The sequence below is a fragment of the Gopherus flavomarginatus genome, chromosome 1 (genome assembly GCF_025201925.1).
Source record: "Gopherus flavomarginatus isolate rGopFla2 chromosome 1, rGopFla2.mat.asm, whole genome shotgun sequence".
NCBI classification, from domain to species: domain Eukaryota; kingdom Metazoa; phylum Chordata; order Testudines; family Testudinidae; genus Gopherus; species Gopherus flavomarginatus.
This window is the reverse complement of record NC_066617.1, coordinates 304726425-304870603: the sequence shown is the minus strand read 5'-3', so window position 1 is coordinate 304870603 and position 144179 is coordinate 304726425. Positions and strand designations below refer to the sequence as shown.

Here is a 144179-nt window from a genome sequence, read left to right as displayed (position 1 = left end):
TGGGCTTCCGTGGCAGTGTCCCCCCCATTTGTGTCATGAAGTTATAAAGAATGCAGGAATAAGAAACAGTGACTTGTTAGTGAGATAAAATGAGGGGAAGGCAGCCTACCGGTGCTATGACAGTCCAGGCAGGACATTAAGCAGTGCGGAGGAGAGAAGCCCAGCATTCCGCTGCTATGATAGTCCAGGCAGTACAGAATCTTTTCTTTACACAGGAAAGGGAGGGGGCTGATGGAGCTCAGCCTCCAGTTGCTATGATGAGGAGGGTTACCAGCCGTTCTGTATCATCTAGTGGGAATGATCAGGAATCATTCCTATCTTTACCCAGGCGCCGCCGGCCGACCTCACCTGAGACAAGCCAGGAGCACTCATGGGCTGATGGTGATGACGGATATCAGTCATATTGTACTGTCTGCCACCAGGCAGGGGAGAGGAGCAGATACTGCTCTTCACTGCTGCAGCATCGTGTCTACCACCAGCATTCAGTAGACATAGAGTGACATTGAAGAAAGTCAAGAAACAATTTCTTTCCCTTTTCTTTCACGTGGTGGGGGGAGGCAGTAAATTGACGAGCTATACCCTGAACCACGCCAGACAATGCGTTTGAACCTACAGGCACTGGGAACTCAGCCAAGTATGCAAATACTTTTCAGAGACTGCTGTGGGATAGCTGGAGTCCTCAGTACCCCCTCCCTCCCTCCATGAGCGTCCATTTGATTCTTTGGCTTTCCGTTACGCTTGTCATGCAGCACTGTGTAGCCTGGAGAGTTTTTTCAAACGCTTTGGCATTTCGTCTTCTGTAACAGAGCTCTGATAGAACAGATTTGTCTCCCCATACAGCGATCAGATCCAGTATCTCCTGTACGGTCCATGCTGGAGCTCTTTTTGGATTTGGGACTGCATCACCACCCGTGCTGATCAGAGCTCCACGCTAGGCAAACAGGAAATGTAATTCAAAAGTTCGCGGGGCTTTTCCTGTTTACCTGGCCACTGCATCTGAGTTCAGATTGCTGTCCAGAGCGGTCACAGTGGTGCACTGTGGGATACTGCCTGGAGGCCAATACTGTCGATTTGCGGCCACGCTAACCCTAATCTGATATGGTAATACCGATTTTAGCGCTACTCTTCTCGTTGGGGAGGAGTACAGAAACTGATTTAAAGAGCCCTTTATATGGATATAAAGGGCTTCATAGTGTGGACGGGTGCGCAGTTAAGTCGGTTTAACACTGCTAAAATCGGTTTAAACGCGTAGTGTAGACCAGGACTGAGAGAAAGGGGGGAAAAAATGTGTCCCTCTGTGGGTATGGAGAATTATTTTCGGGCATACTACAGCAAGGATCCGCAACGTTTGGCAAGCGGGTTGTCAGGGTAAGCGCCCTGGCATGCTGGGATGGTTTGTTTACCTGCTGCATTCGCAAGTTTGGCCGATAGTGGCTCCTATTGGCCATGATTCACTGTCCCAGGCCAATGGGGGCTGCAGGAAGTGGAGCAGGCGGAGGGATGTGCTGGCTGCCACTTCCCACCGCCCCCATTGGCCTGGAATGGTGAATCGCAGCCAGTGGGAGCCACGATCAGCTGAACCTGCAAACATGGCAGGTAAACAAACCAGCCTGGCCCGCCAGGCTGCATACCCTGGAGAGCTGTGTGCCAAAGGTTGCTGATCCCTGTACTACAGAATGCTCAATTCCAAATATGGCAAGAAAACAGTTCTAAAAGGGCTGGCAGGACACTTGGGTTCTGATATACTATAACAGGGAGTTTTTAATCACAATTAAATGGGGTCTTTGTGTCTTTCTCTGAGTACTGGAAATTTAGAGTTCTTTGACTAGGATTGTCTTCAAGGCTATAGAAATGGTTTGATTTCACAAATATGGAAATTCAGATTTTTCCTAACCTGAAATTTAAACCTACATTTAAACTTGGATTTATCTGGATTTAGTTGTCTCCAGTAATATTGACAGGGTTATTTCTGTGAAGTGGTTTTGAAACTACCAATTTTATAAGGACATTTCTGGAACTCGCAAGAGCAAAAAAGGGATTGCACAGAAATGTCAGTCCATTGGTATTCAAGTCTTTAAGCTTTCTGTATTCTCTGATAACATGACCTTAGTATTTTCTATTGACCATCAGAATCATATTCAACACTATATTTCAATATTAAAGCATTAAATCACATAACCAGGCCATATGTTAGCTACTTTGTTTCATTTTTTTCTTAAATTATACTAGAGGGTTCACATTTGAAAGAAATGTGGAATCTGTCCTTGAAAACTTGTAACTAGATCTTTATAAATATTACAAAAACAATAATTTGTGCATTAGTATGGTGAACAAGTAGCTAAGAGTCTGAAGAATATAAATTGAATGTTCTCTAGAAGAATTGGAAAAGGTTAAAATTCATCATTTTAACTGATAGTCTTTCTTTGGGAAATAACTGATGCAAAGAATACAAAATGCTATGTTAATTTTGTGTTCTTACTCAGTGTATTTCCTTAAAAAACAATATATTTTCAATAATAAAACACACTTTTTTGCATTCAGTCTAGGTTTAAAATTCTCTCAAATGTTTTTGTCTTCATAAACAAATACTAACTTTCTTAATTAAAAAGGAAAACTGTTTCTGTGAATGATAATGCCTTTGTCCATTTCAGAAGGCATCATACTATAGGAGATATATTGTAATTTAGTCCTTTTTAGGAATAGAATTAACATAGCCACCGTATCTTTAATTGGTTGAAAGCTGGTTGCTAACTACTTAATTTGCTACCATGGTTTCTATATTGATTTTCAGGCTCTAACAAGCGAGTAACTACATTGTGAAAAAAATGAATAAATATAATTTATGCTGTCGTCAGATGCCACGGGTGTGGTGCTCTACTCTATTCAATGTTGTTAACAGTCGGCTGCGTGCGTGTGTTCTCCGTGTGCTGCCCCGGCTCTGTGCAGATATCTGACACAGCAGACCCCGAGAAAACCCCCAATGACCATAGACTCTGATAAAGTACTCGGCCAGGTGTATTGGCAAATGAAGCACAGTTATAGTCTCCAGCAGACACTGCAGGACATACTACGAATTTGTGCCCCCTGACAATGGAAGCAGCTCATTCAGTGGCGGGAGTCTCCACTGCCCCCTAGGCTGGACAAAGACATCCCCTCAGGGATGTATTCTTATACATAGGTACAAACAAGTTACTCATCTCTCCTGACATATCGAGGTACAAGCCCTCTGCATGTTGGGGTGCTGCCTCTCTCCTGGTACATGTTGGTTCGAACAAACAAGTCTATCCATCATATTATCCTTTTGACCCTGTCTTCCAGGATGGATCAGTCTGTTCCTCATTATCTCTGTGGAATGTGCTCGTACCAGACTGTTCTGGTGTCATCCCGGCCCATATTTATCCTAATAGTACTTGATAAACTATGTGTATACATGCAATTAGCAGCCTGCTTCTTCCCATCTTCTGTGAGCAGGGCTTGCCTCTGGCTCACAGCTTAACTTTGCTTTATGCTAGCAAAATCTTGACTATTACTTTAGCTCAGGCCTTAGGTCTCATACCAGGCTCTGATACAAGAGTTTATGTTTCGGGGCCTCATCTTACCACATATGCTAGAAGTATTACTTATTTAAATAACAGTGGTACCTACAGGCTCCATTATACCAGGCACTGTACAACAACTGATAAGCGACAGCTTCTCTCCTGAAGTGTTTATAATGTATATAGACAAGAAAGAAACTGTATTCATATTTTATAGGTGAGGAACAGAGATTAAGTGACTTTTCCAGGCTCGCAGAGGAAAGATGCATCAGAGTGAGGAATTGTACCCAGATCCCTTATGTCCCCCTTCAGTGCTTTAACCAGCATACCATCTTTTCTCTCAAGCAACTTGCCTCCATTTAGTTGTTACTAAAACTACAGATTAATCTGTTATATTGATGGCCTGAGATTGACCCCAGTTTGGGTAAGTAAATCAGGTATTAATTTTGGGGGGAAACGAATTCTCTGTCAATACCTCTGCCCATATCTGACTCTTAACGTAAAGCATTTTGTGTAGTTTGTGATGGAAAACAGGTTTTTAATTGATTTGCTGAGGTATAAATTACTACTCCAACTAGCTTGCCACAGAGCAGAGAATTTAGGGCCCAGTTTTGAGATTTCATTGGGAGCTGTGGGTGCTTGGCATTTCTAAAATCCAGACTGATATTAATTCAACATGCCCTGAGGATGAAGTTCATCTAGGTGCAGTGACACCACATAAGACTTTCTTCACAACATAAATATTGCATGGATAAGCAATCCCCTGTTCACCGCGAAGAACCCCTGTATAGGCCAACATAGGCTCACACAAATGAAGCCATCAAGGTAGGTCCAGGGAGGAGTTCCTGGATCTGTTCAGACTTGTGAATGGTTTGGGAGTTAATTCTGTTTTCTTTAATCCTCCTCTGTTCACACAACCTCCTCAAACCCCTCCAAAATTCACCACAAAAAGAACATTTACTCTGGGCATATGCCTGTGTGTACTTCACCCCTACATTTCCTATGGCTTACGAATTACTCCTGCTACTTGTACAGCTCTCTCATTTTCTTCCTTTCCGTAGTCTATTCAGATAAGGGTTTTCATTGTCCCTGTACCCACTTTATTATGAATAACCAGAGTGTATGAAAAAGCAAAACTCACAAAAGAATGACTTGCTAACATTGCTGCCACTGCTGGATTTGAATTTTAAAGCCATCACACAAGAATGCTGTTAACATTTATCCTACTCTCTGTGGGCTGACAAATTAAAATATTACTTGAAGACTCCGATCAGTTTCTGCTTCAATGTTTCATTTTGATTGATGTCCTCTATTAATACCAGTGATGCTAGTTAGCTTTAAGACACCCCCAAAGGCTAGTCGACTAGTTAAAACTCCAAATGTACCTCATGCCAGCTGTTTAGCCTCCTGAAAGTTTTGCTGAGACTGACAGAAGACCTTATCAATCATTACAATTAAGTGCTTTATGACCGCCCGTTCTAAAGCAAGTCAGCTGAAGTGCCAGCTGCTATTTTGCTTTTAAAACTCACAGGTCTGTTTACCTAAGGCAGCTATTTAACATTTGAAATGATGTTTTCTTTACAAGGGTGTGTGACGGGACTGATGAAAAACAACTTTTTGTTTTAATAATCAGCAATTTCCATGATGTGATATAATTTTTGCAGTGCTCATGGCCCTTTACAAATCAAAAGGAATCCAACTAAAACAATAATTAATGTCAAATGATGAGTCACAAAAGGCCCTATTTAATTAAAAAGTTCTGATCTTTGATTAAGCCTCATCACATGCTCTTGTGATTGCAAACTGTCATCTGAAAAGAGAAAGCAACTGGGGACACAGTCTATTGTGTCTCCTAACTGACACCTGCTAATTGTCTCAGCAGAAGTTAGCAGCAGTTTCATTTTAAAAAGTTAAAATATGTATTTTAAGTTTGACTTTCATATTAATAGCAGAGAGGATATGGAGGAAATCCTGCTTACATGCAGGCTGTAATGAGATCCTGGTTTTATTATTTGAATTATAATAGCCCCTAGGAACACCAGCCATAGACCAGGACCTCACAGTGCTAGGTGCTGTACAAACACAAAACAAAAAAGAAACAGGTAATATAAAATGTATCAATCCACAGCTTTATTCATATTTCACAATTTACTTAGTGCTTTCATTTCTAAAGGATTTTGTGAACATTAACTAAGCCTCAGAATACTCTTAGTAGGTGTATTTCTAATGGCATGGCCTGCAGTGAAAGGGTAAGGATTGCAGCAGTGGTCTCAGTAAGAATTCTGGCTAACTCTAACAGAATTCCTCCTGAGGGGAACTGGCAGCTTCAACTCCCTTTGACAGTATAAAATATATAATCCCCTCTGTGCCTCTCAAACTTGTGAAGTTAGCTCCACTGGGAGTAGCATTAGCATGGAGCTTCCTAACAGGATTATTGCCTGGAGTGAAATGCTCACTTGATTGAAGTTAACGGCAAACCTTTCACTTACTTTAGAGAGGTCAGGAATCCACCCCAGGAATGCATATGGAGAAGGAAGGTGCTTTGTCCCCCATCTCCTCCATGCACCATAGTACAACTTAGCCCAGGGATCGGCAACCTTTGGCACACGGTCTGCCAGGGAATGCTCCCTTCTGGGCCGGGCCAGTTTGTTTAACTGCCACATCCACCGATTCGGCCGATTGCAGCTCCCACTGGCCGTGGTTCGCTGCTCCAGGCCAATGGGGGCAGCAGGAAGCGGTGGCCACCAGATCTCTTGGTCCGTGCTGCTTCCTGCAGCTTCCATTGGGAGCTGTGATCAGCCGAACCTGCACACACGGCAGGTCAACAAACTGGCTCGGCCTGCCAGGGCGCTTACCCTGGCGGGCTGTGGACAGAAGGCTGCCGATCCCTGACTTAGCCTATGGTTTGCTAATGATTCATTATCATACTGGGTTTAGCACTCATGAGTTCATGGTTCAGGACCTCAGGTCAATCTACTAGATTTTTCTCTAGCCAGTCAATATTATTTCCTAATTCAATTTCTTACGCACTAGAAGTTTACCACTTTTTTACAAAGCCATATACACATGGGCATGATCTTCCAGCTGCACCACAGTCAAAATTTCCATTGAAGTCAATGAGAATTTTGCCTGCATAGGGATTGCAGGAAAAAGATGCAAGTAGTATCTACTTCTTACACAAATAATTTAAAAAACCCTATGATGTGTTGAGTGGAGCACTCCAGGGAAGTTTGCCTCCATTGTTTTTGATGGCATTCACTCTAGAGTCATGCATAATTAAACAGGCCTCATACAAGGTGAAGTTTGTCCTATAACATCTTTGAATATTTTTTTATCGTCTCTCTCACACACCAGATTTTTGTCACTTCCACCTCCAAGTCTACTTCCTTGGGAACAAGCATTTTAAACTTTCTATCAATCTTAAACATAGTTTGCCTCAGTCTTAATATCTGGAATATACGTGTACCTTAAATAATATAGTAGATGATGTACTGTCATAATTCCTGGAGTGAGGTGATCATGCATTAAATATCACATCTACATCTAGATTTTGGATGCCATATAATAAAATTTAGCTCTTCTACAGATTTTTTTTAAAATTTGTCATTATCAAAGCATTATACAAAGAGACATAAGTATCAGTATCCCCATTTTACAGATGTAGAAATTCAAACACAGCAAGAGGGAGTGACTTGTCCAAGGTCATAGGGCAAATCCATGCTAGAGCCAACAATAGAACCCACATTTCCATCTCATTATATAATGTGATTTTTATTGCAAACAAGGTGGCTGTAGCATGCAAGTGAGAAAGTGAATAAAAACAACAAGACCCTAAAGTAGATAATCCCTCCTCCCAGGCAGTCAAATTTCTAACTTTAGGGTCTCTAACTTTTATATTTCCTACATACCAGGTCTGGCCAAAGCCTGTTGTTTCTCTCTCTACAACATCCTCAGATTCACCACTTCCTATCTTTCTCCACCGTTGAACCTCTGCCTCAGGCTCTCATTATTTCTCACCTACTGTGACCTGTTTTTGGCTTCTCTAACATTCTTCACTCTGATCTTCCTTTCCACTTCGCTCAACACATTTCAGCCAAGGTTATCTATCCTGGTCACAGCTCTGATCATATCATCCCATGGCTTGAGCATCTCTGCTGTTTTCCAACTCATTACACTAAACCCTGGTCTACACTATGGGGTTAGGTCAAATTTAGCTGCATTAGGTTGATTTCAAAATGAACGTGTCTACACAACCAACCCCGTTCCGTCAACCTAAAGGGCTCTTAAAACTGATTTCTGTACTCCTCCCCGGGGAAGGGAGTAGTGCTAAAAAAATCGACCTTGCTAGGTGAAATTTGGGGTTGTGCAGACACAATTTGATGGTATTGGCCTCTGGGAGCTATCCCAGAGTGCTCCAATATGACTGCTCTGCACAGCACTTTGAACCCTGATGTACTAGCCAGGTACACAGGAAAAGCCCTGGGAAATTTTGAATTTAATTGCCTGTTTGGTCAGCGTGGCAAGCTCAGCAGCATAGGTGACCATGCAGTTCCCCCAGAATTGTAAATGAGCATAGATTCTTCTTCCCATACAGCAATCAGATCCAGTGTCTCCCTTTTGGTTCATGCATCTGATTGCTGTATGGGAAGAAGAATCTATGCAGGCCGAACTCCCATTAAAAAGAAGAAATGCTAATATATATGCCAAAATTGCACAGGGCATGGTGGACAGAGGCTACAACAGGGACACACAGCAGAGCCATGTGAAAGTTAAGGAGCTCAGGCAAGCCTACCAAAAGACAAAGGAAGCAAATGGTTGCTCCAGGTCAGAGCCCTATACATGCCACTTCTATGATCAGCTGCATGGCATTCTAGGGGGGACCCTACCACTATCCCACCACAGTTTGTGGACACCTGCAAGGGGGAAGTCTCACACAACAGGGAGGAGGATTTTGTGGATGAGGAAGAGGAGGAGGAAGAGAATGCGCAGCAGGTGAGCAAGAATCCGTTCTCCCCAGCAGCAAGGACCTTGTCATCACCCTGGATCCAATATCCTCCCAAGGTGGGATCCCCAACCCTGAAGCCGGAGAAGGCACCTCTAGTGAGTGCACATTTGTAACTACAGTACCTGGTTTAAAAACAATAATGTTTAACGTTTGATTTGCCCCAAAGACTTGGGATGCATTTGTGGCCAGTACAGCTACTGGAAAAGTCTGTTAACGTGTCTGGGGATGGATTGGGAATCCTACAGGGACATCTCCATGAAGTTGTCCTGGAGGTACTCTGAAAGCCTTTGCAGAAGGTTTCTGGAGAGGGCTGCCTTATTTTGTCCTCCATGGTAGGACACTTTACTATGCCAAGCCAGTAGCAAGTAGTCTGGAATCATTGCAGCACAAAGCATGGCAGCTAATGGTCCTGGGTTTTGGTCACATTCAAGCAACATTCGGTTTATATCTTTCTGTGTTAGCCTCAGGAGAGTGAGATCATTCATGTTCACCTGGTTGAAATAGAGGAATTTTTGCAAGGGAACAGTAAAATGACCCCGTTCATGCTGGGCTGTTTGTTCTTGGCTAAAAGGGATCATCCCAGAGAATAGCCACGTGGTGGTGGTGGTGGGAGGGGGGGATGGAGGATGTGTGTGTGAAGAGATCATCTCAGAGAATAGCCACGTGGAGGGATGCGGGGAGGGGTGTGCTGCACATCCACCTGAAAACTGCAGCCCCTCCTTTTAAATGTGAAACCCAACCGATATTGCTTGCTATAGAAAAGGAGAGTTCTGCAGTTTGAAACCATTCCCACATGTTATGAAGGCGTAAGAAGCCAACCCTGCATACCTATTGGCTTATCAAGGCTGCCTGGAAACCAAATTCTGTTGCCCAGTCATGTGTGATGTGTCACCATATCGGCAGACGCTCAATATAAAAGGCAAAAGGTGACCTTGTACCTAAAGCACATCTGCTGTCTGCTGTGAATTGCTTGATTCTCCCCCTATTGTTCTCAGAAATGTATCATTTTAAATTTTACTCCCACTTTTTATCCCACCGCAGGTGCAAATGTTTCTATGCTCCCCCTATCATCTCTGTCCCTGAGGTTATCGCAGATTAGAAGGTGAAAAAAATGCACTCGCGATGACATGTTTTCTGAGCTCATGCAGTCCTCTCACACTGGTAGGGCACATTCAGGCAGAGTCCAGGAAATCATTAAGTGAGTACAATGAACAGAGGCAGGAGGCGATGCTGAGGCTAATGGGGGAGCAAACGGACATGATGAGGCATCTGGTGGAGCTGCAGAAAAGCCAAGAGCACAGACCACCACCCCCGCATCCACTGTATAACCACCTGCCCTCCTCCCCAAGTTCCATATCCTCCTCACCCAGACACCCAGGAATGCAGGGGGCAAAGGGAGGGAGGAGGCTCCAGGCATCCAGCCACTCCACTCCAGAGGATCACCCAAGCAACAGAAGGCTGTCATTCAAACAGTTTTGATTTGTAGTGTGGCTACAATAAGCAAAGTGGCCTTGTCCGTCCCTCTTCCCACACCCCACCCCACCCGGGCTACCTTGTCAGTTATCTCACTTTAAAAAAAAAAAAAAATGTATGGTTTCAAAACAATATAGTTACTGTATTTCCTTTGCCAGCTGTGATTGAAGGGGAGAGGGTGGTTGGCTTACAGGGAATTAAAAGCAAAGGGGGAGGCTTCGCATCAAGCAGAAACACACACAATGGTCACACATAGCCTGGCCAGTCATGAAACTGGTTTTCAAAGCTTCTCTGATGCGCAGTTGACCTAGCTGTGCCCTTCTAATCACCCTGGTATCTGGCTGCTCAAAATCGGCCACCAGGCGATTTGCCTCAACCTCCCACTCTGCCACAAACATCTCCCCCTTACTCTCACAGATATTATGGAGCACACAACAAGCAGCAATAACAATAGGAATGTTGATTGTACCGAGGTCTAACCTAGTCAGCAAACAGTGCCAGTGAACTTTTAAACATCCAAAGGCATATTCTACCACCATTCTGCACTTGCTCAGCCTATAGTTGAACTGCTCTCCAAAGATAGCTATTGGCATTTCAACATCCCCAATGGTAATTTTCTGGTCTGGGAAGTAAGTCCCTTCTTGCAGATGCTCGAACAGCCTGGATTCCTAAAGATGCAAGTGTCAAGCATCTTTACCAGCCATACCATGTTGATGTTGGTGAAACTCCCCTTGGGATCCATCAGTGTTTGCAGCACCATTGAGAAGTACCCCTTGCGGTTTATGTACTGGTTGGCAAGGTGGTCCAGTGCCAAGATAGGGATATGTGTTCTATCGCTCCACCACAGTTAGGGAACTCCATTGCATCAAAGCCACCCAGTATGACCTGCACATTTCCCAGAGTCATTACCCTTGATAACAGAAAGTCACTGATTGCATTGGCTACTTGGATCACAGCAGTCTCCACAGTAGATTTACCCACTCCAAATTGATTCCCGACTTACCAGTAGCAGTCAGGCATTGCAAGCTTCCACGGGGCTATTGCCACTTGCTTCTCAACTGTCAGGGAAGCTCTCATCCTGTGCATCAGGGCGAGAGAAAGCAACTCACAAAGTTCAAGGAAAATGGCCTTACACATGCGAAAGTTTTGCAGCCACTGTGAACCATCCCATATCTGCAAAACTATGTGGTCCCACCAGTCTGTGCTTGTTTGCAGAAAGTGTTCCACTGTATCAACCAGCCCCACCACCACCATGATATACCAATTGCCACAGCCCACACTTTCAGGCTGTGGCAATTGGTGTGATGAGGACATCCGTGTCCATGTCCTCATCACAATCGCCTTTGTTGTGGCATCTCTTAGCCAGGTTCTGCACATACTGCAGGATAATGCACAAGGTATTTATAATGCTCACAACAGCAGTGGTGAGCTGAGCAGGCTCCATGCTTGCCATGCTATGACATCTGCATGGGTAACCCAGGAAAAAAGGCGTGAAATGTTTGTCTGCCACTGCTTTCAGGGAGGGTGGGGAGATGGACGACATGTACCCAAAACCATCTATGACAATGTTTTTGCCCCATCAGGCATTGAGAGCTTAACCCAGAATTCCAATGGGCAGCAGAGACTGTGAGAACTGTGGGATAGCTACCCACAGTGCACCGGTCCGTGAGTCAATGCTAGCCATGGTATTGAGGGCGCACTCCGACTTAATCTGCTTAGTGGAGAGGTACACAATCAACTGAATAAAATCAATTTCTAAAGATCGACTTCTATAAAATCAACTTAATTTCATAGAGTAGACATGCTCTAGGTCAAATTTCTCATCCTTCCTCACTTTCAAGGCAGTGCATGGGGCCACTCCTGCTTACATCTTGGCTCTCAGATGCTGCTATATCTTTGCCCATACACAATGCCCTGCCTCTTCTGTACACTTATCTCCCACTCAGGACTCCCAGCTGCAGGGAACTGTGTGGAAAAAACAGGAACACCTTCCAGTGTGCCAAGCAATAATACTTTCCTCTTTGAAGTCACTCCTAGAAATTAATTAAACACCTTCCGCTCACCTCATAACTCTTTCATTCATATTGGGTTGTGAGAAAAGTATAAAAAAATATAGAAACCTTAAGTAGTAAAAAGACACATATCAAATACACTGCTCAGCCATTTTGCTTCTATGGTGCATCCTTCCTCCCCTGTCCAATTTGTTTGTATTTGATGAGATTTATATTGTGAGTGCTTTGGGACAAGAATCTTGTTTTCTCACATGTCTGTAAAGTATCAACCATGTCAATGACACTGTATAAATAATAATTATGGATCTGATTCTGCTAGCGTTTTTCACATTGTATAGTGTCTTAGTCTATGATCAGTCTAAGGGAAGTAAACAACCAAAATCTGTCCAGATTCCCTTTCCTCCAGAATTAACCTTGGCCCCATCTAAACTAGGAGGAAAAAGTGTTTTAACTTGCAACTTAATGTGTGATAACTAACACACTTTAAAGGTCTAGTATAGGCAAGGCAAGTTACAGTTTTTAAACCTTAGGTGGTCAAGATAAATGCTAGGCGTTCCCTCTCACCACCCTCATCCAATAAGGTTTACCTTAATCAGCCAAACTACAACTATAATTTGCCTTGTCTATATTAGGATTCAATAGATGTTAATTACCATATGTTAAAAATACACCTTTGATCCTGGTAAAGACAAGGCCCCAGATAGCCAGCTACCAGTTCCAAAGCGTTCTCAGTTAAGGACCCCATTCCTTATCCCCCATCTGGTTTAGCCCCTCTTAGAGAAGGGGATTTTTTTCTGGAAAATGGACTTATTCTGGAGCATCTGTCAACAAAACACAGTTACTGGTGCAGAGAAGCAGATAAATTTAAAGGAAAGAAGAAAAAGGGTGTATGGTGAGAAAGAACAGAAATGGGGGAGATTAACTGAGAGTTTGTGCCATCAGTTCAACCTGCTTTCTCTCAAAGTAGAAAGAAAATTTGGGAAAGGAAAAATAATAAGAAAGGAACCAAAACAACAACAAAAGCCTTTATTCTTTTGAGTTCTTTTAGATGAGCCTCTTTATCTCACAAATCATTCCTGTGACTCAGTTATTAAGCATCTGGATTCTCTAATCTATTGTCAGTTAAATTAATGTCTGTGAATCTTTATCACTGACAATATTATAATATCCGAAGCATCAAAGGGCAACTGCTTTCAGTTTCATTGACAAAAGCAATAGGAAGTAGAAGCAAAACCTTGCAGTAGCAAATCAGCAAATTCTTCTGCTAACAAAAATGTGGCATTTGATTCATTCTTTTTAATTTAGAAATCATGATAACCAGCCAGAAGAAATAAAAATGCCTAGTGACTAGTTTTGCCTCTTGAAATATAATTAAGAACTTGATTAATTAACAAATAACACTCCTCAAACTGTTGTATCATGTCAGTTATGTAGATGAAGCAAACCCCACAGGTAAGTGGGGAACAAGACCTGGGAGATGGGTTGGAAACAGGAGGGAGCACGGGCTATAATGGCAGAGAGAAAGGAGGGTCAGGGCAAAGCTGGGAGGCAAGATCAAACCAGTATCTTAGATCCTATATACAAATGCAAGAAGTATGGGTAATAAGCAGGAAGAACTGGAAGTGCTAATAAATAAATACAACTATGACATTGTTGGTATTACTGAAACTTGGTGGGATAATACACATGACTGGAATGTTGGTGTGGATGGGTATAGTTTGCTCAGGAAGGATAGACAGGGGAAAAAGGGAGGAGGTGTTGCCTTATATATTAAAAATGTACACACTTGGACTGAGGTGGAGATGGACATAGGAGATGGAAGTGTTGAGAGTCTCTGGGTTAGGCTAAAAGGGGTAAAAAACACGGGTGATGTCGTGCTGGGAGTCTACTACAGGCCACCTAATCAGGTGGAAGAGGTGGATGAGGCTTTTTTCAAACAACTAACAAAATCATCCAAAGCCCAAGATTTGGTGGTGATGGGGGACTTCAACTATCCAGATATATGTTGGGAAAATAACACCGCGGGGCACAGACTATCCAATAAGTTCCTGGACTGCATTGCAGACAACTTTTTATTTCAGAAAGTTGAAAAAGCTATTGGGGGGAAGCTGTTCTAGACTTTATTTTAGCAAATAGGGAGGAACTCGTTGAGAATTTGAAAGTAGAAGGAAGCTTGGGTGAAAGTGATCATGAAATCATAGAGTTTGCAATTCTAAGGAAGGGTAGAAGGGAGTACAGCAAAACAGAGACAATGGATTTCAGGAAGGCGGATTTTGGTAAGCTCAGAGAGCTGATAGATAAGGTCCCATGGGAATCAAGACTGAGGGGAAAAACAACTGAGGAGAGTTGGCAGTTTTTTAAAGGGACGCTATTAAGGGCCCAAAAGCAAGCTATTCCGATGGTTAGGAAAGATAGAAAATGTGGCAAAAGCCCACCTTGGCTTAACCACGAGATCTTGCGTGACCTACAAAATAAAAAGGCGTCATATAAAAAATGGAAACTAGGTCAGATTACAAAGGACGAATATAGGCAAATAACACAGGAATGCAGAGGCAAGATTAGAAAGGCAAAGGCACAAAATGAGCTCAAACTAGCTATGGGAATAAAGAGAAACGAGAAGACTTTTTATCAATACATTAGAAGCAAGAGGAAGACCAAGGACAGGGTAGGCCCACTGCTCAGTGATGTGGGGGAAATGGGAGACTTGGAAATGGCAGAGATGCTTAATGACTTCTTTGTTTCGGTCTTCACTGAGAAGTCTGAAGGAATGTCTAATATAGTGAATGCTTATGGGAAGAGGGTAGGTTTAGAAGATAAAATAAAAAAAGAGCAAGTTAAAAATCACTTAGAAAAGTTAGATGCCTGCAAGTCACCAGGACCTGATGAAATGCATCCTAGAATACTCAAGGAGTTAATAGAAGAGGTATCTGAGCCTCTAGCTATTATCTTTGGAAAATCATGGGAGATGGGGGAGATTCCAGAAGACTGGAAGGGGGCAAATATAGTGCCCCTCTATAAAAAGGGAAATAAAAACAACCCAGGAAACTACAGACCAGTTAGTTTAACTTCTGTGCCAGGGAAGATAATGGAGCAGGCAATTAAAGAAATCATCTGCAAACACTTGGAAGGTGGTAAGGTGACAGGGAATAGCCAGCATGGATTTGTAAAGAACAAATCGTGTCAAACTGATAGCATTCTTTGATAGGATAACGAGCCTTGTGGATAAGGGAGAAGCAGTGGATGTGATATACCTAGACTTTAGTAAGGCATTTGATACGGTCTCGCATGATATTCTTATAGATAAACTAGGAAAGTACAATTTAGATGGGGCTACTATAAGGTGGGTGCATAACTGGCTGGATAACCATACTCAGAGAGTAGTTATTAATGGCTCCCAATCCTGCTGGAAAGGTATAACAAGTGGGGTTCCGCAGGGGTCTGTTTTGGGACCGGCTCTGTTCAATATCTTCATCAACGATTTAGATGTTGGCATAGAAAGTACGCTTATTAAGTTTGCAGATGGAAGGATTGCAACTGCTTTGGAGGACAGGGTCAAAATTCAAAATGATCTGGACAAATTGGAGAAATGGTCTGAGGTAAACAGGATGAAGTTCAATAAAGATAAATGCAAAGTGCTCCACTTAGGAAGGAACAATCAGTTTCACACATACAGAATGGGAAGAGACTGTCTAGGAAGGAGTATGGCAGAAAGAGATCTAGGGGTCATAGTGGACCACAAGCTAAATATGAGTCAACAGTGTGATACTGTTGCAAAAAAAGCAAACATGATTCTGGGATGCATTAACAGGCGTGTTGTAAACAAGACACGAGAAGTCATTCTTCCGCTTTACTCTGCGCTGGTTAGGCCTCAACTGGAGCATTGTGTCCAGTTCTGGGCACTGCATTTCAAGAAAGATGTGGAGAAATTGGAGAGGGTCCAGAGAAGAGCAACAAGAATGATTAAAGGTCTTGAGAACATGACCTACGAAGGAAGGCTGAAGGAATTGGGTTTGTTTAGTTTGGAAAAGAGAAGATTGAAAGGGGACATGATAGCAGTTTTCAGGTATCTAAAAGGGTGTCATCAGGAGGAGGGAGAAAACTTGTTCACCTTAGCCTCCAATGATAGAACAAGAAGCAATGGGCTTAAACTGCAGCAAGGGAGATTTAGGTTGGACATTAGGAAAAAGTTCCTAACTGTCAGGGTAGTTAAACACTGGAATAGATTGCCTAGGGAAGTTGTGGAATCTCCATCTCTGGAGGTATTTAAGAGTAGGTTAGATAAATGTCTATTAGGGATGGTCTAGACAGTATTTGGTCGTGCCATGAGGGCAGGGGACTGGACTCGATGACCTCTCGAGGTCCCTTCCAGTCCTAGAGTCTATGAGTCTATGACATATGAGTAATGCAGGTCACTAAAATTTGTAGATCTGATGCTACTGTAAATAAATTCCAAGAAAAAATGCTGAAGCAATTTTATAATGATGATTGGAGAAATATTAAACATGGAGAAATGGTAGATCATAAAATGATACAAAACTTAAATCCCTTCAAATGTTTAACATATTATTTATTGATCACTATTTACCTAAATTCAAATATGCATTAACATGATTTGTGACTTACACCACATGCATTTAAAGACTTGGACTTTCTTTAATGTATATACCTACTTGTAGACTATCTAAAAGAACTAACAGAAAATGTTTAGCATTCTCTCTTTTAAACATAGTCTCAAATCCAGAAATATTTTGACACCTAAAATTGACTAGCACATTTTTTAACCTGTTAAATTCAATGAACACCTGTTAACTTTTTTAAAGTATCAGTGCACTAAAGCTATCAGTGACTCTGCTCTCCACTTTGTGTCGCTAGTGAGTCAGTGTGGATAGTGAGCAAAGTCTAAATATTTTGATTGAAAGTCTCTTATTTGAAAGACAATTCATAATCCGCTAGAACATTCTGCTCTTTCTTTTTCAGTGTATTTCTGAATCAAATTAGAATATTTCAGCAAATATGACAACAAAATATATGTACATACTTAATTTTAAGTAATTTACCTTTTACTGAGATAGTTTTACTCTATGCAATGTTTTACTCTGGTTGATATGTTAGAGATCTTATAATTTATTGACTGTAGACTTTATTAGTGTTGTATTTGCCTATACTAACTTAAAAACAAACATGTATTTTCAACGTCAACATGTCTGTTCCTGCTGCCTTGGAAATCAGTGACAGAACTCCCACTGACTTCAAAGAGAGGAAGATAATTCCCCATGTTGACAGCTTAAGATACCCCAAGATTTTGTGTGATAATGAGCTGCACACATTATTGAATGAAAACGACTAAATTATTTACTTGACTGTAAATAATACAACATACAACTGGAAATGAATAATCATTTATGCTTTTTCACACAGTGTAGCATGGACAGTATCAATGATAAAATAAGATTATTTAATCTTTGATTTATTTATTGTTTATGTGGTGGTTGTCTTTTTATCTTTGGAGCCACAGTTCAGAATCCACTCAGGAGGTCTCAACTCATTCATTTATGAGCAACATTCTATATTTCAAAATTTGACACTGTTTGGTTTTCTTTGCTCTGGAATTAAAAAAGACTGAGTAAACCTAAGTCCTTGTTTAGCTACAGCCAAAGTGAAGGTGGACACTCTGGGTCAGGGTTCAGATAGTTAGCTTGATACATTATGAGGATGTATATTTTGCACATAGATGAATAAAGTTCCAGGTCTGCGGATAGGAAGGAATGTTTGCTTTGATGAGCTTAACCTTGACAATCACAATTTACCCTACACAAAAGCATTTTTTAAACCATGAGTATCTTCTAATTCAATTAAACCTGTAAAAAGATGTTGCCAGCAAAGGCTCCCATCCTGTTCCTATAAAAGCTAATGGGAATTTTGCCCCTCATTTCAGTGGCAACAGAATTGGGCCCTTACTGAGATTGTAGCAGAGCTTGTCGCCAGTTAACCCATTTGAGATGAATGTCAATCACACATGACTGCAAGTCCAACATAGTGGAGCGATTTGGCTCACTTTGTCAATTAATCATCATCTTTTTGTGATCAGGATTTGAATGCTAACTGTTCCTGTTACATCCCTGTCATTTTCCATTGACTCATTAGAGAATGCATATAGCAGAATCTGTCAGAGGGTTTCCAAATTCCATTCTAAAGAAAAAAATGGACAAAACAAATAGAGAACTAATCTTAATATATTAATTATGAAATTTTCGGGACTACTAATGCTAATACAATCAACTTAACTTGAGGATTAAGCATGTGAGTATGTGAATATTTATTGCATAAGCATCACTGCTGCAAATTTTAATATTTCTTATTTAATTAGATTGCAAACTCTTTGGGATGGGGACTATGGGTGAAATCTTAGCCTCAACTGAAGTCAATGGGAATCTTTCCATTGACTTCAGTGGGACAGGAGGTCCCCTTATAACTTTGTAATCATTCTGTGAAATGCCTTCAACACATTAAGGCACTGTATACATTCATTAAATGTGTCTTGGTATGATTTCAATTGACTGCAAGGCTCTACAGTAGTTACATTATGTTGGTTACCTAGTGGCAAGGTTGTCAAGTAGCTGAATAATTTAATTTGGCTCCAGACAGATAGGACCCAAACCTGCAATAAGCACAGAAGTACTTGCGGCACCTTAGAGACTAAGAAATTTATTTGAGCATAAGGTGCCACAAGTACTCCTGTTGTTTTGGCGGATACAGACTAACACGGCTGCTACCCTGAAACCTGCAATAGTTACTCGAGAAAAGTTTCCACTGCTATCAAAGGGAGTTTTACCTGAGTAAGGACTGTGGGCATGTCCCCATAATTACAATTTAGGTCTCCACCCTGTAAAGTATTGAAGTCTCATATTACATAATAGAGACCTTAAAGAACAGAGATAATGGTCAAGATGGTCACCCTCCTTTGGGAAGATAATGCAGAATTGCTTAAAATGTGCTTACTCAACAGTTTCCTACATGATTAAGCTTTGCATTAAGAGTTCAATAACATCTGCATTCAGTCAGTCATTCTTGTGACCTAAATGTACTTCAAACATTTCAGTCCCTGAACACCAGAGGTGTTCGCATCAGTGTTGTGGCCTTATATCAATTCTATTCTATATAGGCTCTTATACCATGGTCATCACTGTCATATGTGAGCAGCTTCCAGTAATGCATTAAACAATTTAACATCTGTTCTCTCCGTAGGGGAAGAAGTACATGCACAGTAATATTTTGTTTGGGATTTATTTTTAAATATATAAACACACACATTGCTATGTTGCAGGTCAAATAATGCAGCTTGCACTTAAAGTGAAAGGTGGTGAAGTTTGTGATGGTCCTTAGTTTCTGGGAAAGTTATTCTGCAATCTTGGACTGGCCTCTGAGAAAGTTCCATCTCCTGAACAGATGAGCTTTACTCTTAGGCCTGGTCCACACTACAGCGTTAAATCGATTTAAACAGCATTAAATTGATTTAACGCTGTACCTGTCCACACTACAAGGCACTTTAAATCGATTTTAAGGGCTCTTAAAATCGATTTCTGTACTCCTCCCCAACGAGAGGAGTAACCCTAAAATCAATATTACTATATCGATTTAGGGTTAGTGTGGACGGAAATCGAAGTTATTGGTCTCATTCTTTTACTGAGCTACCCAGAGTGCACCGCTCCGGAAATCGATGGTAGCCTAGGACCATGGACGCACACCACCGAATTAATGTGCCCTAGTGCGGATGCGTAAAATTGATTTTATAAAACCAATTTTATAAAACCGGTTTTAATAATTTCGATTTTATGCTGTAGTGTAGAAGTGGCCTTAGTGCAAAAAATTCCATTGTGCCAGAGGAGTGAAGTTGTCAACCAGTCTACATCCCAGGGTGTTAGGCGATCTTTTAGATACCCTGGGTACAAGTAATTGAATGCCTTCAAGATAAGAACTGAGACCTTGAACTTGATTTGAAATTCTATGGGAAGCCAGTGTAGAGAGTGGAGGACAGCTCTGATGGATTCTCAGAAGCCAGAGTTGCCAAGAAACACTCCAGCGTTCTGTACTTGTTGGAGTTTCCTAAGCACTGAAGGCTTCATGCCCAGGTATATTGCCATGCTTTAGTCCTGCCAACGGGTGACAAGGCATGAATAGTGCGTTTAATTCCCAGGATAGGATCAAGTCTCCTAACCAGTCGGAGGTGGTGAAGTTGCATTTTGAAGTTAAATTAACTAACCTTCTGAGAAACACTTTAAAGTCAACTTTCCAAATATACATTTAATTTAGAGTTAGTAACACAGTTATTGAATGGTAACTATGAATTAGTTACCAAGAAACATAGACGTTTAAGGATAGATACAAACTAATTACACAGTCCTCAAATCTGAATACAAGTATAAAATAACTACCCTAATTTTATCAATATACAGTGACCTATTACATCCAAATTAAACGTCTATAATTTAAACAGAACCTTAATTTAAAATGTTACCCCTTTTTATTACACTGTACTTTTCTTCTTTACCCTGCAATGGAGACATCTCTTGAATATGCACATCAGTGAATTGCTGAAAGTTAGAATACCTAAACAGTTATACACAATACATTAAAAGCAAATGCACACTATACATTTTCAGGCTGATTTTATTTGCAATGCAAATCTTAACTTGGAATGCATGTTAAGATGTTATTTCTGCTAACATTTTAAGATATTATAATAAAATGAAGCAATATAGCAGTTTATTTATATTAATTTCTTTAAATTATAAACATCTAGGGGCAGCAGCCATGAATTCTTCTCTTTCTTGGGCAGAACCAAACACTATTTTAGTACTTAATAATTAATAACTAGTGATAGGAATACTAACTAGTGAAAATAGGTGCATGTTTTCTTTTTTTCTCTTTTCTAAAAAGAACAACATTGCTGATTGGTTATTGTTAATTTACTCTTGTTTAGTTTAAAGCAAAACTAAGATAGCATTTAAGAGCATGATTTTCAGAAGTGACTAGTGATTTCGATGCCTCACATTTTGGGTATCCAACATAAGACACCTTAAGTGGACCTCATTTTCAGAACAAGGGTACTAGGCAATTTCTGAAAATAGGGCTCTTTTAAAGTATCTTATTTTAGGCAGTCGAAAATTAAGACATCTAAAATCACTAGACACTTTTGAAAATCTTGGCCTCAATTTTGCGGTATATTTTCCTTTAAAAAACTTACATTAAGAGTTACTTTTTACAAGGTTGTTTCACCTTGGTTGTTCATTTGGTGCTGATTTTCACTACTGTAGTCTAATCACTTATGACAAGTTTGTATCATAACAGTTTTCCTGGAGTAAGGGGTGGTGCATAGCAGCACCACTCTAGGATTACATTGAGCAAGACTTGTAGAGACCTAATCCCCACTGACTCCTATTGCTCTGCACAAGTAGCAGATACCTCCCGACTCCATCTCAGATCTGTTCACCCCAGCTGGCCAACATGTTGAGGGGGTAGAACCAAAGCTCCTGCGGTTCCTTGGCCAAGGCCACGGAGGTGGGTCAGCAGCCTCTGCTGGAACTCAGGATGCAGGTAGCCAATGCAAAGGAGTGAGCCAGGGCCGGCACCAGGCACCAGCTAAAGAAGCAAGTGCTTGGGGAGGCCAATACCAAGGGGTGGCACTCCAGCCGCTATTGGGGTGGCACATCCGGGTCTTCAGCGGCAATTTGGTGGTGGGTCCCTCAGTCCCTTTTGGAGTGAATTGTCGCCGAAGAGTGAAGTGGCACGAATGTACTGCTGCGGCTTTTTTTTTTTTTGATGCTGCTTGGGGCGGCAGAAAATATGGAACCGGCCCTGTTTTAAGCCCCCTTACTCTCCTGCACGCTGTTTAAGGGCATCAATTTAATTGATGATTACACAGTTAAGAGCAATGTTGAGGCCTCAATTTAGCATACAAATAGCCAAATTAAGCAGTTATCTTATACACAGTTATCCTGATGGGGCCATATTGGCCAAAGGACATGATCTTGCAAGTGCTAAACAATATCAACTCACTGGAGGTTTGGGCCCCACAGAATTCTTATCCCCATAACAAGATTAAGTGAAGCCTCATGCACATAAATGGACTGTATTGCAGCTACAAATGTTAAACTTTTTCCAAACCTCACGCTCTAGACTGCCTTGCATTTTTGCTAATTGGTATGTTTTTCTTTAAAAAAGTGAGAATCCTAACCTTTTACTTGACAGATATGTGGATAAAATGTCACATAACATTTTGAAAGCTTATTTACTGTATGCTGTTTACCAGCTTTATGTTGGACCTCGCACAGGAATATACAAATGAAAAAAGTCCACAGAAACAAAACTATCACCTAAATGGTTCAAATAAATGTGCACACTACTAGAAAATGGTTTTCAACAATGTAAGAGTGCTAAAATACTGCTGTGCATGGAAAAAATGACTACAAAAAAGGTTAATTTTTACTCAACAGCTCTATTCCTTGTTTTTATTCACCATTCCATCTGTTGACTTTAGTGACAAAAATAAGATATCTTACTGCTTTTTGTCTCTCATGTCACCGCAGCAGCTAGGAAAGAGTAAATAAGATTTTATTCCTTCCTGAGGATTAGCCACTGAATTTTTTACAATATTGCAATCAGTTATACCTGTGCAAATCTGCTAAAGCCATATGGTTGGAATCAGTAAAGGAATATTTTGAAATTGAACAACAATAGGGCTGCACAAGGTATAACCAAAAGACTAATTTTGTCTGTAGAACTTTTAGTGCAAGATGCATAGGAAAGAAAGAACCAAGTGTGACTCCTAAAGGAGTTTCTAAGGCTTACAGATAGGAGAGAAAAAAAATTGTACTTGTTAAGTAAAGAAAATGTATATGAAAATAATTGAGATGATGGCCAGACAAAAAAAAATCCATAATTTTATCTGCTTTTCCAACTACCACTCCATCTCCCTTTTATATCCAAACTCACAAAACATGGCTTCTACATTCATTGTGTGGGCATTCTTTCTTTCAGTTTCATCTTAAGCACTCTGTAATATGGCTTCACCCCTCTATACTCTATTGAAACTTCTCTCGACAAAGTCTCTAATGACTTCTTCACAACAAAATCTCACTAGCTAACTGTGCTAGATAGTTGTCTCTGTAGATATGAATTCATCTGAGAAATACTGAAAGTTTCTCTTTGTGGTTTTAGCAATTTAGACTAAAACCAGGCTTACACCATTGTCTGATACAGTATTTAATAATTACTATTAGTAAAATTCAATTTTACAAGAGTCAGCAACACATGCAAATCACCATCTGAAACATGTAGTTTGATGGAAATACACATTCAGACACCAAAACTGAAACCACTAAACTAAACTATGGAAACACCTTATTGTTTTAATCACAGAGTAAATATATAAGGAAGAATTTTTGTGACTACCTACTACAGATTCTAGATTTAATAGTGGACTTAATTTTAAGGGACAAATATTTATATCAATGGATTTTGATATGACTAATAAGTGTATTCGTAATACAATATTATAAATGTATATACATATGAGTATACTGTATGTATGTATTTATATATTATTATATTAAAAGCTATTTTGGAAAGAATGTTGCTGTGGCAAAGTCAAGCACTCAATTAGGAAATGCCAAAATTAAGATTACGCAAGCAATGCTAATTCAGCCCCCTCATGCGTATGCATTATGACAGGGGTCAGCAACCTCTGGCACATGGCTCACCAGGGTAAGCACCCGGGCCAGTTTGTTTACCCACCGAGTCAGCAGGTTTGGCTGATCACAGCTCCCACTGGCTGCGGTTCACCCTCCCAGGCCAATGGGGGTAACGGGAAGCCAAGGCCAGCACATCCCTCGCCCACACTGCTCCCGCAGCCCCCGTTGGCCTGGGATGGCGAACCACAGCCAGTGGGAGCCGCGATCGGCCGAACCTGTCAATGCAGAAGGTAAACAAAATGGCCCGGTCCACCAGGGTGCTTTGCAAGCCGCGTGCCAGAGGTTGCCGACTGCTGTATTATGACATAGTCTTTAATGACATGATCACATTCTTTTTTCCAGAGGATTCTTGCATCATTCAGTGAATGGGTAATTATTTAATATTTATTCTTATCCTCCTAATCAATATGCATAGCTCAGATCTTATTTACTGCCCATTATTCAAACACTATACTGAACACAAAATTATTTTCCTGATCAGCTTTTCTATGATGTTCTCACCATAGTATCCAAGTGCTTCACAAGGAGGAATGAATTTATCTTCACAACACTCCTGTGTGATTATCCCCATTTCACAGTCAGGGAACTGAGTAACAGATATGGTAAGGCCGAAAGTGTCAAAAGCGTGAGCTCGACTTTTCAGAGTACTTAGGATGGGATCCACAAAGGAATGTAGGTGTTACAACACTGAGTGTCATAGCATCTTTGAGGTATCTAGAAAATCACAGGAACACCACTACAATCCACAAAACTAAGGTAGGTACCTAGGTTCCCTATACTATGCATAGAGAGAGATAAGCACCTTAGACTCCACAAAGCCAGCATGCTAGATAGTAAGCTACCTGAGCTAGCCATTGGGAGATGGTGATGAGAGGGGTTTGTCCTAAATCCTATCTCCCTCTCAGACACAGGCACCTAAAACCAGGCAGCATAGAGCTGTCTATCTCTGCTTAGCAATCTACAAATGGGAACCAGACACCTGTAGTCAGATAGATGAGGCACCTAAAGTGTTTCTTGTAAGAATGAGTTAGGCACCTATCTTTGACCACATCATAGAGGTGGAGGTGCCTGCCTTGTAACTCTTAGCTGGGTGGTTATAGCACTTGCCTGGGATGACCCAGGTTCAATTTCCTCTTCTGCTGCAACAATCTGTTCCCTGCCCTCCCCACAGTGCTTCAGTTCCTGACCCTCTTCATCTATCTATCAAGGTTTAAACTGACGTAAAAATGTCCACATGCAAAATTACATTAGTTTGACTTAGTTAACTTCTGTGTATTTAGACCTGGCCTTGGATAACCTCTTGCAAGACACTTCATTAAAATAAAGTAAAATTAGAAATTTAAGTATATTATGTGAACTTTAGACATTTTGTTAACACACTCAAAGAATTCTAATAGACTACAGAAGCACCATATTACTTTACAGAAGCTGTGCTAGTTTGTCCTTACATGCTGATCCAAAGCCCACTGAAGTCAATGGAACGATTTGAGTGGGCTTTGGAGCAGGTCTTATATCATGTTAATCTAGGTGTTTTATAATTCTATTTTTAATTGTAATTTCAACTAATTTCCTAATATTGAAGTAAGGCTCACTAGACTATAATTCCCCGGATCACCCTTACAGCCTTTTTAAAAGATAAGTGCATTTACTATCCTCTAATCCTCTGATATAGTAGCTGATTTTAATATGTGAATATTTTATAGCAGCTCAGTCATTTAATTTTTAGATCCTTTCAGAATTCTTGATGTCCATCATCCTGTCCAGGTGATTTTGATCTTTAGTTTATCAATTGCTCTGTCGACACCACATTCTATGTAGTACCTCATCTTTGTTACATGAAAAGAGTAGGTCTGGGGTAGATGTCTCCCCAACATTTCCTGTAAAGACTGATGCAAATAAATCATTTAATTTCTCTACAATGTCTTGATGTTCTTTAATTGTTCCATTTGCTACCTGGTAATCCAGCTGACCCACCAATTCTCTCACAGGCTTTCTGATTTTGATTACTTAATATATTTGTTTGTAAGTGTTTGGCTATTTCTGTTCAATTATCTAGAGGTACTTTGCTCCTCAAATTCCCTCTTAGGCCTCCTAATTTCCACTATACCTGCTGTAGTTTATGTTCTTTTCTGTTAGTTTCACTATGATTGGATTTCTGAAGGATACCTTTTAGACTGAAATTACCTAAATCTTGAACCTTGCCATTTTCTCCTTGCCACCCTACTTTCTTTTTTAGTTTAGGGATATGAATGTCTTCTATCACTGTTATGATATGTTTAAGTGGCCCCTACCCAGAAACTAAGGATTTTAATTTCAATACTTTTGATTTAAGGTCCTTTTGACTAGTTTCCTCTCTTTTTAAACTGAAATAAAAGAAATCCTTCTTTCTCAGGATAGGGTCACCAAGACCTAGTGTTTGGGATGAATCCTTACTCCAAAGATTTTGGACTTTGTTATATTGTGTTCACTATTATTTAACAGTTCAGTTAAAGTTACTTCTTGAAGCAACTGCTGTGTACCTTAAAACAAAGTTGAGAATAGCCCTGCTTTTGTTTATTTTAGAACTAGCAGCTCCAAAAAGCAATCATTTCAGGTTTCAAGAAATTGGTTTTCTAAATCTTGTCCTCTTGTGCCATTTGACCAGTTCATATGCAGGTAATTGAAATAATTCATTATTGCTATTTTATTGGACTCAGTTCTCTTGTTGATCATCCTCAACACTCAATATATTTTTTTGGATCAGGAGGCTGGTTATAATCCTCTCAGTATATTTGTATTCTTATGTCCTGAGAGTTATATGCATATAGTTTATCTTTGTATGGTCCTCTCTATTCAGAAATTTTATCTCACAAAATGTTTCTAATAGGTCCCCCCCCCCCAAACACATGGCATAGGCAGAATACATGATGTGTGGTGCACTACACAAGGTGTTATTGGCACTCATTTGCAATGACCTTCACAACTCTCTTGTGGCTTTTCCACATATGAGTAATGTACCTATTACAAATTAATGCAGATAAAACCTTTATAACACTCTACACCATCATTTAATATATGCTACATATTTGACAGAAATAAATATTTTAGAAATATCTGAGATTTGTTAAACAAACAAAAATTGTACTATTTGCACATGTGGACTGAAATCAATAAATGGCTTTTCATGGCTATAAATTGCCTGGCAAAACAAACACCAGAAAGGGAGACATATGCTTTAGAGGTGCTGAGCACCTAAGTCTATCAAATCAAAAGGAACTACATATAGTCAATGTTTCTGAAAACAAGGGGTGAAATACTACACCCCACCTTGAAGTGGGATGGATTTCACTTCACACCACTTATGTCAGTGTTCAGATATGGCTTTAGGGGCCTAACTTTAGGCACTCACATTTTGATATTTTTTTCCAAATATTCTACGTCTACTTAGTGTAAATGGTATGCAGCCCTTTGGTGCTTTTAGGCAAATCTTCCCAGCAAATTTTGCAGACAAAACTTCCACTGATTTGAATACAAGATTTGGCTGAGTATGTGCTATATAGTTTGCTCCTTGTTTCAAGGCCCTAGAGGCTTATCCTATGAGATGCTGAGTGCTCTCACCTTCATTGACTCCAGAGTGTGTTGAGAACTGTTCAGCATATAAAGTTGAATACTTAATTATATCAAATGGAAAGAGGCAATTGCTGAATTGGGGGAAAAAAGAGAGAACAAATCCCCAAATGCATCTTATTTCAACTGAACATAATAATTAGAAAGAAATCCTTTGCTGCATATTACTCATCATGTTCCATACTAAAAGTGAAGTGACTATTTTGGCATGTTGGAACCCTACTGGTCTCTAATAGTAAGGCAAACTAGAGACAACATATGTATACAAACGGGCACCCCCCCACTCACCCACAAGATGCCCCAAATGCAGTAGTAACGGCTCAATACACTAGAGGGAGCTAGTACATAAATGCAATGAGACATTTTTTCATGTTCACAGGGCATTTATGTCACATATTTAGATATCCTGCGGTATTTAATTTGGCAACAGTTGCTTAATTATATAATAATAACAGCATAATACCGAAGGATGGGTAATGCAAACCTGCTGAGAGAACGGAGTATCTTTGTATCAATGTTCCACACTATAAAATGTGTTGTTGGTTCACGTCTTATTTTGGTAAATAAAAACAGACGAGTTGTAGCAGACAGCCACACACACTGAGCTTTCATCAGCCAGTCAGAATCCTCCTTTCAGAAAGCCCATTTTATAATTATACCACATATAGGTCTCTCTTTGGCACACAGACTATGTGTACATTTCAGTTTAGTGATTCCACACTGTAACTAACAATAGATAGATTAGATAGATAGATAAGATTTTACACAGCATTAGTTTCATAATGGTTAGAAGCAGAATCATTCTGCATGGCAAACTATCCATTTTAAAGCTACAAAGGGGTTTTAGGATTGGGAAGCTCTAGCAAGAACACTGATTAGAACATATAAATGTAAAAGATGTACTCCTAGTTGAATGATATTGATGGACATAACTAAAAAAAGCCTGACTGTAATTTTCATTGACTCAGGAAAAAAAAAATCCTCCCTCACCTGATTTTTTTAACAACCTGCTCTAAAATAATTTCCAGAAGCATCTTGTAATTGCTCTAGATTTTATTTTCTTTACTTCTTAAATGATTTATGTTACTCACACATTCGTCATTCACAATTTATAAATGGCAACTTTAGTATTTATGAATTGAGATCAATACGTTAGCAATCAAAACACTCATCTTTCTATTTCAATACACCATGCTTCTTCCCTCCTCCTCCCCCAACTTTAGCCGGGATGTCTGAATAGCAGTCGAAGTTTATAGCGCTCTCCCAGTGGCTGCTTTATAAGGGAATACATGTGTAGAGATAGTAGTCCTAGTTTCGGTACTAAAACATTAATCCAGGAAAAGAAAGAGGTGAGAGAGCACACCAGGTACTTCTAAATATTGGTAATATTTGGATGCAAAAGAAGCTTCTTGTGGACCAGAATCGTTTGCAAAAGTGCCGAAATTGCCTATTCAAGTTGTTTATCACTGGAGTAGCTTCCATAGGTACCACACAGCATTCGGACAAAGGTTTCTTTGTGCTTGATAAGATTTATATTTTGGTCATCTTGTGAAACGTGCAAACTGTGATTAGGGTGGGGCCCAATTTCTAATGAAATGTTTAACGGACTTGAGGAGAGGGCGGAGATATTTGATTATCCCCTCTTGAGACACTTATTGATCAGTATGTGCTGGAAAAATTATAATATTCGGGGTATCTGCCATGCATTACTGCATTACTATATTAGTGCGTTTCAAATAATTGTTTATCGAGTGGCAACTCAAATATTTTACCGAAGGCACGGGGAACTGAGTGAAGATCGCTGCCTACCCACCGGTATCACAGATGATATATAGGACCGACAGCTGGATAACACGGAGGCACATTCTCCCATTCCCACAGAGAAGCATTCTAACCGTAATCAGGGATTTACGTGGAGAACCTGTTGGGACTCTGCGATGTATGTCATGTATGCAAATTTTATAACGTCATAAGCCGCTATTACAGTTTGTTTAATGTCTGACATATGGGAAGTATTGATCCTATTTTTTCTCTGTTTTCAGAGATCACCGAAGACTCCTTATTATTTCTACAAAAAAAAATGCCAGAGAGACGCTGCAGTGTGTAGAAATGAGAGACTGCAATTTACAGGCAACAAGCCCTTCTCACATTGTTAGTCTCCAATCTAACTGATCTAATCAATGACACCAAAGCACTGGGGATTCTAGCACCGCCTCCCCAAGCCTTTCCGCTGATTCTCATTGGAGGCTAGGTTCGGAGGCAGGTTCCTTTCCTCAGCACGGATTGGCTGGCAGGGAATCAGTATCAATGTTTAAGCAGCAGCGTGAGGTGAATAGAGTCAGTCGGCAAGAGGCACTAGGAGAGAGTGAAGGGGCTGGGAACCCAGTAAATGCTGCAGTAAGGGAGGGGGAGCTATAAGAGACAGTGCTCCAACTGTTGAATTTTCGCAAATCTCCACTTACCTACGGACGGCTAATACTGTGGATCTGTTTCTTCTGAAATCGACATCTCTTTTGCATATGGTCTGGTTAACGTTGGCTAATGCCTGTTTGAAAGGTGCCACCCATCAATGAGACCGAGAGACGAATTTTTAAAAATCCCTCTACAACAGACTGCAGAATTAACTATGTACAGTGGCTCAGGACTCAAATAAAGGAGGAAAAAACAACACAGAACTGAGACTTGGAACTAGAGCTGTGAGCATTTCAATGGGAACCTGTGCTTTTCCCCCCGTTAATGTGCAAGATCTCTGGGTGTTCACACATAACTCTGAGGAAAGGTGGCTAAAAACACTCAGCAAAGCAGGAGACAGACGCGCCTCTGTGCCCGTGAGTGGATAACAGCTTTGTTTTCCTGATCCCCAGTCTCCCGGAGAAAGAGGTATAGTAAAAGTGCAGCTGGATCCAACACCCTCCTCTTTCTTCCCCTATCTCTTTTTTTCCTCCAAAACATGAATCTGATTTTTCTGTTTATAGCGTGAGTCAGAAAAGCGTTAGGAAGAAGCTGCAACTAATGTCTGTGAAGGGAGGAACATGAGGCGATAGTGAATGTGATTTGTTCCGCTGGATCTGACTCATCCAGCAGATTGAAACACCTGCATTTCTGGATGTGTCAATCATTTCTTTTCGGCTGTTAAAAGAACCTGAAATAAAATTTAACACCCCCCCATATACTTGTACATAATATCACTGGGGAGGTAAATCATCCCGGGTGAACGCATCTGGCATTGCAGCCGTTCTTTCCCCATACACCAAGATGCCCAGAAAGACTATTACAGCTTGAAAAGACTGCAAAATGCATCACACCAACCACTGAATTGTATTTGTTTTATTCTAAAAGAATTGTCGATCAAAATATTTGCCTCTCTTTATTCATCGCCAAGATTCCCCCTCCCCTAAATGAAGAGGACTAGAAGGCAGTGTCATTGGAAGGAGATGCTGAATAGAAAGAAAAGAGAGACACTTGACAGCCCAGCCTTGTGAATGCAGAGACTGTTTCCCTTTTAGCGAGAGACTAAGAGAGAGTGTGTGCTGTGGGTTGCTTTTTTTTTTTTCTCCCTCGCTCTCTTTTTTTAATCTGTGCGTGCAGCCATGGGTTGCCTGTTGATTTCCTCTCGACTAAAGAGAAAAGCAAACTGGAATTAAACTGCATCGAGAAAAGTGCTGCTCCACAGACACACACACATACTGTGAGAGAGAGGATCTGGTGGTGGTGGCGGCGGCTACTGGCCTGTCTTAAAGAAACCCAAGTGTGCATTTGATTGAGCACAGCCTGTGATTTTTTTTTTTTTTTTGTAAACACACATCTATCACTAGTGATGACGAGCAGCTGGTGGGTTTCTTAATCCCCCTTCCACCCCCCAAGAAAAGGGAAAGGGAGGCTGGTGGCGCGGGAGAGAAAGGAAACTACAAATCCGGACACTAGTTTTCACACTGCAATTTCCCTCCCTCTTTTTGTTGTTCGGAAAGGAAAGAGTGAGCGTGGAGGAGCCGGCGAGGGGGAAATACCGATGGTAGCGAGATGCAGTTCGCCGCCGCAAGCAATGCAAGATTAGATCTCTAAATGCAGCAAAACACTCCCTGAAAACCAACAACCCCGCGGTGCAATCAGACATTTCACTGCCTCTCACTGCACACGGAGCGGGCTTCTACACTGGCGAGAGAGTCTTTTTACCCACCTCCTCCGCTGTCTCCCCCTCCTACCCACCCTCCACTCCATTAGTCGTATCACAAGCAATGAGTAGCAAATAAGCCTTTTCTGTTTACGGTCCTGCTTCCCAACAGCCAGCTCCCTTTTCTATATATTTTTTAAAAATCTCTTGGACTGATCTTGGAAAGAACCACCACCACCGATCATTTTTTATATTCTTTGTAAATCGGCGGATATTAAAGAAAAAATTAAACAACCATTCGGAATCCGTCTAAAGAAGATATATTTTTTATTCTCCTCCTCTTCCTCCAGCTGAAGTTGGACAGCCTAAATAACTGTGCGGGGATTGTGTGGCCGCAGAAGCGCTTGATTTGAGGCGGCTTTTCTCTCGCCCTCTCGCCCCTCCCTGCGAGCTACATGCTCCATTTGCTGCCCCGCATCCTGTGTCTCTGCAGATGTTTTAGAGCAACAGGTTCAGCAACTTAAAACAGAGGGGTAGGGAGCGAGGACAGAAGAAGGGAGAGGGAATAAGGCGGCGGAGGAGGAAGAAGGGGCAGGGGCCACCCTGGTGCTGCCGCAGCTGCAACCACCCCCTGGCTCGGGGATGTACCTTTCCATTTGTTGCTTCTTCTTCTGCTGGGCTCCTGCCCTGACTCTGAAGAACCTGAATTACTCGGTGCCGGAGGAGCAGGGGGCGGGCACGGTGATCGGGAACATCGGCAGGGATGCCCGGCTGCAGGCGGGGGCGGGCGGGCCGCCGCCGCCGCCGGCGGAGCGGGGAGGCGGCCGGGGGACCAAATCCACTTTCCGCGTGTTGGAGAACTCGGCGCCGCACCTACTGGACGTGGACGGCGAGAGCGGGCTGCTCTACACCAAGCAGCGCATCGACCGCGAGGCGCTGTGCCGGCGCAGCGCCAAGTGCCAGCTCTCGCTCGAGGTCTTCGCCAACGACCAGGAGATCTGCATGATCAAGGTGGAGATCCAGGACCTGAACGACAACGCGCCCGCCTTCCCCTCCGACCAGGTGGACATGGACATCTCGGAGAACGCGGCGCCGGGCACCCGCTTCCCCCTCACCAGCGCCCACGACCCGGACGCCGGCGACAACGGGCTGCGCACTTACCTGCTCACCCGCGACGACTACGGCCTCTTCTCGCTCGACGTCAAGTCGCGGGGCGACGGCACCAAGTTCCCGGAGCTGGTGATCCAGAAGCCGCTGGACCGCGAGGAGCAGAGCCACCACACGCTGGTGCTGACGGCGCTGGACGGCGGCGACCCGCCCCGCTCGGGCACGGTGCAGCTCAACGTGCGCCTCATCGACTCCAACGACAACAGCCCCGTCTTCGAGGCCGCCTCGTACGTGGTGGAGCTGCCGGAGAACGCGCCGCTGGGCACCGCCGTCATCGACCTGAACGCCACCGACGCGGACGAGGGCACCAACGGCGAGGTGCTGTACTCCTTCAGCGGCTACGCGCCCGAGCGCGTCCGCGACCTCTTCAGCATCGACCCGCAGAGCGGCCTCATCCGCGTCAAGAGCAACCTGGACTACGAGGAGAGCGGCCTCATCGAGATCGACGTGCAGGCCCGCGACCTGGGGCCCAACCCCATCCCGGCCCACTGCAAGGTGACCGTGCGCCTCATCGACCGCAACGACAACGCGCCCGCCATCGGCTTCGTCTCCGTCCGCCAGGGGGCGCTCAGCGAGGCCGCCCCGCCAGGCACCGTCATCGCCCTGGTGCGGGTCACCGACCGCGACTCCGGCAAGAACGGGCAGCTGCAGTGCCGGGTGCTGGGCGGCGGCGGGGCGGGCGCGGTGCCTTTCGCCCTGGAGGAGAATTACGACAACTTCTACACGGTGGTGACCGACCGGCCGCTGGACCGCGAGGCGCAGGACGAGTACAACGTGACTATCCTGGCCCGGGACGGGGGCAGCCCCCCGCTCAACTCCACCAAGTCCTTCTCCGTGCGGATCCTGGACGAGAACGACAACCCGCCCCGCTTCAGCAAGAGCCTCTACGTGCTGCAGGTGCCTGAGAACAACATCCCTGGCGAGTACCTAGGCTCCGTGCTGGCCCAGGACCCAGACCTGGGCCAGAATGGGACTGTGTCCTACTCCATCCTGCCCGGGCACGTGGGCGACGTCTCCATTTACACCTACGTCTCCGTCAACCCCACCAATGGTGCCATCTACGCCTTGCGGAGCTTCAACTACGAGCAAACCAAGCACTTTGAGTTCCGCGTGCTGGCCAAAGACTCGGGCTCCCCCCACCGCGAGAGCAATGCCACTGTGCGCGTCACAGTGCTGGACGTTAATGACAATGCACCCCTCATCGTTCTGCCTGCCCTCATCAATGACACTGCAGAGCTCCAGGTGCCACGCAACGCTGGTGTGGGCTACCCCGTGGGCACCGTGCATGCTCTGGACAGTGATTTTGGGGAGAGTGGGCGCCTCACGTATGAGATCATCGAAGGCAATGAGGAGCACCTCTTTGAGATGGACCCCACCAGTGGCGAGATACGCACTTTGCACCCATACTGGGAAGAACTCAGTCCCGTGGCTGAATTGGTGGTCAAGGTCAGTGACCATGGCAAGCCCAGCCTCTCAGCCGTGGCCAAGCTGATTGTCAGGGCCTTGGCGGGACCACTGCCCGAAGCCGGCGAGCCACAGGTGAATGGTGAGCAGCATCGGCGACCACACTGGGACCTGTCGCTGCCCTTGATTGTGACCTTGAGTACTGTCTCCATCATCCTACTAGCTGCCATGATCACCATTGCCGTGAAGTGCAAGCGGGAGAACAAGGAGATCCGAACCTACAATTGCCGCATCGCAGAGTACAGCCATCCCCAGCTGGGAGGAGGGGGCAACAGCAGCGGGGGAGGAGGAGGAGGAGGTGGCGGTGGCGGGGGCAAGGGCAAGAAGAAGAAGATCAGTAAGAATGACATCATGCTGGTGCCCAGTGAGGGCGAGGACAGCAGGGGCCCCCTCAATGTCATGAACGTAGTGAGCAGCCCATCCTTGGCCACCTCACCCATGTACTTTGACTATCAGACCCGTCTGCCCCTCAGCTCACCCAGGTCTGAGGTGATGTATCTGAAACCCGCCTCCAACAACCTGACTGTGCCCCAGGGACATGTGGGCTGCCACACCAGTTTCACAGGGCAAGGGACTAACGCCAGCGAGGCTCCCCCGAGCCGGATGTCCATTATTCAGGTAGGAGACTTTTAGAATAACCTGGACCTCACTTTAGACACTGGTTTAAACATTACATTTTGTCTGCAGTGAAACCTGTTGTAAGGCACCAACAAAAATCAGTCACCTCAGGGAGGTGGACTTATTAAAATAAAGGTATGTAGCTCATACCTGAGAGATCTGATTCTGTTCTCATGCTGGTGTCACCAGTTTTAAATCAAAAGTTATTCCGCTGACATAAATGGAGTTACACCAGTGTAAAGCTGGTGTATGTGAGAACACAGTAAAGCCTAATTGTTTGGGATCCTTTGGGGTTGTCTCCTAAAATGGAAATTGCCCAAGAAAGGTGAGAGAGACCAGGTAGGTGAGGTAATATCTTATATTGGACCAGCTTCTGTGGGTGAAGAAGACAATCTTTCAAGCTACACAAAGCTCTTCTTCAAGTCTGGGAAAGGCAAACTCACCCACCTTGTCTCTCTCATAATCCGGGACCAACATGGCTACAACAACACTGCAAACAAGCAAACGGTGGTCTTTTCCACAGGTTTCACTGTACTTTTGTTTGGGGTGGAGAAGGGGTGGGAATATTTGAAGAAGTTATGTCTGCTTCTGTAACCAATAGGACATTGCAGAAACTGTACACACTAAAGACACCCCTTTTTTTTCCAGAGGAAATCTATTGCAACAGTGTATATAGCCTTCCAATCCTGTATGTATGTAATATGAGCTATTTCCAAGATGTATGCTTTTAATTTTTTGAATTTCCTTTTTATAACATACATACATATATTTTTTATCTTTGACATAGAACAGTATAATTTGGGGCCCCATTACTTCCTTTTCTTCCCTGAAAACAATAAAACTTTCAGTCTTGGAAAGTTTACTTAGTTAACTAGATTAAAATGTATATGATAGCCCTGCTCCCATGTTAGCAAAACTCAAATCTTATTGTAAATCGACAGAATGACTAGTTAGATTTCCAGTAGCCTGAATCAATATTGACTATTGCTTTATAGTGAAAGACTTACATGCTGTTTTTTTTTAATCAAAGCTTATTTTTGAGAAATACAATAGTGGGGCCACATTCTCCCTTCAGTAACACCCATCATGAATTGACTTTAATGTATGTCAGTGAAGGCAGAATTTGGGCCATTGGATTGAGTTTAATATTTAATTAAAATAAGAACTTAATACATAGTGTGTAGTTTGAAGTTCAAACACAGAAGGTGTGTTCTGAAGCAGTGGGCTCATATCATAAAGCTGAGGACAGAATCTGGCCCTAATTGCTCTAATTTAAAGTGTTCCTTAATTACTGTGGCTTAATGTTCAAATGTTACAGGTATGCTCCAAAGCAATTTTTAGAGCTTTCATTGAATGCAGGCTCCGGGTAATGACTATTAAATATATCTGAAGTGTCATATCTGTTTTGTCCTGTGGTTCTCCTAATATGCTGTTCTGAGTCATAGGGGAATGAGCTGACTGTATCAAAAGTGACACAGACTCATTTTGTGTTGCCAGCTAATGAGAAAAAGTTGCACTGCAGACACTTGATGTATCAAAAGGAAATTCGTAATGCATTTGAGGCTTCATATGATGCAGTTTTGTGAACACCAAATTTACTTAGTTTCCAGTGGCAACTAATATTCTCAAGAGGAGGTGGCCAATAATTGATCTACTAAAGCTGTATATTTTAATAACTGCAGAAAAAATGCCCTGTGTACAAGGTCACTGCAAACTATTTCTCAACCCATTATTGAGTTGTGTCACAGAAACGATTTCATTTTATACTTGCTATCAATTAGGTGGTTGAGCAGTATTCAAAATCAGAAATTGATTTTAACAAAAAGTGACACTTCAGGAAGAATATTAGGTTAGGGCAGTACCGAAAATAATTCAATTTATAATTCATGCTTTAAAAGACAAATAACTTTCAATGACTCTTGTTTAAGTCATGTCATTTTTTTTACTACAAAATTAAGTTGTCAGAATACAAAAATACTTTTTTTCCCAAGTGACAAGTGTAATAGTTACTAAAACATAGAAAATTATATTCTCTTGCAACCATGTAATGTGTATATATAAAGCAATTAATATATGTATTGATGCTACTAAATAGTAAAGATTCAACTGTAGTGTAAAATCTCAGTCGTAAATATTATTCCTTTTTTACAGTGTTCACTGTATCATATCAGTCATGATTTTTTTTTGAAATTTATATAAAACTGAAAGAGGAATTTCCTCCCTTAAAAAAAGGTGTCCTGTGGTTTCTGTGAAAGTTTTGCTGTGATGACTGTGAAAAAATTTAACCGTAATTCCTGATAGCATGAACCTGTATACCTAATATTTAACTTTCTGTTTTCCTGAATATCTGCACACAGTGTTTTGGAGCAAGATGGTGCAATTAGTGAGTTAAGAAACACTCATCTTTCATTTATGGAAAGCTGGATCAAATTTAGTTTAGGTGACAAGTGGACCTGAATTTAATTGTCACAACATAATCATAAAACAAATTCGCAGATTGACATAGTTATTGGGCCCTGTTCAGGAGAGGTCCAAGTTTATAGTATCAGGAGTTTGTATTAGGAGAACTATGTGGAAAAATTGCATATCTTCACCACAGGGCTACATGAAATGAAATTTTATATTTTCTTGCTTTCTTTCTCTCCCTATCCCCAAATTAGATATTATATATAAACTTTGCACTTAAAATCAGAAAGCGCATGCTACTTTGAGTCCTATTCTGGACTTCATGGAAGCTCTAATTGGAGTCAGTGGGAATTTTTCATGACCAAAGAGTGCAGGGTCAGGCTCTCTATTTCTTTCTCTTCCTGTTTCTTAGCAAGGATTTAATGGTAGAGTTCTCTAGTGAGGTTCTACTAAGATTTTTTATATTTACAGACTATATACTACCTTGCATTACACCACATTAACTAGTACACTACCAAAAATTTATAAATAATTAAATCAAGACTACAGTTATCTAATCAATAAGGGCCAGATTTTCCCATTCTTACCTTTTTACTCTGGAGTTACTCCCAGACCAAAGTCAATAGGTCAGATTGTAATATCCTTATCCATGTGCATAGCATAGTATCTCACCTATAGTCCCATCAAAGTTAATGGATACGTGGAAAAGGTGCTACTTAGAATCTGGCCCAATGAGAATACTTGCCAAGTAAAGTACTGCTCAGTATGAATGAGGTGGCATAATTTTCTTCCGAATTAAGTACATTTTGCAGTGCATTAGCGTTATGTTTTAACTGTTCATTTACTCACGAATTTGTGAGTAAATTTCAGTATTTGCAGGTTTATAAGTAACTAATGTGAATTAGTGGGGTTTTGTACCCTAATTATGAAAATCTTCAAATTTCCTGTATTATGTATGTGTAAAATGTTGGATGGATATTCAGCAGCACTGAGAACTCAGCACTCATTGATTTCTATGAGAGTTGCAGGTGTTCAGCAACTCTGAAAATCAGGCCATGTTTATTAATCAGTTGATAGGATGACATATAAAGACTATTACTTTACTAGTCATACATAGTTAGGACACCTACTGTTGACAAACACATCTTTCTGTTATTTAACAATTCAACCAGCATGTTGTATACATCCTCTAATTAAGAATAGTGGTTTTAAAGAATAATTTAGCATAAATATGTTTAGACATAAATGTACTATTATGTATTTATTTACAAACCAAAATTTTAAATGGCTCACATAGAGGACAAAAGGTATTAATTTCATGGCCAGATTAAATCGAACTTCCATCCAAGCCCTTAATCTTGTAACAAACAGGACTTTGCTCTGTATTCTACAAGTACATGCATTCATGTTAAGCCCTATCAAAAACTTCTATAGTTAAGTATGTAAGCAATTCATGCTAACAGGAAACAGGCGAATAGTTCTGCTGGCAAACAAGCCACAATTTCTTTTTCTTCAAGTTTCCAGTAGATGAAAGAGTGGATGGATAAAGGGAAACCAGCAGAAATAGATTCTTTAAAGTGTCATGACAGTAGTGTAGAAAACTCTACATATGCAAGGAGTGTTGATGATCATAGAGAATATTTATTATTATACTTGTGATGCAGTGTGGAGAGATTTGTAAATATATCAAGTGAGACAGAATGGGGAAACTGTGGTCACAGATTTTATTGAATAGAAAAGAAAAAGAAGAAGAAGAAGAAGAAAGAGACCATTTTACAAGGAACTATCAAGCTGGGAGTCACCACAGTTGCTGCAGTAAGCAGTCCTGTAACATTTTAAGATAAAGTGTAGATCATTCTTAATACTTCCAGGCACCTGATGTTTACAGTGTGTCAACAGATTACTGTTAAGTCCCAATGCAGCCTCATCACCAGGTGTCTGGTAGTATCTGAGAAGATATAGACTTCAAGGGGAAAAAAAACCCATAAGCTGTTTTCATGCTGTTATGTGTTCAAATATATTATTGTTTTCTTCAGAGTGCAGTGTTGCAGAATGAAATGTGCTGACACTGCAATATCAGGAGAACTGAAATAATTAAAAAACAAATTGCATTCATTCCCAGAATTCAGAATTCCAATCTCAGAAGACTCACATTATGTTTGTTTTTTATATCCTTTGCAAAGGGGGAATATTCTTCTTCTGATGCAGAAGCTAATTTTTCTATTAGAGCTAGTGGAAGTTTAGGACATGTATTGAGAGGAGAATATAGGAAAAGTCAGTGGAAATTCTGCACAATTGCAGGCTTGCAGTTTGGACATTATATTTCCCAGGCATTTGGATTTACCAGCAGTATTTTCTAAGCTCAAATAAAAAACTACCAGAGTAACATCTGATCTCATGTCAGAGCTATCTGGCTGAGAAGTATTATGATAGTTTTTATAATGTGTATGTTTAGATTAGATGTAATGCAAAATAGCCCTATTAAATATTTGAGATTTATAAATATATATTGCACTGGGTATAATTACACTATACACATTTCTATAGCTTCTAGGCCAGGGGTTGGCAACCTGTGACACGTGACTCACCAGGATAAGCACCCTGGCGGGCTGGGCCAGTTTGTTTACCTGCCGCGTCCGCAGGTTCAGTCGATCGCGGCTCCCACTGGCTGCAGTTCGCCGCTCCAGGCCAATGGGGGTTGCGTGAAGCGGCGCGGGCTGAGGGATGTGCTGGTCACAGCTTTCTGCCACCCCTGTTGGCTTGGAGTGGCGAATTGCGGCCACTGGGAGTTGCAATGGGCCGAACCTGTGGACGCGATAGGTAAACAAACTGGCCCGGCCTGCCAGGGTGCTTACCCTGGTGAGCCACGTGCCAGAGGTTGCCAACCCCTGTTCTAGGCCTATTTTTCATTGTATGTTAAAGTCAATGCAAGTATTGCCAGCGTAAGACCTGCAGGATTGAACATTTTCTTTATATTTGCACAACAATAAATATTGCCCAACTGCTACTCTGTTTGAATATAACACTGTTACATAAAGCACATGTACTTTCTGTCCTGATCTTGCAACCATATCCCATGGTAGTATCCACTGGGATTACTAATGTGGGTAATGGCTGCAGGATCAGGCTCCCCCTCTTTTGTACCATGTCTATTATAGACCCTTTGGGCCTGATTCTGATTTTTCTTCCGCCTACATTTTACAACAGTGTTACTCCATTGATGTCACTATACTTAAACCTGATCTATGCAGGTGTAAGTGAGATTAATCTAAGGCCCTATGTTCGAAAATTGTGGGGTTAAACATTACAGAGTTAAACAATACAAAATAGCAAAGGGAGAGACAAATTAAGAGTAAGAGGAGAAAACACAGATATCGGGAGTAGAGAAAAAGAACAATGCCTCCAAAATAAAAATCCTCATTAACCACATGGTTAAGAGGATCAAGGGCTCTGTATGACTTATTTTCTGTTAAAAGAGACATAAGAGCTGAAAAAAATTAGTGCAGTTAAAAAAAGTGACTAAGGGACAGATCCTGCAATCCTTATTTGGGTGAAACGCCCATTGACTGTTACGTGCTGCACAGTTGTTGAAGCTTTACTCATGTTGGTGACCATTTACATGGATAGTCTCTTTGATTTCAATGGAAGTACTCAGGTGTATAAGTGATTACCAGTATGAATAAGGTTTGTACAGCTGAGCCCTTGAAGAGTTAACTTTTGGTTTAGCAATAACTTTGGGCCAGATTCTGCCACCCTTACATTAAGTACTGTCTTACTCTACAAATAATCCTATTGAATTCAGTCAGACTTCACAACAAGGGATCTATTTCCCATTTTAGTCAATAATATAACTCCCATTGACTTCAGTGATGCAAGATCAAGCCTCCTACTAAGGTTTCTGTGGAATGTGAGTAAGGGTGACAGAATCTGGTCTTTATATTTAGAACTCAGCCATAAAAATCATCTGTCATAGCAGATGTGGAAAGTTGCTCATTATATATATATGGGAACAGCCTGTGCACAATGGTGCAGAATCTTTTTCTAATGAAGAATTGGGGAGATTCAATCTTTATTTATATATATATATTTATATATATATATATATATATATATATATATATATATATATATATATAATTTAAATGTCCAAATTTATGTTTGGAGTTTGAAATAATATAATAACATAATAATAATTATTATTTAATAATTATGGTGATATAAAGGTCAGAAATATCTAGGACTCCTTTGAGTTGTTCGTAAAGAACATTTTTTGCTTTTATATTATCAAAACAAATATTTGTTTGTTTAAAACCATGTATACAATGTACTATTATTTATAAAACATGGCAAATATAGCTCTGTGGAAAATTGTCACTATGTAAATTTGAAGTATTTGCAGCTCTTACCTACAAATAATCAAGTATAGATCAAATATTGCAGTTGCTACTCACGCAAAAAGTTAATGAAAATGAATGGAGTTTTACCTGATTAAGGTTTGCAAAAGTGGACCCTAAATCAGTTCTTGAGTGTGTTTTTTTTTAATATGAAGAAGCTCCAGTTTCTCTTTACAGCCACTTTCTCTTCCTTCATGCAGTATTACACAAATCCATGTCAGTGTATTTCACTTGTCAGAAGTCTTTAAAATAAACAAAAGAACACCTGTTGCTATTTGGAGGTAACAAACTCTTCAAGTTTGAGGAGTGTATGTCTATATTAGATGAAAGGAAAAAAAATATTGTGCAACAGTTAAGAATTTCACTGAAAGGATCTTTAAACAATGATTTGTTGACCAGAGCAGAAACACAGCTCCTTTTTTATCTCTACTAGTAGAGAAGCAGTATTTTGGTGTCAGGAGGTCAGAAGAAAATATTTTGGATATATTTTTTTTTCCAGAAAGTAGCTTGAGGACTTTTATTTTCAGTCATATCAGTGCTTACATTGTACAAACAGAAGTGTAAAATTCATGATGAGAGGGTACCAAAAGGTAGGGAATGAGTGAAATCTGCCTCTCATGGGAATGCAGATTCTTGCATGGAGATGAAAATGCTCCAGGGAGAGCCTGGCAACATCTTGTTTGGGGAAAATATATTTTTTTGAGAGTAAGGAACATTTTGTTTTTTTTATTGGGGAAGAGGGAGAAGCTAGTAGATCTGGCTTTCTGATGGTTCTGAAATGATGGAACTCAGTATTGCACACATTCTGACAGTGTTAAGCATTTTGTATACAATTTCCACTGTTAAGTACTACACTGAAGAGTAAGCAAATTTGTACATACACACCTATTAATTAGATATTAGCTATTGCTTTATATAACCTTCCCAAACACTAATATATTTTATAGATAAATCCCAGAGGCTGCAGCATACAGTTCATGCTTTATTAAGGTCACAACAAAAGCATCTAATTCTATTACTGAATTGCTTCAACCAGTTAGTGGTGCTATGCAGAAGGACAGTATAAAGATCAGTTCATCTCTCAGTTACTTTCAGGATGTCTTCTTTTACAGCTCTAAAATTATTCAGTCCTATGCTGATGGACTGTCAGCTTATTGCAGTAAAGGAGATGTCCTTTGATTACTTAAAATAAATTAGCTTTAATAAAAAAGGCCTTACTGACATCAGTGTGCTGTGTGACTGAGTGCTACAGTCTCCAATGAATGGGACAGCAGACTTCTAAGTGTAAAAAGAGAGAATTGTTAGAAAATATAAATGCAGAATTTCAGCTGTGTGGATGGCACAACTTATCGATTCATTGTAAGTTCTTTCAGTGATAGACGTGAAATTAGTTTCAGACAGTGTTTTAGACAATGTATTGATATATGTATGACACACTTACATTTGCTTGTTCTAATCCTAGTGACACTATGATTACTGGTATTTGCAATCCTTGTCCTGGAACACTTCCAGACAGTTTTATTGTATTGAAATGACTCTTACAGTTCATTGAGCATCTAGCATAACACTGCTGAATATGATTGGCGCGTTTCCATATATTTATTTGAAAAAAATCAGGCAGTTAAACTGCATAATTATGGGAAAACGAATCATAACAATAAAAGACCATTTAAGTTAACAAGCTTTGTGATCAAAGGATAAATACAGGTTGGATAAATGAGACTCTAGATGTAACTAATTTACATAAATAGTCTTTGGTCTGATTAGAGGAAAGGAATACATTAAAATAATTTAAAGGTATTAAAAAGTATTTTGCTTCAGTAGCTTTATGACATCTAGTTTTATTTTATCTTATTTTTGTTATGTTTCTATTCAATAAAGATAGCTATGTTCAGTGATAAACTACTTTTATGTGTTTTTTTATTTCTTGATTACCAATGCTTACAATGCAAAGAAAATATAAAATAGCACAAATAAACAAAAGTAACAAATCATAAGTTTCCATTTTAATTTGAACACATTGTGTGTCAAAAACCTGAAGCATTTTTAAAAACTTGCAATGTTTTTGATTGATTTTTAATTAAAGAAAAACATTAAAGGGAACATTTAAAGGAGTATTTCTTGTTTACTATCTTTATCAGCGAAGAGCAGCCTTTGTAGTGTTTGAAAGCTGGTGCATTAAAAATCAATTTCAAGTCTTCAAAGCTATAAATTCTTCCTTGCTTTGTAGATATATACTGTTTTAAAAACCATTCAGAGTACAGTTGACAATTGAATTAAAAACAAAAGGTAAATAATGGCTTCATCAAAATTTTGAAGGATTTTAATGTATTTTTAATAATAGCTAAGGATCTTTATATATAACTGACGTGAATCACAATTTGTAGTTTTTAAATTAATAATTTGTTCCTAAAGACAATAATACTTAGTCTTTTATTTATACATTTAGTTTTCAACTTTCATTCATAGTGTTTTTTGTATTTTAATGAACATCATGACTCAAACACAGAGTATGTCAGTCAATATCTTTACTTACTGTATTTCTGCCTGGATCATTACTGATTGCTAAGCAACCACTTATGGATAGAATTGTTGTGGCTACAATTCAATAAAAACTGAGCAAGAGTACACAAAATTTTATCAGGAACTGTCATAACTGCCAGATGTTTAATTGTATAAAACTGCAAAGGTCATTTAATTTGGAACAGAGTTGCCATAAAACTCTAAAACACAAAGATTGTTAAATTAAATGGTCTTTTATAGCTTTCTTACTGCACCCCAAATACAGCACTTGGATCCTACTTGCACAACGTTATGAGAGTTTTTTTCATTGATTTAGTGGATCAGGATCATGCTTTTAATCTGTTTATGATTAACTCTAACACCTGTGAAAACTAACCTCCTTAGCTATAACAACTCCTTAGATAGAACAACTTCACTGGCATTACAGGTCAAAAGGGCTGATTCTGCAAATACTTATTCAGCAAAGTGTTTTAACTTATGAGAATAGATCAGTGATGGGCAACCTGCGGCCCACTGATTCCATGTGGCCCGTCAGGGTAATCTGTTGGTGGGCCGCCAGGCAGTTTGTTTACGTTTGCACAGCTTCCCCCAGCTCCCAGTGGCCATGGTTCGCCGTTCCTGGCCAATGGGACCTGCCGGAAGCAGTGGCCAACACGTCCCTGTGGCCTGCACCACTTCCTGCAGCTCCCATTAGCTGGGAACGGTGAACCACGACTGCTTGGAGCTGCGGGAGGCCCGTACAAATATAAACAAACTGTCTGGCAGCCCACCAGTGGATTACCCTGATGGGCTGCATGCGGCCTGTGGGCAGCAGGTTTCCCACCACTGGAATAGATCTATTGAATTAAATGGGATCACTTGTGAGTGAAATTCTACATGATATTTACTCATGTGTAAATATCTGTAGAATTGGGCCCAGAATTTACTATCAGCATCCCTCCCTGTGGCATCTCCCAAAATTGAATCCAAACTGCAAAAGCTGTTCATTTCACTTCCCCTCAAACTGCATTCTGTAATACTCTATTGAGATGATCCTGATGACTGAATATTTGATAGTTTTTGCTGTTTTGCATACACTTGTGTAATTTGATATGCAGATTTGAAGATCATAAAAACAATCTTGCTTTGATGATCATGAGCAAGATTATCCAGCCACAGCTGTAAAGTACCCAGTGTGTTCTTTACTGATCTCATCATCATTTCACTGGATCAGATGACAATAAGAATATAGTGGATTTTAGAGTGCTTGGGAAATAGTGGATTTAAAAGCTTTAAAAATGGCAATCAAGAAAACCCTAGAAACTGTTTCAATATCTAACCCACACTTCAAATAAAATAAATGTGTGTGTGTATGTGTGTGGTGCAGAAGAGGGTGCAATGTGTTTCAAAAAGAGATATCTACAGGTTGAATGGAAAAGAATGTGAGTTAACAATGCACCTTTAATGGCGTGTTTTTATGTGTTACATGACCTGTAAAGAACTGTTAAGCAGTCCTGGAGAAGATGTTGTCAGTCTATACCCTCTGGCAACAAATGAGAAAGCATCAGGTTTAGAGGCAGATTCTGTTGTCATGTTTTCCTGAGGCAAAAGTGTAATGAAGGAACGGCCTCCCTTTCTAGTGCATAGTTGCAGTTAAACATCCTGCTTAAAACAGTGTATTCAACTATCAACCTTCAATACAGAGAATAATGATGAAGAGGCGGTGTAAATCATGTGGAATGTGAAATAATCAGCACTCAATCAGTTTTATTAACAGCATTAGATATTAAAAACACACAGTAATTTGCATTCCCATAGCTTCAAGGTATGGAACAAATCAGTCAACTATGTAGGCAGTGGGTAGAAAAGGGGGAAAACAAAATGTTTCATGATGTTTCTTTTGAAGTATAGTCCTTTCTTTAAGTAAGTCCATAAATGTATTCTATCTGTTTAAGCCACCTGTAACTTCTTTTCAGGCCTGGCAGAATAGAATATTGAATAGTGATAAAATTAACTTGATGGATTTGTTTTGTTATTTATTCATTGACCACCATTATATATGAAGTCTCTTCAAGAGTATACATCTCATTAACACAATAATGTGATTGTCATGAAATAAAGATTTCTTCAGAAGTAAAGTAAGCAATTTTAAATGCCTGTGTGTTTCTGCTTCCAGAATCTTGGATAGAACTTTTAAGCTCAGCTCATTTCAAAATTATACATCACCATCTTCCCCGCATCCCCTGCACTTTGATTTTTGGCAGAACAATCCTAATAATTAGTGGCTAGCTTTCCAGATCTTGACCTGCTCTGTGAGGCTACTGTTTATCCTTGAATGAAGTTAAAACAAGATAAAACTGCTACGGTTAAACAAATGCAAGCTGCAGGAATTTTGGCTGGTATTGCAAAGATCTATTATGGATTCCTTGCAGTTGTGTTAGTCTTGCTGATACCAATAAATGAAGAAATGGGTATCCACGCTGAGTAGCAAGAGGAGGGGAGAATACATTTTAAGGAGACTTTTTGTTTTGATTTAAATTTTGAGCAATAGGTTTTCTACAGTATTTTATAATCAAGACAATTACATAGTAATTTGGGTTAGAATACATGCCCAGTTCCCTATCTCAAAACCCAATTTGTTACCACCTGTGGCTATTTCTATTAAAAAAAAGAAACATAATTACTATGAGTCTCAGCAGTCTAAGAGTAAATTTTTGCAATTACAATACCTCCCTTGGGCAGATATGTGAAAATGGCAGATTAATCCCTGCGAAGGTCTGTCTGTTCCTTGTAAATTTTTAGGGTTGCTAGTGGTTTGGTTTAGTCTACTTACACTGGTACTGTTTGTAATGTTGTGTCTAAAGTTAAGTCAGCACTTCCGTTGTAAGTCTCTAGTAATATGGCTCTATAGCACTGCCATAAAAATTCTCTCCAAATTGAAACTTGACACACAAGGTCTCAGGCAAGCAGTGAGAACTCAACTCTGCTTGAATGGGAAACTAATAGGAGTTTTGCCAGTAGAGTTTACTTCAGTAGAAAGAGGATTGGGATATATGTTATTATTTTATCCCTGACCAGATTTAAAAAAAGAAAAAAAGTTTAGTACAATAGCTGGATCGTTCTTAGGATCATATAGTGACACTGATGGAATAGTTTGTGAACTGAGGGGCCACATATTGCCTTTAGGATCTTTTGTTTTGTTCACAATGGCACGTGGACTACCATGTTTCTTTAGAGTGGAATGTCAGTGAGCCATCAGGATCAGATCCTGAAACATCCACTTGAATTACTCATGTGTGGTAGTCTTATTCAAGTCCTAATGAACTTTATGTACCTGAGTAAAGTTATTTGTGTGCATAGGTATTTTCAAGATTGTGTCCTTAGGCTCATAGCCTGTAAACAGCTTTGCAGAGATGAACTCCTGCCTCCAAATGGAGTCCTTGTTGAAGTCAGTGTGGCTGCACATGGGCTCATGAGTCCACCTGCAGGGAGCAGCATTAGCCTGTGTTAGGGATTAGTGCTTTATGAGTGTTCAAAGAAAGCAATTTAAGGAACCTTAATGTGTCCATTTTCTTTACATTCTCCTGTTGTGTGTGTGTGTGTGTGTGTAATTTTATTTTGTATTGCTGTTGTGATTTGGGATATTTTTTAAAGTCAGAAGAATTATTTGTTTCACTACACTCAACTGATTTTATGGCATTTTTCTGACTTGGGCATTGTCACAAACACAGCAGGTTGGAATGGCTTCCTTAGAGCCTTTACAGCCCATTAATTGAAAATCCATGGGAAAAATAGGTTTATACATCACACCACAATATCAATTGATTTATTTATTCTTAATTAAAGCATCCTTTTGTGGCTCTGAGTGCCTTGTCATTTAAATAAGATTATAAAATCAAAGTACCAATTCAGTCAACTCACCCTCCTACCAAGCAGCTGCTTATAATCAAATATTAACAATCACGTATATTGGCCTATACATCAGTCTCCCATCCCCAGGTGAAACAAATGGGCCCAGCAGCTCTTCCCTGAAAGTTGACAAAAATCCATGCTATTTTGGAATGGGGCAGGAGGGAATTCCAGAATCCCAGGCTCTTTACAGAGAATACCTTTCTAGCTGTCTTCTCTCTACTTTACCAAGCAACTCTAGCTTCAAAGCCTCCACAACTATGGCAATCTATCACAAGAGAGAGGCAGTCTGAGGTGGGCTGATCCCAAACTGTTTAGGGTTTTACAGGTCCAATCCATCACCTTAAAATCTATGGAAGCTCACAGAAAACCAGTGCAGGTTCCAGAACATAGGTGTCATAAGATGTCTTGTGTATAAATACACCACTTATCAAGCTATTTGCTGCCTTTGGTGCTAGTTCCAGTCTCATGCACAGCTCCTCTCGGCCTTCTGGCTAAGAGAGGTGAAAACATTATCTACTATCTGTTCTTATCAGTGTACTGCAATAGGTTAACCTCGAAGTCATAAAGGCATTTATCATGGAGGAAAGAAATGCATCCAGCAATTAAGGCCATACTTTTCTGGGCAGGCATAGATGGTGAAATGCCTTCCTTACCACCACTACTATATTAATGGTGCATTGGATCCAAACCTTATATTTTACAAAATGCTTATGTGAAGATACATAACTGTTATGGTTCTAACATTTATTTAAGGAAATAACCTCTTGTTAAGTTTTTGCAGGCCTAAATTATTTATCTTATGTCATAGATGATAAAGCAACATCACAAAATTTTACAACTGCAGATGTACATCACACAGGCATGTGATGCCATCAGATTCGATAATCTGGTGTTCCTTCATTGTGGGTTCAATTTTCAGTTCTGCAGGTGTTTCCATATACAGAGGATGTGACTCTAACTAGTGCTAGTTCATAGTTATTATATCTACATGAGAATAGACCATCATATCCATGAACCAAAGTACATGAATAACAACTTTAAAATGTTGAAATAAATAGTTACATGAACCTAAATAAAGAAGTAAATAATGTAGATGTAAATAATGTAGATAGCCTTCAGTGAGGAATTAAATAAAATTAAAGGCTTAATTTCTGACTGGCTCTGAGAAAATCTTCAAGGGAGGAAAATATTCTGAATGCTCCTTTACAATTCCTAAAGTGCCAGAAGCAGGTGAAGGGCACCAATTTAAAGGAAAAAGTAACTGAAAAAACAGTGGGAAAATGCAGATCTGCCTCTGTATGTTTCATAAGTATTGCACTGACAGGCAGGTCCAATGCCCTGCTCATTTGTGTCCTCTGCCTCTAGCAGGATAGCTCTAAAAGGGGTCGGCAACCACTGGCACGCAACTCGCCAGGGTAAGCACCCTGGCGGGCCAAGCCAGTTTGTTTATCTGCCACGTCTGCAGGTTCGGCCGATTGCAGCTCCCAATGGCCAAAGTTCGCCACTCCAGGCCAATGGGGGCGGTAGGAAGCCGCGGCCAGCAAATCCCTCAGCCAGTGCTGCTTCCCACAGCCCTCATTGGCCTGGAACGCAAACCGCGGCCAGTGGGAGCTGCAATTGGCCGAACCTGCGGACGCAGCAGGTAAACAAACTGGCCTGGTCTGCCAGGGTGCTTATCCTGGCGAGCCGCATGCCAGAGGTTGCCAACCCCTGCTCCAAAACTGTACTATATCTTAGATTTTCCGTGGAGACAAGAGCATGGAGTCAGAGTACTAACACCTGTGCAGATTTACATTTGTAAATATGCTGGGTTTGGAGTAGAACATGTCACATACAGGATCTGCTCTCTTGGTCATTCACCATTCACTATCATCACCCTCAAAAACCTACTGAACCCCAACCATGTGTCTGTGTGGAAGGGCATCTGCAAGTGTGTATGGGGGGGGGGGTGGAACATACTGTACATGAATTCCTTCACCCATCATTTCACTTGTAAAGAGCCCATTGTAATCTTTTTTCTGCACCTTTGCAGCTTTCTGCAGCATTCAGTGTATATGTATGTGGGAATATAAACCCCTATGTAAGTACTCAGTTCTGCTCCAGCTGAAGTAAAGGGCTGATCCAAAGCATATTGAAGACAGTGGGAAAAAAACATCAGTTTATTTCACTGGGCTTTGGATAAGGCTTGGTGTGAGTTTCGCCATTTTCTTTAGAGGGAGAGGGAGCAGCCCCAGACTATATAAACAGTATATTAAGGTGTTAATACAAACTAAATAAAGCTAAGACATTCAAAACAGAATGTCTCTCATCAGTATACTGTGAGTTCAGGATAGTATACCAATAAAAGGACACATTTTGATCTACCTCCCTACCATATACTGTTACTTTTATATTTTTCCCCTAGAAAACATGTTTCAGTGCTCTTAGAAAAAGGAAAACAATAGTAGTAAGAATAGGACAAATCCTGAAGTATTTACTTGCTTGAATGGAAGTTTGAGTAAGAACTTTTGGATTTCATTCAAAATTAAAAATAAAATGCCCCCAGATCAGCATTCATGAGCATTGTAAAACGAGTGTGCATGATAGAAAGAAAAATGTAAGAAGATAAAGAGATTGTTTTCATACTTCCAAGGGAGAGTTGCAAACAGAGGGAGAGGAAGGAGAATATTTTTTTAAATTATGCAAAAATACTTGGACTGTCTCCTTAACTTTTAATATCCTTGCTTTTGTCAGCTTGTGTGTAATTTTTAATTGGTTTAACTTTCAATGTTAACATTTAATAAGTAAATCAGGATGACATTGGTATCAAAGTTGATATCAAAGATGTATTATCTCTTTTTGCTTGTGATTCACAAGTCCTAGAGCAAGCTGATACAGTGATAAGATGGTGGAGATATCATCTAGTCATTTAATTGTAGTTGAGTCAGTTAATTGTAGTAAACATAACATCTTATTTGGAATGCTAAGGTAGATTCAACACGGTGAGAACCATAGATAAAAGATGCATTAAAGCATTTCAGATTCAATCATTAAGTTTCATTGCACCCATCTGCTGCCAGAAAATATAATTGGAAACTTGATTCATTGACCTTTAACTGTCATTTTGGACTATGTTTTTTAAATCTATATTTTCAAGTCAGAGTTAATTTGATAAGAGCAATGCCCACTACATTTTAATGCGATTATTTTTTGCGCAATTTTAACAAAAAATATAATCAGGTTTTAATGGTCTGTTGTATATTCTGCTAATCCAGTCAAAGTAGTTATTTAATACTTTATGTGCTTAAAAGCAACTAATGTTCAACGTTATTAAGGCTTCTGGTAAATAGGAGGCTTGCTGAACTTTTTACTGTTATTTTATGCACGAACTACTACCTCTTATTAATTATTTCCAAGGGTCCATGTTACACTAAAGTTATACTTACAAGCTCCAATCACACCAAGATTATACAGCATGACACAGAGGCTAAATAAGAACTGAAATTACATAGCACTTCAGGTATTCATTCCGAAAGCATGCGTAGTTTCATAGCCTTCCTTGTATTTTTCCTGGCACAGATGCTGTCTCATACAGGGGGATAGTACACACAATCCCCTAGAACTTCTCCTACATGTGTGGCACACAGGTAGAGTTTCTTGTAAAATTACAGGGTTACTTAGAACAAGCAGGAAACATGTTGTGATAAGTGAGTGTGATTTAATGTCCTCTCAGTGATGGTATGCTATTCTGTTGTCTGAAGTTCATGTGATGGAAAAAAATGATTAGACAGGTGTTTCTTCAGCTGGTGGGATCAAATTCCTGAAATATTTTATATAATGTAGAGACAGATGTACACAACATAACCTTGTAATCCCATTTCACAGCTTTTCCAAATACTGGGGAGCTTGATAAATACAAAGCCGATTATATTGGTAGCATAACTCCGTTAATAGGATTCAGATCTACATTATTGACAAGTCAGTGCTGTTAATATGATCCAGTATATTAAATTGTCAGGAAAACTAGAACGATAGGATGCATCTGCAGCCTAATTGACAGGGAAGCTCTTTCAAAAGGTTCTTAATGTGGTTTTTATTGACAATGTGGCTCTAGTAAGTACATATCGTTGGTCAACAGTGAAAATATATTAGATAGAACTATACTAGTAGGCTAGAGTGAAGTAGTTATTGTTCTGGTTTCCCATACTGCCATCTTAACTTTGATATAAGTCATATCAAGTCCCCTCATAAGAACTTCACAAATACCTCTTAATGCATCAGTCTCAGCTGCAATGCTCACAGGCATTTGACATATTGTGAATTATTTTAAATGTGCTCATCTTTTTTTTTAAATGAATAGAGGCAATACAGAGTAATGTAATAATGTGTCATGAATTTCATTATGTTTATTTATTGATTCTGCTCTGCGATAGCAGAGGCAGAGCTATTGTATTTTCAGCCAGAGCTCTTTATACAGTGTGGTATTTGGCACATCTTTCTATATGAATTTCTTGTGCCTTCTCCAAAAAATAGTTTATTTTAAAAAGTCATATTACCATTAAAAATATTTTCTTACTACTTTTCCTTCACCTTGTTTATGTTCTCATCAGATGTTTACATCTCATATGAATGAGGCTCAAAGACCTCCTAGTGAAAAAAAAAAATCCAGCAAGGGAAGTAAGAGTTGGGCCTTCAAAGCCTTCTCTCTGATTCCCATTTTAGTAGGAGAGGAGTCATGGACTGAATGAGGATGTCACCCTTTCCCTAGTTCTCCTCATTTTCACAGAGATATTTGGCTGCTAGGTGTCTCTTGCATCTCCTCTTGAAGTGATGGGAAGAAAAAAGGATGTGTTAGTCTGAAAGAGTTTTCCCTCTGAGGAGGGGAAGAATTGATCATGAAGAGATTGCATTCTCTCTTACGTCTTTTATTTCAGATGCAAATTTGGCCAGGATCTGTCCATCCCCTTTCCCATCTATCTTTCACTTTTCGTTTTTACAAGGGCTGGGGGAAAATTTGGCAAGTATTCTTGCGTCATTTGTGTCTGGTGAATTGCCAAGTACACCATTGGCAGAACTTGGCAAATAAATAATAATACATAGATTGAGGACTGATTTGGCCAGGATAATCTGAGATGCTCCAGTTTATTATATCAGATGGAGAGAGTGGTGAATATCGCTCATTCTTTTGTTCTCTGCTTTCCAGGGGAGGTGTGTATATGGGTTTGAATGTGCAATCCATGGCCTTTCCACAAGAATCCTACTTCCTTTGGGCAAAATAAATGCATGCTACCAGCAGCCTGCGGTCAGTATCCCTACAGCAGAGGCCAATGGTACACATTTTCACACGTGCCCTTGTTTATTTTTGGTTTCATGTGTTTTCTTAATGAACATGTATCAGAGGGGTAGCCATGTTAGTCTGGATCTGTAAAAGCAGCAAAGAATCCTGTGACACCTTATAGACTAACAGATGTTTTGGAGCATGAGCTTTCATGGGTGAATACCCACTTCGTCGGATGCATGTAGTGGAAATTTCCAGGGGCAGGTGTATATATGCAAGCAAGAAGCAAGCTAGAGATAACGAGGTTAGTTCAATCAGGGAGGATGAGGCCCTGTTCTAGCAGTTGAGATGTGAAAACCAAGGGAGGAGAAACTGGTTTTGTTGTTGGCAAGCCATTCACAGTCTTTGTTTAATCCTGAGCTGATGGTGTCAAATTTGCAGATGAACATGTGTTTTTGCACAATATCATATATTATCATATTGGAAAAATCATATAAGTACACTATACATTTTCTAATATGGAAACCCACAGTTTACTAGTGTGAAGCTTCCCAGCCATGTATATATGTAATATAAAGTATGCCTCAGTGGTGCAATTCCAGAAGAAAATGAGAGCACAGCACCTGAGGACAGTTGTTCCTAGATTTCTCTAGAATGGTTTCACTTTTTAATTCTATCCTCCAAATAGCTAAAATTCTTCATTGCTGATTTATGTACTCCTTGTTCGCCATTGGGCCAATAACTTTTGTTAACGGTAAAGGTCTGAGGTTTAAGGTTTTTATACTGAAATAAAAAACTAAGTCTTCTGGCCAAGTAAACACACTCAGCAGCAGATTTACCAAGAAATCTTTTGTTTCTCTTTGTGGAAAGTTGTACCAGGTAGAACATACACCGTTTCTAACAAAATCAAGACAATTGTCTGTTCTCTCAAAACTAGATTTGGCAGAAAACAGTTCTTTTGTCTTGCGAAGTGATTGCCAGTATGTAAGAGCTCTGTTTCACTAGGAGGAAAATACTTGGAATTAAGGTTTTCAAGAAAAGAAATGGAAGATGCTTGAATTAGATATTAAGTGGCAGACTGATAAAGGGGAGCGATGTTCCATTTCATTTTCTGCTAATGTTTAATTAAAAAGATGTTAGAGTCAGCAAAGATATTTTGCTTTATTGTAGTTTCAGGTATGAACATCTACATAAAATAGACTTGCATTGAATCACATATTTTGCAGATGTCATGCTTGTTCTTGTAATTCTGAGGAAGATTATGAATATTCTAGTTGCCTAATATTCATAAATCTGATTAATGTTTGTCTTCTTTTTTAGATATTAGAATAAATCTTCTTCTAATATGACAGTTATTTCTGGGCACATTTTGTCAAGAATACTTGAATACCATGTTTCTCTAAAATTTTCTGGAATTGTGTTGTTTTTAGACATTTATTTTTACAAGGGAGGGATCTGTTAAGTTGCAATCTTGAATTTTCTGTCTTATTTTCTAATAATTTTATACAAGCTAATTAGAAATGTACCAATAGTGGATTTCAGTCTGGAAAATTACAGTGTAATAGTGGCCTAATTTTGTAAAACAGCTTTTAAATTTGCACCTATGATTTTGGAAGCTCTACACATGCACAAACACCCAAATTTGTGCCAGTAAAAACCTTTGCATGCACCATTGTGGGATTTTGCATACACAAATATTAAGAGGCAAGGTTCAGGTCCCTTTGGAAATTAAATACTCATGTAAGGGATATACTGATGTTTCCAATATGGATCCAGATCATATTCTTCTGTCATAATACCCAAGGGAAATGACTCTGGAGGAGAAAATCTCCAAAGGTATCATGAAGTTGCCCTATGTTGTTCCACTGGGAAATAGTGGGATGTGTGCAAACCTGGTGGATCCCAGAGGGTGTTCCTTTCTCCTGCGAATCTTCCCAAAAGAACAAAACCTCTAGAGCCATTGTAGATATAATCTTAATTTACAAAACATCAAAAACATTTCATTTCAACTAATATAGATGTCAGTGCCCACATTACTCCCTTGCATGGATTCACAGAAATTAGAAATAGGAGAGACCTGTTAGCCTTGCCAGGCTATCCTCCCCTGCCACTAGAGGAATATTCACTGTAATACAACAGCATCTAGTGCTGTGTCCAGTCTTGTTTAAAATGTTTCAAATGGTGGCGCTTTCATATCTTTCTATAGGAGACTATCCTGCTCTAGTGGATCTCATTAGGAAGCTGTTCCTAATATTCAGCCTATTTTTATCTCAATTTCCTCCATTCCTTTCTCTTAAATTAATCTTTTTGCAAGTAGTAACTATTGTAAAATTAAATAGTAGAGCCTAACCAGTGGACATGCAAATTTCTGGGTCACATGGCTGTGAATTTGGAAATTGAGAATTCTAAGTTCCCCATATGTAAGGAATAAGCAACTACAGTGTTGGTGTACTGAAATGTATTTCTTCTGAGTTCACAGATCCCAGCTGATATCACAGAATGTGGATAGGTAGGTGTGTACCACAGCATGCAATTTCAAATTCCATCCAGCCAGCATTTCTTCTGACTAATAGCAGAATTTGTATGTGTGTTCTTCATAAGTACTTTATTATCACCATGCTTGATCCCTGTCTAATGCACTGTTAGTTAATTTTACTCAGTGAACATCTTGAATTCCAAATAAGATATCCAAAATCTGATGCTATAAAAGCTGTCCTCTCTGAGGTTTTGGTGGGAAGGTGGGTAATGCTATCTGCCTGTTCAACTGGAGACCAGACCAGGGTGCATTAGTGTAGCCCCTTGGATGGGCGACTCCAGGCTTCAGATTATTAGCTGTTGCCCTGCACCCCTTATATGGGGATTCCTAATCACTGAATATATGTAAAGTGATGTCACCTCTCTGCCCAAATATATTTGAATCTGGTGTCGAAAACACTGCCTAGCAGCCAGCGTGGCTGCCCCAACTAGGCCCTACTATGCAACGATTCTGTGGACAGTTCTAATAATTATAAATGGCAGTTCAGCTCTGATTCTTGAATACCCATTCAACATCTAGTTCAGACAAAAGCTGACCAATTATTTCCTAAAAATAAAAATTATTAAGAGAACTGCTTAGATTGCAACATTTACAATAATAAATAGTGTTTAATAGAGGTGTAATTTGCCTGCCCTTTTATCTTCCTTCTCCTCCAAACACAAAAGACTGAATTATCTGCTGTTGTAATGCCACTAAGTCTTAAAGTTTAACTCTGTTACTCTGGTTGTGTGATATCAGTGGCACTTGAGGTCTTATCCTATAGTTCTTACTTAAGTAATTAAAATCCCATTACAATCAATAAAACTCCTATAAATGATTGTGTTACATGTAAATGAGTTCAAAAGTTAGCAGGGAATATGGGCATACAGTGTACCACTAACAATATCTGCAGCTAATAACATGGAAAGGTTTTTGATAGTCAGAGTGCAACAAAATGCTTTTTGCTGGTGCTAGGTTTTTCAAAAGCCATACATTGCTTAGAACTGCAGCTGTGTGGTATAAAGCGGCAAGACTAATACGTCTGCCGAAAATATTTAAGATGAAGTTTGGTAAAAATGTTTTGTATCAACTTTTCATCAGTATTACATTTAAAATTTTTTTTTAGGTTGGGATTGTCAATACAACCTATGTGAGTTAGGCACCCAGATAATTTAAATCAGTGTGAGCTGTGAACCTGACTTCCTTAAGCGCATTTGAAAATGTCCGCCTCAAAGCTTAATGTTTAGTATTTATTATCAATGGCTACAGTGTATGTAAGGATAGTGTATGTAAGGATTTTGTCCTCTAGCTTAGAGTGCCCTGCTGTAGCTCATCATTGGTAGGGAGTTTCCAAGCTTAAGTGGTAAAAAGTCTGTTTCTGGAGTTGAAGGAGTAGGATTTTATACTTAGTTCTGCAACGATACATAGATTATCTAGTAATTGTATATGTTCTTTTATAACAATGAACTTATTGTAGGATGGCACCCAACTGTTTGTTTTTCTGCTAAGCATAATATGAAGAAAATCAGTCCAATTATTATTGAGTTACAGGTCATTAACGTTTACTTTGAATATGGAGCTTTATGGTAGCAGCTCTATAGTTAAGATTGCAATTAGAGTTCCATTATGAACCCTGTTTTTCTTATCCCTTGTAACTTGGCATAGAAAAAGTATTTTCAGCTAAAATTCACTTTAACATTTAAATTCAAATGTATATATGCCAAAGAATGTTAGTTTATACAAAAAAAATTAAAATTATGGAAATGGGAAGTAAATAATCAAATACTCACTCCATACAACCTCTTGAATAAATGTTTGTTCATAAAATGTCACATCTAATATTCAAAAAACAACTTTAACTCTGTTGCCGTATACCGAACTGTCATCCATCTAGCAGGGTTATGCTTTACACCATAACACCTACATCATTAGACATTTTATAACTCTTAGTTCTAAATCTTTTTGCCACCCCTCCCCCCAGCTCCTCTGTGCTTCTCTGGCAGTGGAAAGCAAACAGCTTGCTCACTCAGTCAACTGGGTTTCCCCTTAAGTAGGCAAATCCCCAGGTGATACAAATCTGGTATAGCCTACTGTATGCACCTTGTTCCTATCCTCCTTGGTACTAGAGACTGAAGGGGGTGTGGCCACAACACACATTGCTCCGAGAATACTGGCAATACAGTACTGATATGGGGCAAGTACAAAACAGTGTAACATGGCTTGCTCTGTCTTGCACCAGTGATCAAATACATTCAGATGATCCCAGGATTGGAAGGGAAAGATGGAAAAAAGCCATCTACACTCTTTCCCCAGGTATACCATTGGCACTGGCCCATAGATTACAAATGAAAGTGTAATAATATATTCTAGACCTACTCTATCTCTCTTCCTTTATATAAGTAAGTAATGTGCAAGTCTTGGTGAAGGAAAGGAAATAATAATAATTATTTATTTATAATTTAATATTTTTTAAACATCATAACCCTGAGTGCCTCGGAGGAAAGAGAGTGAGAAGTTTGCAGAAATGGCCTGTTGTGATTTGGTTATTTTTCCTTGGGAGGATAGGTATAATGTATGATACAGATGGTATGATGATTGGTGCAGTTCCAAGAATCTAGATAGAAAGTTTGAACAGAGTATTAGAAGGCATGCGCATAGATGTAAGGTGGATTGAGCTAAATTTAATATCTGGCCTGTATCTGTAAGATAGAATCTTTGATTTTAGGAAGATAAAAAAGGAAATTATATTGCGCTATCCAGTCTATATAAGTATACTAGATGAGGTAATTTTGGCTTTTTGCCTCATAGTGGAATGATAGATGGGAACAGTGTTGATTCTGGGTGGTCTCTTGAACATAGCACATCATTGGGATTAGGAAGAGGCAAATGTCTGATTAGTGAAGATAAGAGCAAGAGGTTGGTATCTCTGGCCAATAATAGTTAAGATGAATGGAATCTGGAAAATGGTCTGTGGTTGGTTCTATTGGGATGATCTGTGATTTGTGAGCAGTGGTAGACTGTTTTCAGAATATATATAGTGTAGGTTGGGTGAGTATAAGAGCATTTCTAGTCTATAGGCTGAGACTGAACAGGATACGGGGACAGAGTTAAGGTTGTTTTGGGGATATGTTATGTGATATTTAACGTGAACATTTAAGAGAGAACATAGCCTAACCAAAAGAAGGCTGAGGGGAGATATGATTCCTCTTTATAAATATATCAGAGGGATAAATATCGGGGAGAGAGAGGAATTATTTAAGCTTAGTACCAATGTGGACACAAGAACAAATTGATATAAACTGGAAACTAGGAAGTTTAGACTTGAAATTAAACGAAAGTTTCTAACCATTAGAGGAGTGAAGTTCTGGAACAGCCTTCCAAGGGGAGTAGTGGGGGCAAAAGACATATCTGGCTTCAAGACTAAGCTTAATACGTTTATGGTGAGGCTGGTATGATGGGATAGCCTAATTTTGGCAATTAATTGATCTTTGATTATTAGCAGGTAAATACGCCCAGTGATCTGTGATGGGATGTTAGATGGGGTGGGATCTGAGTTACTACAGAGAATTTTTTCCTGATTGCTGGCTGGTGAGTCTTGCCCACATGCTCAGGGTTTAACTGATCACCGTATTTGAGATCAAGAAGGAATTTTCCTCCAGGGCAGATTGGCAGAGGCCCTGGAGGTTTTTCGCCTTCCTCTGCAGTGTGGGGCACGGGTCATTTGCTGGAGGATTCTCTGCACCTTGAAGTCTTTAAACCATGGTTTGAGGACTTCAATAACTCGGACATAGGTTAGGGGTTTGTTACAGGAGTGGGTGGGTGAGATTCTGTGGCCTGCGTTGTGCAGGACGTCAGACTAGATGATCATAATGGTCCCTTCTGACCTTAAAGTCTATGAGTCTATTCTTACAGTTTATCTTCCTTTCCCCATTCCATTATTGTTATTTTAATTACTTTAAATAATTAACTTTTAAAACTGTAATATTCATTGATATATTACAGCCTACATGTTAAGTAGCAAGCTTAATATAAATAAAAAGCTAATAGAAGCTTTTTTTTTAATAGTAGATATTAAGGATCAAGTTTCAAAAGGGCCAAGCACCAAACTGCTTCTGTTTAGGCATCTAAATGAAGTGCCTGGATTTTCAAAAGTGCTCAGCTCCCTACAGCTCCTACTGTGAGCATTTTTCAAAATCTAGCCTCAATAGTGAGAACTGAGCACTTCTGAAAATCTGATCCTAAGAGACTTGCCTAAGTTCACACACACAGCCAATGGAAGAGCTGGGATTAGAACCCATAACTCCAAAATTCCATTTCACTAGACTATGTTTTCTTAGGTTATACCTAAGAATATGATGTTTCCCACAACAGAATTCCCTTTTACCTTCTAACATCTGAATAAAATCAGTTGCTATATGCATATATAAACCCCTATATTTGACAAGCACTGTGAAGATTTGAGGCTACAACAATGAATTGGAGCCATAAATCTAAAACATTTTGTTTTGAAAAAAGAGGAGTAAAAGTCTTATTCTGTTGTCAGACATATGATTTGCATTGCTACACCTCTTAAAAGAAAACTCTCACATGTGCAAAATCAGATTATTTTTAAATCAACATACACAGTGTGGTGCATTTCAAATCTGAAATTTGAAACTGCTTCAAATAATACAAAATGCCTGGTAATACTGTACCAGCTATCTGTGCCAAAAAGTTAATAAGCAGTAAAGGGGGAAAAAAACCACAGAATAAATACTCTTCTTTAGCTAGTGGGTGAGAGAATGTAGTTTTCCCCCCAAATAATCTGTAATTTAAAAAAACCTCACCACAAGTTATATAGCTACGTTTATTTTGCATATACTGGGAGACTGATGGATGTTTGATAGTTGGTTGCAGCAAGCAACTTAGAAGAGTAGATTTCAGACGTAGGGTCACATTCTCCCAAACTTCCCATGCAACCTAAAAACGGCAGCAAATCATTCTTATTACAGTGGATCTTCATCAGTTGCACATAACAATAAACAAACCTAAGAAATTAAGTTGGGAGTGAATAGGGAAAACAAATATTTAAGAGACTAGTCATTTATGTAAACGCTTGTCCTGCAACATTAAACCTTACCTTGGGCCTTCTGCTTCGTTAATTGAGTGCTCCCTGTGTTACTGATATTTATGCGCTAGATGCTGTTCCAGAACTCATTGCTGCGGAGCATAATGGCGTGATATGAAGTGTTTCAGAAAACAGTAGAAGCTTTGTCACTAAGTCAGCTGCAAGAAGAAGTGACGTGTATGAATGTATAGTATATGGTGTTTTATGAAAGATACAGTCTCTTTCTCTCTCTTCTCCCAAAGAACTCTAGTTGATGATACAAGGGGAATTCAGTTCCCTTTGGCAGAACTCCATGTCAGTCTGGATGCTGTAAATACTCCTGTTCTACAGTTACTTAGCTCATACTTCTAAAAATACACTAGTCACCAACTTTATAAAATATCTTCTTTTTAAAAAATGTTTGGCAACAACAATCATTTAATGTTATTGTGTGCATGCATTCCTGAATGTTCAGAAACAGTTATTAATGCTGATGAGAATTAATTAGAGAGAGAAAATCAAATATATGCATAATGCTTGCATTTGTTTCTAGTAATATTTAAAAGAAAAAACCCATAAGCCACAAACACAAAGCTTCTTAAACTATTTTTTTTGCAATTCAAAAGCAATGTACTCCTTTAAATGAAATTGTATTCGCAATAAAGCCATCAGAATGATGTAACTATGTTAAAAATGAATATTATTGAATAATTCACTTTTGTAATATGCAAAAATTGGGTAATTTTTTCTTTCCTCTCTAATAAACATCAGTCTTAATATCTAACTAATGAAAAACACATAAACAGTGTCATCTGTCAGGTTACTGACAGAGAATACCACTTATTGGAGCCTCATTGTTTACTTTAGCAGGTAATTTGTGGACCGGAATCATTTAATTGTTCTGAGTACATAATTACATGCCAGCATTTTCCAATTTAATTAAAATGTACAAATCTGAAGATTAAGGGATTTTTTTGAATTATTAATCATTTCTCCTCTAGGAAATCTTGTTGCTCTGCAGGAGATTTGTCCAGTGTACAACTATACGTATTTTTTTCCTTCTCTTTCACAGACAGACAATTTTCCCGCAGAGCCCAATTACATGGGCAGCAGGCAGCAGTTTGTTCAAAGGTAAGGCCTATTAAATAACTTTCTCGGCTTCCCTATTTGCATTCTTGTCAAAATTGCTTTGCCAGAGAGTACAATTCAAATTGGAACAAGTAAATACAACTCTCTCTCCTTTTTTTTAAATATATATTTCAGTAGCTCCACGTTCAAGGACCCAGAAAGAGCCAGCTTGAGGGACAGCGGGCATGGGGACAGTGATCAGGCTGACAGTGACCAAGATACTAACAAAGGCTCCTGCTGTGACATGTCTGTTAGGGAGGCACTCAAGATGAAAACTACTTCAACTAAAAGCCAGCCACTTGAGCAAGGTGAGTGAATCTTCCAATGGCTTCAGAGTGTAAGCTTAAGCAATCATTATAAACCTATTAGTGCTGTAGTTGGAGTTCATCATGGTGGAATAGCCCATTGATAATACTATCAGCTGAAACAGTAAATCTTGGCCCAGAGCAAAGAAGGTTCAATATCTTTCAGTATAAACATGAAACTGCAATGGCCTTTTTTTTTATTCCAAAGAAGATTTAAAAAAATAATTAAAAAATAATGTTTTTCCAAAACTATTAGAGTATACTTTGTTTGCATGGACATTTCCATAAATGTATAGTGTACAGTCTTTCTGCCTAGGCATGCCTTGAAAATTGAAATTAGATATGATTACAACAACAGACAAAATAACATCGAGTTATTTCCATTCTTTACATAGTTTGGAGTGAGGTTTAAGAAAAGACCTGGGATATCAGGGGAAAAAAAAAACTGGATCAGAAGAAATTTTCAGGTCATGGCTATATTTTCCTATTTGTAACGTTGACTTCACTGTTCATTTCAATATAAGAAGTGAAGTGTCAAATAATGGCATCATATGATTTTCAGTATAATCATTTCTTTCACACCCTAAGAAAGATGCAGATAAGTGTCTGTGAAGCTGCTACAATGATTTATACTAGGACAGCGGCAATGCTCTTTAAGCATACATTCTGATAAATAAGCATGTTTATTGCCTAAAAGTCTGTGTCCATTTCATTTTTTTATGCCTTTTCACTAATTATATCTTCTATTTCAAAAGAAATATGACATTTCCTAACAATGTCAGCCAAACTGAATGCTCCAGCATCATGTGTGTTTGTGTGTTTTGTTTGTAGTCTCAAAAAGTAATGAGGAAATGAACAAATGAATTCTTTTGAATTTACTGTCACATATCTGTTAGTGATTTTAGTCTGTTGTGTGGAAAGTGATTCATAGTGTTAAGGATATTTAAAAATTGATTAATTAAGTCATTCTTAATGAGAAGCTGTATTTATAATTAAGCAGAAATACATTATAAGCTTTTTATTAATTGGAATTAGATTTTTGCCTCTAGCATCCTCTGATCTGTAGCACATTCATCAGCAAATACATGCTCTACTTCATTTTTCTGGTCATGTTGAGATTGCAATATAATTTTTGTTGTGTACAATATTTATAATGCTGCAGTATAATTTATTCTGTGTGTATTGGAGGGTTGACCTCATACAAGGCCTTGTTTTCCAAGTAATAAATGCCAGAAAGATTATTTTTTTCCTGACCTTTTACCACAGTGACTCTACTTATAATTGGACATTGATCTGTATAAAGATGCAGTGCTGGACTTTTTAAAAAAAAAAAAAAGAAACTGTTTGAACACGGATCTAAGTTTCTCAGTTTTTGTATAGAAAACAGAGGACAGGGTCTCCAGGCTTCAACATAACAGGTAACCTGAAAGTACAATGGAATTCCAAAAGACTGAAAAAAAGTGGAATTAGGAAAGTTATGTTTTAATAATCTAAACAAAACAGGTGCATTTTTAGAAAAGAGTTAAAAGACAGAGTTTGTATTATTGCATTTTGTGCAGCAACATGTTATACACATCAACCCAGGTACAGGTCAGATTACAAAAAGACTAGTAAGCAAATTTATTCAGCCATTCATATTGCTTATTTTTGTAATCATGCAAAGAGCTATTCAGAAGTTTGCATTTGTCATCATATCTAGATGAGGGGTCCTATTAATCAAAAAACTACTCATGCAATTGGCTCATATTACTTCCTCAGTTTCTTTTTATCCAGAAATTGAACTCTGAATGTTAAGTGCAATCTGTTGCTGAATATCATCAGGAAACATTTAGATAAATCTGGTTTTTTTGGAGGCGGGGGGAGTTGCACAACAAATTAAATGTAAACAGAGAGATGTCAAAGGGAGCTATTTTTCAAATGTAATTTAAAAGGGTGATGCTATTCATTTGTTGTTTCCTGTGAGTTCTTCAGTAACAAAATGGATGGTAGAGTTATGTAGACTAAGGTTCCAAACCTTCATTGAACTTCATATGGACACAGAGGTTCATCCATGGAGAGATCGTTGCAGGAATGAAGCCCAAAAGCCCAATTCTGTTCCTACCGAGTCAGTGATTGTTTTACTGTTGATTTTAATGCAAGCAGTATTGGGCTCAGTAATTGTACCTGCATCAGTGTATTCTTTCTCTTCAGAAAACAGATTTTGTTTTTTGAACGAAAAGGCTAGTTTGTGGGAGGAGACGTATGACAAGTAAGATAGTGAAAGAAAATGGTCTTGTTTTCCATAAAGAAAAATTGACTTCCAGGGTAAAGGAAATGGAAGAGTGACCAAAAACCAGCTGTATAGACCAGAACTCAAAGTGGTAGCGAAATTACTGGCTCTGTCATCGTTCTAGTTTGCATTCAAGGATGGAAAACCATCAATTTGTAACAAAAATTTTAGCCAGGTGGTGTTTGTTTAAATAGATTTAAAATGCTGTTGCTTTTGTTGATCTGAGGTCAATTATAATTTTTAGGTGTTCAGCACTTTTTAATATCAGATAGTGCTTATATGGATTCAGGAACCTAATGTTAGGGTTTTGAAACTCTTGGCCTGAGTTTGTGTCTGCAAACTTTTGTATAGAATTTCCAAGCATTCCTATCTGAAGTGTAGCTCCAGGCCCAGCCATGGTAACAGCAGCGGGAACACTAGTGTGAACTGAGTATCAGAGGGGTGGCCGTGTTAGTCTGGATCTGTAAAAAGCAACAGAGTGTCCTGTGGCACCTTTAAGACTAACAGATGTATTGAAGCATAAGCTATTCACCCAGGAAAGTTTATTCTCCAATATATCTGTTAGTCTTAAAGGTGCCACAGGACTCTCTGTTCTTAGTGTGAACTGGTTACTGATATGTTAACAACTGTGTCATCTAACCTGGCACAGAGCAGGTCTAAATGACACTTAAATGTCACTGGTTGATCTACACTTATGCTACCACTTGTACAGCCACACAGTGGTAGCAAAATGGGAAATTTTATGAGAAAAATGTCTAGAGTAGAAATAGCTTCTGGCTGGATATGAGGATCTGTGCAACCCGGCTCACTTTTCAGCTTCCACCAAAGGAAAGAAACAGTGGCAAGCAAAGCCCCAATACATCTGCTGTTGAGAAAGTTTGATTTTGAAGGGAAAGTCTACAGATGGCACTTTTTGTTTTGCGCTGGCCTGAATACTATTAAATATGAGAGAAACTGCAAATGAGGGCATTTTTATCAAAACTAGACATTTAGCCTCAATGGAAAAAAAATCCCACACACTTTTAAAAAAGTCACTGGAACAATAAGTCTTGTGTACCAAACAAGCATGTCTCCATTCACTTATTCCAGTGAAACCATCCTGCTGTATACTTCAGTCCTCTCTTTCTATAAAAATGTCTAGCTGTCTTTTAAACTTATTTACACTATCTGATTCACTATTCTTACTAAGCAACTTATTTAATATGCTTATGGTTTTGCCAGAATTTTTTGTTTATGCCTCATTTTTAGGTTGTATCCCTGAGTTATTTTAACCCTTTCACCAGACAGGACAGTTTGAACTGTTAAACACTTTTAACAGTTTTGAACAGTTCCTGTTAAGTTACTTTGAAAGTCTTTACTGCTCCAACTGAAATAGCTCATAGTACTTTTGTTTTCAATAGTATTTTTTAAATACTGGAATCATCCTTTTGGATGCCTATGATTTAAACATAAGGGCAATAATATATTTTCCTGGAAAAGGTGACCAGAACTGAAAATCATATTCTAAATGATATCTAGAAAATGGCTAGTACAATAGCGAAATAATTTGTATTCCATCCTTCTGTTAGTGCATCCTAGAAATCTATTTTCCATTTCTTTCAGCTATCCACAAAGCTGGATTTTTTTCTAATAACCCCTAAATCCTTTTCCTGGTTAGAATGCTGCAGGATTTCTATTTCATTTCTGTTTTGGTTTACATCCCTACTTTTTCCTACATAAAACTATTTTTTTATGGTATTGTCAAAATTACTTTTGAGATCAAGTCTCTCTGAATCTGATAGTCTTGTTCAATATTTGCTGTGACACAAAGTGTGGTATCAGAATTTCAAATATATGGTATCAAAGTTTGCTTTTCATCCACACCTCATAGGAGGAGTTTGCATAAATGCTATTGCCTACTTAACAATAACATTATTCTTGAGAGAAAAGAAAGGACAGAGGAGCCTCCTGAGAGGAAAATTAGAAGGAAATTCTTCAAGATTCATGTCAGAGACTCCTTTAAACCCAATAATCTACTTACCAGGTTTCTCTGCAAGAGGGTACAGTTTTCCCTAATTTACACATTACAGCTAACCAGTATAAAAAGAGAAAAATGAACACCCAAGAAAAATAAGAGATACTAAAGCATCAACTGCAAAATATAATACTTCTTTCTTCTTACAACAAAAATACATATGCATCTTAACTGAAGTAGGCCTACCTGCAACAATCTTATAACAAAAACATTATCAGTGTTTTAACATCTGAAAGAATATTCTGAACTCTTGAGTTCGTCCACAGAACAAAGTCCCTTAAAGTCTGTTGTAGCTTGTTTGTTGATTTTTTCCACTCTTTGAGCAAGAGTGTGATAATTGGTTCTTAAAATCCAGTACTCTGCATTGATTCCCCAATAGTAAGCATGAGATTATAAGAATGTTTAACCAAGAATTTTTCTGATTTCCCCCTTGATAGTCTTGTCACAATTCCTGAGATCCCCAGGATAATTAAAAGCCATTGGGATCTATTTAATTGATTGAAAATCAGCCCTTGATGGTCAGTGAGGAAAGATTAGGCACAATTCTGTTCTGCTGTCTGACACCATCACCAATGCTTTTTGTGCCATTTGGAATGATGGGTTGTTATTCAAGTGCATTAATTTAATGAGATATCCAAACAAGAAGATTGTGGAGAAATTCCTTTTCACAGTTTGGTGATTGCCTCTGCTGAGAAACTAATTCAGGTTGGGAGTCCCCCAAAAACTGACACAACCTGTGAAATATTTTGTTCAACATTGCTTCCTCCCATAGGTTTTCCCCCCCGGACAGAACATCTTCTATCACATTCTCTCTGTGCCCAGAATGTGAATAGCTGTCAGACTGCACTACTTGTTCTGACGCCACCTAAGAATCTTTATGTCCAAGAGTATCATCCACTCCAACTTGGTTACCCCTAACATGGTCAGGTAAGAGACTACCTTGCTGTTGTATGTCAGGACTTGCACGCAATACCCATTCTTCACTTTCATCTGATTCAGTGTTATCCAGACCCAGAGCAATGCCAGCTTGTTTATACATAGAGTCTCTTACCTTTTGATGTTCCAGAGCCTTTTCTCATTCTGATTTAGAAATATCAGTTTTTAGAACTATAGAGTATAGAAACTATTTGATAGTGCCCAAAAGAAATGGGGTTTTATCCCTATCAGATTTGTTCCTTACCATACATTCCCTGGTATTCCCACTCCTTTTCTGACTTCTGTGTTTTAAGCAAGCACATCAGTAGTTTTATGTAAGCAGTTGCTATGGGAAATGCTAGCAACAAAGCTGCTGTATCAATGAAACGACCTATCTAGCCAGCTGTCTCTGACCAAATCAGTTACCAACACCACATGACATATTTGGGTAATGCGGTATCATTTGAACGATGGGGATTTTAGTTTCAGACTTAGAACCCACTGTGACTTTTATTATTTATTTATGGCTTTTATGATCAGCTCCAAAGGTTTCTTAATTTTCTGCAGTGAGTAGGATCTGATGAGAAACAGTCAAATGAAAGAGTCCCATTCAATTACGTTACATAATGGCACACAGCTAAAAAGTGAATTTTTTTTAAAGCACTTATGTACAAACGCTAGAAGTCTAAGGTGGGTGAACTTGAGGGCTCATACTAAATGAGGGTATTGACATAATAGGCATCAGAGAAACTTAATGGAATGAGCATAACTAATGTAACACAGTAATACCAAGGTGCAAAATATATCAGAAGGACAGAATAGGTCGTACTGGTGGGGGAATGGTGCTATATATGAAAGAAAGCATAGAGTCAAATGAAGTAAAAATCTTAAATGAACCAAACTGTACCATAGAATCTCTATGGATAGTAAGTCCATGCTTGAATAATAAGAATATAGCAGTAGGGATATACTACTGACCACCTGACCAGGATGGTGATAGTGACTGTGAAGTGCTCAGGGAGATTAGAAAGGTTATAAAAATTTAAAAAAAAAACTCAGTAATAATGGGAGTTTCAATTATCTGACTGGATACATGTCACATCAGGATGGGAGGCAGAGATAAAGTTTCTTGACACCTTAAATGACTGCTTCTTGGAACCCACAATAGTAGAGGATCTTGTCCAAGAGGTTAACATAGCTGAACCGCTTGGTAATAGTGACCATAGCATAATAAAATTTAACATCCCTTTGTGGGGGAGGGAGAAACACCAAAGCAGCCCACCCTGGTACCATTTAATTTCAAAAAGGGCAGCTACACAAAAATGAGGAAGTTAATTAAACAGAAATTATAAAGTACAGTGCCAAAACTGAAATCCCTGCAAACTCTATGGAAACTTTTTAAAGATACCATAATAGAGGCTCAATTTAAATGTATACCCCAAATTAAAAAAACATAGTAAGAGGACCAAATAAATGCCAACATGCCTAAACAATGAAGTAAAAGAAGCAGATAGAGACAAAAAGGAATCCTTTAAAAAGTGGAACTTAAATCCCATTGAGAAAATAGAAAGGAGCATAAACTCTGGCAAGTGAAGTATAAAAATATACCTAGGAAGGCCGAAAAAGAATTTGGAAGAAAAGCTAGACAAAGACTCAAAAAGTAACAGAAAAAAAAAGTACATCAGAAACAGGAAGCCTGCTAAACAACCAGTGTGGCTACTGGATGATCGAGATGCTAAAGGAGCACTCAAAGAAGATAAAGTCTTCACGGTTGAGGATGTGAGGGAGATTTCCAAACCTGAGCCATTCTTTTTATATGACAAATCTGACGAACTGTCCCGACTGCTTTGCCATTAGAGGAAAGTTTTGGAACAACTGATAAATTAAACAGTAATAAGTCACCAGGACAAGATGGTATTCACCCAAGAATTCTGAAGGAACTCAAATGTGAAATTTCAGCGCTACTAACTGTAGTATATAACCTATCATTTAAATCAGCTTCTGTGCAAGATGACTGGAGAGTAGCTAATGTGATACCAATTTTGCAAAAAGGCTCCAGAGGCAATTCTGACAAATACAGACTGGTAAGCCTAAATTCAGTACCAGGCAAATTGGTTGAAACTATAGTAAAGAACAGAATTGTCAGCCACATAGATTAACATGATTTATTGGGGAAGTAAACATATTTTTTGTAAAGAGAAGTCATGACTCACCAATCTACTAGAATTCTTTGAGGGGGTCAACAAGCATATGGACAAGGGTGATCCAGTGAATATAGTGTACTTAGATTTTCATAAAGCCTTTGACAAGGTCCCTCACCAAAGGCTCTTAAGCAAAGTAAGCTATCGTGGGAAGGTGCTCTCATGGATCATTAACTGGTTAAAAGATAGGAAACAAAGGATAGGAATAAATTGTCAGTTTTCAGAATGGAGAGTATCAAATAGTGATGTCCCCCAAGGGTCTGTACTGGGACCAGTACTGTCCAACATATTCATCCATGATCTGGAAAAAGGGGTAAAAAGTAAGGTGGCAAAATTTTCAGGTGATACAAAACTACTCAAGATAGCTGAGTCCAAAGCAGACTGTGAAGAGTTACAAAGGGATCTCACAAAACTAGATGACTGGGCAACAAAATGACAGATGAAATTCAGTGTTGATAAATGCAAAGTAATGCACATTGGTAAACATAATCCCAATGATCCATATAGAATGATGTCAAGTATCAGAGAGGTAGCCATGTTAGTCTGGATCTGTAAAAGCATACCCACCGATGAAGTGGGTATTCACCCACGAAAGCTCATGCTCCAATGTGTCTGTTAGTCTATAAGGTGCCACAGGACTTTTTGCTGCTTTTATAAAATGATGGGGTCTTAATTAGCTGTTACCCTCAAGAAAGAGATCTTTCAGTCATTGTGGATAGATCTCTGACAACATACACTCAGTGTGCAGCAGCAGTTAAAAAAGCTAACAAAATGTTGGAAATTATTAAGAAAGGGATAGATAATAAGACAGCATATATCATATTGCCTGTATATAAACCCATGGTATGTCCACATCTTGAATACTGTGTGCAGATGTGGTCTTCCCATCTCAAAAAAGATATATTGGAACTGGAAAAGGTACAGAAAAGGGCAACAAAAATGATTAGGGGTATGGGACAAGTTCCATACGAGAAGAGATAAGTTGACGACTTTTTAGCTTGGAAAAGAGATGACTTAGGAGGAATGTGATAGAGGTCTATAAAATCATGACTGGTGTGGAGAAAATAAATTAGAAAGTGTTATTTACTTCTCATAACACAAGAACTAGGGGTCACCAAATGAAATTAATAGGCAGCAGGTTTAAAACAAATAAAAGGAAGTATTTATTCACACAATGCACAGTCAACCTGTGGGATTCCTTTTCAGGGGATTTTGTGAAGGCCAAGACTATAACAGGGTTCAAAAGAGAACTAGATAGGTTCATGGAGGGTAGGTCCATCAATGGCCATTAGCCAGGGTGGGCACAGATGCAAAACCATGCTCTGAAGTGTCCATAGCCTCTGTTTGCAGAAGCTGGGAGTGGGAAATGGGATAGATAATTTGATGATTTCCTGTTCTGTTCATTCCCTCTGAAATGTCTGTCATTGGCCACTGTAAGAAGACAGGATACTGGGCTAGATGGACCATTGGTCTGACCCAGTATGGCCATTCTTATGTTCTTATCAGTAGATTGTTCAAGAAAACAGCACTTCTAAGCTTGCGAATCTGATCAACTGTACCACTGGCCGCGTCCTGCTCATGAAAGTCCTAGGTGCAATGAACAGACTGAACATTGTGACTTTCCATTGGTGTAATACTGCTTTTGAGACAATCATCTAGCATTTTTGGTAATAATAATACTCAAATGGCTTTGCCGAAGTCCACTTTTGCTTAAAAGGTTCTCCTGTTGAATCTTGTAAGCTGTCCATTTTGAATGCTTATAGCACTAAATATTTGTTCAAGGATTTTAAAGGTAGACTTTCTGACCAAAAGAGTTTCTGACCAAAAATATAGATCTGAACTAGTCTCTGTAAATGTACTGCCCCACTAATATTTCATAGTGGCCTCTCCTGTAAGGCCAATGAGTATAAAAAATATGCTTTAGCATAGTTCAGCTACAAGTTGTTGGGCTAGATGCAAGAATTATTGAATGAAATTATGTGGCCTTTGTTATGCAGGAGGCCAGACCAGATGATCGTAACATCTAAAATGTATGATTCTGAGAAGTATCTATTTCTGTATCTTATATGATGGGAGAACCTACCCCCAAATTATATTTTGAACAAAACTAAGCCTGAGCCTGTCTGACATCCAGCTCGTATTTACTGAACTGGAGGATGTACAGTGTGTTTATTATATTGCAAGAGGAAGGGTTTGTTTTTGTTTTTTTGTCCCATTCCTTTAAAAGTCCTTTAATAATGAATCCCCTTTTTGTTTGCATGTTTTGCTTTTAAACTCGAGTCTATCACTTAATTTTTAGATTGAAATTCTTCATTTTCAGTCTCAATTCCGTATTGAGTGTAGGTTTTCGGATGGCATTTTGTGATGTCAGGCTAGGAGACAATAACAGCTGCTGAGAAGCAGGGTCCAAGCCTCTATGCTGGGTTTCTGCCATAAAGACAAGAGAATTCCCGCATGCTGCCTCCCTCCACCAATATGCTTCCCTCAAGTCTTTGAAGCTTTTGGGAGTTCTGGCAGTGGGAACAAAGGGGGAGTGGGATGAGGAAAAGGATGCTATGAGAAAAATGGGCAGAATAATTATATGAAGTGTTGACCCGCTGATGGGAGAAGGGGTCAGGTTAGTGTTTCTATCTATTTACTGCCTTTATATTATATATAAAACAGATAAATTTAGGCAGATGTTACAGGAGTTGAAGAGTCAATGAGCAGCACACTTTGCATGAGAATACCTTTATCTACTATTACGACAAGCTGCATTTTAACTGAAGTTGGGTTCATCCAGACCAGCTTTTCAACCAAGGGCATGTTTCATTTTGTTTGAGCTCACTAGGATATCTTGGTGTATTGACAGTGTACTTAAGTATATGGGAGAAACTAAATAAAGCTATTTAGGCAAAAAAAAATAGGGGGAAACTCTCTTATGACTGACTTTCAAAACATACCGAAAAGTACTTGTGTATCTATCTGGAAACAGAAATGTGTCTTTGCAATACAAAGGGGATAATCAGACAGCAGGGCACTGTATGTGCACCAATTGCTATGTTATGCCACTTTGTCAGACAACATTTTACAGGGTACTTCGTTTTTTCTCCCAACAATTCACCTTCCTTTTTAACTGGAGGTTAGCCAGGCCAGACAGCCCAGTTCTACTCCAAGCCTGCCAGTCTGCTCCTCTCCTCCAGGGACCTTCTCCCCATTGGCTGTGGGAAAGAAGACTTGTCCTGTGGGACTGGCAACCCAGCCCTGATATTTGAAGGGTCAGTTGTGAAATGTTTTCCATATTTTTGCTTCTATATCTTTATGTTTTTATTTTATAGACAAAGTTTCAGCACCAGATTAATTTGCTATATGATGCTGATGAATTCTTAAAGGGGAAGGGATTGAAACCTGACCTGGATAAATTTTACTCCATTTCAAATGCTGTTTGCTTGATGTGCTTGTTTGCACATCAGTACCTAAGATATTTTTCAAGCTCACAACTGTTTAACAACAGGTCTTGTGTTTGAACTCTGGGTATAAAGGGTAAGGTTTGGGAACTATACTGTAGATGCTCATTTCTATATGTATTTCTGAAAGCTAGAAATGCAGAAGTCATCTCCTCTCCCCTCCAGCCCCCGCCACTCACTCCTTAATACCCTCACCCCCAGTTTAAGCCTCTATACCTTTTTCTGTAATCCTTATTTTGAAACCACCTTAGCTGTAGTCAGGTACAAACTCATAGTACTGTGATTTGTTCTTGGAATTCATAAGTATTTCACATAGTAGAGCTTTGTGCTTTTTTACTGCAAGAAAAGCAGAGAAAAGGCTCACAGTGCTCAGTAAGATGAAGCACTTCTGTGTCAAAATTATTATCTTGAGCTAACAATGTTCTTTCAGATTCTTTCTGTAAATGGAAAGAAAAGTGAGGGCATTGAGAGATCAACAACTTTGGAACAAGGCAACCAAAAAAGAGACAGTTCTTATTGTTTTAGGTTTTATATATTTTTCTGTGTAGTAAACAGCTATTCTGTTGTGCTTACTTTTGTGAATAGAAATTTTAGGCACACACATGTAAATTCATGGTGACTTTATAAAACCCGTATTCTTGTGACATGATTGTACCCTTTACTCTTTTTCTGAGAAAGTTCTTGTTTTGGTGGGCTTATATTATAACTTTCCCTTCCTTTATTATAGTTTCTTGTATGGAATTCAGTTTTATTTAAAAGTATGTGTCTATGTCTGTGTATGTATCCAGTTATTTAAATTACATAATTAGAGCATGTACATAATTAAATATGATGGTGGGCCATATCCTCCCTTCCTCCATTAAAATCACAGAAAGGGAAAATTTGCATTGAATAATCCCAAGGCTTTTTGTCAGTGAGCATCCTCTCCTCTATGACATGTGGCTGGCTGTGGTGCAGAACTGGCAGGAGGTGTGGACTGGTGAGTGCTCCGAGGCAAGAATCCATGGAATATAATAATAATATTTAGCCTTTATAAAGGGCTTTGCTTAGACACAGTGCTGTAACAACATTTACTGATTAATACTAATTACAAGTTGGGTTTAAACCCCAGGGTTGCTGATGTATAAGTACTCAATGTGTATGGATATGTACTCAATGCACTTATCAGCTACCCCAAAATCCAAAATGGCAGCTGAGCTGGCTTCTATGTCCTGCTACCACTTCCTCTTCATCCCAGCAGCTGTACTGATGTAACCTCCCTGCCCCGAGTGGGCTTCATATGTTGGGAAAGAGACTTATTGCTCCTGAGAGCAGCAGAAACTTCTGGTGCATATTTCATCATGTTACAGTTCTTTACATCGAGAACACTCCATGTATAAAAGATGTTCCCTGACTACTACCCTTTCCTGAAGGTGACATGCCCTTTTTTTATGTTGCTGCTCTGCTGTCTGTTTTCTCTAAAGGAGCTGATAGTGGCTGCATGTTACTAGGGGGTGATCCTGCATAGCAGCCCCTGTGTAGCATGCCAAGCTACATTTAATACCATCTGCTCCCTTATGCTACACAGAATGGAGGGGAGCATATGCCCAATGTAACAAAGTTATGCTGTGACATCAGAAAATCTGTATTTAAATCTGTAAATGTGTTCTACAAATTTAGGACCAAATTCTGCTAGCCATATTCACATGAATAGTCGCATTGAAATCAAGGCAATCAAGCAACATATAACCCACAACTCCTAATATTTCAGATGTTAACTTTTTCTTTAATAGTATGTTATTAACCAACAGTTTCTGAAAGTTGATTATTTAAAAAATCCCAGTTTATTTTGAATTATAGGAGCAGTGTGAAAAATTCGAACTTGTGCATTTCTTATAACTGTTCCCAGACTCTAAAAGTGAATGCAGTTTGCAAGTGTGCTCTTGTGCCAGGGCAGTTAGTTAACCTCTGTGTTTGTGAAGTTTAATAATTCTAGGGGAAAAACTGCTGCTGGATAAAACTTAGTGTACAATATCTCTACCCTACCAAAGTGAGAGAGTGTTTTATAAGAGGAAAGATTTAAAATGTTAGTGTTTTTTTAAATAAATTGTGCATTAATGGGGACCTTAGAAAAACCTAATATAGGAAGGCTTGGCGGTTTTAACAGAATATTTAACTTCAGCCCTCCTCCTTGTGGGTTATTGTGAGCTTGCATAACTCAAACCAGTTTTTATGTAAAAACTGAAGTTTGGCAGTCTCTTTGGGCCAAATCCTTGGATGCCTCACCTGCCCAAATAAGGTTCAATGATTCTTAAAAGCTGTGCAGGCCAGGTGCAGCAGAAGGACAGCATCACCTTTCATACTGTGAAGAAAATCTCTATGACAATCTCTGCAATGTGAGTGGCCACTATCCCAGGGGTCGGCAACCTCTGGCACACGGCTCGCCAGGGTAAGTACATCCCTCGCCCACGCCGCTTCCTGCCACCCCCATTGGCCTGGGATGGCGAACCACGGCACGTAAACCAACTGGCCCAGCCTGCCAGGGTGCTTACCCTGGTGAGCCACATGCTAGAGGCTGCCAACCCCTGCACTATACAAATCCACTGTTCCTAAACCCCACATACAGGAAAAGCATGTGTTGTTTCTATTGCTCCATTCCTAGGGTCTGTGGGCTGTTGATGTTGAGGATTCTGACCTTTAGCCCTGTGACTTTTTTGTTACTGTGAGCAAAGCCCGCATTAAAGGGCTTTGCTCCATTTCTAGTATTTGGCCTTTGGTCTGTAAATTTATAATATTATCAATATTTTTTCCTAATCTGAAGAAGGAATATCTTTTTATTTGCTGTGTAACTTTGAAAATTGTCTGCTGCATCTTTGCAATAATTATTTCATAAAATACCAGCTTCCCATCTCTTTTCCAGCAATATTCCATTGATAGTGTAAAATCTGCATGTGTGATTAACAGTATATTCTTAGGATATACTTCTAACAGGTTTAGAGAGGACTGGCAATGAGAATAGTTGCAAAACAATTTCGGTTAAATTCCTATGCTTTTGGACTGATTTTTTAAATACTTGCTATCTGTCCAAAGAAAGTTCAGAGAGTTTTAACTAATTCCCTTCAGCTGTTTTGATTTTTAAAGGGGTGAAAAAATGCTTTTTCCATTAAAAATATTCTGGCTGAACTTCTTTAGGCAAGGCTTTGAGATTGTGACCTCTAGCAAAGAAAAGTTAAAATTGCTTTGAGCACCGTCAATTGGCAACATTGCATACGTCATTTTTGTCCAAGACCAATGCAGGTTCGAGTAAGGATTTGATTGAGAGAGGAAAATCAAAACGAAAAACAGATTGTAATTCAAAACCAAGTGGTTGTTTATTAATGGGGAATGAGTTGCATCTTGGGCTGGGGAGGAGCACTTTTACCAACTAACAAAACTATCAGAACAGGAATATACACAGAACTTGAAACAGTCTATTTACATCCAACAACAAGAAACCAAGCAGTCTATAATCAACTGCTCACTAAAAACCAGAGCAGATACACAAACCAAGTAAACTGTACACATATTAATTGAATACTATAAAAATACACCAACTAACCACAATAGCAATTAATACAACAATTTGACTCTCATATACTATATACACAACTTGGTACCAAGTAAGGGAAGGGTAAAAGGGGAGAAATTAAACAGAATATCTACAGAAATTAAAATGCACATACCACACTCCAGGCGCAGCTGACCAGCAGTACAGACACCGAGGACATGGCAAATTGGGGAGGGGAAGTAATCCAAAAAACCAAAATGACATGACGCGAGCCAGCTAAATCTGTAGGAGACCCTGGCTGGAAGGGTGGTCAGGCCTTCCAGCTAACCCGCGGATACACCTGTAGATTTTGGCGCGAGATACAATTTTATTTGGACACTCTTACTCGTGTCAGCATCTGATTGGTCCCTAGCTCCTTCACCAGCCAGGTTCCAAGCTGGTGCCCTCTACGTTAATAGGAGCTACACCTGGCACACTACTTTTGCACACAGCCCTATGCTTTTGCACACAGCACCAACTTGACCTTTTGACCGACAGAAAGTTCGAGAACAGGTACACTGGTATTTTTGCACACGGCACTAGCCTGACCCTTAGGTGACCAGGGAAAAAAGCGGGAATAGGCACACAGCACTACGGTGTTGCACACGGTACCAATGTGACCTTTTGACCGACAGTTGGCCAAACAGATGCCATGTTTGAGCATAGGCTTTAGGGCTGCGACAATTTTTTTCTGCTCTCTCAGTTTTTCAGTGCAAAACATTACCACAGTAGAACCTCAGAGTTCGAAACACCTTGGGAATGGAAGTTTTTGATAACTCAGAAATGTTTGTAACTCTGAACAAAATGTTATGGTTGTTCTTTCAAAAGTTTACAACTGAACATTGACTTAATACAGCTTTGAAACTTTACTATGCAGAAGAAAAATGATACTTTTAACCATCTTAATTTAAATTAAACAAGCACAGAAGCAGTTTCCTTACCTTTGCAAATTTTTTTTAAACTTTCCCTTTATTTTTTTAGTATACATTTAACACAGTACTGTACTTACTGTATTTGCTTTCTTATTTTATTTTTTTGTCTATGCTGCTGCCTGATTGTGTACTTCTCGTTCCAAATGAGATGTGTGGGTGACTGATCAGTTCATAACTCTGGTGTTCATAACTCTTGAGGTTCTACTGTATTTATTATTAATGAAAATTGTACCATATTATATGTGCAACATGGCAGAGTTAATGTTGCAACCTTAACTTTTAGAATTTCTTAGCTTTTGAATTCTTGATCTAGAGCCCTTGACATTGCAATAGTTCAGTCCAATTTGAAAATTGTTTATTTAGGAATAATTGTCATGCTTTGGTGTTATTCTTCATACCTGAATGTTTCTTCTTCAGCAGAGGCAGAAGAATAATATTCTATTTCAGAGAATTCCAGGAAAAACTGAGATCAGTTGGCTGCCATCTCCCATTGTTCTCAATGGGATTGAGGCCAGAGGATGCCCTTAGCAGAGACGGACACTGTCTCCATTCACCTCTGACAGACATAGAGGGTTACCATCTTCCCTGAAGGCACGTTGGCTCTATTCCCTTTTGAGAGACAGTGGCTATTTTGTAGAGGACATCCTCACTGAGGGTAAGCCTCAGGCCATAGCCTCATAGAGAACAGTGGAAGATGGTGGCCATTTTGAAAAAAAGCAATTATTTTTGGGTTCTCTGAAAGAGATTTTATTCTTCAGCTTCCACTGACAGACACATTTTCAGTAATGAAAGATAGCGTTTGTTCTATTGTACATACTCCTAAATATTTCTTTTTATAAAACTATCAAGCCTACTCAACAAGGAGGACAGGCAACTGGGTAGGGTGCAAACTAGGGAAGATGTGTTTGGAGGAATGTAGGGGTGCAGAAGAGTGGCTGCGTGGAGGAAGACGGGTGTTTGTGTGTATGGAGGAATGTAGGTGGTTAAGAAAGGAGGGTAAAATTTAGGGAGGGGGTGCATGAGTGTATAGGAATGAATGAGATTTTGGAGGCGGAAACTGTTGTATACACTATATTTTGCACTGCTGTGATGATGCAGAGTCTCTCTAAACCAGAGTGTGTTTACTTGCCCTGTCCACAGGTCTGGCCAATCACGACTCCCACTGGATAGGAATGTAGGTTTCAGAGTTGCAGCTGTGTTAGTCTGTAACCGTAAAAAGAACAGGAATACTTGTGGCACCTTAGAGACTAACAAATTTTATTTGAGCATAAGCTTTCGTGGGCTGCAGCCCCACGAAAGCTTATGCTCAAATAAATTTGTTAATCTCTAAGGTGCCACAAGTACTCCTATTCTTAGTAGGAATGTAGTATGTAATACCAAAGAGAAAAACGCAAATAACCATGACACATTTAGATTCCTTAAGAATAACCCTACGCATAAAGCAGCATAGTGTGGCCTTCTGGTAAATGTGGTATTTTTTAATTCTCTGTTAAGAATTAAGAAGAAAGCAGAAATCTGTTTAGTCATCCTGAAGATTGGGAGCAGTTAAATAAACTTAAGTTGTAGTGAGGTTTACCATGTTGTAAGTGCACTTTGTTGTGTGCTGTAGAGACTAATCAGGTTAGGCAGAGCAGACCCGCCCTTTCCTGTTTTGGATCAATACAATATAATCCTTCCTTATTGCTGTAAATCGATTTAGCATAATTTAACTTTTAGTTTTCTCTGCCAAATGTCTCTTCTGTTTGTGTGAGATTTTATGTGTTAAAAGGGAAACAGATTAGTAAAAGAGGCATAGCAGCATTTTTTTGTGTATGGGTTTTGCGACTATTTAATATTTACATTTAGTAGAAATTATTGGAAGAAGTTGAGAAGTAAACATAATGAAAAATTGGAGAAGAAAGTAAAATAACTTATTTGTCAGTATGTCCAGATCTTAATAAACATTTATTATTAATTTTAAAAGGGAGAGAAAAATATCCATCACATTGTTAATGAAATCCGGGAAATTTAAGTTACCTAAGAAAGAGAGCAATTTTAAAAGAATGTTTAGTTGAATAAAGTTAAACTTTTCCACTAATTAAGCTAATGAAAACTTAGGCCAAGATTCTCCCCTAGATGGGTTATTCATCTGTAGAGACATGGAAATTGCAAGAGTTAAAACTCAGAGAGTTTCCTTGGTTTGCTCTTCTAAAGAAGTGGAAATCACATTCAGCCTCCAAAATCTGCAGTTTGTCCCAGCATCTGCCAGTGGCCATGGAGGTCCTCTGCCTTCCAGTCTCCTAAATATAGAAGCAAAGTTTCTTCAAGAATTATGTTACCATGGACTTGCACACTGGCCATTCAGGGGTCTGGCAGAAGTTGTTGTTGGATATGGAAGCATTAATTTATTCCTCAGATCTTTTCTAAATTAGTGGGGAGATGATGCCAGAGACAGTGATTATTTGCTCCACATCAGAATTGTAATACCTGTGGCATACCTACCCATGGAAGGGCCTCTACAAAGTTATGGAGAAGAGGCATCCTATATCAGAGCCTGCTCCCACACTTAGGTTCTGCTATTCTTCACTTGCAAAAGTGGAGACCAGAATAGGGCCCTTAATTCTTGATGCTATAGTTAAATATTCATCTGTTTAGCTCTGGAATCCTTTTGGGCTTGTATCTCTGGTGCCAAAAACTATAAAAATAGTGCATTTAATATTTAAAATTAGAATCTGAGGTCTGCCTGTAGCTTTGCTCTGAAAAGCCAGATTGCACCAAAATACTCTGCTCAAGTGATTGACAGAAAATGTTCACTAGTAGCCAAGCGTATATGAGACTCAAACTAAAAGTCAAAATCATTAGCATGTTTATCTGACCACTTGAGCTGTTAAAAGTTATGTTAATTAAATACCAATGAATGATTATAAACATTAATTTAGGGATTAACTTCAGTGTATGATATCTATATTTTACATAATGTTAATCTTTAACAATTAATGTATCATTGAGAGGTTTGAAATAATTCACAATAATATTAAATCTAACCTTATTAAATCTAAGACAGTTCTTGTATGTTCATTAAATTCTTAAACAGCTGTTAATCCTTGGCAAATGTGTTTAAGAATCAGTCAGCATTTAATAAACATACAGAAACAGTCTTATTAAATCTAAATAAATATGTATTTAAGACACTTGAGGCCCTATCCTGCCCTACTATATTTATCATAGCTCATCATGTATCATTATTTGCACTAGAATCACAAAATACTGCTTAGCATCAACATTATTAACAGTGAACATTCTGCCTTCTAAAAAGGCCCACATATGTAAGGATACACTAGGGGGCTGCACATTTGGCAAATAGAACAGGACTTCCCAAGAAAAAAATCATGTTGCATAAATTCCCATCTTCAAAGTTGCCTCATTATCAAATATTTAGCCCTCTGGGTGTACATCAAAAAACTTCCTACAGAACAAATCTGGCTGTATTGTACACCAGTCAAAACCTCTTGACCTGGAGATGTTAACATTAGTTTTCTTTTGTTTTAATTTTGTAAGTTAGATCCCATTACATTATTTTAGGCTCCCTTACACACACTTCAATTCACTCTGCTGATGTATAAAAGATTCCATGTGTGTATAACTTACACACAAAGGATTCCGAACCAAGTGTAAGTTAAAGTAGTCTCTACCCCAGAGGTCGTCAACCTCTGGCACGTAGCTTGCCAGGGTAAGCACCCTGAGTGGGCTGGGCCAGTTTGTTTACCTGCCCCATCCGCAGGTTCAGCCGATTGCGGCTCCCACTGGCCACAGATTGCTGCTCCTGGCCAATGGGAGCGGCGGGAAGCCACAGTTAGCACGTCCCTCAGCCCACACCGCTTCCTGCAGCCCCCATTGGCCTGGAGAAGCAAACCGCAGCCTGTGGGAGCTGCGATCAGCCGAACCTGCCGACGCAGCAGGTAAACAAACTGCCCGGCACGCCAGGGTGCTTACCTTGGCGAGCTGCGTGCCAGAGGTAGCCGACCCCTGCTCCACCCTATTTAAATTTACCACACTGTACAGCTTCACATGGCTTCTCTATGCTCTGTGCTCTCTTAGACTTTGTTCTGCATCAGTTAGAATGTGTCCAGTGGGTGTTAGGGAGACTAACTTATCAATCCCTTCTGAACTTGGCCCCAGATCTCTTGTATTTTGAAAATTCATTAAATTATTCATTCATTTTTACAGAAAATACATTGTAAAATTACATTTTAATAAACATAAGACCTAAGTGTTGTCATTACAGCAAGGGTAGGAAGCAGGACTATCAATAAAATTAATAAAAATAAAAGGAGTTTCAGGTTAAAATAATTATATCATGTGATATATAATAATAATTGTCATGTGAAGCTATTGAAAGGATATCTAGAATCTTATTCACTCTGGACTTATGGGATTTTTAACCCTGTTTCTGACATGATTCCTCATCATCAAGGGCATGCCTATTTTTTGTTTGGCACTGTAGTAAAGCAGACTGCACAGTGTTTTTCTTAAAGGGGCATATTGTATCAATATCTTTCAGACATTTTTTGTTGCATGTTGATAAGCAGTTGAGTGAGTAAGCATTTGGTTTCACCAACATAAATTAAGATAAACTGCTTTAATTTTTTTCTAATGTAGATATTTTAAAACCTGTTTTAAGCAGAACTAAGCTGGTACTTAAAATAGCTCACTCACATTTAGAATAATGGTATGAAAGCAAGTGTAATAAAAATTGTCATCAAGGTGCATGTAAACACTGATTCAGCTACTACGACACTAATTCAAAAATTTAGCTTGTAAAATCTACATCTGTGTGAATTAAAAAGTTTATGTACACACAGGCTGTCTAGAAAGTGTGTCTAAATCAGGCAATAGTGGTTGAAGCTATGAGGAAATCTGAAGTGTGATGTCATCTTCAAATCCTGCTTAGTACAGAAGAGCATGGCAGCAAAACTGTTGTCCAAAATTAGTTGAATAATAATCACTGTGTCATTTTCTCAGATTTTAGCCTTCCTTGTGACCCGACTGACTTTATCAGCACCTCTTTATGAAAATGATCTCCCATTGTCATGTCTGTTACTGAAGGGTCAGGCAGATGTGTCTGTCTCTACTAGATAGATGCCTTATGAAAGGTCCGATATTTAGTTTTGTTCTCTCTGGAATATCCTAACAGTGTTAGTAATCAGTAAAAGCTACCAATTCCTTGCTTGTGTTTAATCCTTCTTGGGAGCTTTGTCTTCAGGAGTGGAAAATTATGATAAGTTATATTTAGTGATTATATCTACTTTAGATTAGTGTATAGACAAAGGTACATCTCAATAAAAATACTTTTGAATAAGATTATTATTGGTTCATTTATTATACAAGTTTCTAAATACATAAATTAGTTCTGGCACATATGCTTCCAAATACATCAGCTACAGTTTCAATTTGGATTGCAATTCAGATTGCCACAAAATGTGCATCCGGTTTCCTTTATAATTTCATAGAATCATAAGACTGGAAGGGACCTCGAGAGGTCATCTAGTCCAGTCCCCTGCATTCCTGGCAAGAATAAGTATTATCTAGACCATCCCTGACAGGTCTTTGTCTAACCTGCTCTTAAAAATCTCCAGTGATGAAGATTCCACAATCTCCCTAAGCAATTTATTCCAGTGTTTAACCACCCTGGCAGTTAGGAAGTTTTTGTTGATGTCGAACCTAAACCTCTCTTGCTTCAATTTAGGCTCATTGCTTCTCGTCCTATCGTCAGCAGTTAAGAAGAATTTTTTTCTCTCTCCTCCTTGTAACAACATAATTGAAAACTGTTATCACGTCCCCTTTCAGTCTACTCTTTTCCAGACTAAATAAATTTTTCAGTCTTCCCTCATAGAACATGTTTTCTAGACCTTTACTCATTTTGTTGGTCTTCTCTGGACTGTTTCCAATTTGTCCACATCTTTCCTGAATTGTGGTGCCCAGAACTGGACACAATACTCCAGCTGAGGCCTAATTAGTTCGGAGTAGAGCGGAAGAATTAATTCTCGTGTCTTGCTTACAACATTCCTGCTAATACATTCCAGAATGATGTTTGCTTTTTTTGCCACAGTGTTACACTGTTGACTCATATTTAGCTTGTGGTCTACTATAAACACCAGATCCCTTTCTGCGGTACTCCTTCCTAGGCAGTATGTGTGCAACTGATTGTTCCTTCCTAAGTGGAGTGCCTTTTATTTGTCCTTACTGAATTTCATCCTATTTACTTCAAACCATTTCTCTAGTTTGTCCAGATCATTTTGAATTATAATCCTATCCTCCAAAGCACTTGCATCCCCTCCCAGCTAGGTGTCATCTGCAAACTTTGTAAGTTTACTCTCTATGCCATTATCTAAATCACTGATGAAGATATTGAACAGAACTGATCCCCACTGGACCCCACTTGTTATGCCCTTCTAGCATGACTTTAAACCACTGATAACTACTCTCTGGGAAGAGTTTTCCAACCATTTATGCACCCATCTTATAGTAGCTCCATCTTGGTTGTATTTCCCTAGTTTGTTTATGAGAAGATCATGCAAGACAGTATCAGAAGCTTTACTAAAGTCAAGATATACCATGTCTGCCACTTCCCCCCCATCCACAAGGCTTGTTATCCTGTCAAAGAAAGCTATGAGACTGGTTTGACGGAATTTATTCTTGACAAATCCATGCTGACTGTTACTTATCACCTCATTATCTTCTAGATGTTTGCAAATTTATTGCTTAATTATTTGCTCCAATATTGTCATATACATACAGATAAGGATAGCATAAAATCATTCCTGGGTAGCTGTACTGAGTCTTTACCTGTAAAGGGTTTAGAAGCTCAGATAACCTGGTTGGCACCTGACCAAGAGAACTAATAAGGAAAGAAGATACTTTCAAATCTGAGGGGAGGTAAGCTGACTGGTCTATAATTCCTGGGTTGTCTTTATTTCCCTTTTTATAGATTGGCACTATATTTGCCCTTTTCCAGTCTTCTGGAATCTCTCCCGTCTTCTGTGGCTTTCAAAGATAATCACTAATGGCTCAGATATCTCCTCAATCATCTCCTTGAGTATTCTAGGATCTATTTCATTGATCCCTGATGACTTGAAGACATCTAACTTGTCCAAGTAATTTTTAACTTGTTCATTCTCTAATTTAGCCTCTGATCCTACCTCATTTTTACTGGCATTCACAATGTTAGACTTCTGATCACCACCAATCTTTTTGGTGAAAACGGAAACAAAAGTCATTAAGCACCTCTGCCATTTCTATATTTTCTGTTACTGTTTCCCCACACACACCCTCATTGAGTAATAGGCCTACCCTGTCTTTGGTCTTCCTCTTGCTTCTAATGTATCAGTAGAATGTTTTCTTGTCACCCTTTATGTCTCCAGCTAGTTTGATCTTGTTTTGTGCCTTGGCCTTTCTAATTTTGTCCCTGCATACTTGTGTTATTTGTTTATATTCATCCTTTGTAATTTGACCTAAGTCAAATACTTATAAAGTATTTTTATGAAATATCTTCTTTTATTTTTCAAAGAGCCTTTCCTTTGTCATTTTTTGTTAAATGAAGTAAGTAATGTTTTGTAATCTCATTATTTTGTTTGAAGATTATTGGATTTTTTTTCTTTTACATAATGTTTTGTAACCAAACGTATAAAATCTCAACATTTGATGTTCTAGATTTCACATACTGTATTGTGTTAAAATAATATTCTGTTAGAACAACACCTTAAGCTACCAGACCACTTTACATCCACTGCTGTTTCAGGTTCTTGTATGGAGATATTTGGGGCTTCATGCCACTTACTCTGCCACCTAACACAAACTGATGTTGTTTCACACTGCCTGCTGCATCCTAGCTTAAGGGAGGTGGCAGGACTCAGGAAAAGGCAGAGCATGTAAAGGGTTTAGATCAGGGATGAGTCATGACACCCACAGATGCTCAGAGCTCAAAAGTAGTGAAATCACCATGCCCTACTCCATTGGAGGACAAGGCTATGGAGAGGCCATAGAAGAAGAATCTACGTATCCATCTTGATATCTGCTTCACAGTGCCTCGCTATGCAGCATATCAAAATGGGGTAGGAATGTGGTAGTTGCTCTGTGGGGAAATGACCATTTTTTTCTTTGAGTAGCATCCACATATTCCCATTTGTAGAATCAAAGCACCTGAACCATGAGCTTCTGCAACCTTCTAGAAAGCAGTGTCCATTAGGGCCACATGCCCTTCCCGTTTCTCCCCTCCCCCTCCCTTTGGATGATTCTGAGGGTATAAAACAGGGAATGGCCCCAATCACCCCATATTTTTTAATTATTTCTTAACTTGGATTACACAGTGTCCTTAATACTTTTCTTGTTGGTTCTTTAGCTTTCTCTCTTTCTTCTTATGCCTTTTTTGAAGCAAATTTTTGTTTATAGTTAGTTTTTCAGTTACTCACATTTTTCTTTAAAAAGAAAAAATGAGATACCTGTACTGCCTGGGCTCTATTGGGACCTGCAGGAGTTGGTTGGGCTGACTCAGATACACCTCCTGATAGAGGTGGCACATCAGGCCCACTCGACTAACCTGGCATTGAATAAGTCCAGTATCATTTCCAGAATTTGTCCCACCAGACCAAGTTTGTCTCTCAAGGCGCAGTAGAGGCATCTCGGAGTGGTTGTTTTATGGCAGTTACTTTGTGAGGGAGTGGCCAGTTTCTAATCTCTTTCACTTATAGGTTCTCATTCACTAATGTAATGTTTGGTTTGCAATTTATATTTATTTTAAAATATTCTGTTAGAACCTTAAAAATTGAAATATTTCTATTCCTAAAACTATAGCTAAAATAGGTTTTTACAAAGCCTGAAATTTGTGTCATATTTGGCCTGACAGGTTGATTCAGTCAAGCAGTTCCATCAATCCCATATTCAGAGGTTTCCAAATCTAAAAAAAACAATGCAGGTTTGAATTCAAAGCCATGGTCCACTACACTGTCAGACTGATCAGCTCAAAAGTGGACAAGGATACTTGAAACTCTGAGTAACTAAGCTTGAGTTCCACTCTGATGCACACTGAGAACTAACATGACTTATTCTCTGCGGTGACTGCCAACCATGTAATTCTTAGATGATATCCTACCATTTGTTCTATGCAGTAGAACTGATATTGGTCCCAAAGTTGCTCTCTCCACCTCTTGTTTAGAATTAGAATGCCAAAATAGTGACTTTTGGGTATTGTGGACAAATTAATATGAAAATGGACAGTGATGCAATATGAGGAGAAACAAAAATAAAGAGTCCATTGTTGCCTTCTAAAAACAAATTAAAGTCAGATAAATCTTTTACAATCTCCTTTTCCCATGTGTCATTAGCTTTCCTTGTATTAACCTTCCTTGTACATATGAGCTTTGAAAGTTCATATGCTGCAGGCCTGTCTGTCTGTCTATAGCAAGGATCGGCAACCTTTGGCACGCGGCTCGCCAGGGTAAGCACCCTTTCGGGCCGGGCCGGTTTGTTTGCCTGCCGCGTCCACAGGTTCAGCCAATCTCAGCTCCTACTGGCTGCAGTTTGCTGTCCCAGGCCAATGGGGGCGGCGAGAAGTGGCGCGGGCCAAGGGATGTGCTGGCCACCACTTCCCACCGCCCCCATTGGCCTGGAGTGGCAAACCACAGCCAGTAGGAGCGCAATCGGCCGAACCTGGGGACGCAGCAGGTAATCAAATCGGCCCGGCCCACCAGGGTGCTTACCCTGGCAAGACGCATGCCAAAGGTTGCTGATCCCTGGTCTATATAGTATCATGTTGCTAAACCTAGCAATTCAGATACACATTATTGAGTCTGCTCTTCACCTTTCACAGGTTTGGCTGATTTTGCTTACTTTGGTTTGTTTGATGTTTTTGTAATTTTTGGACTTTGATTTTTGTGTGCTATTAAGATTGCAATGTGGTCTGAAAAGTTCTGGCTTGATCCCTCCTTATGTCTCTGGTAGGTTTTTCCACAGATGTCAGCCATCAACTAAGAGCATTTTGTCTCTGTTCTTTAGAGTTTCACATGGAATGCTGTTATATATATTGGCATAGAAAACAACTGCTGTCTCAGTGTCTAATGAATGGAGAAGTGTTCTCAGATATATTCTATCCATAAAAGGCTTTAAATATTTTGACCAGGATCTTGCATTGGCATTGGAAGTAAAATGGGAGCCAGTGGAGAATGCAGAAATGGATGTGATATGTTATTGATAGTTTTTCCTTCTGAAGAACCAAGCGTCAGCATTCTGTACAAGTTGGAGTGTTTATGTGTCATTGAGGGTGAAAGCAACATTGTCCACATGTCCCATTGGCTCCCCATTTACTGCAGTAGCAATAACAGTGAGAATTGTCTTTTGCTCCTGCATCTGGCCAAAGTGATCAGTCCCTGTCTAGAAGTGACTAATACATTGATTACTGTGGTCAGAACCAAGACCAAAAGAAATGGTTATAATTTTCTGGAAAGATGGGCAACAGGGGATGGATCATTTGATGATTACCTGTTCTGTTCATCCCCGCTGGGGCACCGGCATTGGTTATTGTCGGAAGACACGATACTGGGCTAGATGGAAATTTATTCTGACCCAGTATGGCCATTCTTATGTTCTAAAGATGGAAGTTAAATAAGGCATTTCTCACTATTGTTTCTACCTATTATTCAGGATTGGTGACGAATATAGTAAGATCTTGAGACATTGTACTTCCTAGATAGACATAGTGCGTATGTCTCAGGTGGTGAGAAAAGTTAAGTGTCCTGATTATCTTCTCAGACTATTCTTTTTCCACCATCATCACTTCAGTTTTGCTTTGGTTCAGTTGAAGCCAGCTGCTTTTCGTCCAGATACTAATCTCTTGTCGGTAATATGGCATCTTGGTGATGACATCTGTTTAGAAGGTGATATAAAGCAGGGTTCCATCAGCAGTGGAGCTCCTTTATGTCTCATCGTTTCGAAACAGTCTCCAATAGAAATTGAAGAGGAGGGGGAACAGTACTGATACCTGCTGTCATAAACAGATAGCTAAGGGTTAATGTCTCTTTCACCTATAAAGGGTTAACAAACAGTGACCTGCAAACACCTGACCAGAGGACCAATCAGGAGACAAGATACTTTCAAATCTCCATGGAGGGAAGCCTTTGTTTGAGGGTTTGGGGTTTGGCTTTGTTCTCTCTGGGTCCTGGATGAGGCTAGAGGCGCAACCAGGTTTCTGCCAATCTCCCTGCTACAGTCTCTTATCTATTCAGAATTGTGAGTAAGAAAAGGCGGTCATAGTCCTTTAATTTATTTTTTTTTTTTCATTTACATGTGTGTACTTGCTGGAAGTAGCTTAAATTGTGTTTCTGCTGGAGAAAGTTTCTTTCTATTGTTTATAAGTTGAAAGACCCTGTAACTTTTTACCATCTAAAGTGCAGAGATAAACCTTTTACTTTTTTCTTTCTTTTTATTAAAAGCTTTGCTTTAAGACCTGTTTGAGTTTTCTCCTAGTTAAGGCTCAAAGGACTTGAGTCTGTGTACCCACCAGGGAATTGGTGGGAGAAAGGAAAGAAAGGAGGGAAAGGTAAGCTTGTATTGCCTCTGGGTGAGGGGGGAGAGAGAAACTTGATCTCTCTGTGTTGTGTTTCAAGGAATTGATATCAGGCGATCTCCTAGTGTTCCCAGGGCGGGAAGGAGCTGGGAGGAAGAAGAGAGGGGGAAGGGAATGGTTTATTCCCCTTTGTTGTGAGACTCAGGGAATCTGGGTCTTGTGGTCCCCTGGGAAGGTTTTGGGGGGACCAGAGGGTATCAGGCCCTAAAAAATTCCTGATTGGTGGCAGCGCTATCAGATCTAAGCTGGTATTAAGCTTAGGGGAATTCATGCTAGTACCCATATTTTGGACGCTAAGGTCCAGAATTGGGAATTATACTTGACACCTGCAGAACTTAATGTTAGAGCAGCTGCACATTACATGTTGTATACTATTTGAAAGAAATAATTGAGTCACATAGTGCTGCACCATCCTCTCTGGCTAGGTCTCATAAGTAGGTCAGCAACAGCTTGTGACTCACTATGGCTATTGCTTAAAATAGGTTGAATACTGTAAGCGCTGAGGTTTGATATCAGTCATTTTCCCTTTGGGAAGTCATCCATCAGTGGATCAGAGTCATCTCCATGTCCAACCTTGGCCTAAAGCTTGAATATGTGTGGGATTTGGGATGTTGGAAGATGCCACATGCTGCAGAAATTTGAAGAGATAGTGAGGGACAGGGTAATAGTGGGAGAGACTATCCATATCAAATGTTGGTTTCTTAAGGAGAAAGTGGACTGTCACAATCTTCAAGAAGTCTGGTAAACTATCTTTAGTGAAGGAGGCATTGATAATTGCTTTCAGTGATAGGCCTAATTGCTCTTTGCTGTTGCTCGCTATCCTGGAAGAAAAGGACCTGCTTACTAAACTGGCTGGAAAATGGAAAAAAATTGGTAACATTTTTGTTTACATTTTTTGTTAAAATTTAATTTTTGACAAATTTTGCAGTGATCAGTGCTTTGGCCAGATGTTTAGGTTATACTGTCTGGGGTGATTAGGCAGTTGACTGCACTGAACGGTTCTATTAACTGTGATTTCACCACTGCTGGAGCAGAAGAAAATTTGGGTTTTTTTTTCACAACCTGTATGGAGGTGGCATGTTTCCACTATGAATGTTTGAATTTAGGGCCACAATTTCTAAGCAGGGCATAATGAGTATGCCTGCAAAATTGTGCAGATACCAGAACTACTCGGTTTGTGTTCAGTGAGTGCAGACACATTTTAAGAGTTGCTTCTGTTTTGTTCTACTGAAAAATTGGCTCTTAATGTTTAAGCAGTAGACAAATTTTCCTGATTGTTAAACAAGAATTAAAGTAGGATCAAAATTGTTCCTGTATGTGATATGAGACATCAGATATTGAACTGATATGTCTGTATGCAGTGAAGTAGGATTATATTGTAAATTTGAAAATGTAAAGTATTTTTTACAGGCAAGACCTTGGAAAATGTGTTGCTATTATTTATTAATTACTCTATGTTTCTGTCACAGTCTTAATCAGATAAATTGCCCATTGTACAAGAAACCGTGCAAACAAATGTGAACTTTCATAAAGCTAAACTGAGGACAATAGGTGTAGTCTTCTTTTCAGATATTATTTCTGTATAGAATATTGACTTTATGCCTTTATATTTTAAAGAGGAAAATTATAGAAAAGGATATCCAGGGATAATAGCTCTCTTTTCAAATCATGAATGGGTGCTGTGAAGTGATTACTTTCCTGGTAAAAAGCTCAAGAGTTGTACTGTAGACAAACAAAGCAACTTAAAAGTATTTAAAGTATTGTTGAACACGATGTTAAGATCCTAACATTTATAGAAATCAGACTTTGCAAACCTCATGTAAGTGCATATACATTGTATCTAGATAAATATATTAGAAATTTCATGGCAGTACGTAGTGAGGTTTAAATTTATGTTTTATCAATTACCCTGGATAAAGAAGGTAGTCATTCTGTTTCCAAAGTGTAAGACTTTTTCACATCTCTGGTGTTAAAAATGATGCCTTGCCAAAGAATTATTAATAGAAATTCTACAGTCTAAGAAAGCTTTTAGTTATGTTAGGGAAGTAAACTGACTGAAGTTTTTCTTGTTTCGTAGAAGAAAAATAAAGGCATCAAACATCAGGACTGGCAGTACTTATAACTGCTTAAATTCCTTGCACATCTCCAGTTGATTGACGTACTCAACACGCTGTTAATTATCCACTTGGTATGTTTTAAATGAGCCTTAAATTTTTAGGATTTCTGATGTAGATTTGTAAGTACTGGAAATTAAGTAAGTTTAATTGCCTGTTGGGTATTTTTATTCACTATTCACAGAAACAATACTCTTGGCCATTGTAGCACTTAGTCTGGATTTTCAAAGGTCCTTTTCCCCTGATTTGAGCAGCATACATTTGTTTTCTTTAAATGAATAACTGTGTGCTATTTATACTGAGGTAGTACCTTTCCACTAGTTCTATAATGAGCATATGCATGTTGTACCAGTTATTCATAAAATAAAAATTGTGTATGTAGACTGGTAGTGTTTTAGAATAGTAATTTAGAGGCCTTCTTAGATAAGAGTATAAGAGTGTTGGAAATCTGTGACTCTAGTTGTCTCTTCACACAATGAATTGGAACTATGCTTTTTCAGACTACTTGCTTTACTTTTACTTCAATAGTTTTGGTCCCTGGGGTGCAGAGCTGAGAAATATAGATTGTAACTATGATGCCACATAAGCAGAATAGCTTACATGATGATACAAAATGAACTATCTGTGGTAGTGAACAAGCAGAGACCAGTTTGTGTAAAACAGTTTTTTACAGTCTGACTGTGGTGGGCTATTCTCACCCCAGTGGTACCTGCTGAGGAACTGTTAAATTTAGTTGCATTATAATAACGTTTCTCTCAAGAAATTAATTATATACCTGTAGAGTAGTGATTTTTTGCATGCAACCATGGCTCTTATTATGCACTCCATAACATTTTATCTTCAGCTATGAACATTTGTATTGATGCCAGATGTGAATTAACCTGTGGCTGTGATATAAGAGAGAATGTTGGCAAGGTTGGGATGGTTAGGACGGCGAGGTTCTCTTCTCAATGTCTAGACTTGATTGTCTTTATTGTGTTCAATAAATGCCATGTGATCTTTCATCAAGAACCATAAATAAAAAAATCAGAACATAAGATAATATTGAGTACAAGGAACTGTCCAACCATCCAACAGAACCTCCCAAATGTTGGAGACTTACAGCATGCGGTGTAAGTCCTGATTACCAAAACTTTACCTCCTCAAGCACTACGTTGTCAGCTTTCAGGTAGCCAATAGACTGCAACTAATTTGAATTAAATGGAGAAGATGCAGCCATAATTCTGAACATGGATGTATGGATCATGGAGACTAGCGAGTGTAGTTTACAGTGTTCCATCGTGAGCTGAGCGGAAGGCTTCACTGCATGTTTGGATATGTAGTTTCTGTTCATGATGAAGACAATGAAGGCATCACGTCAGTCACCCTGCTCTGGAGAGAGAAGAGTATGCCATTAACTGAGTTATATTGAAATACCATATCTGGTATAAAATGGCCACTGTGTTCTCTGTGACCTCATCCCTGCAAGCCAGCTGCTAATAGGGGATATCTGGTGGGTCTTTCTATTATATATTGTCTCTTACAATTCCTGTCTCCACAACTGATGACCTATGGTTTTTCATCTGTCTTTATATCTACTGCATGCATAAAGTAAGGTAGGGTGGGGGTGGGTGGGAAGGAGCTAACCTTTTCAGCTCGATTACAGAGAGAACAATTTGTTTTTGTAATTAGAGCTCAGCAGTGATCTCTGTTTATTTCACTGTTATTCAACTCGCTGTAAACAGAACTCAATTTTGACAACTGTTTAGCTCACGGCACAGATTTAAAGTATTAAAGGATAATGGAAGACTTATTAGATTAGCTTTTGCCATGATCTTTTAGTGTCCCAGATAATTATTATTTGTGATACAGCTGAATGGTTTAGGCTTGTATTATTATTATGCATGCATTTCTGTGTAATACCTTATGTACTGTTGATAGGCACTAAAATATGCATTAGGAAGTATACATTTAGTCAGATTGCACTGATGTCAGTGGCGTTTTCAAGTGGTTCAAATTGCTCTTTTATGTGAACTGCTTTAGTTTCCGTATAAAAGAATGAAAAGGTTCTCAGGCTCCAGATTTTTTCTTTTAAAGGCTCAGTCATCTTCATCATTATTATTACTCTTAATCATTTTTAGTAACGCTCATGTGATTCCAACACACACCTTTGATCCAATCATTACATTACATTTCTCCTCAGGCTCTTGCATTTTTATTTTTAATACTCTCTCTCTCTCTCTCAATCTTTTTCAATGTTCTTGCATATTTTTTTCTTGCACTACTACCCTTATGTTTCTTGTTTAGTTCTTTATGATCATCCCTGCTAATCACATGCTATTTTGTACTTTCTCATTTCATTCTTTTTCTGACTGCCTCTTAACATCCATTAATTATGACATTGCTTCTTACTCTGATCTTATCATTGACTTTTTACCTTTTGAACACTTTCTGCCTATTGTACATAAAGTCTGTCTTTTTAATCTTTCCCTCACTTTTCCACACATGCTGGGACCCCAGTTTCTCTTTTTTTTTTAGCTAATCTTGTTCTGTTACTTTGTCTGTCTCTGATCAGAAACAATATCTCTAATCTTATTTTCTGTTTTTAACACGAATTGTATACACTATTTTGTCTTTGTTTATAGCTTTGATATCCTATGTAGTCTTTCTTTTAAATGACTTAACTTAAATGGCAACTTCCAGGCAATATTTAATAGATTAAGGTACTGTGTTTAAAGTTTTCCTGATCATGTTGGGCACATTCTACAATTACTGGAATAAATAACTGAGAAAAACTTTAATATGGAGTTTCCACATTTGAGTGATTGCATTTACTCTTAATGACCACTGGAAAAGAGCATATGTCAGTGATGAAGTGGGTGCATTTAACAAAAAGATAGGTTCATAGGCTAAACACATTTCATATTTTCTTCTCAACCTCAGCGAACACTGGTGGCTTACTGGTTCGCAATTTGCTTAGAGCAAAGGAAACACAGTGCCAAGGTTGATGAGCCCAAATTGTGCCTACTCTAACAAAAATTCCTGATTTTTTAAATGTTCTTTTTGAAAAAAAACAGTCTGATATTCATGGGTCCCTGTCCTGCTTCTTTCTGCTGTGGCCCCATCTATTCCTCCCAGGGCCCCTCCAATACTCCACCCACATCATGCCCCAGACCCCACCCATGATCCGCTCTTGCCCTCCTCCCACTGCCGCCACTCGCTGCGTCCCTCCTCACCTCTATCTCCCTATCCTACTCGGTCCCCTCCACCGCCACTCCCCACATCCCTCCTCTCCTCCACTCCCTCTCTCACAAGGCCCCCACCGCCCACCATTCCCTCTGTCCCTCCTCTTTTCCACACACCACTTTCCCTTAAGGCCCCCTCTGCTTACACTCACCGCGTCCCTCCTCTTCTCCATCCCGCCTCAAGGCTTCTGCCCATGGTTCACTAAGTCTCTATGGGGGAAGAGGGGCTGTGGAGGACAGGAGGGATGCAGTGAGCAGGAGGGACCTTGTGGGGTGGGGGGTGGAGGAGAGGACTGCCAAGTGGCGGGGACCTCCAGAAAGGGGGGAGTGGAGTGGAGGAGAGGAGGGACACAGCCAGACAGAATTGGGTGGTCTCCCAATCTCTCTGTTATATATTGGTCTTTATACTGCACTCATCCTCATGGTATCTGATCCTCTACCATCAAACAAAACAAACTCAGTTTTTGATAATTTTAATCATATGCAGATGTTACCTCATCCATTTGCTTAGTGCTCTCTTTTTGTTCACTTAGGGAAGTAAGGTACTGAAACCTACAAGAACCTCAGTTTTACAACAGTGTTTAATACCTGGGGGTGAGGGGCATGTCCGTCTTTTGGGAACTAGTTATGTGGGCCCAAGATAAAAGAGTAGATAAGTATGATCACTTTGGATCGGAAAAGCCATAGGTTTGCAAATTCACATGCACACATTGCAAACATGCTGCTGTGTCTGTGGGAAAAGAAGCAGGTGGCTCTCTGAAAGCCAGAATCCTTCTCTGCTCCTGTTCCTTGTGATTCTTAATGTAGTTGATTGCAATAGCTGATTGCAATACCATTTATACAAGATTGTAGGCTCAGGCAGCATCCCACAAGTCAAACTTTTTTTTGCCCCTGTTGCACAAATAGATAATGCTCTCCCAGCAGCATATAGTCTGTGTATGAGTGAAGGAACTGGGAGAGGGCTCAGACCTCCCAGACAGCAGGAGATTAGGAATGGGGAGGTGAATCAGACAAAACATGTAGAAATGTTGTAAAGACTGAGACCTTGTCTACACTACGGGGGGAGATCGATTTAAGTTAGGCAACTTCAGCTACGTGAATAACATAGCTGAAGTCGATGTACTTAGATCTACTTACCGTGGGGTTCACACTATGTGATGTCGAATGGAGACACTCTCCCGTCGACTCCCCTTGCGCTTCTTGTTCAAGTGGAGTACAAGAATCGACGGAAGAGCGATCAGTGGTCGATTAGCGGGTTTTCACTAGACCTGCTAAACGCCATCTGATGCATCTGTCACCAAGCATTGAACCACCGGTAAGTGCAAACAAGCCCTAAGAAAGGAAAATGGTGGAAGGAAGAGAATGGCAAGCAGGAAAAGAGAAGACAGAAAAGGAGAAAAGAGAGGCGAGAGAGAAAAGAAAGTTAGTGCTATCTAGTATCAGAGGTGTAGCTGTGTTAGTCTGGATCTGTAAAAAGCAACGAAGAGTCCTGTAGCACCTTATAGACTAACAGCTGTATTGGAGCATAAAATTTCGAGGGGGAATACTCACTTCATTAGATGCATGTAATGGAAATTCTTCTTCGAGTGCTTGCTCATATCGATTCCAATTAGGTGTGCGCGCGCTGCGTGCACGTTCGTCGGAAGATTTTTACCCTAGCAACACTCGGTGGGTCGGCTGGGTCGCCCCTGGAGTGAGGCCGTTATGGCGCCGGATATATACCCCTGCCGACCCAATGGCCCCTCAGTTCCTTCTTACCGCCCATGATGGTTGTTGGAACTGTGGAGCGCGGCTTTGCTGATCTCCACTTCCCTAGCTTACTTGTCGTTCTTTCCTGTTAATTGTGTTTATAGTTCGAGTTTTACAGTTATAGTTAGTGTTAGTTGTTGTGTATATATATAGTTTGTGTATATAGTTGAGGGGGGATCGGGGATTAGCCCCTTTCCTCCACCCCAGTGCCGGGCTCATGCCCAGGTCACCAGGATTCAAACCGTGCTCAAAAAGCCGATGCCAATAGGAGATCCCCACAACTCCTGCCTCAAGTGCCTAGGGAAATCCCACCTTCCTGACAAGTACCGCATCTGTAAGTCATTTAAATCGAGGATGAAGAAGGAGCGGGACTTTCGACTGAAACAGCTCCTCATGGAGGCAGCACTTAGCCCTGCAACATCGGTACCAAGCGCTCAACAGCTTGTATCTGTGAGGAGCGCTCCTTCGGCTCCGGACTGCTCCAGTACTGCGAAGGAGCCATGGCATCGGACCTCACAGGCACCGACGTCTGCTTGGCTCCACTCCCTGTCCCTGCGCCCCAGGAAGCAACACAGCGCTCCAGCTGCTTCAGCACCATCCACACCGCAAAAGGAGCGCCCGTCGAAGATGGATCGCCCGGCACCATCGTCTTCCGCGGCACCACCGAGTCTGGCACTGCCGAGTGAGGCACCGTTGATTCCAGTCCCACAGGGGCCGTTGAGTCTGGTGCCTGAAAGCTCCCCGGCTCACGCTGTGGTTGAGCATGCTCTCCCATCTACACCGGAGACCTTCTCCACAGCAAGAGAGCTGATAGCCATGAAGGAGACCACACAGCCTCAACCCCCGGCACCGCCGGTGCAGGTCATCCAATCCATTGGGAAACCTGCCTTGGTGAGGCTGCCCTCCGTCGGACCCGCAGAGAAACGTTGTTCAAGATCTTGGTCTCACCGACGCTCTCGAACCCAGCGATCCCGCTCCTGGTACTAATCCGCCAGATACTCCCGGTACCAATCTGACTCCTGGCACTGTCCACGGCACCGCGCATCTCGCAGCCGCTCCAGGCGAAGGGACTTGAGATCCTGGCTGACCTCCCAGCACCACTACGGTCGCAGGTCCCGATCTCGCTCACGGTACCGTTACAGTTCCCGGTACCGCTCCCCGGTGCCATCCCGGGAAAGACCAACCCGAGATGTGGCTCCCTCTCAGGGTCTATCAGCACCCCTTTGGCTGTCGAGACACACCTCAGTGTCATCACAGGCTGGTAGCATTTCCTATTCACAAGATCGTGACTCCAATGTCCCCAGCCATGTATTCCCTGAGAGCCAGGGCCACGAGCAAGGACCCCATCAGTGGTCTTTCTGGACACCATGGGCGTACCACCAAGCCCACGGTTCTCCCTCAGTAGCACCACGGTCTGCCCCATCGGAACACCGGGCACCAGAGGCAACCATAAGCCGCCCTCCCGTGGGTATGGATGAGGTTTCGGTACCATCTGCAGACACCCAGGTCCCACCTGAGTCTGACGCCACTCCTCAAGAACAGGAGCCCCCACAGGACCGTCTTGTCCCTGGCCTCTCCTCTTCCTCCTCACCAGACGAGACTGTGGCAGGAACATCCTCCTCCGGCCCTCCCCCAATTGATCTAAGGGCCCATCAAGACCTCTTGGGACGAGTGGCACAAAATATGAATCTGCAGGTGGAGGAGGTCCCTGAAATAGAGGACCCAGTAGTGGACATCCTATCTGCAGATGCACCTACTAGAGTGGCTCTGCCATTTATCCACACTATACAGGCAAATGCGGACACTATTTGGCAATCCCCAGCCTCGATCTCTGTCATAACTGTCCTACTCAGATCTGAACCTTAGAGTTCAGAACATGAGAAGCTAGCATGAAACCTCCAAACTTAATTACCAGCTTGGATCTGATATCGCTGCCACCAGCCAGAAAATTCCAGTGTCTGGCTCACTCTGGTCTCCCCAAAACCTTCCCTGGGGAACCCCTAAGACTCAGATGCCCTGAGTCTCACCACAAAGGGAAATAACCCACTTCCCTTCTCCCTCTTCCCCTCCAGGTGTTCCCTCCCTGGGTTCCTGGAGAGATATACAGATTCAAGCTCCGTGAATTTAAACAAAGGGATTCCACCCTCTTTACCTCCTCCCAGATTTCCCCGCCCTGGGTACTCTGGGAGATTCCCTGCTTCAAGTCCTTGAAACACAAGTACCGAGAGATCTAATCTCTCTCTCCCCTCACCCAGAGGGTATGCAAAGTCAGGCTTAGTAAATCTAACACAAAGAGATTTTCCCCCTCCCTTCGTTTCTTAGCCTTAACAAGTGAAAAACACTTAAACACGTCTTAAAAAGAAAGCTTTATATGAAAAGAAAGAAAAAGGCATAAAATTGGTCTCTGTATCAAGGTGACAATATACAGGGTCAATTTCTTAACAGAAAAAATGAATAAACAGCCTTATCCAAAAAGAATACAATTTAACACATTCCAGCAACTACACACATGTAAATACAAAAAAAACAATATAAACCTATTGTCTTACTATCCTTGTACTTACAACTTGGAAACAGAAGATTAGAAAGCCTGGAGATAGAAAAATCACTCTCAGAGCCGAGAGGGTCACTGAACCAAGACAAAGAACAAAGAACTCACACCCAAAACTTCCCTCCACCCAGATTTGAAAAAGTCTTGTTTCCTGATTGGTCCTCTGGTCAGGTGTTTGGTTCCCTTTGTTAACCCTTTACAGGTAAAAGAACATTAACCCTTAGCAATCCCCAGCCTCGATCCCCCTCCAGAGCCAGGAGAGTAGAGAAAAAATACATGGTTCCCTCCAAGGGGTACAAGTATCTCTACATACACCCACCTCCTTGCTCCCTAGTAGTTCAATCAGTAAACGAAAGGGAGCATCATGGCCAGCAAGCTCCTGCTCTCAAGTCGAAGGAGGCTAGGCGCATGGACCTCCTAGGCCGCAAAATATATTCGGCTGGGGGCCTTCAATTAGGGTGGCAAACCAGCAAGCCCTCCTAAGTAGGTATAACTATAACACGTGGACGTCCTTGGAGAAGTTTATGGAGCTTCTTCCCCAGGAGTCCCGATAAGAATTTGCGGTCCTGTTTGAAGAGAGTAAGAAGGTGGCGAGAACCTCCCTCCAAGCCTCTCTGGACGCAGCGGACTCCGCTGCCAGGACTCTGGCATCAGGAGTGACGATAAGGCGTATCTCCTGGCTCCAGGTATCAGGCCTTCCTCCTGAATTACAACAAACCATTCAGGACTTGCCCTTTGAAGGCCAGGGGCTCTTCTCAGACAAGACTGATCCCAGATTACAAAGTCTGAAGGACAATCATGTCATAATGTGCTCGCTGGGGATGCGCACACCAGTGAACCAACGCCGGACCTTCCAACCCCAGCCTCACCATACTTACCCCCCGCCTAGGCCATAAGAGGACTTCAGCAGAAAGTGTGGCCGAGGGAATCGACGGAGGCAGTCTGGCCCACAGGGGGATCAAAATCAGGCCCCCCCTAAACCACCGGCGGGGACCAAACAAAACTTTTGATGGGACGCCCGAGGACGGCCCACCAGTTGTTTTCCCGGATCCTTCCCCTCCCTTTTACAACTGCCTCTCCCATTTCCTCCCTGCGTGGTCCCAGCTAACTTCAGATCATTGGGTCCTGCGCACGGTGGAGTTGGGATATCACCTTCAGTTTGTTTCAACCCCACCTTCCCACCCTCCCTCCTCGTCCCTCTTCAGGACCCCTCTCACGAGCACTTTCTTTTACAAGAGGTCCAGTCGCTCCTAACCATTGGAGCCATAGAGGAGGTACCAAAAGACCTAAGGGGCAAAGGTTTTTATTCCCGCTACTTCCTAATCCCGAAGGCAAAGGGAGGTCTACGACCAATCCTAGACCTACGAGGACTCAACAAATTCATGATAAAGTTGAAGTTCCGCATGGTATTCCTGGGGACCATTATCCCGTCTTTGGATCCCGGAGAGTGGTATGCCCCCCTCAATATGAAGGACGCATATTTCCACATCGCAATTTATCCACTACACAGACAGTACTTCCGTTTTGTGGTCAACCATCAACATTTTCAGTTCACGGTCCTTCCATCTGGCCTTTCTGCGGCTCCGTGAGTATTCACAAAATGCATGGCCATAGTTGCTGCCTCCCTCAGGTGTTGTCGGATGCACATCTACCCATATCTCGATGATTGGCTCATTTGAGGGACCTCCGAGTCACAAGTGAGAAATCACCTGTACATCGTCAGAGACCTATTCAGGAGCCTAGGCCTGATGATCAACATAGAGAAGTCTGCTCTGATACCCACGCAGAGAATAGACTTCATCGGGGCAATTCTGGACTCCAGTCTGGCCAGAGCCTGCCTGCCGCAGCCTCGTTTTCAAATGATGGCTACAATTATTCAAGGCTTCCAAAGCTCCTCGACAACGTCGGCTCGCACTTGTCTCAGCCTAGTAGGTCACATGGCCGCCTGCACCTTCATGACCAAACACACCAGGCTATGCCTCCGTCCATTCCAAACCTGGCTTGCCTCAGTATACCCAGCCAGGTCGGGATAGCCTGGACTCAATACTCACTGTTCCCCCAAATGTTCTAGGCTCCTAACCTGGTGGCTTAGCCCCACTCTAATCTGTGCAGGGATGCCATTCCACCTACTGCAACCTTCGATGGCCCTAACCACGGACACGTCATCTCTGGGTTGGGGTGCCCACCTCAAGGGCCGCTGCAGTCAAGGCCTCTGGTCAGTTCAAGAACTAACCTTACACATCAGTGTGCGGGAGCTGAGGGCAATTTGTCTAGCGTTCCAGGTGTTTCGAGAGCATCTCCAAGGCCGTTGTGTTTCAGTGTTCACAGACAACACAATGGCCATGTTTTACATAAACAAGCAGGGCAGAGCACACTCCTCCCTCCTTTGTCAGGAATCCATCCAGCTCTGGGACTTCTACATAGCCCACTCAATCGATCTGGTAGCGTCCTCTCTCCCAGGAGTTCAGAACACTCTGGCGGATCACCTCAGCAGATCCTTTCTGTCTCATGAGTGGTCGATTTGTCCAGACATTATCCATTCTGTTTTCCGGAAGTAGGGTTTTCCCCACATAGACCTCTTTGTCTCCCGCAAGAACAGAAAATGCCAACTGTTCTGCTCCTTCCAGGGGCACTCCCCGGGCTCCCTCTCAGATGCATTCCTGATATCGTGGAGGAACCGTCTACTGTACCCCTTTCCACCGTTCCCGCTGGTCCACAGGGTCCTCCTCAAGCTCCGCAGGGACAGGGCCCAACTGATCATGATCGCTCCAGCGTGGCCGAGGCAGCAGTGGTACACCATGTTGTTCGACCTCTCAGTGGCAGACCTAGTTCCACTACCACTCTGGTTGGTTTTCATAACTCAGGACTTTGGCAGACTTCACCATCCAGACCTACAGTCTCTTCACCTCACAGCATGATTGATGTGTGGTTAAGCCAGTCCCAGTTACGTTGCTCTGTCTCGGTCCAACAGGTACTCTTGGGCAGTAGGAAGCCTTCCACTAGGTTGACATATCTGGCCAAGTGGAAGCGTTTCTCCTGCTGCTGCGCTCAATGTAACGCTTTCCCCACGCAAGTACCAGTTCCTACTATCCTGAACTACCTCTGGTCCCTGAAAGAACACGGCCTAGTGGTCTCTTCCACAAAAGTACATCCGGCAGCCATCTCCACCTTCCACCCAGGGGAGAACGGGCGATCAGTCTTCTCTCAGCCCATGATTTCAAGGTTCCTCAAGGGCTTGGAACGTTTGTACCCGCCCTACCCTTACGTGGGACCTCAATCTGGTTCTAGCCAAGCTTATGGGTGCTCCTTTTGAACCGCTAGCCACCTGCTCACTGCTGTACCTCTCCTGGAAGACAGCCTTCCTCGTCGCCATTACTTCGGCAAGGCGAGTATCTGGGTTTCGGGCCCTGACAGCGGACCCCCCGTATACGGTGTTTCATAAGGACAAGGTATAGCTGCGACCACACCTCGCCTTCCTCCCTAAGATGGTGTCCACCTTTCATGTCAATCAAGACATCTTCCTTCCGGTCTTCTTCCTGAGGCCTCACTCGTCGCGTCGGGAACAACAGCTGCACTCCCTAGACATCCGCAGGGCTCTCGCCTTTTATATCAAAAGAACAAAGCCCTTTCGAAAGTTGCCTCAGCTCTTTGTGGTGGTGGCAGACCGGATGAAGGGCCTGCTGGTCTCCTCTCAGCAAATTTCATCTTGGATGACATCTTGCATCCGTGCCTGCTATGATTTGGCTCATGTTCCGACTAGCCACCTCACCGCCCATTCTACTCGGGCTCAAGCTTCATCTGCCGCCTTCCTGGCCCATGTTCCCATCCAGGAGATATGTCGGGCAGCTACTTGGTCATTGATTCACACCTTTGCATCACATTACACATTGGTACAACAGTCCAGAGATGATGCAGCATTGGCTTAGCAGTTTTACATTCTGCGACATCTCACTCCGACCCCACCGCCTAGGTAAGGCTTGGGAGTCACCTAATTGGAATTGATATGAGCAAGCACTCGAAGAAGAAAAGACAGTTCACCTTTGTAACTGTTGTTCTTTGAGATGTATTGCTCATATCCATTCCAAACCTGCCCTCCTTCCCCTTTGTCGGAGTAGCCGGCAAAAAGGAACTGAGGGGCCGTTGGGTCGGCAGGGGTATATATCCAGTGCCATACCGGCCCCACTCCAGGGGGCGACCCAGCCGACCCACTGAGTGTTGCTAGGGTAAAAATCTTCTGATGAATGTGCACGCAGCGCGCGCACACCTAATTAGAATGGATATGAGCAACATATCTCAAAGAACAACAGTTACAGAGGTCAGTAACCATCTTTTTCCAGAGGCAGGTATAAATATGCAGGCAAGAATCGGTCTGAAAATAACGAGGTTACTTCAATCCGGGAGGATGAGGCCCTCTTCTAGCAGTTGAGGTTTGAACACCAAAGGAGGAGAAACTGCTTTTGTAGTTGGCTAGCCATTCACAGTCTTTGTTTAATCCTGAGCTGATGGTGTCAAATTTGCAAATGAACTGAAGCTCAGCAGTTTCTCTTTGAAGTCTAGTCCTAAAATTTTTTTGCTGTAGGATGGCTACCTTAAAATCTGCTATTGTGTGGCCAGGAAGATTGAAGTGTTCTCCTACAAGTTTTTGAATATTGCCATTCCTAATATCTGACTTGTGTCCATTAATCCTTTTAGGTAGGGACTGTCCAATTTGCCCAATATACATAGCAGAGGGGCATTGCTGGCACATGATGGCGTATATAACATTGGTGGATGTGCAGGTGAATGAACCGGTGATGTTGTAGCTGATCTGGTTAGGCCCTGTGATGGTGTTGCTGGTGTAGATATGTGGACAGAGTTGGCATCGAGGTTTGTTGCACAGATTGATTCCTGAGTTGGAGTTACTATGGTGCGGTGTGTGGTTGCTGGTGAGAATATGCTTAAAGTTAGTGGGTTGTCTGTGGGCGAGGACTTGTCTGCCTCCCAAGGTCTGTGAAAGCGAGGGATCATTGTCCAGGATGGGTTGTAGATCACTGATGATGCGTTGAAGATGTTTAAGCTGAGAACTGTAGGTGACGGCCAGTGGAGTTCTGTTGGTTTCTTTCTTGGGTTTGTCTTGCAGCAGGAGGCTTCTGGGCACACGTCTGACTCTGCTGATTTGTTTTCTTGTTTCCTCGTGCGGGTATCGTACCTTTGAGAGTGCTTGGTGAAGATCTTATGGGTGTTGGTCTCTGTCTGAGGTCTGTCAGTGGTATCTGTGGCAGGAGGAAATAGTGTAAGGGGACTATTGAGTGTCCATCTACTAATCCACAACAAATAGAGGCTTCAGCAAAAAAAGGATGGAAACCACTGTCTTAGGTCTTCTTAAATTTCTCACAAAATAGAACAGATCGGCAGGTTGGCAATGTGCACGCATACTCACAAATGCTGATAGGTCTGATTTCAGGCTTATCAGCTTGGTGATGTCATTTTTAAAAACCCAGCAAATTCTTTCCCTGCAAAAGAATGTGTGGTACTTTCATCTGACAGCTATCATATCTTGGTAGAACTCAGAAGGTGATGTTGCACTGTAGTGCATGTGGCCGGAATGCGCAGACATGAGTGGCACTTACAAGATCTGTATTTTTTGGTGAAAGAAAAAAACCCCACAAATCCTTGGATTAAATTTATATGTAAGATTTTCTTCTTTAATTCAGAAATAACTGTCCTCTGAATTCATGTATAAAATCTGAGAAGACAAGGTGATTAATCACAATCCAGCATGTACTGTCAGTGTGCCATTTTATTTTAACATTGAAAGGAAAGGGTTTAAATTATTTTTCCCCTTTTTTGTAGCCATATTAAAAGATAATGATGATTATATATACATGGCTTTTTATGTCTTCTTTTTTTAAGAAATGATATAATCTGCTCTGCAGAGTACTCAAATGTGCAGCAGATAATGTGTCCATAATGCTATTGTATATCATTCTTCTTTTCTTTGATCATAATTCTAATAATAATAATAATAATAATTTAAAATATAATTCTGCATCTTTTTCAGATCAATATAGTGGGTTATAGGCTAAATGTCTTGAAAAATTAAATTAAATCACAACATAATTCCCTGTAGAAATCTGTTTAGTTCTGTATATTTCCCACCAGGAAACAGTGTAACCTAAGATATTTGTATGGTTTGGTGAAAAGGTTGCTTGAAGCTAAGTGAGCAGGGTGTAATTTGCAGTGCTACAGTATAGTATGCATTTCTTTTTCATCCAAGGAAACTGTAATAATGTGGCAGAAAGATTTTCCTATAAACAATATCACAGTTGTAGCAATCTCATATAAAATAGTTTCTTGTATTAGTATTGAAAATGTTGTTATCATTTTTTACACTCTGCTAGGTTCAAAAGTCTTCCTGCAACTTACAACTTGGATGGATCAGTTCAAAATTCCCAATTTTCTATGCACACATGAATGCACAATACCTAACAATACACTGATATGTGGCAGTTAGTACAAACTAGTCTTCCTTCACTGTCTTCTTAGGTAGTTGCAGGATGTGCCAGATGTGGGGTGTTGTCTTTTAGTTTCTTTTAACGTTTTGTGGCATTTTCTCTCCATTTCTAAACTGCCTCTTCTGCTTTGATTCTTTTGTTGAGAGCAGGTGAGGATGGTGTGGAACAAAAGGATTTTTTGTAACTACAAAAATTAAAAGCAAAACTGTAAAGAGATTTATCTGAAGCATATGCAGAAGAACCTCTGCACAGAAATAGTATTTTTTCCAAAGTAAAATTTTACATTACAAAAGAAATTTCATGTTAAATATACACATATTTATGACTAACTTTACAGGCCACATTTACAAAAACTACACGTCATCTTTCATTATTAGAGCAGCTTCTAGAACTAGGTGCTATTTAAAAAAAATCAAATGCATTGTCACAAAAAGAGATTTAAAATCTGAAGTGTTTCATTTAAAAATGATTTTTAACCTTCTGCTTGGGGAAAAAAAAACAGACGTCTTTCAGGAGAACCAAAAAAAAAAGTGGCGGAGGGAATAATCTGATAATCTGTAATTCTGTCTCCTAAATATAATTTTGCCCAAAGAAAAGATATTAAGCTTTCTGAAATATTTTCTGTTCATATTTAGTTCAAAAGCATTCTTTTATTCATCTACATCTGACTCTGCTACTGAAATATCATGATTTCTCTTTTACTGAAAGCCTGAAGGTTAGGAGCTGCACACTATTTTATGACATTCTTTAAAGAGCAGATGCTAATTAGGAATAATAGGAAATTAAGTTTTGTCTTCGGCACTAAAAAACTAAAACTAAAAATTATAAGGCAATCTTTTGTGAAAAAAACAGAAAGGGGCCTGCAAATGATATTCTGTTTTATTAATAAAGGATAGTATCTCTTCCCACTGTAACATAAACTGTCAGTGGAACTCAACATAGGAATAAAAATTACACTCTGCAGAGCAAAGTGGAAAAAAGATTAAAATCAACGTTTTGTATAACAGCCTGCCAAGAAATATGGAGAGAATACACAAAGGTGTCCACACATACCTATTACAACATAAAAAGCCTTTCTCAGTCCTGAGAGCACAAACTTGATTAACTATTAATTCATAACCCTGTGGATAAAATATTCCATTTTAAATTATTAAGAATGATTTGAATCCATCTTGTTTACAATAATTTAGTATTCACTGGATAATCTCAGTTGAGATGTTTACTAAGAACTGAAGATAGGAGTATCGAATTGCTGTAGCACACATTTTCCCAGAATCTGCTGCGTTTTATTCACTTGTGATCCATCATATGTAAGATGAGATCCCTTAACTATTTCTATCTAGTATCTTCTTTTGAATATGACTTCAATCGCTCCTTCATTGTTTTTACCCTTTTATTCTAATATTGATTAAGTGAAGATTAATTAGACCATTTTGTTGTTTTTCTTCGTTAGCTCGTACTTGTCACAACATATTTTTCACTTGTGCATTGGAATTAGGACCCCTTATTCATCCTAATAAATGATCTCTTTGAAAATTCATGGAAAACGGAGCATGTTATAGCACTCTGTTTGCATGGAGGAGCTGTGTGTTTCAGAGGGCCTTTTTAGACAGAGCATACATTTGTCAGTGTAACATTTTCCACCTTTTTTTTAGGTTGAATGTCAAGTGCTACTTACTGAAATGAAGTATTACAAAATGAGAAGTATTTATCATAGAAGCATGACTACTTTTAAGATATATAGTGGTTTTATGTCAAATTTAGGAAGGCAAAAATAAGCCTGTTTGGAGAAAAGAGAACATTTATGAATACTGAAAGACTGTGGACCTACATAAAGAATCTCTTTAAAAGCTCTGGAAAACTCACTGGAGTATCAATTTGAGTATGGTAACAAGATGACTCATAGATTAATTGCTTTTGCTTCAACAAAACAAATAACATGCCTTTCACTCTGCTCTTTGATGTGCGGAATATCATAATAGTAGCCTTATAAACATGTGCATATCCCAGACTTACTTTCAGGTGCGTCCATATGTTGTGAGAGCACACTTTAAGAGCAGGACAGAAACAGACACAAACTAAACATGAAGCCAAAAAAAAAAGAAAGAAACAAAGAAAAAAACGAAAGAAACATCTGCAAGGCAATAGTGCAAAAAAAATGTTTAAGCTGGCTGTTATTAACTACTCAACCTGTTTTACGCTGGAATTCTGCATAATTATGTTACAGAGGAGGGGGAAACAACAGATGTTGAATAAAGATTGAAAGTAAGAAAATGAGATTGTTTAAAATAAAAAAAATTAGAAAGGAGCTACAGTTGCTCTCAGCTAGACATTTTTTTGGCAAGACTTTTAGACAGCAATCTATTTCTCAAATTCATTGCCCATTTCAGTAAGATTAATGTAAAACAAAGTGTTTCTTTTTAAGTCTGATCATTTGAACAATTATACAGCTTCAGTAATCCCCAAGTCAGTCTTTCAGAAAACAGCTGAATGTTTCCGCAAGCAATTTCATAAAGTAGATTAAATGAATTTGATATCAGGTGAAAAAAACTGCAATTACTTTGCATGAGATTTTTTTTTCTATTAGCTTATATAATTAATTGTTTTTACTTTCTGTACAAATATTTAAATAATCAATAGATTGGATAGTTGTTCCCAGTCTTTGTGAGATAAATGCCATTAAACTGTACTCAAAGTTTTGTTTTTGTTTTTTTTAATGTCACCTTTCAGACATCCCCCACACGCCTCAGACATTAGAGCAAAGGCAATAAACCACCTTTTACTTGAGAGAGTGGGACCCATTTTTTTCCTCTCATTAGCGGATAATTTCTGGCTTTGACTATTAGTAGATTACTACTTTGAAGTTGCTGTCAGTAGTGAGCCATGGTATAGCCAAAATGGAGTGCTGAAAGACACATACAGAGCCAACACAGTATTATCTGAAACTATTTGCATCACCACTATGACAGTCCCACTATCATTAGCACATAGAATAATTTACTCATTGACTTCAATGAGAGTTTTTCCTGAGTAGGGCCTACACAGGATTGGCCATTAGTCCTTAACTGGAGGCCTCATGCATTTCTGTGATGCTGCTGCCCTACTCTTAGAGATGGTCATTCAAAAAGGTTGTTTTATACAAAAGCAGAGACCATTTGGGAAGACGGATTCAGAATTGAAACGGATCCTTTTCCCAACATTTTATTTTTCTACTTGTTAACTAAAAATATTTTATTTTTCAAGCATTCCCGACTTTGCTTTCCTTTGCTATCCTCACCCTACACACCATCACAAGTAGACTTCAGTCTGTTGATCTGCTTCTGCCAGGTGAGCAAATACTTCATCTGCTAGCTGTCTTCTCTTGTGATCAGAATTTTACATGTAATTATAAATCTTCTTAGGTTTGGTTTTGTTTTGTTTTGTTTTTTGTTTGTATGCATTTTATATTCCAGAAGAGTTGAACCAAAATTTCATCTGACTAATATTCAAAGTTAAATCACTTTGCCTCATTATATTTGCATTAGTCCTGACAGAGCTTTATAAAAGATTGTATGCAATGCAGAGATTGTAGAGGTATGAGAGAAATGAATTTTTTTCTGTGTGTGTGTGTGTACGTTTTCTGGGCATGCTCTTATTGCAGACTTTCACTGAAATTTATCAGATGTGAATATCCATAGTTCAACACTTTAACACATTTAATACTTCAAGTCTCCCACTACCACCAATCTCTGTAGGAATCGTATGGTTCACAAGCACCAGCAGGTTGATGGATCTGTCTGTGGAATCAGGACAAATCTTTCTTATGATTCATTTTTGCCACAGATAAGTCGTAAAACTAAGACAGCAGATTGATGGGGATTTAGGTTTTCTGCGCTTGTTTTAAAAAGTAGATGTAGAACAGGTTCTTCTGTTTTATAGCCTGGAGCTGAACTGTCAACATAAAAGATGTATGAACTTAACACCTGAGAGCTGGGCTGAAGAATTTCTTCCTATATTTTTTAGAGCAGATTAACCGCCACACAATATAGCTCATTACTGCCTAGTGTAAATTTATTGAAAAGGCAGTTTTTGCTAAAGTACATGAAATACTTTATCTAGTCATTATCTGCTTTACTGCAAGACACAGAAATCAGCTGGCGAGGCTTCTCCTGCAGCTCAGAGAAGAAAGATAGTCACTCAAATCACTGTCTGTCTGTGGAGATTTCTGCATCTGACCCAGACTTATTGGGCTTGAAACATTATTCTTCCATTTTGTGTGTGTGTGTGTGTGTGTGTGTGTGTGTGTGTGTGTGTGTGTGTGTGTGTGTGTGTGTGTGAGAGAGAGAGAGAGAGAGAGAGAGAGAGAGATACCAACTCACTGTCACACTTGATGTCATGTTATGGTGGTTAGAAATGTTTTTGATTTATTAATTCTTTTATTAAAGAAGAAAAGAGTGGAAGTGATGATCACATGCGGAGTAACATAACTAAAGAATAGCTGTTCAGGTTTTGCCATGTTTGATGAATATTCTTCTGGTTTGGGGGTTTCTAGTAATTAATTAAAAGGGTTACCTCTATAGAAATCAGTATATCATTTTGTTATTATACCTATGTCATCTAACAAAAGCACATCACATCATTTTTTTTCTGAATTTGAAAATAGGTTGTAAAACAGTGGAATGAAAAAGAAAACAAAGTAAATGATTTTTAACAAATAACAGCATTTGTCATCATTATCAGCTAGTAGAAACTACCTTCTTTTTTGTAGTTGTTTTCCATGTTCCTCATCTATAATTTTTTCTAGGCTTGCAGATGCCCTGGACAATAGAAGCCAAATCCTGCTCTCTTTACCCATGCAAAACTCCCATTGAGCCAGTTCTTGAGAGGTTCAGAGCAACTGCAACTCTGAGGGGGTCTAAGAGAATTGTAGTTCCTCAGTACCTCTGAAAATTCAGCCCAATCATTTTCTCAAGGTAGATTTACTCCCAGTTTTATATGACAGAATTTAACATGCAGTATTTGCTTTAGTTATTTATTATTGATAAAGCTACATGGAGAAAAATACCTGCTGGATATTTTTGATAAAGCTAAATGGGGGAGAAGTTGTGCTGAAATGCATTGTTGTTTAGCTTTTATTGGAAATGAAACATTCTTTGTTAGTGTAGCGGGGTAGTCACCCGCTCCTGTCCCGCAGGGTTTAAAGACAGACCTCAGAGAGGGCTGTGGCAAGGGAAAATGCTTCTAGGCTGACTGGGGAAGTAGCTGCAGCTGGGCCACGCCTCAATCAGGCCTCAGCTGGCCCTATATAAGAGGCTATATAAGAGGCTGAGAGCCAGGAGCTTGAGAGTCTCTCTGTTTGTAGAGGGAGATAGGCCTGGCTGCAAGGAGCTAGAGACAGGGTACCTGAATGAAGCAGGGCTGGGGAAAGGCAGAATAGCTGAGGAGCTCCAGCGTGGAAAGCCCCAGGCTGCGGCCTAGCAAAAGGCAAATAGGTAGATACTGGGGGTTGCAGAGGGCAGTCCAGGGGTAGGCAAAGGCAGCAGGCCCACACCCTTACAAGTGGTGGAGAATGTGGACAGAAGCGGTCCACCCCTGACACAAGGGGCTAGAGAAAGGACAGCGGGACTATTGCCCGAATACTGAAGGGAGTGATACAGTGGATGATGGATCCTCGGTACACTGGGGTATACTATGCAGAGGCTCCAGGTGTCATCCCTGAGTGGGCCCCAGGGGCAGCCGCCCAGCAGAAGGGGACACGAGAACTAGAAGGACTCTGGGGGACCCAACAGGGACTGTGGGAGATGCTGTGGGCCCTCCAAGAGCAAGTCGACCAGCTGGTGAGGGAGCAGCGGGCCCTGCACGCACTCCTTGGGTGGGAGTTTAACAGGGACCGTGGAAAGCGTGGGCTGCGGAGGGCCAGGGCCAGGAGGCCCATGGCAAGGGCTTGCTATGCCTGTGATCGGACAGGACACATAAGACGGGACTGTCCCTATGGGGCTGGAGGCAGGGTACCTCACTGTCATGGTATAAACCCCCACTCTGAACCTTAGCATCCAAAAGATGGGGACCAGCATGAATTCCTCTAAGCTCAGTTACCAGCTTAGTACTTGTTGCGCTGCCACCAATCAGGAATTCCAGTGCCTGGTACACTCTGGTCCCCACAAAACCTTGCCCGGGGACCCCCAAGACCCAGACCCTCTGGATCTTAACACAAGGAAAGTAAACCCTTTCCCTCACCGTTGCCTCTCCCAGCCTTCCCCTCCCTGGGTTACCCTGGAAGATCACTGTGTGAGTCAAACTCCTTGAATCACAAAACAGAGAGGAAAATTCACCTTCCCCCTCCTCCTCTCTCCCCCTCCTAGACTCTCCCTGAGAGAGAAAGTAATCCTAACACAGAGAGAAAATTAAACTTTCTCTCCCCCTTCCCTCCTTTCTCCCCACCAATTCCCTGGTGGATCCAGACCCAGTCCCCTGGGGTCTCACCAGAATAAAAAACAATCAGGTTCTTAAACAAGAAAAGCTTTTAATTAAAGAAAGAAAAAAACAGTAAAAATTATCTTTGTAAATTTAAAAAATGGAATAGGTGCAGGGTCTTTCAGCTATAGACACTGGGAACACCCTCCCAGCCTAAGTATTCAAGTACAAATTAAAATCTTTTCAGCAAAATACCAGTTTGAACTCCTTCCAACCAAATACACATTTGCAAATAAAGAAAACAAACATAAACCTAACTCGCTTTATCTACCTAGTACTCACTATTCTGAACTTATAAGAGCCTGTATCAGGGAGATTGGAGAGAAACCTGGTTGCACGTCTGGTCCCTCTGAGCCCCCAGAGTGAACAACAACCAAATTCTAACAGCACACACAAAAACTTCCCTCCCTCAAGATTTGAAAGTATCCTGTCCCCTGATTGGTCCTCTGGTCAGGTGACAGCCAGGCTCACTGTTCTTGTTAACCCTTTCCAGGCAAAAGAGATATGAAGCACTTTTGTTCTATTAACTCTTACTTATCTGTTTATGACACTCACCCTGAAAGGGACAACACCCAATCCCTCAAGAAGGCCGCTGGGTGAGGGGACCCAGGCAGCTGCGGGCGTGTTGGGCCTGTGAGCAACAGGGACACTTAGAGCGGGAGTGCCCTGCCCCAAGGAACACAGCCCAGGGCAACCCAGGGAGGGTTGGCCCAGAGAGGGATGAAAGAAAGATGCTGAGGCCCGGGACAGCACGGAGACGGATGCTTGCTGGGGCTGCCAGGCACTCGGGCATATAAGAGGCACTGCCCCCTCAGGGGAACCGAGGAGAGGCCGGAGGAGGTGCCTGTGCCACCCAAAAGGGTCAAAACAGACAGAGGCAGCAACTGGGACGGAGAGATCCCTGCAGGAGGTAGGAACCTAGACCGTCAAAGGGTCAGTCACTGATGACAAGACCCAGACCACATGGGCCCAGCAGGAGGCCGAGACTCAAGTGGGGGATGCCCATGTAACAGTGGGGACCCAGACCCTCAGGGAAGAGGACCAGGAGGAGTCTGACCTGCACGCATAGCTGGAGGCTGCAGAGCGGGCTCGCTGCAATGCCGAAGCGAGGGCCTTGGACCTTGTGAATGAATGTGCAGCTGTTGTTGAGGAGGGGACCCACTTGCGGAACCGGCTGGAGAAGTCAGAAAAGAAGCGGACGGCTCTGGAGGCGCATGCGCGACTAGGCCGGGCCAGGCCAGGAAGTGCTGTGGAGTTTAAAGAGAGCCCTGGGAGAGGGCTATGGCAGGGGAAAAAGCTGCTAGGCTGATTGGGGAAGTAACAGCAGCTGGACTACGCCCCAATCAGGCCTCAGCTGGCCCTATATAAGAGGCTGAGAGTCAGGAGCTCAAGAGTCTCTCTCTGTTTGTAGAGGGAGATAGGCCTGGCTGCAGGGAGCTAGAAATGGAGTACTTGAGTGAAGCACGGCTGGGGAAAGGCAGAGGAGCTGGGCCGCTCCAGCCTGGAAAGCCCCAGGCTTTGGCCTAGCAGAAGGCAAATAGGTACTGGGGGTTGCAGAGGGCGGCTTGGGTTAAGCAAAGGCAGCAGGTCCACACTCTTACAGTTATCCTTTGCATTGCATAGGATTTTCTTTTATTTTTGCTTGATGTCAGTTTTAAAAAATCCACCTGTGCTTAACCACAGCCATTTATCAAAGCAATAAGCTGATCTTGCAGGGATTTGTGATTGAACGGCGGGAAAGGCAGCAACTTACTCAAAAGGTGGATTGGGCGTTTTCTATAACCACTAAATGCTTGGGCAGAGTTGTTTTTAGTTTTGGGGGTTTTTTTTAATTTTGCCCTTAAGTAAGGCAGGTGTATGTCAGACATCCAGACACATGCCTCTGTGTATTTGTGTATACTGTGTGTGCATGTGTAAATGTTTTTTGTTAGGGTTTTTGCCTTTATTTTTTCAGAATGACTTCTGAATAAATAATTTTTTTAGTGAACGAAGTTTTCTATTTATGTAAAAAAAAAAAAAAAAAAAAAGCATAATCAAGGTTAAGTATAAAGTTTGCCTTTCCTTGACATTTGTCCCACATTGAAGTTCTTACCTAAAGGGCTCCATTAATGAGTGTGCTTTCCTTTTATAAACAAATCCTTTTTGTCACTTAAAATTATATTTTAAAAATAGCACCTAAATTACTAGTGAGTCAAGGTTTATGAACCAATGGGTCTTGCATTCTAGAGAATGTTGAATTGGAATTTCAGTCCCGATTCAGACGAAGCTCCCATTATTGTCAATGGTACTGTTGCCCAAATCAAGATTGTAGGATTGGGCCTTATGTGTATACTCTGGTTTGTTTGCTGCCAGTTCCATAGTATTTGTGTATCTGATTTTTAATATCTTTATGTTCTGAGTAGATGTAAGTACCTCAGACCATTATGGCCAGTCCTGCCCCAGATTTTCTGTCAGCTCTTGCTACTTTCTTGCCCTGTACCCGTATGGATAGGAGGTTGTTTGCTATTCTCCATGTCTGGAGGATGCCATTAGGGGCCCTGTAGGCCAGTCTCTAGCATCAGTGATACTCTCTACCTTCCTGGAAGGGATAGGGTTATAAGCAAGTTTCTTTAAATTAGCTCTTCTTTCCTATCTGCTGCTTGGTGGATGCAAGGTGTTTCATTAACCATGTGCAAATTTCTTGCTGAATGATTTAACCCAACTGGGCATGACAAGTTATAGCATGTCATCCAAGAAATTAAAAAAACATGTTCCTGAAAAAATGAATATGAGAAATGCAGCTATAGCACAAAAAAAACCTTTTATATAAGATTTCATTATGAAAATAGACTGAGTTCTGTATGCCATAGAAACACAAATTATCCATTTGGATATTTGGCTCTGCAGTTTTGCTCATATTTGATAGCAGAATTGTCTGCAAAGGATATTTTCCCACCTTACCATGAGAAGAGCTATGAAGTCAGTATTTAGGATCTAAGTCCAAAATTTTCAAATGTTTGTATCTAAAGGCAGAAACCTAAATCTATATTTAGGCACCTCAATCCTCATTAGGTGCTTGATTCACACTTAATTGACTTAATTAACCTCACAAACCCACATTTGAACATTTTAGCCCATTTTGATTAGTTAGTTTATTGTAGCACTCGTGATATGCTGGGCACTTTCCCAGGCATTCAAGAATGGAAAGTTCTTGACCAAGCAACTCATAGTCTCAGGACAGATAGATGGGTAGACAGAGGCGAGGGGAAGAAGAACAAAGATGGAGATATATTATGGCCAGTCCTATCTATCTATCTGTCCTGAGACTGTGAGCTGCTTGGGCGAGAACTTTCCATATTGAATGCCTGAAAAAATAAATACAGGGAGTATAATATATATAATATCCCTGTATTTACTTGTATTTATATATGCAAGAGGGATATATAGATCTATATATATAGTCAACTAAGAAATGTAGACAGTATAGTAGATGTAGGTCTTCAAGAGAGAATTAAATGTGAACAGAGAAGTGGTCTTTCAGATGAGTTCAAGGAGGTCATGGGTAGGGGGCATAGAAGAAGGCAGAGGCATTTGTGCAGGAAGCTGACAAAGGTGTGGTCAAGATTTGAAGGGAGTAGTGAGGCTATCAAATCAAATTGCAAACAAAACAACTAGTACCTGCAGAATATGAGGGCCTGAATGAAAATTTTGGTTTGTGAGCACTGAAAGAGTAAGTGAAATAAATGGGGGGAAAGGGTACTTTTTTTCCTATCCCAGACTCTTGACCCTTTCTATGATTTTGGTGGGTGACTCCCAAGTAGATTTGCACTGAGAGGACCATGCTAGAGAGAAAGGGCTGCATACTCATTACCCATTTCTGCTCATCACCTTCTCTGCTCCTACCTGCACCCCACAGAGCCATGGCTCCTACATTCCACTAAGAGGCCTCCCTTAAAGCAGAAGGAAAACACAGCAAATCCTATCAGAGTTTTGGAAACTCTTCAAGCAGATTTTGTTTCATGTAACAAAGAGTAACAGCTGGTCCTCAAAGTATTTATTTGCTACATATAATTATCACCACTTTTATTCATGGTCTGTGTTTCTCACAATAGATGTTCTCCACTTTCATTGTGCCACCTCACAGCTCCTTGTTAATTTATCCTCTGTTTATGATTCTTCAGCTGCTCTCATAGGGATCTCTAAAGGTGCTTGTTAAGAGAAAGCATTTTAACAGATGTCCTTGCACATTGGGATGAATGTATTATGGATACAGAATTGTCTTCACACTTCTTACAATCACCTTTTTCACCTGCTCATGCAGTGAACACCTCTGGCTTGTTGTCAGTGCACTTGATTGTAGCGTGGGAGGCATACAGGATCAAAGCAAGCCTTGTATCTTATGTTCTGTCATGCAAGTGTTGTGAGCTGTATTCTCATACTCCCAATATTGATATGGCTTCTGTGTGATTTTAGAATTACAGTATAGTAAGAGCATAATAAAATCTTTTTCATCCATTTGTAGGATGACAGTTTTGTCCCCATAATATATATCCCTAATATCCTTGTGAGTTTAACATATACATATGTGAAGCTGATCTCAATATGATAAATTGCAAGGAGATGTGATAAAATGACTTTATCTTTTACCTTTGCCTGCCTGACCTACCCCTGCAACTAGTCCCTTTCCCGAGGACTTGTTCTAACAGTCCAGCCCTGCAAGCCTTTCTAACGCCATCATTATTTTAAGTCAACCCATCAAACAGAAATTTCCTCCTTCTCAAAACTCACCTTTGCCCAAACTGTAATAGGCAAGATTCAGCTCTGTATCAGTAACAGCTTTTCTGTATGTAAAATGTTACTATTATAGGCCCCAATTCAGCAAGGTACTTGATCACATGCCTACTTTTAAGCATATAAGTATTCTCAATGAAGTCGAAATAGAAATTTGCTTCCCTTTTTAAAGATGTAAATGAGAAAAGACAAAAGTAAGGGCTGGTCTACACTAGGGGGGGAAATCGATCTCAGATATGCAACTTCAGCTGCATGAATAGCGTAGCTGAAGTCGACGTATCTTAGATCGAGTTACCTACCGTCCTCATGGCGCGGGATCAACGTCCGCGGCTCCCCCTGTCAACTCCGCTACCTCCGTTCGCGTTGGTGGAGTTCCAGTGTTGACAGGAGCTCATTCGAGGATTGGTATATCGCATCTAGATGAGACGCGATATATCGGTCCCAGAGAAATTGATTGCTACCCGCCGATACGGCGGGTAGTGAAGATGTAGCCAAAGCTTCATGTGTAGCTGTACAACAAAATCGAAGGGAATTGCTCAGAGAGCTCCTAGCATGGCTTGTGAGCACTGAAAGAATACACAATAAACAGCTAAAGATGTTTATTGTCTTTCTTTGCTCTGTCCCAAACTCTTGATCCTTTCTGTGATTTTGGTGGATGGGCCTAGGTATTGGGCTGACCAAAAAAAATTCTAAATCCTAGGTTGGCAAATCAGGCATTTCAGCTTCTAGCCCACTACTGTGTTTGAAGATCTTCATTTGGCATTTCAGAAGGTTTTTAACTCTATGTGTAAATCTATCCTCAAAGACCTCAGGTTCCCCACTGTAGCCCTTCATGATTCAATTTGTCTCTCAGAAATTGTCAACTTAATAGTTGGGGGGGGGGAGTATTTTAATTTTTGGGTGTTTTGGAGGGAGAGACAGAGAAAATGAATAAGGTCACTTTAATGTTTTGACTTACGTAACCCAGAACGTTATTTTCCATATGATAATTTTTTAGGTAGTGTAGCTCTACACGTGATATCTACCAAATGGAACTTTTTACAAGGCATATCTGGGACTAGAAATCTGATTAAAAGAACCATCTTTGCTCAAATTGCTTTCCACCCTTAAAAGAACACTTTAGATCCTGACAGTGATCTCCTTCACTTGGATTCCTATCCATCTAGCTTAATTTAACTTAACTGGCAACTTTAGCTCCCTCCATGGAATTGGTTCCATGAATATGATGAATAGTCTCAAGAGCAGAGAATGTCATTAAGCAAGCTGAATTTAACCCTTTCCTTTTAACACAGTCTTTTGGGACTCCCAAATCCTACTGGCAGGCACTGATTGCTGAATAATAAGCAGCAGGGGATTAGCTGCATCTGCACTGACTGTGGCTTTGGAAAATGCTACCAATAACACCAATTCTGTTTGTCTACCACTAGGAAATGAACAAAGGAAATGTGTTAGAAGCAAAATATGAACAACAGGATTTAGCATGATAAACAGGTGCATATCACTATAGAAATCAGATAGCAAAGCAGAGAGAGAGAAATCCTAACAGGAAAATGTTGCTTACAGCTTATAACTGGTTGGGTTTAATAGGTGTATTTTCCTTGACCTTCTATACAGGATTTGCTAGAAGGAGGACTTGAATTTTAGATGTGTTCATCCATGTCATCAAAGATGCATGTTATCATCAGAGCTAGAGTTGGCTAGCAGTGACACTGAAAGCATTTAGAAAACTGTGCTTTTCCCCTTCAAAATCAGAAAATACAAAGCAACGGAAGTACACATAGTGTAGTTAATAATCCTTTCTGTCTGAAATACTTTATTCTCCGCTTTTGTCCTCATTAGATTTGTAGTTTGGGATTGAAGTGGCCACTATACTCAAAGACAACATTTGCTGATTGTTTTTTTATAAAATATGCTACCAATGAGAAAAATAAAATAAAACATGATTTTGTTTAACTTTCGCTTATTAGATGCTACAGCTCAGATTTTCTTGGAAAAAGAGACTGAATATGAACAGTCTATACGAAATGAGTTTCAATTGCCTATTTCTATTAAATATTAGAGAAGACATTTTAGATCTCATATATAATTTCCTATCCCCCTTGTGTTTTCCACTTTGAAGTTCAGAATACCTAAAGTCACTTTTTCTACTGGAGAACAGTTAATTGGTTAACAAGTTACCTTTTGTTTATTAATTTCTACTGGCCATTTTCATATTTCTTTTCTTATGTCCTTTTACTTCAGTGCTTATCTTTTTTTAATTTTCCTTCCGATTTCTCATTCTACAGGCTGCCAATACATAGCCCCGAAGTTACTGTAGATGTTAGTCTCAGTACTCTGTCCAGAGGGTCAGTAAGCCTCTGAAACATTCCCTGAAGGTGTTCAGGTGCATTGAACTGTGGCTGCAAATGTTTGAGGCAGATCGGAGCATCCAGCTGCCACTGAATTCACTTGAACATGATGTAAAACCAGTAGGTTCTAGTGTATGAAAGTATCCGTAATAATATATCATGGGAATATTTTGTAATGCAGGTGCACTCTACAGGATTGCTGTCATTGTTTTCCACTTGACTGTGTTTTAAGAAATTAGCTGCTAAATATGTGATGTCAATTTGTCAGAAGAGCAGAGGCTTATATATTACAATGAGGTTTATTGACAATATGGAAACCTTTGTTTATCACCCCACTCTGGCTCCCTAAGAAGTACTCTTATTGAATCAAATAGTTAAGCTGCGAATGTATTTACATAAATGATATTTGAGTTAGTTTTCAGAAGCCACAGACCTAATGGAAAGAAAGAGGTCAGGCCTCTTGAGGCTTTGAAATAGGACTTTCTGGCTCAGAGTGCATTTCTACCAATACCAAGAGGGGAACAGTGATATATCACAATGAATATTACAGGTACATTGTTTTAGTCAAGTAAACTTTCTTCTGTGTTTTTCTGTTAGAAAAGAGAAAAGCTTCATATAACAGATCTCTCTCCTGCCCAGCTATTACTTACTGGTAGTGAGCCTGGCTTACTTAAAGTCGAAGTTCAAAATCCAAAGCCAGTGATTATACAATACCAGAACAGGCAGACAGTCATGGAAAAACCTGTAAATAAATATGGGTTAAGACTTACTCTATAGAAAACAAAAGTTAAATTGTATACTTCTGATAGTGTCTACCACAGTTCTGTAGGTAGATAGACAAGGAGGATGAATGCATCTTTATTTTTGTATGGAAATAACTATGTGGAAGAATAGGTGAAATCTTGTTTTGACTAGTATGCTGCGTAAATATGACATAAGTCATATTGTGAATATGTATATGTACCACCATCGTGTCATTTTACAAAGTGACTTTTTTTTCCACGAGAAGGAACACTTGAGCCTATAAACTTGTGGAGGAAAATGAATAATCATAAGCGTTACAAAAATAAAGACCTTGAGCAGTTATAGTGTTTGTTGTTATAATTCATAAGGGATGTCAGATTTCTAGCATGTTGCAGATTGTTGTGCTCCTTCACAAGAAGAATTCATTTTTATTAAAGTTATACACAGATTTTTCATCTGGAATTAAGATAATTGCTAATGTCACCATTTCCTCTGATGCAAACATTAGCACAGAGATTCAGATAATTTCAGATTAGGCAATCCTCGAGTTTGTGCATTTGCTTTAGTTTTGTGCAATTGCATCACTATTCTAATGGACCACTATTCTGCATGAACTGCTAGACCAGAAGCCATAGGCTTGGAATTTTTCAAAATGTTGGAAAATGTGAGATCAGGTGTTTTGCCTAGGTAATGCAGTCTTTTGCCATTAGCAAGCTGAAAATTACATTAAGCTGTAGAGTACCACTGCAGCTCACCCAAAAACATTAATGGGCATAGCTTCAAAAATGACTACTCACCTGCCTTGCCAGTCAGTTAGGTTCTGGGAAAGTTAATATGGATGAAGAAGGGAGGAATGGCAACCAAAAAAGAAAAATGAGAACAAATGGAAATGAAGTTCCAGTTTAAGCATTTCCTAATGGAAACAGCTCTGAATTTGATTAAGCAGCTTTGAGAAGTACCAAATGTCATACTACAAAAAGACCACTGTTTCTATTTAGAGATATTTAGAATGCAGAAATAAACTATTTTGTTGATAGCCATGATGCGGTGCACATTCTGTCTGCAAACCTTGCCAGTAATATAACAGTAATTCTCCATCACATTTGTCCTTTTACTTATTTATTTTATATTAAATATCCAGAAACAGAGATTTTCACATAATCATACTAGGGACAATTAAGTCTATTTTTACATAGAGATGGATGCTAAGTATACATGTGTAGCAGTTACACTGGAAGCATATGCATTATACCAGCTTTACAAATAACGTGGGCTCCTCAGACACTAGACAATTTTGAGCTAAGGGAGGGAATTTTTTTTTTGTTATAACATTTTTTCCTTGGTGGTAACAAATTAACTGCTTTGTATGCATTTTCAGTTGGAACTACAACAGAGTCACTTGAGACCCTGACAAATAAGTTTAAAGCTCTGCCATTGTATCATTTTAGCTAAATTACATGCCTGAAACCTACAAAGCGTGATATATGATGTACCTGTACAGTACAAGGCAGCACGAAGACAAAAAAATTAGTTTTCTTTCTCTTAAGAACAATTCTTTACATCCTTAGCTCCTTATGCAGTTTTTCCTAAAGAACAACAAACAGTACAGTTAGATGTGGTGCTACTTATCCATTTTGGCCCTTTAATGGTCACAAGAGTTTACAAGAAAAATAAAGCAAATCAATATCTTATTCAGAAATCCACTGGTCACTTTTAGGACCATCAGACAACCTTTGGGGATCAGTTGTTTCACATCCCTGTTATTTTTCATTCTACGAGCCAAATGATTCAGATAGCCAAGCCAAAAACCCTCACAGAAGTCCCTCACCTTTTCTTTCCATGCACACAGAAAGACTAAGAGCAGATGTCTAATATAAAACAAAAGCAAATCAAGGTTTAGTAGAAAGCATATATGAAGGTCATCTTTCTAAATGTCTGCACCCATGTCTGCCTTAATGAAAGGCTCTGTCATTTACAGAATGGAGATTTTCTCCCAAGGAATCCATGGACAGACATATTGTATGATTTATCTTTAAGAGAAATGATGAGGCTTCCTCAGTAGTCTTAAGGGCAGCAGTAGCATCTACCTGCCTTGCCTGAGCAGTTTTTTTAGACTATGGAATGTCTTACTGTAGCTCCTCAATAAAGCATGAGGATAAAATAATAGAGAACATTTCTAAGAAAGTTTGCACTAACAGCATCTTCCATTTTGGTTGTGCATGTGGATGCCCTTTGGCTTCTTGTCCAGTTCTGTAGTATGTAGTGCAGTTTCTCAAAGGAATATGTTTCAGATTGTGGGAAGCTAATAGCCAGGCAAAGTAGCTCCTGACTATATGCAAGAAGATTATTTAGGAAACCTGTGGACAAGTAATGTCAAAATATTTGGGGAAAAAAACAAAAAAGACTACAGGTCTTGCTATAAAACAGACAGACATTTTATTATGGCAGGGGTCGGCAACCTCTGGCACGCGGCTCGCCAGGGTAAGCATCCTGGTGGGCTGGGCCAGTTTGTTTATCTGCCGTGTCAGCAGGTTTGGCCGATCGCGGCTCCCACTGACCGCGGTTTTCATCCCAGGCCAATGTGGGCTGCGGGAAGCGCCGAGGGATGTACTGGCTGCAGCTTCCTGCTGCCCCCGTTGACCTGGGACGGCGAACTGCAGCCAGTGAGAGCCGCGGTCTGCCAAACCTGCCAACGCAGCAGATAAACAAACTGGTCCAGCCCGCCAGGGTGCTTACCCTGGCGAGCCGCATGCCAGAGGTTGCTGACCCCTGTGTTATGGCATAGTACGCAAATAGATCTCTGTACAAGATGGGGATGCAACAAGTTCAAAGGTAATGGATACCAAGGTGACTCAGCTGCTTATTTCAACACATGCAAATCAGAAGAACAGAGAAAGTTCCTCCAACAGAGAATTGTTAATGTCTATATTCTATTCTAATTATGATCCTCAAAGTATTGAAAAACAACAGCACAATCTGGAACTTGAAACTCCTGATCAGGCATCTGGAGAAATTAAAGTTCAGCATGAAGACTCTAAAAGTCATCTTCAAACAGAATATCTTAGAGATTTTTTAAAAATTATTATTGACTGTGAACGTGAAAAAAATCTGACTGCATCTCTCTGTGTTCCCTATAGTCTATGCCAAAGTTCTCATAGTTAGAGAGGCAGCTTTCAGACAAAGGGGCATCTTTATTTATTCTCTCTTGAATTATCTTGTAATGGAGCATCATCCAGGCAAAAAGCCAAGGATGATATTCTTGTGACACTCAAAATCATAGAAGAATGTGGATTCCTCATAAATTGGGATAAGTGAAAACTCCATCCAGGAAATCTCTGACTTGAAGGCACTAATAATACAAATAAAACATAAAGTCAGCAATTGGTAAAATCATAGTCCATGGTGCCATTTAGTCAAACAGTAATATCCCCTGCTGGTTATCCTGACCTAGGCCAAATCTCACATGAGATATTTCCTTTTTTTCCCACCTTCCTACAAAAACATCTCTAAACCCATATACAAAGTTAGGTTTCCTCAGAGATCTCCAGCCTACTCCAGCAAGGGAAAGGTTTGTGGTGATCTGATAGCTGAATCTTGGCAAGCAAAAGTAGCAATGATGGCCTTCAGAAGGAATTGGAAAACATTCTGCCTCCCACAAGGATTAAGATGTATGACCATAGCATAATATCAACCTTTGGAAACAGAAAGTGATGTTCAGGGGGTTTCCCCTATCAGTAGAGAACAGACATGATCTTGCCCTGGCAGGCAAAGAGAGTTTTTAAATGTAACATTAGTGCTTGATGGCAAAAGTGTGAGAGAAATGGTAATTTTTTTCACATTTGGTAGGATAGTGGTCGAAAGGTGGCCAAAATTAGGATATATGTCCTGAATTCAGATTGTACTTATGTCTATGTAAGGGTGCGTGGCAAACCCTCTTTGTCAATCTCCGAGGGAGGCCATGCTTCCTCATAGTCACACCCTTTTTGCAGCACTCACTCAGAGGAAAATTTGTGTCTTTAAAGCTAAGGCCACCTGAGCTGGCCAAGCAGCATCGACTCTAGGTGCTCAAGCCCTTTGGCAGGGTGGGGCTGTAATAACCTTAGTCCCAGATTTGGACCTTAGCGTCCAAAATATGGGGGTTAGCATGAAAACCTCCAAGCTTAGTTACCAGCTTGGACCTGGTACCTGCTGCCACCACCCAAAAAATTAGAGTGTTTTGGGGCACTCTGGTCCCCCTGAAAAACCTTTCCTGGGGACCCCAAGACCCAAATCCCTTGAGTCTCACAACAAAGGGAAATAATCCTTTTTCCCTTCCCCCCTCCAGGTGCTCCTGGAGAGATACACAGACACAAGCTCTGTGAAACTACACAGAGAGACTCCCCCTCTCTGTTCCCAATCCTGAAAACAAAAAGTACTTTCCTATTCCCCCAGAGGGAATGCAAAGTCAGGCTAGCAATTCAACACACAAATCTTCCCTGATTTCTTCCTCCCACCAATTCCCTGGTGAGTACAGACTCAATTTCCCTGCAGTAAAGAAAAACTCCAACAGGTCTTAAAAGAAAGCTTTATATAAAAAGAAAGAAAAATACATCCAAATGTTCTCTCTGTATTAGATAATACAACACAGGGTCAATTGCTTAAAAGAATATTGAATAAACAGCCTTATTCAAAAAGAATACAAATCAAAGCACTCCAGCACTTATATTCATGCAAATACCAAAGAAAAGAAACCATAGAACTTACTATCTGATCTCTTTGTCCTTACACTTAGAAACAGAAGACTAGAAAGTAGAACTACTTCTCCAAAGCTCAGAGAAGCAGGCAGCCAGAAACAAAGACCCTAGACACTCAATTCCCTCCACCCAAAGTTGAAAAAATCCGGTTTCCTGATTGGTCCTCTGGTCAGGTGCTTCAGGTGAAAGAGACATTAACCCTTAGCTATCTGTTTATGACAGGGGCACCACCAAGTGAGGGGCTCTGGCCTGCCGTCAGGGCAGAGCAGCAACAGTCAGGCATCCTGACTTTGGCAGACTTCAGACAAATGCAGGCCATGTGGTCTACAGTGTGGAGGCTGCTGCCCGAGGGTTGGGGTAGCAGGCGATGAGGGGCCCGTGTCTCAGCCCAAGGCCATAACAGTGGTGAAGTGGTCCGTCAGTGGGTCTTTTCCCACAACATGCTGACCTAGTATCAGGCCAAAGCCCAACCAGACTGTCATCTATGTCTCATGGGCTACTTCCTACTTTCCTCTTGATGTGTACCTCCATTCTATGGGTGTCCTCCATCTCCCTGCAGTAGGTGGCGAGCAGCATTCCCAGAAGCTCCTCTTCATCTTGGTAGACCCGCAGCTCTGGAAAATCTTTGTTATGGCCAGGGTCTTCCTCAGGCTCCAGCAGGAAGCGGAATGCACATATCTGTCTCCCTCAGTGGCTCCAGCCCAACTGAGCTGCAGGACCTGTCTTTTATACTTCTGCTTCTTGTCCCACCTCTCAGCTTCCGGCAGGGCAGGAGTGACCTTCCTGGCTCTGCAACCCAAGGGGCGGTTGTGGTCCCTCCTTGTCAATCTCTGAGGGAGGCCATGTCTCTTTGTCATAGTCTACCATGTATAAAAGATTGAGTACCTATTGACAAACTTTAATGCAATGATCCTGCAATAGGCAAACCCATTCTCCCTCACAGAAACCTACTGACTTCAGTCTATCACAATCAAAGAGAAGTGATGACATACTCTGGATGACAGCAGGGTTGTTGAAACAGGTATATAAACAAGAGAGAATCCTTCAGAGAGCCACCATGTCACCAACGCCACATAGCAGTCAGACATGTCCTTTAAAACTATCTGCCATCCCCAAACTTTTAAGATGGTGTATCTCAGTTTACAAAGCAAAAGGCTTCTCTTCTGGCTATCGCTGTAAAGACTGTGTATTAAGCTAATTGATAGTTTATGAAAAATAGTTAATGTGGTAATATAAAGCTAACGACTGGTGCTTGATTGTGTGTCAGTCAGAGACAGGAAGGATCAAGAGTATGATCATGTTTTCATTACCTTTGTCTGTCCTCCCTCATTCTTTTCTTTTATTTCTCATAGTCACTTGTTGCCTCTTCACTCTAACTAAACTGTACATTCTTTGGAGCAGGGACTGGCTTTTACTATTTGTTTGTATGGTGTCCAGCACAATGGGGCCTTGATCTTGACTGGGCTCCTAAAGACTACCACAATAGATATGAACAGAACATAAAAGATCATTTGAATTTTATGAATTATTGGTAAATAATTATACAAATTCAAGTAAATTTCTGAACTAGAGCAATCCCATCTCATTGGAATAATGTTGATAAAATCCCATTGTATGATCTACGGACCTGCCTTTGACAAAGAATAGGAAAATGTGTTAATCTGAAAATGTTCTTTCTAACAGATCTACAGATCTGTCCTATTAATTACTGCAGTCATATTTCTCTTCTTTTCCAGGAAACAGCTCTTGGGCTTTACAACAAGGAGTCACTATATTCACAGTTTAAATGCTAATAGTTTATCAGTTTAGGCCAATTGTTTAAGCAAGTAAACCACCAGCAAGTCTTCTGCTGGGGATTTCCTTAGTGTGAGGAATTCCTCAGCAAGCATAGAGCTGGCATAGCTGGCTCTTGTATCTTCCTCCCTCCAGCCCTGGCTCAGGGAGTATTTTGGTGATGGGATTGGGGAGAGCCAGCATGTGCTATGCTCTGTCTATCCGCAATTGGCATTTGGTCCCTTGGTCAGCAAATTAAAGCAGATTCTAGCCCCTCTCAGGGTTGGTACAGGGGCAGAGAACTAGGGATCCAAAATTGGTGGCTGGTTTTCTACTTCTTTTTTCCCTTTCTTGAGCTGTCCTGTGTGAAAGAGGGGATATATCCTTTTCTAAACACTTCTCTAGGCTCATACAGAACCACTTGACCTCTTATCCTGCTCACTTGGGGCTCCCAAACCCTGGTAGGGAAGCAGGTACCATGGAGCATCCAGAAAGACTCTCTCTTCCCTTTCCTCTGGTGCAGCAGGTGGCCAGCTATCAGAGCTGTTCCTGGGGCTACATGAGAAACTGATCCCCTTGCCCCCACTGCAGAGTGGGAGGATTGATTTAAGCTCTTCAACTGACAAATTGCACAAGATATGTCTCAGGGAACACATTATCAATTCACAGTCAACTATAAATGTTCTTAGCAATGTCGTCACCCTCAAGGGAGCACAGTTTAGAGTCTCAGGGGCCACAAGTGGTGCCAGGACCACATGTTTTACCCCCCTCAGGTTTAGATAGTATTTTTCTACTGAGGAAGTGTTCACATTGGTAGGCTTTGGGAAAGTGGAGCCTATCTCTGTCTGTGACTCACAGATCTGATTTGCCTCCAGAACAGCAAGGCAGAGGCCAAAGACCCATTGTTGGGATCTGTGGACCAGCCCGCTGTGAGGAAGGAAAATTTTCAGGTAACAAGTACATTTTCTTATTTTTGCACTGCCTCTAAAAATATGTAAGACTGACACTAGCTCTTTCATACGTTTCAAAGCATATTTTAATGTACTGTATGTAATAATCCTCTCAGCCCTGCATTATTTTTTAAATGTTTATGGACTAACACAGCAGTGATGAACTAGGACTAAATATACTGGCCCACCACCTTTTAATTGCCTTTCTAATATTTTATACCATATCAATGTTAGAAATATCCTTCCCTTACCCTGTTTCCTTGAAAACTAGAGGGAAACTCTGTATAAGGGTAATAATCCTCAAGTATTGATAGTTGTAATATCAGAAGAAAAGCCCACAAGAGTTAAGAGGTTTAAAAAAATGGGAATCCATTTTGTTTCTACTGTCAATCATCGTTCTAATGTAAGCAAATTGCTTTGCCTAACTGAAAGAAGCCTTTAAACAGACAAGCCAATATAAATATGCAGATTGCAAACAGCTCGGTTTAATAAATGCAAGCATGTGCAGAGAATTATTTGTTTACCTCTGCTTATTTATGTCAAAAGCAATTGTAATTAAACAGGAATCCAACCTCAGAAGTAGTACTTTAGTTGATTGTTCTCATCAGAAGTGTCATATAACCCTAATGTTTAGGGCATGTCACAGAAGCCATTATTTTTTGTCTCTAATAGATGCCTACTGATAAATAGTTCTTTCAGGTGACAACATTTTTGAGTAAAGGTAATTGCCTCCCTCAAATTAAAAGCGAGACACAATTTCATATTAATTCTAGAAGGTTCATATTAATTAAGGTTTCATATTAATTCTAGAAGGTTTTCTGATCAGAAAAGAGAGAGTTACTAATATCTCTTTTTGGAAAATATATACAATTAAGTGTACAGCCATTTATACCTATGTGTACATAAATATAGGCCTTCAATAGAACACAATAACTTTTATGTACTATTTTAATATTTTGACTAAAATATTAAAATAGTACATAAAAGTTATTGCATTCTATTGGTCTAAAGTAAATGCTGATTTTTCACTTTGCATAATTTTGTATGCAACTAGACTGAAAATATGTGTGATTTCAAGAGTCCTGTAGTTATTTCATTTTTGAGTTCTATATGTAACTATTTTCAGTAATGAGTATACAAAACCCAGGGTCAAATGAGTTCAACTTCCAGAAAAGTCAGTGTGAACTTTGTGCATGCACCCAAAGACAAATCTTTCCCCACTTAATATGTAATAAAGCTCAAAAAACACATTCTTGTTGTTCACTTCGTAATGCAGTAGAAAGGGGAACATTTCATGAGCAAGAGGTGGACTGTAATAGCATTATCATGCATTAAGAACAGGTAGATATAAACTTTTGGGCCGAGTCCTGTAAACCCTTTCTCATTTGAATAGCCCTGCTCACAAGAGCAGTATCATTGACTTAGCTGGACTGTGCATACCATTAAGGATTTGTAGGATTGGATTTTTTTTATCTTTAGCATTTATAAAGGTGAACAAGGTAAAACATGAGTGTGGCAGTATCCAGAGAAGATAGGAAACAGGTGAAATTTTGGCTCAGTGGCAAAACTTTCATTGATTTTGGCGGAACCAGGTTTTCCCTCCAGCTATCCAGGAGATCAGCTGTTATTTGAAAGAAGAGGAAAAAGAATAAAGCATATTAATATGTAAGACTGATGAGCATATGCTAGTATCCACCAAGACTGTAAAAACATATATTAACAAAATTATTGACATCTTAATTCACTGCCCATAAATGGTAGAAAAGTAAGTGTTCTTCCTTTACTTATCCAATATGTAAATGTAATATGTAGTGTTACAAAATCTATTTATCTATTTTGTAGTCCTGCGATATGCCTATATGGTGATGCATAGCTACACATGCTAAATGCCACGAGAATGAAATTTTAGGCAAAGAATGCATGTGAGCTATCATTTACCAAGTCAGCCAATATAAGGCATAATAGGCCAAATCCTGTTTGCCTCATTCAAGTGTGGTTTTGGGTACTGTGGTTTTGTTTTGTTTGATTTTATATAATTTCTTATATGTAAGTGAAGTCAGCATACATACATAAACACACAAATATGAACATACACTATTACATTATGTACAATAATTTGACACAAACTGTAGTGACCTTGAGATTATAAACATAGCATATAAGATGTTTCTTGGCAATTGTTTTTTTTATGTTTGGTCTTTTATTTTTAAAGTAATTTAAAATAGACATCTAAGAGCCAAGTGAAACCATATTTGTGAAGTTAGGTTAGCTACACTGAATCATTGTTAGAAGCAAAAAAATTTAATTATATTAAATTCACCTTGAGATAAAAAAGAAGACACTTAAGAATTAATGAGTCAAATTATAATTTCCCATTTTTTAGCCGTATGAAAGAAGTCAGCAATATGAACCCACTAATTAGTTATCATTGTAGTGCAGTGTATTTGTGATGTAAAGAGAACTATGGCACTGTTTTTATTTTATTCTCTTTTATGAAGACTGTGAGGAAAGAGTAAGGAATTAGAGAAAGAACCACAGAAGTTCATCTTTCATTTTAAGGTTAGCTCAAATGACCATTTTTTGCATTGGCTTTTGCTGTAGCTTAAAACAGTTGTCAGATGTAGCATATTTTTGCTCAGATATATATCTTATATTGTACAGTCTGCATTTTGCCATCATGACTTCATCCTGGGCTATTTTAGCTCTCTTTCTGCTACAGATTTCCAATCTAGGTGACTATCATTTGCCAGGTAGCTTGTTTCCTTTTCTTTCTATGGTTGATAATTTAGCAGGTTATTTTAGGATTTGTTCTCCCTAAAGTGCATACAGCACTTCTGATTGTTTACTCTTAAAGCTCCGGAGATTGAGGAAAGTCTCCAGGCTGCTGCTGTTTATTGTACACACTTGGACTGTTAAGGGTTTATTTTCAACAGGAGGTAGACGAGTAGAGATAAAGACCAATGGTGCATATCCCCCTTCCAGTGCATCTTGCTGTACAATTCTGCATATGACCTATTTTATATATTTATTTTTACCTTTAAATTGATTCTGTTTTCTCATAAATACTAATTTGGCCCTTGGTGGTGATAGTTCACTTTGTGTTTATAATTTCTGCTGCTAGTACAAAAGTGGCTGTTCGATTTTCTTCACTGTCTGCTAGCAGCAGCAGTCAAAATTACAGGCTAATGGTGAGGTGAGCAGCTTATAATATATGATAATCAATAGTCCAAATCTTCTTCCTATGATGTGACATAAAAGAGTGAAGTAAAAAGCTACAGATTTTCAGCAATGTAATGCAAAAACTCATGCACTGCTGGTGGTTTTCCCTTCAAGGTCAACTTGTATTTTTTTCCTCACAAAACTGTTCTCTCCTTTTTTTGCTTCATATTTAATTCAGTCAGTGCTAAGATGTCCAGAGAACAGAAATGGAAGGTTAGTCAATACTGCAAATATGAATGCAAGTATAAAAATAGCTTTAGCCAATTCAGGAAACTAGAGGGGAAAGATAAATATGATATATAAAGATAAGTATTAATTTTATTTAAAGGGATCGCCAAGTCTAATGGATCATAGATTTTTCTTTGTGTACTTTATTGATGAGGGACAAATAGTGTGTAATAGTTACACATATATGTATGTAAACACTTATATGTATGCACACACATGTATTCATAAAGGTTGACAATTTCAAAGCTGACTAGGGATCTTAGCCACATAACTCATGTTGAAGCCCACTAGTCAGCTTTGAAAATCTCAGCCACATGGTTTTTTTCTATACGTTACAGATAAAGCCCTGTATGGATACAAAATTTGTAGGGATTTAGATATAAAATTTGGATCCGCATCCATCCCCAATCAGCAAAAATAGTTCACGTCTGCGGATGCGAATATCTGCAGATATAAAATGGATATCCGTGAATTTGCAAGATATCCTAGTTACAGACAGAGCGTTCAGTGAGACCTATAGTTAACAGAATGCACAGCAAGACCTATAGTTAACATTTCATAAGTGTTCCATTTTGTTTTCAGTCTTATTATATATTTGGTCTTTTATCTTTGAATGGATTGTTCTCAGTCCAAGGACTACTGTTTTAAAAAAAAATAAGTACAACTGGTTCATCCATTTTTGAAAATGGGAGGCAATGAGAAAAAAATACAACTTCCATATATGAAAGTTATCAATTCCCATTCTCAAAAATGGCTGAAACATTATTATTTTTTTAAAAGTAATCCTTAGAACAGAACAGAACAGCCAGATTTCAGCCCAAGAGTTAAAAGACCAAAAAAATTATAAAACTGAAAATATTGTTTAGATTGGAACACTTACGGAATGTTAACTATAGATAAGGATGTGAGGTTGTCATGGAGATCACAGAAGTCATGGATTCCGTGACTTCTCCAGTGGCTGGTGCAGCTGACCTCAGGGCTGCCCAAGCAGCTGAGGCTGCCCCGGGGCTAGCCTCACTGACTGCTGCTGGGGAAATCTAGGGCCTCCACGCCTTCCAGCAACAGCAAGAGTTTGAGTGCAGGGCTGGAATTTGGGGTGCAGTATGAGATGAGGGCTCTGGGCAATGCTTACCTGTGCTCTCCCAGGGTCCAGGATGTGGGCGCATTGGCGCCCGCGGACACCGCGTTGGGGACCACTGATCTAACAAGTTCAAATCTCTACCAGATAGGACAGAGTAAGAACTTGAAGCAAGGTTTCCCACAGCCCAGATTTTTCTTTGACTTTGAACAAAACATTTAATTCAACCCAAAATGATTTTTTATTTTGTTTTCAGGATTTTTTGTTTCACCCAGAAAACCAAATAGCTTTTGTTTCAACTTGAAACATGTTTTTTTTTTTTCAGTTCGGCCAGCAAACCAAAAATATTGCTGATTCACACGTCACTCTATCTGTTACTGCTCTAACCCTGACTGGCATCATTTGGAAAGGCATATGCCATTGTATGGGATGAAAAATAAAAGAATATTCTCTAGCACAGTGGTTCTCAGACTTTAACAACCCGAGAACCCCATTTTGATTTAATTTTTTTTGCAGATCCCATGACCCCTGCTCATCTCAGGCCTAGCCCCCCATTCCACCCCTTCTCCCAAAGCCTCACCCCTGCTCCACCTTTTCCCGTTCCCACTCCACCCCTGCCTCTCTTCTTCACCACCTCCTAGTGCACCCCGTCCCTGCTTCTCCCCCTCCTTCCTGGAGGCTCCTGTATGCCGCTGAACAGCTGTTCCCCAGCATGCAGGAGGCACTGGGAGGGTGGTGGGGGAGGAGTTGATCAGCAGAGGCAGTGGCCCTGGACATGATTCCGCCTCCTCCCCCGAGCGCACCCCGTCCCCGCTCCCCCACCTCCTTCCCAGCACCTTGTACACGCCGCTGAACAGCCATTCCAAGGCGTACAGGAGGCACTGGAAGGGAGGAGACAAATTGAGAGAGGGAAGAGGAATAGTTGATCAGTGAGGCTGGTGGCCCCAGACATAATTCCGCCTCCTCCCCCAGCGTGCCCCATCTCTGCTCCTTCCCAGCACCTCCTGCATGCCGTTGAACAGCTGGGAGGGAGAAGAATTGAGGGAGGGAGAGGGACGAGTTGATCAGTGGGGCTGGTGGACCCTCTGGAGGACCCTTGCTGAGCCCCATGGGTCCGCGGACCCCAGTTTGAGAAACCATGCTCTAGCAGGTGATGGACGTTTTATGTTGTTTGATTTGTTTCAGGATTTTTTCTCTTTTTTTGGCCAGCCATTTATTTTTCATTTGGTTCTTTTGAAGCTGCTAAGGGAGTTGAAATTTTCAAGCAGTACTGATAGAGATTGACTAACTGGTGAAATGCAGGTGTAAGAGGAATATAATTTATCTGTGTGGCTCTGCATTTTTATCACCAAGCAATTGTCACCACATATGGGCACTAATGCCATCTCATTAATACAGGATAAAAATAGGCATCACAAACTTCAACCCCAGTCTTTAAGCTCTTGCCAGCACTTTTTTGGTATGCTCTCTTCATTTTCTTCTTATACTCCCCGCTTTTAACCATCTTTACTTTACGCCATTCCCCATACACTAAGAAGAGTGTCCAACTTCTTGTTCTTCAGAGATCCTCTACTATTTTTTTCCATAAATCCTTCCTGCTATGTTCTGTTCGTCAAGAATTTCTCCACACTCTTTTCCCCCTATAGCAGTTTACTCTGTCTCATGTTTGTTTCTTTTGTCAGTCTTAGATTTTAAGCTCTTTGGGGTCAAGAACATGTGTAGAGCACTGCATGAATTCGCAGTACTCTGTAAATGATTATTAATAATATATCTAGGTTAACTCTCTCACCATAAATTAAATTACTTTACTATAAAGTGATTTAGCACAGCTTTAATTAAACTTAGCTCACGCTTCAGTCATATGTCTGATTTTTTTTGAAGTGAAAATGATTAATGCTGTTTTATAGTATTCGATTCTGCTAGATGCCTCTCTGTGTTTTTATCTGTGCGTGGATTTGTGTAGTTTGTGTGTATATATTTAATACATAGAGATGTATGTTCTAAGATTATTAAATAGTTATTGTCTGATCCTGATAGGTGCAGTTCACCTGCAATACATTTTGACATTAAGTCAGTAAGAGTTACAGGTGCTCAACATTTTTCAGGATCAAGACCTTTTGTGTGTGTGTGTGTGTGTATACGTATGTGTGCGCACGTATACATATATCAGGATCTCAATCTTTTTAGTACAGCTGGAATTCCAGGTCTAAACATTTATATAGCTACCAAATTCTTTAAAAAACCATAATGATTTGGAGGCCTGTCTGCTACTTTAGTGGGTGGAAGTTCTTAGCAGCTGAGGAACAGTGTACAGAAAACCCGGGACTCAAGACATCTGATATTTACTCTCTCAGTATTAGCTGGAGAGTACTGAGAATATGGGCAGTAGTTCCCCTTACAATCAAGAATCCCTTAATAAGGGATTCAAAGGGTATTTCTGAAATTTTCTAGCCTCCTGACATAGAGCTGGAGTCATTCACAAAGTGGAGTTCGGGGGTGAAGAACTACAGTCCAAAAATAATTGGTTTGGCTCAAGATGACCAGCCAAAATACATTTTTTTAAGCAGAATGGGATAGGTTCTCCAGAGGATTTATGGCAGTGGTTTTCAACCTGTTTTTCATGCGGCCCACAATGTGTTACCTGGGCTGCAGGTTGAGAACCACAGCGCTCTCCCTCCCCCTCAACCCCCCCCCACAAACACAGTGCCTCCCACCTAGAGACCTCTCCACAGAGTGAGGCCAGGAGCGGAGCAAGGGCCCCAGATCTCATCGCGTGGGCCCAGCGGCGTTTAGCACACACGTGGCCTGTGGCTGTGTGCCAATTTTGGACCGCATGCGGGCCGCAGCTTGGGAGCCTGATTTAGGGTCTAAGTCTGACATTTCGTTACCATTGAGATACTCAAAACCACTGCTCACCTGCCACCCACCTCTGTAGGTGCCTGAATTTCCATCATTACAGTCCCCTAGGGCACCTACATTTCTGCCAGGGAGCATGCACACAGCTGTCCCATTCTAGACACCTATTTCATGCCGAAGCCCCAGCAGAATGCTCAGACTAGGTGTTCCCCTGCTTATCCTGCCTGTGGAATACAATCCAGTAGGCATTCTCAGAGAACACCTAAACCCACACAAAACAGCTGCTGGTGGTGCCCTTTAACTTTTAGCCCACTGGTTAGAACACTCAGCTGGGATGTGGTAGATCCAATTCAATTCTTCATTCTGCATTGTATGGAGAAGGAATCTCAACATAGTTCTTCCATCTCCCAGTAGAGTGCCCTAGCCATTGCGTTAGGGTGTAGTCTGAGATAGGCTTCTCTCAGTCTGTCTTGTTGGATCTGTGCTGCTTGGTTTAATTAACTAGGCATTTGAGAACAGGGATGGGTCTCCTACCTCCTAGGTGAGTGCCGTAACCACTGGACTATAGAGTCATTCAACAGGCGAGACTGAAGGAAACCTGCCCCAGAATAAGTCATAGCCCAATGGTTAAGGTAATCTCCTGAGATGGGGAAGACCCAAGTTCCTTATTTGCATCAGGCAGTGAGGAAAATTGAATGTGGGTCTCTCACATCCTGGTTAAGTGCTCTAACCAGTGGGCTGAAAGATATAAGGGGACCACAATCAGCACCTATTTCTCTTTTACCTATGCACTGTACAGGAAGCCTAGGTGCCTAACTTGAGGCTGTGGATTCCTCTGAGCAGTAAGGTGCCTAAAAGTTAGGTGTGGTAACCGTTAGTCCCTCCATTAATCTAGCTCAAAGTTCTTATGTATGCCTTTGAATTGAATTGTAGGACCAGAAATTTTCACATTTAGTCTTTAAAAATGCAGTGAACAAAAATGCTTTATTTAGCTATATTCCATTATCTCTTTGATAAAATAGAAATATAAAAATCCTAACTGAAAGCATTATCAATTCAAATGGTGTGTCAAGGCTTATCATTCTTCCAAATTGTATGTATTGAACAAATCCATTTTCACCTGCTTTCACCAAAACAAAAAAGGAGGAAACTGATTACATGATCCATTCTCATGTCTAATAAAATAGCAGTATGCATTTTTGACAAGCTTATACTGAACCATACAGATGGAAAATTCCAGTTCTCTATTCTCAGCAGGAAGAGCTGGCTTTTTAAGAAAATCTTTTTATTTCATGACTGTCACCCAGCATAGAAATTACAAATAAAATGGAGGTGACAAAAATGAAAACTCAGCTAGCTGATTTCTATGAAGTGTTTGTACTTCCAGAGAGCCAGTCATTGCTCAGTTATTTGATTTGAAAAATTAATCCTGATAATGCCTTTTGAGTTTCTTAAGTACTGTTCACTATTTTTTCTAGGATGAGTTCTACAGAACAAAGACTGAAAGATTTCTACAGCAGATTAGTTTACAGATGAAGCTCAATTCTACTGAGAATGATTCTCTAATGACCCCTTTTTAGTTCCTTTGGGCTATGTGAATGCTTTAATAGTGAGAGAAATAGAGTTAAGTAAATATATTGTCTCAACCAGTTAGTTTATGCAGTCCTCCTGAAATGTTTTAATTATTCCTTTTTTTCCATAATTAAGAAATCAGAGGTCAGACAAGCCAAACTGAGAGCTGATCGTAGCCTCTGTATTAGTTTAAAGGAAACTCTAATAACGTGAGTTGTTGTTTTTCTCATTTGCTTTACAGAACAAGAAGAGTGTGTTAATTGCACAGATGAATGCAGAGTACTCGGTCATTCTGACAGGTGTTGGATGCCACAGTTCCCTACAACCAATCAGGCTGAAAATGCAGATTATCGCACAAATCTCTTTGTACCCACAGTTGAAGCTAATGTTGAGACTGAGACTTACGAAACTGTGAATCCCACCGGGAAAAAGACTTTTTGTACATTTGGGAAAGACAAGCGAGAGCACACTATTCTCATTGCCAATGTTAAACCTTATTTAAAAGCCAAACGTGCCCTGAGTCCTCTTCTTCAGGAGGTTCCCTCAGCATCGAGCAGCCCAACCAAGACATGCATTGAGCCTTGCACCTCAACAAAAGGACCACTGGATGGTTGTGAAGTGAAATCAGGAGCCTTGGCTGAACCAAGCAGCCAGTACTTGTCAACTGACAGTCAGTATCTATCACCTAGTAAACAGTCAAGAGACACTCCATTCATTGCATCAGATCAGATGGCTAGGGTCTTTGCAGATGTACATTCCCGAGTGAGCCGAGACTCAAGTGAGATGGACTCTGTTCTGGAGCAGTTAGACCGCTCAAATCGGGATCTAGGGAGAGAGTCAGTGGACGCAGAGGAAGTTGTGAGAGAAATTGACAAGCTTTTACAGGACTGTCGTGGAAATGACCCTGTAGCTGTGAGGAAGTGAAAAAAAAGTGTAGGCTGGCACTTACTTGCCTCTTCTGCTTATTTGGAGAAAAATAAAAGATCGCCCCTGGTTATAACAGTTTTACAGGGATGAAGGAAGACCAATGCTGCTTTAAGGCTTTTAGTGAACGTCTGAAGTGCCCACAAGTATGTTCTTTTCACTGCTCTTTCTTTTTCACATAAAATACTGTTTCATTTTGACCAAACTTTCATTAGGACAGTGTGAAGTACATTAAGAACCAAGAGAAAGAAGGAAAGACAGTGCCATTTTGACAATCTGATAGGAAGGTATGAGAAATGAGGACTAGAACTACGTCTGATATTTTAAGACTGTCCTCAATAGTTGATGCTGACTTTACTGTTTACCTATAAACCCCATGAAAAGCAGGGTTGAATCATTCTGATCTGTGGTGGATTTCCAGCAGTCACCACAGACTTCTACTGAAAGTCCTAAAAAAGATTTTGTAGTAGTCCAAGCTACACCAAACATTAACATTCATTTGTGGTAAACATTTCTGTATAAAGTTATCTGCCACAAAAAATGAAACAAAAACACAAACAAAAATCATTCCAGATCATTATTCAACAAAACATATCCTAGTCGTTAGTAACACAACTCATATCATATTAAAGTTAAATGTAAAATGTTATAGTCCATTTTGTCCTGCACACACATAAGCTAATTCACTTGATAAAAAGAAAAAAAAAGGTTTTAATGCCTATTTAGCATTTTAGTGTCCGACAAAAATATAAATAGTTAGCACTAAGTTAGAAACAAACCTGAGGTATAATATGAGTTCGCAAAAATTGTTACCTTTGAACAGTAATACATGAAACAAAATAACATTATTAACACTTTTTTATTAATTTGTGGACACTAAAATAGCTCAGGAAAGTGAAAATGTCTTAGACATCTACACAAATTACATGACCATTTAAATGTGCAAATGTAAGAAGATTCAATGTGTTTACATCAAATGACATATTTTTATTGATTTATTGCAGATTCAGTGCATATGAGCCAAATTGTTGAGTGTATAAGAGCTATATTGTGTATTTTATTAAATTAATATATAGTTGTGTTGCAAAAATATTTGGGCTTATATTGTAAATGGCAAGTGTTGCCTCAGTAGCTGTCGAACTCTATGAGTTTTGTTTTCTCCTGCTTCCTTTTCCCCATGGAGTGTGGGAAGCAGTGCCTCAGAGCAAAGTCTCTTGTTTAATGTATGGTCTACAAAGTACTTCAGTACATAATCTGTTCAGAATGTGTTTGAGTGAGCTGATGGAGCTAACTGAACGGCCTACAAATACAACTATCAGTCATGGTTATGTGCAAGTCCTTCTATTGCAAACCCATGTTTAATAACAAAAATTACACTTGAACCAACACCTGAAACCTCCTTGTTTTTTTCCAAGCACATATGCAGATAGTCTGTTTAGGTAACACATTCTTGGTTGAAATCACAACTGATCCTAATATTTCACGTTTTATGCTACTGTTAAGTTCATAGAGTATAAAAATGTGTCAGAGCCTGTGTGGTACAAACACTGTTTTTTCTGGTTTCTTGGAAAGTGCTATGGTTTACAAAGATTCAGGGTGCGGACTGCTTATTTTTTATTTATTTTTTTAACTATTATTTTAAGTTGCTTTGTTATCATCTTGTTGGAATAATTTGCAAGAGAATCTCTCTCTCTCTCCCACACACACCCTCATTCCTGTATTTAACTTCAACCCTTTTTAACAGTGTTTGGCAAACTTCAAAATTGCTTCTAGATGAAAGTTGAAAAAAATACACATTTAAATAATTACTTAAAATGAAACTAGCACAAGCACAAGAAGCAGCAGAGGAAAAGTTTAGACTAACATTTTCCTCTGGGTATTTTAAATACTCTCTATGACATAGCACCATGAAACAGTTACAGAAAAATGTGGATCTGGATTACACTAAATGTAAACTGTCATATCTTTACATGTATTTAAAAGAGTGAATTTAATTCAGGTTGGCCATTTCAGATCCCACAAGGCCATACTTAAATAATATTAATCAGTTCAAGAAACAAAGCTGACCAACACCTGCCTGTGATGTTGTGTATTCCGTGAAAAAGGTGTTCTCATCTAGTCAGTCCTACAATGAATTGTCTTTGGTTCTTGAAAACCAGCCATTCCAAAAGTTTGCTCTCAACTTCCATTGTACTGAAAGACTACTATCATATGTAGTCAAAGGATATTGTACATGTTTTATCAAGCTACTCTCCATATTTTGGACAATTTGTGTATCTAAAATGTGTTGTTATCTGTGTTCTACAGTATTATTTTGCCAGGAGATTCAAAGTTGATTTTGCTTGATAGCTAAAATTCCAGAGAGAATCCCTTTTTGTTTTGTCTGTCTTTTATCCTTATTTCCATGGTGCCCATCACTTAAGTTTATGGGCACCAAGCTTTTAGTTTAGCTAATGAGATCTATTATTCAGCTAAAGCTAAGTCAGTATGTAAATGTAGTCAAGTGACGGAGGCTTCTGTATTTTGTAAACAATTTTAACACTCAGAAACCAATAGTACAATTCATTGTATGTGTCTGAAGACATAAAAACACAACATTCTGAGAAAGGGCCGTGCCAGTGTAAAAGAAATTTACCTTAAGGCTCTCTGTCACTAGTTATTTACTAGCTTGAGCTGTTTAACACATTATCTGTATTTAGTAGTGATTATTTATTTACCAGTCTGAGGTAATTTGGAATTCATGACTCACAGCTTTATAGCTGAGTTTAGCAAATCTTGCTTTTATTTAATTTGTCTAGCAACTGCCTTGTGTTGCAGAACTCTGGCATATTGCTTCCAATGAGGGTATTCCATAATATGATATCTGCTTCATAATTTAGGAGTCACCTGCCACTGCTGTTGATACATCATGATCAACTGATAAAGTTTATGTGGGGGAAGGTTTTGAGGGTTAAGTTAGCATCTTGTGATTAAGTGAAGGAAATACCACACATGGGAGAAGTAAAATATAACTGTCTAGCCCTCAGCCTCCCTGCAAACAACTGGAAACAACCCAGCAATTAAAACTAAAACCCAGGGATTATTTCTTGCATTTTTTGCATGCATAAGGCAGATTTTAAAAGTGACTTTTAATACTAAATGAAAACTTCCACCAGACAGTTGTAAAAATAATTATTGTTACAAGGGGAAATCCATTAAACAACTAATAAAGATGCATGAAATATGAGTGAAGAGGAATGGATGTCTATGCCACTTGTATATTAACCTAAGCAAATAATAGAGTAACATTTCCTGTGATTTCAGAAAATGTTGACCAACCAAATCATAAACAACTGAATTCAAAATCAGTTTGAAAATTTACTTTTTTCTAGGCCTGTCCAGCAGAAGAGAACTTCTCTTGAAATGTGATTTGCCATTAGTGCACACATGAGATTGTCCTTTTAGAAATATGACCATAAAAAGGCATGCAGATGCTAGTGATGGAGCTCAATGCTTTATTCAAACTGGCTTTCCAGCTGTTTGTTGCCTAATGGAGTAGAAATGCTGAGGTCAACATGTAGTCTGAAGTCTGGCATATTATACGCCCACTCATTATTGTCTAATTACATTCTTTTGACATCAGGCAGCATTTATCAGTGCATTAATTCCAATGGGAGTTTTGGCTATCAAGATTTGTTGATTTGAAGTGTAATTGAATGAAACCTGATTAAGGTCTTGACTTCTCTGGCCCCATTATTCCACAGGTTGGCAGTTCACATTTATCAACCTTTGTCTCCCCATATGGCTAAGAGCTGCACCAAGTGACTAGTGAACAACACTAAAAAAAACCAAACAAAAGCAGCATACATTGTATGGATTATCTCAACCGCTATTGTTTAATGGCTGTGTTTAATGTGACCTATCTGGAAAATGAGGACTACGAATAAAAAGCAATTACTAATAGTGGTGTTGCCTGCTCTTGCATTCATTAACAGAAAAGAAATGTGTTAAACACTGCATACCACAGGGAGCCTGATGGTAATTACTTTGGAAAAGCAACTTGTGGCAATGCGGCTGTTACAACTTGTTAACAGTTTGCCAAAAAAATGACAGTTCCTGCTTCATTTATTAGAAATGTGTAACCGTTTTCTCTCAACAGGAAAGTGGTGAAGACCTTTCATCAAGCTGAGTAGGGTTATCTTTTAAGCAGCTGATGTGATGAAGCCCTACAGGCTATTATTACAACAGTATAGAGCTTCAGTAATAGGACTTTACTATACTGGTTTACTATACTGAAGTGAACTCACCAGAAGTATTATAAATGAGGGTCTCAGTTCTCAAAGGCTGTCAGCCTTGAAAGAAAGATCTAATCACTGCTCAAGTGTACATGTGGAAAATAATCCAAAAGATGTAGAGTTTGGAGAAGTGTGCGGGGTTAATCTTTCTTGATGTCCTGGGTAACAGAGGTAAATAATCTCTATTCATATTCTGCTGTAAGCAACATGACAAGCAATGGGGGGAAAATGTTAATAAGTATTAAATCTGGCTGCTTGAGTTGTTGACAAAATATACGATCCTAACTAGCCTGTAACTTATTCAGTTTTTGCATCAAGATGAATTCACCACATGATATGCCAAAGGGCTTTTTTTAAGTGCTCTAATTTGATGTCTTCTGTGGTTACCCATGTGGCATAATGATAATAGGTTGATATATGTGGAGCTCTGGGGGAGCCTCTTCCACGAATTTTCAACCAACAAGAGAATAGTGTTTGCTTTTGACAGAGCCATATTTAGATCATTCAGGATACTGCAGGTATTAGGGAGAAATTTGTAAATACCCAACTTCTAGCTCATGATTATTCTAGCATAGTCTTTTGTCCTTTTCGGTTCTGTATTACCAGAGGCTGATCTTTACAGTCCTACAGGCAAGATGGCTATTCACTCATTCCATATCTTCTATAACTCTATTATGCAGAAACAAAACCATCCTGCATCTAATTGACTGACTACTCTGGACACAGAAAACCCCTATTGTTTTCTTCTCTGCTTTCTGCAGCATACGTTTGTCTTCTCACAGGCTGCATTCCAAAATCCAGCAAGCCCTGTCTATGCAGAATCCTACCAGAATGTACCTTATGCTCCTGAAGTCCTTGTTTGACATGGGGATGTTTGCTGTCTTGCTGTCACGAACTCTGTGTAATTCAGGGCTTGGCTGGGAACACACTGTATGTAGAACAAAGAGAAATAAACCATCCTAGCTTCCCTTTACCCCAGAATACAGTGTCATTGATTTCTCATTTGGAAAGTGGCCAATCTGTTGCATAAAGATTGTTAGATCCCCACTAGGCCAACCACATATAGCTGCTTCTGGGTGTTCACTCATGGGACAAATATCCTGTTCTCAACCGTTATATGTCTGAGACAAGAAAGCAGCTGAAAGTATATTTTTTCACTTAGTTATATGTCCCTACAGGCAGAATTTCACTAACAGTAATGGGTAGATGGCCCTATGCAGTACATGTGTAACCTGACTTGTAAAAGGTCAGTTTAGTATCAGTAGTGCACACAGAAATGGATCAGGAAGTTAATGAGCTATCTTTAAGCCTTTTGAGTCACATTTTCCAGGATGCTTGTGGTGTCAGAGGGATACACAGGGAGCACAATATTGCCCTTTGTTCATTGCTTCTGTTTACTAACATGACTCCGCTCACTATATGTTAAATTCAAGATTAAGAGAAATGTTTCCCTTAATGGTTAGGAGACAGTGTTAGCTTTCTTTCTTAATAGATGCTGGAATCAATCTGTGGAGTCTGTTTTAAAACATGCTTATAGGCATGCCTCTTTTCTACAGGTATTTTAACGCAGATATGATTGGGTGTTTTTTTTATTCACACAGAAATGTAATATGTCCACAAAGACTTTTCTATTTTCCCTGATAAGGACACGAACCACAGGTAGATCTTACAGCACGGCCTGGTAGTCAACAAATTTGGGCTCTTGCTAACCTGTGGAGAAAGGGAGCAGTCAAGAACCCTCACTATTTAACACGGAGATTATCAGCTAAAGTGCCTCTGTTGTCACTGATGCATCTGATGAAGTGGGTTATATCCCACAAAGGCTTATGGCCAAATAAATGTGTTAGTCTCTAAGGTACCATAAGGACTCCTCGTTGTTTTTACTGATACAGACTAACACGGCTACCCCTCTGAAATCTGCTGCCACTGTATCACAAGGAGAGAGGCAATCTCTGACTTATCCAAGCTTTCTAGGTTAAAACCAGCAGCATAATTTGCACCTGGAAATGAATTAGAAGCCAGTGCAGATGAATCACGTTTTTAACATGCTTTCAAGAAGAAACATTCCTTAACGAATCCTGTCCCATTCTGTGCAGGCTGCAGTTTCTAAAGGCTTATCTACATGTTGCATTAGTCTGCACCAAAAGGGTGTAACTTCTAGGATGCACTAGTATGTTACATACTAACTGGCCTACATGGACCCTAGTGGAACGCTACCCATAGTGCGCATTAATGTAATCCTGTTTGAAATGGAACTACATTAGCACACTAGGGAACTTTTATTGCACATCAGCAGGGTACACAGGGGCAAGTTAGTGCATGATGTGCTAACACACTAGAATTTATAACCCTCTTTTGTGGACTAATGAACCATGTAGACAAGCCCTAAGTGGTCTTAAGAAATAGTCACGTGTAGAATTCTTTGCAGCAGTCCAGTCTGAAGGTGACAAAGACATGGATCTGCTGATCCAACCAGGCTGAGATCTGCATCCAAAAGAAAACATCACCCCTTTAGCCTCATGTAAAAAGGCCTTTTACCCACTCCTTCTACTAGGGTCCTCAGCAGAGTTGCAAGTAGCCACTATTATTTGTAACAATGGTTTTCAGTGTAAGCTTTCATTTAATATTCATATAGTATAAGGAAACAGTTTCACAGAAGATAACTTCTACATCACATACTCATTTGCTCTCCAGCTGCTCTTTAGCAGCCCCATAGTGTTTCTCTTTATTATAAAATTTTACTTAAAAATGTAAAACAAAGGATACACTTAAAATACTTTTATTTAATAAAATAGAAGATTTATGGTCATATCCATTATAAATTTATTCTGGGAGTAAGCTTTTGGGGGCAGAGAACCCTTGTCCATATTTAGGAGCCTAAGACACTTGTTGGCACTATATAAACAATAAACATTCACAGTGATCCTTGGGTAGAAAAGG

At 40.1% G+C, this 144179-nt stretch overlaps 1 protein-coding gene across 7 annotated transcripts; it reads left to right on the top strand.

The window, feature by feature from the left end:
* Positions 1-29743: 29743 nt before the first annotated feature.
* Positions 29744-140907, top strand: PCDH17 (protocadherin 17). 7 transcript variants are annotated; one of them, XM_050947306.1, is made up of 6 exons: positions 29744-34742; positions 61887-61945; positions 62081-62250; positions 108561-108644; positions 127014-127088; positions 136283-140907. In XM_050947306.1, the coding sequence occupies exons 1-6, from the start codon at positions 32136-32138 to the stop codon at positions 136963-136965; spliced, it is 3678 nt and encodes a 1225-aa protein (XP_050803263.1). In that variant the 5' UTR covers positions 29744-32135; the 3' UTR covers positions 136966-140907. The 7 variants fall into 7 exon arrangements, with proteins under 7 accessions (XP_050803263.1, XP_050803252.1, XP_050803313.1 ...); XM_050947295.1 differs by having other exon boundaries at positions 62078-62250; XM_050947356.1 differs by having other exon boundaries at positions 62078-62250; positions 127019-127088; positions 136283-136376.
* Positions 140908-144179: the final 3272 nt, after the last annotated feature.

What these genes read in the sequence shown, in the direction of transcription:
- PCDH17 (XM_050947295.1), top strand. Translation starts at nt 32,136, where the DNA reads ATGTACCTTTCCATTTGTTGCTTCTTCTTCTGCTGGGCTCCTGCCCTG. An exon ending in AGGCAGCAGTTTGTTCAAAG is followed by an intron (nt 61,946 to 62,077) that starts GTAAGGCCTATT and finishes TATATATTTCAG; the next exon opens with TAGCTCCACGTTCAAGGACC. An exon ending in TGTTGATCTGCTTCTGCCAG is followed by an intron (nt 108,645 to 127,013) that starts GTGAGCAAATAC and finishes ATTTGCCTCCAG; the next exon opens with AACAGCAAGGCAGAGGCCAA.